We start from the raw sequence: 136923 nt of genomic DNA, 5'->3' as shown, positions 1-136923 counted from the left end.
TGACAAAATATGGGTTATATGATTGCAGAAAAGGATAACAGATGTGTTGAGGAAATATCATTACCGCTTATGCTAATTAGTAGACTTGCTGGACTCACTGGAATTGTTTGTTGCACCAACCTTTAGTCCTGCAATCCCAGGTTCTCCCGGTAAGCCTTGTTCTCCTGATTTTCCTGGACAGCCTGGTTGTCCTTTAAAACCTTGATATCCTTTATTTCCTACAAAGAAAAAAAGTCCAATAATAAGTGATAGGGTTTGACTGACTTGTGCACAGTTTATATCTACTTTCTTAAGTTATAACGTTTTCTTCCCTTACTAAGTTTATGAACTTGCAGAAAGAATGTGGCAAGGAACATGCAGTTACAACAAGCTGTCAGAAGGTAGAAACTGCACGGTGCCCCTGACTGCTTGTTACTAACTTAGAAGGAATTTTGGCCACAATTTCATGGCCAAGCAAGCAACCTACAACTGGACACTATTGCCAGGACCATGGGGGCCTTGCTTTGCTTTCAGTTGTCCCTGGTCTCACAGAATTCTCTAGAATAGTTTCCTGCACTACTACCAATTTCTGTATGGAACCCACTAGCCTCCGTGCACTGTTTAAATTGTTTATGCTCTACCTTTCTGTTCTGAAACTGAAACTCTCCCCACATACACCAAGGTGGTCATCAGTATCAGATCATTGCAACATCCACCTGAATCACCATATGTTTTGAATCCAATATTCTCTATAGCTTTTGGCCTGCAGTCCATTATTTTTACCCACCAACTCCTTCCTGGATTGATATATTGGACTAGGCTTTCAACTTTATAGTATTTCATGTCATGTTTGATTAGTATTGAATATTAGATATTTAGCATGTTCTATCTGAGAATATGGCTTGAGTATACTACTTAGTGATCTAACTAATACCTTGATCTAGTTTTAGCTGTTATCTTGATGGTCCTGTTCCCATGTTCCTAAGTGAACATTTACTTAGTAAAGAATATCTACATACAAAACCTATTTTGAAATGTTTAATAGAAATTGTTTTCATAGTTTCTAACCAATCTAGGTTATGAAATTTCAAGTGAATAAGTTGGAATGGAAGCTGACAAGCAGGATCTATGTCAAAGCTTCATTACAAACAAAATAATAAAAATTATATTGTTCATTGTCACAGAATGCAAGGACAACAAGTAACAGCACAGAAAACATATATAAAAGAAGCAATATTAATTTGTATAAGGGATCTAGTATGTATGGAGCACATGCTTCTGGTATCTAGCATGTTGAAATGAACAGGCCCTGTCTGAAATATGATTTACTGTCAGTCAGTATGCTTATATTTCTAATGTCAGACTGCCAGTGGTCCTCTTATTTATGTTTTATTTTGAATTTTATCTAATGAAACAATATGAAACACCTAGTAGCAGTCCTTTAAAATAAAAAGATGCAGCTGAAGTGCTGTCATGAAGATACAACTATGCATATAGGACAGAACAGCTGTAATTGGCAGTTGTGGTCTGAAGTTCTCAAGGTTATCATTGGCCATTTTTCTCATCAAATAAAATAAATGTTACCTTTCAGACCAGCATAACCAGGGAATCCATTCTCTGATAAGCCTGGATCACCTTCTGGTCCTGGGAGGCCTGGGTTACCACGCTGCCCTCTGGCCCCAACACTACCTATCAAAGAATGCAAAGCAAGTTCTAGTAGCTTTTGGATGACAGCACCACCTTCTTCAGAAAAGAACCCAGACACTTCAAACAGTGGAGGAGAAGGAACCGCATTACAAAAATAATAGCATCTTCCGAGTTTTCCTTCAGGGATATCTCAAGATGGCTATTGGTTACATTTATATTCTGCCTTTCCTCCAAAGAAATCAGTGTGTTGTATATGATTCTCCTTCTATCCACTTCATTTTTTCAACAGCCCTGTGAAGTAGGTTGAAGTGAGAACTGGTTATTGGTCCAAAGTCACCCATAGTCTAGCCAAGTGGGGATTCAGACCTGTGTCTCCCCAGCTCCAGTTCAGTACTCCGATCTCTATTCTACATTGGCTCTCAGTGCGGGGACCCCTAGTGCTGCCAGTCAGAAGGTACTATGCAGCTGTTCTATCTTCTCTTAACATATTTTCTGTAGTGGGAAAAGATGGAAGGAATGCTGAGAAAACACAAGAATTACAAGTAGAAGGGATGATCTTGGACCTCCTGTAAGCTTCTATGAATAAGTTAGGGTAATGAGATTGTAAAACTCTCATCTGGGAACACCTTTTCTCTCAAAATGTTTCTGCCAGAGAGTTGGGTCACATGTTATCTAGTAACAGTGCCAAAAATTATCTTGATTTGACTTTACTTCTGTTCAATATTCTTTCAAATTCCTCTCTAGGGTACTTCTTTGGGTAGTGACAGCTGCTTGGCTGAATTGGCCATGACAGATTTCAGATTGTCTTTCCATGCAGAACTTCAGATATGCTTAGTTTTGCAGTAGTTCAGCTTGAAGAAGTAGCTCTTACCTTTTACTCCTTCTAGTCCTGGTCTGCCATCTGGTCCTCGAAGTCCAGGTGATCCAGGAATTGCATTTACTTTACCAGATTCACCTTTGAGCCCTTTAAATGGATTTTTTAAAAAATCAATTCTGTCATGTTTAAATGAATATTCATTAAGGACAGTGAGGTTCTTCAGCCTTACACATCTTGAAAGTGTCAGTGTGATAGCTCCAGTATTGATACAATGATCAAGGATCATATGGATACCAGAAGGTACCCAGTAAATTCATTCTTCAGGTATCAGTAAGACCACCCAACTGCATGAATCAATGGAAAAGCAAGCTGATACAAATCAGAAATGTCATAGAATCATAGAATAGTAGAGTTGGAAGAGGCCATGAAGGCCATCAGGTCCAACCCCCTGCTGTTGCAGGACACCATGTTATACCATCCCACTCAGATGGCTGTCCAGTTTCTTTTTGAATGTCTCCAGTGTGGGAGAGCCCACAACCTCTCTAGGCAACTGGTTTCACTGTCATATTGCAAATTGACTTGATTATTTTGTGTCCTACAGTTGGTGCGCCTTCTGGAAATTTACTAGGAATCAAGATTTCTGAGCTTTTCCCTCTCAGGTTCTGAAAGGAGCTCACTAGCATCTACATGGACTGCCATATGAGAGAGATGGTTTACCTTGGTGTCTACCCTGAGCAGGGGGCTGAACCTGATGGTCTTCTGGTCCCTTTCAACAATGATTGTATGATTCTACATGGATCAGTAGTAGAACAGATGTCACTGGGAGCCTGGGTAGAATATATCATTGCCTTGTTTAGATTGCTCTGCATTGATGAATGCAGCTGCTCCCCACCACCAACCAAAATAATTTGTTTTTTTACTCTGAAGGGCTGGATCAGGACCTCTGTGTGTCTATGTGGTTGTGGTGGGGAAATATAGCATAGTTTTAAAGATCCAGATTGAAGCCCTTGTGCCAGTTTAAAGTAATGTCTGTTTTGACCATCAAATGCCTTACCTTGCATGCTGAAAGAACAATGATATGTTAATGTAGTGTCAAGTTGACATTTCTCAAAGAAGAGACTATACTGAACATTTAGATTGTTCTTTGGGATTGTACAATTTATCCAGTGCCACCTTCTGCTTTTAAATCTACCATAGATGACAATGACAACAACAACAATGTGATTTACTGACCAGCTACTCCAGGAAGCCCGGGCAAACCAGGTTTTCCTTGAGATCCTTTAGAACCTTCTACTCCTTGTGGCCCATATCCTGCTGGTCCAACACGACCCATCTCTCCAGGAAAACCTGAGCTACCGATTAATCCAGGTGAACCTCTGTCTCCTTTTGGACCATCAGCTCCCTAGGAATAATTTGGAAAACAATGATTAGAGAGCAGTGCTTGAATTCTACTGTATGTCATGATATTCTGTTTTAGCTTGCATGACAACCTATCATGAATAACTAACCACACCAGGTTCTCTTATCACCATCACCACCATCAGCAGGATTATCAAATTTCTATATTGCCACTTAGCCATACAAGGCTCTCAGGGCAGTTTACAAGTTACATTAATGCATAATACAAGATATAATAAAATACAATATAAGACAAGGTACAAGAGTTCAAAAACAGCGACATGTGGCAATAACTACAAGTATTTACAGAATTTATGAAGTTTCTAAGCAATAAGAAGAAGAAGAATTAAAGATAGACAATTCATTATTATCATGTAGCCTATGAGTACAAACCAACCAGCCAACAGCCAGAGTCTCAGATCCAGCCAGGCAACCACTGGGCCTCAAATGAGCACCAATGGGCAGTGCCCAGGCCACTGGTTGCAGGTAAATTGGCCAGCATGGTGGAAGGTGCCATCTCAGAGTAGATGCCCACATAAGTCCACAAATGCTCTCAACTGTTCCTCTGACTTGAAATCTGGGTACATAGGGAAAAGGGTTTTTCTTTTCTACTTTTTTCTGACAACTGTTGCTGTTGGCAAAAGTAGGACTCTTTTGAAAAACAACAACAACAACTAAAACAAATAAACAGGGATTTAGGCAAGGCAAAAGGGGTAGTTTCAACAGGGAAGTACACATATTAGAGATGCCAGATTTTTCTGTTTCACACATTGCAATAAAAAACCCATGGATTAAAGGTTCGTGCTTTATTTAGCTGTTCCTGTTTGCACTAGCAGCTATCAAGCAGCATGATTCAGCACACATATGGACACCTGAAAAAAATCAGTTAATTGCAGTATGAATTTTTATACTCTGCTAAATAAGAAAAGTCAAGTTGGATACAAATGAGGCATATATCTGCCTACAGTAATGTCTATTTCAGTAGATTCAAAGAAACTGTTTCTGTTTCAAAAGTTTCTATTTGTTTGTGTAAGGTAGAACTAAGTAATAGTATGTACAAACCTGTGCACCCACAGGACCTTTTGAACCATCCAGTCCAGGTTGCCCAGGTGACCCATCCAATCCATTTTCTCCTGAGCTTCCTCTGGGTCCTGGTTCTCCTCTGTCACCTTTTGGACCTTCTGGATGGACATACCCTGGTTCACCTTTTGATCCTTTAAGGCCTTGGATTCCTGGAAAACCTTCACTTCCCTAGGACACATTTTATGAATAAAGTCAATGTTGGATACTGTGGAAACAATGCATGTAGAGTCTGTTCTGGCAAAATAATTCTCTCCAGGTACAAAGAGGATTTTCCCATTATTAGCAATTATGCATGTTCTCATAACCTTCCGTTTGGTTTGGTTTGGTTTGGTTTTAAACGTGGTTCTTAACTGCAGTTGGTCCACTGAAGGGTTAGGCCACATTTATTAACTAGCACTGAGCATTTTGAACACGCCTGTGCATTGTCAGCTGCACTAATTCCTAGTCCATTTTTAGGCCCAATTTCAAGTATATTGTAACCTTTAAAAATCTTAATGGTTTGAAACCCTTCAACCAGAAAGACCGCCTTCCCCTATATGTACCTACTAGAACCTTAAGCCCTCCTTTGGAGACTCTGCCTTGAGTGCCCCTGTCAATGAAGCAAGGCATGTAACCACTGAGAAGAAGGCATTTTCAGCAGAGGCACCTTATTTTTAGAACACCTTTCCTGAGAGATTTACCAGTGTCTTGATCACAGAAGCCAACATAGACTCAGAAGTTGAAAATTCAGAGGTGCCAACAAAGAAAGGTGTGAGAACCACTGTAGAACTGGAGACCCCCAAATATGATATGTTTGGCATGCCCATGCTGGAATGAACTATTGTAGTCCATCCCTGAGGTTATTTCCAATACTGGGTCAGTACATCCTCTTACATGAGCGTTACCATCCATGATGCTGATGTGCTAATGGTGTACTCAGCATTGCTTCCTGGAGAGACAGTGTCATGCTAAGCTTTAGTCTAGAGGCCCGTCTGCTGGAGGCTTTCCCCTTGGTAGGAAAGGGTGGAGTCTGAGAAGGTTTTTCTGGACTAAATGGCTTCAGTCTGGTGTCAGAACATAGGCAAGCAAATTGCCTATGAGGAGCTCTCTAGAAATGGCATTAGCCCACTTGTCTTGCCATCCAGAGCCCTGCAGGCTTTTCCTTCAGAACAGAACACAATGGCTGGGCACCATCTTTATGGGTGTTTTGGCACCATGCAAAGCCCCTTTTCCTCAGGTGTTTAAAATTATTTATATTCTGCGGTAAGGGCTATCAGTTTATAATCTATGTCTTAACTGTGTTTTGGTTTCAACAGTTTGTATTTTTTATTTATTAGATTTATATCCCACTTATTTCCAACAAACCCAAATCAGCTTACATCATTCACCTGCTCCTGCTCTCCATCTTATCCCCCCAACAACAATCCTGTGAGGTAGGTTGGGCTGACTGGCCCTAGTTGGCTCCATGACTGAGGGGGGACTAGAACCCAGGTTGTCTGAGTACCAGTCCTGTGCTCTTAACCACTATACCACCCCGGCTTTCTTTTTTGTTTTACATGGTATTTTATTGTATTTTTGCAGGTGAACTTCCCAGAGAACTGGTATTACAGGTTGGATATATATACCACATCATTCATGGACCTGCAGTTGCCAAAGGACTAATGTCTTTTATGATCAACACCATAACGAAAAAGAAAACAAATGCTTTGCCCTTCCAGTCTGGAGATGCTCACTGCTTAAGAATGCAATTACACACAAAGCAATTCAGCATAAGGCTTACCTGAATGCCAGGAGACCCCTGCTGTCCAGGGAACCCTTGGGATCCTTTCGGGCCAAATATACCTTCTACACCTGTAACGGAAATGCTTTGATTTAGAAGAAATGAAAGGGGAAACAGACTAAAGCATCCATGCAAATTATACTACTACTGCAACTAATACTACTGTTTATATAATTTCGGGTGCAATCCATGGACATTTCATGCATACTCAGAAAATTCTACATCTGTTTCTTTAATTTATTATATCTTGGTATCATGTAAATTCTTTACACATGCCATTCAAGAGAAGAAAATACTTCAAGGGCATATTTCTATATATTTTCATGGGTAAGGGGTAGGACAGGAATATGCAGAAATGCATAACATGTCATGATTCCAGAGTTGATCTGGCTGGGTGTGATAGATTCAGTGCAAAGTTCTAGGCCAAATCCTGCCCTTTTAAGACTTTCCACTTTGCAAGGAAGGGGAGACTTCATTGTTCCTCCTTCGGGCCAGAACATACTTTCACCTTTTGCTGTGTTAAAAATGAAAGTGCTATTCAAGTTCATAAGCATTATATTAAAGCCTGCATGTACGTTAGCTCCTACGTCCTAAATGCACATACTTGAAAATTCGCATTGTGCAGGCTAATTAAAATTTGATTCCCATATAAACCTGCTTTGGTTGACAGTCAACAAGCCAAATTCTATCAGTGTGAGCTAGTTGCAGAAATGCAACACTTGCTTTGTGCTGCCCAAATGTTGCCAATTTCAACAGGAGTCATAGATACCATTGAACCATTGAACTTTGACTGAACATAAGTTACCAATAAACTATTAAGAGAAAAAGGTGAAGATAATAAATAGAATGCAAGTGAGGCCTGAAACAAAATGTTGTGTGGAGCACTCCTAATCTGGAGCTCCAGCAGCCACGCACTTCTCTGGAATACTTCATCCAGCTCCAGCTCATTCCCCAGGCTCAGCCCTCCTATCAGTCAGAGTGAGTTGACTGCCTCAAGCAGCAGACTTTGAGTGTCATGAAAGAACTGCAAACACAGCAATTTCATTTATAAAGTCTGTTATTGGCAGGAAGGGGGAGAGGCACTTGTGAACAGATCAGCTTAGGATGCTAAGCACCTTGACTTGGCAGGGTGAGGTTCCATCAGTTGCTTTGCCTCTTGAGCCAGTCCCTACTCCAATACTCTGTGCTCATTGAACATGTTCAGTTCCCCTTAGGACCATCCCACTCTGTCCGTTCTTTTTTCTGAGATACATCTGCAAAGTTCTCATTTCGCCAGACTTGCTTATACTTCAGTCTTGTGCATGGATGGTTTGGCTACATGTGTATCCACAGTCAGATAACTTGGTTTGCTATTACTACACAATACTATCAAACCGATAAAGAATAGCAGGGGTAGCACATGTGTGGCTTCCAGGACCCACTTTGTTCCTTACTAGAATCTTGAACATTAACTAAAATCTGGTGCAAAAGACACACATTTAGGGCAGAAGTCTATGTAGGTTTAGAACGAAAAAGAAACCTACAACTTGTGGCATAGCTGAGGCTTAGCAGGAGTGGTAGGATTTTATCTCTCTCTAAGCATGCCTAAGATTGCATCCTTAGAAGACCTTGAGCCCAGGAATTTGTTTTAATCTCAGAAATGAGTTTGCACTTCTCTAACACAAACCTCCACTTCTGCACACCCTGCTCCCCAAACATCCTTTATTTCTGCAGTATAATAGGGTGGGTGGGGTCAGTTTGTTAGTCCTATTGTTGAACAACTGGAAGTCAGAAATCCCTGTAGATCTATTGCAAATCATCCAAAGATCTATTGGTAGGTCCTTATCCATAATCTTGCCCACCCAGATCAACAATTTCAGGCTTACAAACTGCATGTTAGTATCTGAACCTAAGAAGATTCCATCTGTATTAGACTGTCTAATTCAGCAGTCAATTTACAAGCAGTGCCAAGCTGGATTTTAATGCTGGTTTGTAATGCACATATATTTTCTAAATCATGTTCTTTATCAAAGAACTTCACTATTAATGGATATGATACACTGAATGACTTTGGGTAGCATATTCTGAAAAATGGAATATACCCTCAGTGGGAAATTTCTATGCTCTACTACCCCCATCTCCAAACCTTGGTAGTTTAGTAATACCATCACCATCTTTTACCTTTAATTCCATGTTGACCCTTAGCCCCAGGAACACCAGGAATGCCAGGTTGTCCTATAGTATAAGTGCACTGGTCACATGGCTCTGCTTTGTCACCTGCAATAAAACGGTGCTTTTGTTAAAGGTCACATTGGCAAATTATATCTGTTGTTGTGAGTCATGCTTCTCCCTGCCACTAGTAATAGTCTCACCAGTACTTCTTTGCCAAACATCTTTATTTTACATGCAAGTCTCTGAGCATACACAAAGTGAAATGTTAATGTTAATGCTCAGGGTACCTGTGAGGTAAGCCGTGTTCAGGGACAGTGACCATTCTTACATACCATTCTAAGCCAAGATACAGTGAGACCTACACAACCAAGAATGAACTGCAATGGGCCTCCAATTTGCAGACTGTTCACCTTCTCCTCCTCCTGCCAAGTTGTTGGGAGGAATATGGAATCTTTCCCTTTTGCCTTCTCTTAACTGTGGCTTGTTGTTTCATCTGACATGAGCCACTAACCATTCACACGTAACAACAGTTCCTGAGTCGTTTAATCCAGCAATTGTTAGAGTCGAGTGGCAACAAATGAGTGTACTATCTCCTGATTATTCATCACTCTTCCACTTTCAATCAACAATGGCCAAGAATGGCCTGTTCCTAAGTTGTTATGTCTGAACCCAGATCTCTGGCATTTTTAGAGGTTAAACAACTCACAGTAAATCCATCAATCACCCATGGTTCTTATTCACCTTTAGTTCTTAACATAATCTGGGACCAGAATAGTCCCCCCCCCCCGATTGGTGTAATTACTACCCCCTTTTAAAGACACCAGCACCACTACTTCTCTCTCAAGGATAACTGACAACCTCCTGAATTTAGCCTGATAACCCCTCCCTATTAGATAAATAAGCCATGAAGGGCAAGAGTCAAGAAAATAGGTGGGCTAACCAGATCTGGTAGCACTTCCTCTCTCAAGAAGGAATGTATAATGTCCGAGACTCACAAAGTGTATTCTGCGCTTAAATAGTCTTGATTGACTCTCTTTGGCCTATTGTCAACATTTTTGCCCACTGTCTTGCTTTGTACTTGATTTATAAAGGTTAGAAACATCTTTGCAAGCCAAATGACTGACCTTTTGCCCCACTAGGTCCTGAAAGACCTGGAGGTCCCATGCATCCTGGGCTTCCAGGGTTTCCTGGTGGGCCATTTTCATAAGTTATTGTACCTGTTTAAGAGTAAGACAGACAAACATGTAGTCTCATATCTTGCCTACAAATATAATAATAGCCATTCTGGGTTCTTAGGACTTGAGGTCAAAGTTGGATTCATATAACATATTAACAATATGGAAAAATAGACAGAAACCAGTTCCAAGCCATCTTGGAATTAAATCAACTGGTTCTGTTTGCAAAGTATTTCATTTCCTCTGGTTTTCCTGTTTTACTTCATGAGGGTTGATGTGATAGCTATTGCTTCTCTAAGGGTTGTTGGGAAGCACTGGTTTTCGAATAAAGCATTCTGGCCCTGTACACTTACACAATGAGAGAAACATATTGGCAGACTTAAAGCTACAAGGCTGGATCTGTAACCATGAATCTACAAGGTTGAATCGACAACCACACAGATTCATAGTATGGCTCACCTGGCTGTCCTGAAAGTCCTGGTGATCCTGCTGGGCCAGGTCGCCCTGGCAATCCAGGAAGTCCTGGTGGTCCAATAGCATCTGTCCCAGGTTGTCCTCTATCTCCTTTTCTTCCCTTGATGCCAGAAAAGCCTGGCAGACCTTTGGGACCAGGCTGTGAAACACCTAATGCACATTTTTATAAGTCAAATTATTGCAAAGTTTATATGTGATATGTATCAGTTTTTAGCTATAGTATTGGGGAAAATTCACTTTCAACCAAAGAACAATTGTTACAGATTATCTCATAATAGTAGGAAGTATTATTAATAATAATATATAAGCAACACAACCAACAAGATCAATGGCCTCATTATTTTTCTGTAACAATACATACCTGACCTACCAATGGCACCAGTGGGACCTTGGGGACCTGAAAACACAATAAGTTAGTTAAAACCTATATTATGCTTTTTTTTGTTTTGAGCTTTAATTATTTCAGTGTCCCCTTTCCTAACAGAAATGTATAATTTTCTCAGATCTTACAGATTAACAGCCCAGTCCTCTACATACCTACCCAGATCTAAGTCCTCAGAGTTACAGAAGGAGCAATCCTATGCTCCCTAGACAACACCCGGGAGGCACAGGATAGTGCTCCATTCTTGGAACTGAGAATCAGAGTTCCAAGCCCACCTTTCCTTGGAGCTGACCCAGAAGAAGCCATCTTGTGTGCCACTCTAGAGTCAGTAAGGGGACCTTGTAGAAGGTTATAAGTACATTTCAATAGGCAGGGAGGGAACACATTGGAGGTGCCAGTATATAAGCTGTCTGAAGTCTCAGTAGCATTCTTCCCTCCTCTGGTCCTAGATGGGCAAAAAAGCCTGTTCAGAGAAGAAGTTCATCAATAGCTTGTCCCACCTTGAATAGGTTTAGTCTTGGAGTTGAGGGGTTTACAATCACTGTAATAGGATTACACCCTAAGAATTTCTACTGAAATCAACATGATTTTTAAAGGTCAGATGCTGTGGGGTTTGGTTTATTCTACTTATTTATTGTAAGCCACCTTGAGATGTTTGTAGGGGACCGGACAGAAAAGCTTTTAATAAATAAGTACATATATTTTGGGGAACCACCTCTCTTTACTTGAAGCTAAGCAGATTCTTGTGTTAATTTCCAGGTATTCTTAATTCAAAGTGGCTAATTTTGTGTGTTTAAAAAATTATTTATTAAAAGATCAATACCGTGCCTTTAAAAACAAAATTCTCTGCATGTAAGAAGATCCAGCCTACTCCTAATTGCATAAAAGACCATTCAGGATATTGTGTCTAACCCTGAACATCTGCAAGTGCAACAGGAGTTGCTGGTGAAAAAGTTTTAGCTTACTCACTGTGGCAGGCAAGGGGCTGCATAAGGGAAGACAGCAAGGGCAAGTCTCCTTACCTGAGCAGAAATCTGCTCATGTAACACTGGATTTCAGCCAAAATCAGCACCATGCCCCCTGACTCCAGTCTGAAGTGGTCTAGGATTCTTCCCACGTCATTTTAACCAAAGTGTAGGCTTGCTGATGCCTAACTACAAAGTGCCATCAGAAGAGAGGATGGGGACTTTCCTGCCATCCTTCTTCTCCACACCCCACTTGCTCCCCAGAACCACCTGCCATGGCACTGTAGATACCTCTTCTGTTTCACATAAACCCGTTGATAGTTTTCTCACCAGGTGCTCCACGTGGGCCTTTAGGTCCTGGGGGCCCTGGGTAGCCCCTATTGCCTTTTTCACCAGGTATTTCATCATAATACTCTGTCTTAAATAAAAGGAGGACAACAATGGCATCAGGAAGAAAACAATAAGAATGAAGAAAAAGGCTTTGCGTCCAGTAGCAACAGCATGATACTCATACCTTGTAACCAACTAATATTAAAATTGGGTTTCCTTTTATGGATTGCTTAGCAGGTGAAGAATCAAGCCAAAATCATTCAGTATAACTCACTTACACCTGCTTAGATTTGTTTATCCAACATTGATCAGCACTCTATTACTGGGCATGCTGGCTGATTTCATAACAGAAAACATTTAGGCATACTGTATTTTTCAGTCTATAAGATGCCCCCATGTATAGGACGCCCCCCCCCCCACTTTTCCTACTGATCTCCGAGCGAACAAGCTGCTGCTGTGCACGAGATTCTCCTATTGGATCTACCCCCATGTATAAGACACACCTCCATTTTTATGCAAATGTTTTAAAGAAAAAGTAGCATCTTATACACGGAAAAATATGGTAATTATTTTTCACTTACTGGACCTGGAATTCCTTGAGGACCCACTTCACCTTTCCTTCCCTGCATCAGAAAACAGAAAATGTTCATGCTGAAATAAATATATTTTAAAAGTCATTTTTCAAGTCTAATGACATTACAAAAGCTACTGACAATGCTGGATATAAATTTCATGCCTATATGGGACACATGTTAAAAGAACTGAAGAAGTATCCAGAAAGTTAATCCAGACTATTAAGTTTCAAAACATGCATCCAATGCAGAAGACCTCAGGGAGTGGGAGAGAAAGAGGCTTGGGTGCTGACAGGAAACGACATTTCCAGCCTCTCCTCCTCTCCACCTGCTGGCAAGCCCTTTTTCATCTTCTCTGAGGCCACTATGGGGCCAGATGGAGGCAGCCATGTGGTCCTTTTTGTGCTGGCTGTGAGGAAGTGGCATAGGGGCTCAGCCTTCAATGTCACAGCACTGAAATCACAAGGACTTAAAAGATGGGATGCCAAATAATCCTTTGACTCCACCAGGTGATGCTGGAAGCCCGTATGATTGCACACTAAGTCTTTTAAATTCCAAATTATTTGGTACTGCCTGACAAAGGAAACAAAACAGCATAGATAAACATTAAAACAGGGTTTTTACCTTTAGCCCAACTTCTCCTGGCAATCCTGGGATACCCATGTCTCCCTTTTCTCCCTGCAGGAAAATAATTGGTGTTAGAGTGAACTAAACACACACACATCCTAAAAGACAGCTCTTATTTCTTATTTATATTGCTCTCTTGAAACTAGAGCCCTATTGGGCTATTGAGGTACACTGATATGCTTCTGTTTCATGACTTTTGCGTCATTGAAACATGACTGTCAGTGTTTCAATGACTTTTTTTTCCAATAAGCATTTTTTCCCCAATAAGCTCAGCATCAAAACATTCAGTTTCTGTTTCTGTTTTCCCTTCTGTTTGTTCTTCAGAATTTCCTGAGAGTTCCAGTGAGGATTTTTTAACTGATGAATTGTATCTTTCCCCCAGTGAACTTCAACAGTATATTATATTTAAAAAATATTTATCATGTTGGAGTCCATTGTATCCCAATAAATTTTTTGTGTCCAATGCATTAGATTATGTTTTGGGAATGTGATACCAAGTAAATCTGTTCTTTATGTTAAACTGGACTCATTCTGAAATCAATCATTCCTTTATCTTCAGCTGGGACTTTAATGGGGGCTATTAGAAATCAACTGCTTGGCCAGAGCTCTTCCACCCTGAATTGAACCACAGACTCCATTTTTTTTTTTTTTTTGCTGATAGTCCACAATATTTCTAACCTTGAATGATCATAACTAACACTCCTATTTTTAAAAAATAATAATTTAAAGAACAAAACAGTTTAAAGATGCTCTTATTACCTGTAAGCCAGGTGGCCCAGGGATACCATCCTTTCCAAGTCTACCCTAATAATAACAACAACAACAACAACAACAACAACAACAATAATGGAGAATAACTATTTTAATATAAATATATTACCATCATTACTGTTAAAGAAAATAAGCAAATAATATTTATACAATTCTCCCAAAATACAATACATTATTGTAATAAAACATGGTTTTATAAAGACAATTATAAGGAACTGAAGATCCAACACTTTCAGTCTGCATTCCCAGAAATTAATATGAACATCTCCCCAGTGACAAGGAATAATGATAATAAAATGTATGTTCATGCTATATAAGTAACTTTGACTTTTCTAGGATCCATAGCACCAGACAATTTTCAAGATTTCAGCTGTTGGCCACACAAAATAAGGTTACACACCTGAGTTCCTGGCTCTCCTGATTCTCCTTTTGCACTTCGAAAATCGCCAGGTGGTCCCTAAAACAAAGGCCCACATCTTGTTTTAGATACAACACTGAATATACAAGTATCATTTTATAAGATTTGTACTTATAAAGATATAAAATAAAGTTGATATTAAATCTTAACCTAGGACTCTATCACATAGTGTAAGACTCACAATGTTTAAGATGATGTCTCCTCCTAGTCTGGATCAATTGAGTGCATCTGACTCAGCTCTTCATTTTCAGTTCACTCATGGACTGTCATTTTGTGTACTGCAAGCACCCAAAGAGTTGCACTACACTCACCATGGGATCTTTACAACTTAGTGCAAAGGTTGAATATAGGAGCATCCCTGATGCTTCCTGAATGCCAACTGAGGGGTAGGAATGCCAGTTTGCTGCACATGTAGCATGCCCACTGCAGAGGCATGGAAAAACTTTCCAAGGGCAGAGATCTTCCTGGTGGGGTTTGCTTTTGTGAAGCCCTGGATCTGGGTTCTGTAGAGTGGCCAGGGCTGGCCCTACCATTAAGCAAAGTGAAGCAGTTACCTTAGGCAGCAAATGCGGAAAGGCAGCAGCAGCAATGTGCTCAGAGCATTGCATAGCAAGCATGTGTAGCAGTCTCTTAACTTAAATAAATAAAATGAAGCCATGGAAAGCTGTGATTTTGGTCAGTGAGATGGGTTACAGTGAGTCTGGTTCCAGGACTAAGGTGTCTCTTGGCAAAGTCCCTTTTGAAGGGCCCCTTCCATTATCAATGGTTTTACCAGGCAGCAGTAAGAGGCCACTTAAGCTTCTCACAGTACCATGGGATGACACTGAGTCAGGGGCATTGTGGGAAATTAAAATGGTGCCAAAGTCGATGGGCCGTGACTGCAACTTGGGGCTCTGCCAGCGGCCCAAAGTGGTGGGTCTGGTGGGGGCTATGTAATTCTTTTCCCACAGATCACTCAGTATGCTTTTTCTGCTTGAAGCAAAAGTGCTTGCATATTGATTAAGCATAATAGTTACAGTGTGGACACATCATGCTAGTAACTCACCAATATATGTGAAGGTACTTAATAACTAGTTAGACTCTGAAAAATTGGTTTAATACCACTTACTGGATCTCCCTGGAGTCCAGGAGGTCCTGGAAAACCCATGTCTCCTTTATCACCTTTTAATTCCTGCCACAAACACATTAAAATTAAAATCACCATTTAATTGAACCAAGCACTTCGTAAATAGCATAATAGTTAAAAATAAAGAAACCTGAACCAAAATCAAGCAACAACACAAATCACATCTTGGCTAAAACAGACCCCATTAGTGTGACAGAGTTGCCTATTGGTACAGAGAGGGTCAAACACTGCAGTATGTCAATGTGTATTTGAGCCTATTTACTCAAACATAGTGAAAGGAAAGTCTGATGCGGTAAAGATCTATACTCCATAGGAACCTGGAATGTAAGATCCATGAATCAAGGCAAGCTGGATGTGGTCAAACAAGAGATGATAAGACTGAACATCGACATCTTAGGAATCAGTGAACTAAAATGGACAGGAATGGGTGAATTTAATTCAGATGGCCATCAGGTATACTACTGTGGGCAAGAATCCCTCAGAAGAAATGGAGTAGCCTTCATAGTCAATAAAAGAGTAGGAAAAGCAGTACTGGGATACAATCTCCAAAATGACAGAATGATCTCAGTTCGAATCCGAGGCAAACCATTCAACATCGCAATAGTCCAAGTCTATGCCCCAACCACTGGTGCTGAAGAGGCTGAAGTTGACCAGTTCTATGAAGCCCAACAACACCTCCTAGAATTAACTCAAAAAATGATGTCCTGATCATCATGAGGGATTGGAATGCTAAAGTAGGAAGCCAAAAGATAATGGGAATAACAGGCAAGTTTGGCCTTGGAGTACAAAATGAAGCAGGGCACAGGCTGGTAGAATTTTGTCAACAGAATACGATGGTCAGAGCAAACACTCTTTTCCAACAACCCAAGAGACGACTCCATACATGGACATCACCAGACGGTCAACAGAGAAATCAGATTGACTATGTGCTCTGCATTCAAAGATGGAGAAGCTCTATACAGTCAGTAAAAACTAGACCAGGAGCTGACTGTGGCTCAGATCATGAGCTTCTCGTTGCAAAATTTAGGCTTAAATTAAAGAAAGTAGGGAAAAGCACTAGGCCACTCAGGTATGACCTAAATCATATCCCTGATGAATATTCAATAGAAGTGACAAATAGATTTAAGGAACTAGAACTGATAGACAAAGTGCCTGAAGAACTATGGACAGAGGTTCGTAACATTGTACAAGAGACAGCAATTAAAACCATCCCAAAGAAAAAGAAATGCAAGAAAGCAAAATGGCTGTCTGAGGAAGCTTTACAAAAAGCCGAGGAAAGAAGGGAAGCGAAAGGCAAGGGAGAAAGAGAAAGATATACCCAACTGAATGCAGAATTCCAGAGAATAGCTAGAAGAGATAAGACTGCCTTCTTAAATGAACAGTGCAAAGAAATAGAAGAAAACAATAGAATAGGGAGGACCAGAGATCTCTTCAAGAAAATTGGAGATATGAAGGGAAAATTTCATGCGCATGATAAAGGATTTCTTCATTGTGGATCACAACAAATTGTGGCAAGTTCTTAAAGAGATGGGAATCCCAGACCATCTTATTTGTCTCTTGAGGAACCTATATGCGGGTCAAGAAGCAACAGTGAGAACTGGACACGGAACCACTGATTGGTTCAAAATTGAGAAAGGAGTTCGGCAAGGGTGTATATTGTCACCCTGCCTATTTAACTTATATGTAGAGCACATCATGAGAAAGGTGGGGCTAGATGAATCACAAGTTGGAATTAAGATTGCTCGGAGAAATATCAAGAGCCTCAGATATGCAGATGATACCACTCTCATGGCAGAAAGTGAAGAGGAAGTAAAGAGCCTCTTGACGCGGGTGAAGGAGGAGAGTGCAAAAGTTAGCTTGAAACTCAACATTAAGAAAACTAAGATCATGGCATCCGGTCCTCTCACTTCCTGGCATATAGATGGGGAAGAAATGGAGGTAGTGACAGATTTTATTTTCCTGGGCTCCAAGATCACCGCAGATGGGGACTGCAGCCAAGAAATTAAAAGACGCTTGCTCCTGGGGGGGAAGCTATGGCAAATCTAGACAGCATACTAAAAAGCAGGGACATCACCCTGCCAACAAAATGCGTATAGTCAAGGCTATGGTTTTCCCAGTTGCAATGTATGGCTGTGAAAGCTGGACCATAAGGAAGGCTGACTGCAAAAGGATTGAGGCCTTTGAATTGTGGTGCTGGAGGAGACTCCTGCGAGTCCCCTGGACCGCAAGGCGATCAAACCGGTCAGTCCTAGAGGAGATCAACCCTGACTGCTCTTTAGAAGGCCAGATACTGAAGATGAAACTCAAATACTTTGGCCACCTAATGAGAAGGAAGGACTGCCTGGAGAAGAGTCTAATGCTGGGAACAATAGATGGCAAAAGAAGAAGGGGACAGCAGAGAATGAGGTGGCTAGATGGAGTCACTGAAGCAGTTGGTGTGAGCTTGGGTGGACTCCAGGGGATAGTGGAAGACAGGAAGGCCTGAAGGAATGTTGTCCATGGGGTCGCGATGGGTCGGACATGACTTCACGGCTAACAACACTCAGACATAAGTATACAGCCCCAGATTTGGATCAGGAGTCGCTAGGAAGGAAGGATTAAATCTCTCCTCTTCACCCCACTCTGCACACACCACTTCCTTTCCAAAATTATAGTGCTGTAATTGTCAAAGGGAAAAAAGCTTCCACTGCTTCCAGAGGAAACTTTATCTGATTTCAATCCCTGAAGTGAGGGCTGGGGTGTTGTTGAACTGTGGGAAGGAAATGTGGGGAGGTTTACTTCAGTGGAGTGCCACGGAGTACAGCATGCTTGGGACAGTGATCAGGAGCACTTCGCCCTGCCATAGTTTGCTAGAGATCCCACTCATGCTGTTCATGTGCAAGGCTGCATGATGCGCAGTAGAAATACCAGTGCTGGGCTCCATCTGCTCTGCACCTTCTGTACTAATGTGTGGACTGCGTCTTAGTGACTTTTGTTCTTCAGGGATGAACAGAAAAAAAAAATCAAATACATTTAGAGCTTAATTTTTTGAGAGGAAATACACTGAAACATATGCATAATGAGAATTTTAGTGCAGATTAAGTCAGAACACACTCAAGTGAAGTAGGATGAATGGACTCATGCTAAAATTGGCTGACTGAACTAAGTTTACACAGAACACAGTGAAACTACCAGGTGAACGCAACATAATGTTTACTGTAGAAGTCATTAATAGTATTATACTGTTACCGTGATATTATCTGCTCGGGTCAGTGTTACAATAACTGTTCCTGTTGCTCCTGGGGGCCCTTGTAGTCCAACATCACCCTGTAATTAAAGAGAAGAATCACAGGAATTACTTTCATGTACGATTAAGGAATAAAGGACATATATGCCAAGATTTGAGCAGGAGATCCACAACCGAAGGAGAAGTAATGTGTATATAAGTATGCTGTTGTGGTCAAATGTGGTTCCATACTATTTAAGAATGTGGAAAGGCATAATAAATGTAATGATAAATTAAATTGTAAAAATCCCTGCAGTTTGCTCTTTCGGTAAAACAACAAAAACAACAACACCCTGGCAATTATTTTTACTGAAATAGCAAAATGCACGCATTTGTTCAGTTTATTGTAAACAGTGTCAGAATCTGTTTGTTAAACCACTAAAATGTTTGATAAACCATTCTGAAATGTCATAATAAAATGACAAATATGGTAACAATAAATTATTTTTCAAGACAAATCAAATTCATTTAGGGTGCAGTCTTATAGTGATGTCTGCAAATGGTTGCACAACTAGGGTTATGCAAAGGCAACTTTAGCTGGATTCTTCTGTTGTGCGTAGTTCAGAACCTAGTTTCCTCTAGCACCATGTCACTTGCCCTAATGAAAAGACACAGCTGCCTTAAGAGATCAGTTTCACAACATTTGAGCATAAGGATGATAATTGCACATTAAATAGGTTCCAGACTTAAAATTCTGCAGAAAAAGACAAATAACTGCAGGAAGTTTGCTTGTCCACCATATGGGCAGGACCGTAGCAGGTAGGAAAAGACAGTATCAGTTATTTGAGAAAATAAAAATACAAATCAGCTATTGTTACTTTTGTTCCTTTGGCTCCAATGACTTTGACACCCATGAGACCCTAAAAAATACAAGAACAAAAAGGCATTAAAACAAGTTTTTTAAAAAGCCCAAATCAGTGATGGAAGTGGTAAGAAATGGTGCTAGAGGTAATTCAACAAATCACAACTCTGAAATACCTTGGGACCTGGAAGTCCTTGTCTTCCTTGTGCTCCCTAAAAAGAAAAGTACAGATAATAGAAACATTAAATCTTTTTCCTGAAATGTGTTGTGCAAGAAATATCTCCCCCTGAATTCTGTTTGCAGGAACAAATAGGAAGGGAAGTGCAAATACTTACCTATAATTCATATGAGTATAAAAAGTCAGGAAAGATAATTTTATTATTTATATTTATATTGTACACAAGCATGCTTCCAACAATTTAGTCACTCATAATAAAGGTTCTATTTTTAAAAACATAATTTATGTTATCTATGCAATATATCACTGTCTCAGATTTTGCCTTAAAATGAGCTAGACAGCATACTTAGTCCACATTCAGTGGTTTCTGCTCTAACTAGATCTACGTTCATCTATCTAACTGGTTCAGCAATGCTGATAAAGCCAGCTGTGCTTGCCATACTAGAGCTGGTAATAACGCATTGCAGCTTACAGAAAGTAAACAGTGAAATATGAAAATGCTTTACCGCTTAAGATGGGCTTTTGTCCAAAGCCCCACTGAAGTCTAGGCAAAAAAGCTACAGTAGAGGCTTCCCTGCACCATCTTCTTTTCCCCTCCCAAAGGGACAATACCTGGACAGGTCTCAGAGCTGGTTTAACTTCTCTGTCCTAGGGCTTCATTTGAAAGGGTTAAGGATCCATTGGATTCCTCTGTGCTTCTTCCTTGTCTGCCTCCACAACCTCAACATACTAATTTTCCTCAGACTATGACCTCAAAAGGGGTTTTCTGAACTATTCTATGAATCCTTGGATGCTGTCTAAGGACTACAGGAGTGCTGTTTAACATAACAAAGGCAAAATTCCCACCAGATTTTAATGGCATTGCACCTGTAATGTAATAGATGTTCTTTGAATTATTCTAATTTATCATCAACAAAGATTTTTTTAACTTACTGGAAAACCTGGAGGGCCTTGGGGCCCAATCATTCCTGGTAATCCTTGAGGTCCTGGTGCACCCTTTACATCAAAACAAGAAATAGAAGTAATTCTTCCACCTTTAATTCTTCAAAAACCCATTCTTCTTTTTAGAAATATAGCATAAATCACTTGCTACTGTACTTGAGTTGTTTATTTGCTTGTAGTATATTTTGATGTTTGTGAATACAAATATCAAAGTATTGATCTCACTCAGCAATAGGAGTATTCTATTCATTGTAAATCTGTATTCTACTCATTATGAACATGTGGCATATAAAATGTATCCATTGGGTTGGAACTGAAGGTTCCCCTTCTGCTAGCAGGAAGATTCTTCTTTAGTTGGAAAAATTTCATGAATGAAAGCACCTTGCATGAGAGAACCTTTGAATCCAGCCTGTTGCATTCAACAAGGCTCACTCATTCATGCTGGCTGGGAATTGTGGGAACTGCAGTCCTATTCATTGGGAATGCTATCTGACAGTCTGCTATATTTTTGTCTACAAAATCATGCTTATGCTTGATTTTGCTAATACAGTATGTGTGATGCACAAGTGCTAGCAAAATGGAAAGAAATGAGACAACTCTGCTATAGTCATTCATGTTTGCAAAACAGCAGCGTTCACATAGATGTCTTTACCCACATCATTTGACAAACACACTAGTGGCCAGCTAAACATATTGACCCAAAAAAGACCCAGCAGCTCCTTTGTATAAAAGAAGAGAAACAATATATAATGATCAAGCTACTCAAGAGCTCCTAAGACTCATGGGAAATATCTTATATTGACCTGACTTAACAAAATATTCTGTGGTTTGCTATCCCATAAAACTGAACAAGTTTAGCCATGTCTAACATGCTATTCTTCATAACAATTATACTCAGGCTTACCTGAAATCCAGGCATTCCTGGTAATCCTGGATCACCTTGGGAGTTATAAACCTGGTCATATCCATTTGCAGAACGTCCCTGGGAGGGAGGGAGGGAGAACAGCATGTACAATTCAGACACGTTGAAGATATGACCAGACTGCCAAAGCTAAAATCTCCCAAATGCAACAAATAAAATACCCTTTGATTTCTAATGGTAACCTGTGGCTTTGAGAAAATATTTTCTGATAATCAGCCAGGAATGACAGGACTTCGACTTAAATTCATTTATTGTCTCTGTGGTTCCCCATACATGTATATTGCAGTTTAATAGGATGATTCATATTATTCACTCCAGAATGGGAACATAAATTCCTTCATATAATTTGCAAGCTCCCTCCCTTTTGGTTTACAGTTGTGCATGGATAAAACACTTAAAAAAGCAACCATAATGTGTTTATATGCATGAATGCATCAACATTTTTATTGCCTGATATTTCATGGATGAGCACATGAACTCTTGTGCACTGGTAAAGTACAGCACATAAAGAATCTTCATACAACTTTACACGGAACAGTTTTCTAGTCTGTTTTCCCTCCAAATATTTATGAATGCACACAAGTGCACATCCATATCAGTAAATATTGTACATAAAGGATCTGTATACTGTGATACACTGTGTCACTGTGCATATGCACATGGATAAAATGAGGGAAGAAAAAATGAATACATTAAAAGAAAACTGAATGTACAAAATATTCTATATAAAATTTGAATGTATAAAAATGCTGGAAAAATGAAGAGTTTCTACTACTTTGGTTCTGCTTCAGAAAAAAAGCAATTATTTCAGAACCAACATTATGAGAAGAAATGTGAATCCACCTTATCTGGGAAATGTCCCTATACCAAAAATGGGCAAAAGAATGGGTAAAAATAAATTTCCTACATTTCTTGGGTGACAGGTATACAGAAGATTGTTCAGGATCTACTGGTAGATCTTTGGCTATAGACACACCAGAGCATATTGCTCCAATGTTTAACTGCAGCAAAATTTGGGTCCAAATTAAACTCTTAGAGAGTACAATTTGTAGTAATTCAAATGCAGTTTTGTATGGGCATTTGTAGGATACCCCATTATATGGACTCTTCCCTAAGCCAGTTGGTGGACCTTGGGATTCTAGCAAAAAAAACCCAAAGCAGATGCTCTGAGCCTGAAGTTTGTCCTTCTTGGCCTTTATTCATGCAACTGTTTGTTTCTTTTGCAGTTCATTGACTTACTTTTTCTCCTTTGATGCCTTTAGGACCCTTGATAGAGAAAAATAAAAAAATAATACATATGAATAAAAAACTAATATCAGACATTTTGCAAGGCTGTTTCTAAAATGTGTGCCTTATATGATCAAGGAAATGTTCAGAATTATAAAGTACTTGCAAGTGCTGTTAAAGTCAATGTTTAATGGCAAAATATACAAGCATAAAAAGATAATGCTCAATCAACTCAGTTTTACTATCAGAATGTGCACAGCAATTCTATGCACTTAGTTAGATTGGACTTAAGCCCAGGTAAGGGCAGCCTAAGGTTGCCATCCATAACCTTGTGAATTCAGAGGATTACTGTTACCCAATAAGGGCTGGAGAAATATGGAGGCTGAGGCTGCCTCTGTGCTTCCCTCCCCTTCAAAACATTTAAGCAGCTGATTTCAGCATTCTAAATGGTTTTTCCTTCCTCCTGAGGAGGAGAGGCTGAGGCATTGCCAGGATGAGGCATTATCTTCAGAGGATGGCAATGCCTCCCCTCCCCTCCCCCAGAATGCTCCCACTCACTGTCCCCCCTCCAAGGCGGTCTTTGGTCTGCAAAGCCCATCCATCACAGAAAGAACCACACTGGCTGCAAGGAAAAGTTCTTTGAGGTGTGGATCCCACCTCCATCCTTGGTGTATGATTCTGAAGTTGGAGGTGTGACCTATCTTTGACTCCCCAGACAATGTAGGAAAGCAATAGGATTGCACTGTAAGTGATCCAGAAGAATACTTTTCTGATTTTTGAACTACCTGTTTGCAGAGTATTTTCTTTTGTCACTTGAATACATAATAAAATGACAACAATATTGAAATCAAAAGAACCTGCAAATAGGGCTTTTTACAAGTGAAGAATTGGTGTACATACAAAGTTAAGAAAGAAAAAAAGATAGCTACTAACAGTATAGTAGCAGAACTTGGTATGTTATCTAGCAAGGTATTTCCAGATTACTGACTGATGACTGTCAACAAATAGCAGAACTTCTGTCAGTTTGTACCATAAATCATAATGGTGTGGTCTGACCTTGCCTTACCTTGGACATAGGTACTTGCTGAATTTGTCTCTTATTAGAGTATGAAAATCTGAAACAACTACTTATCTCTCCTCATTTTTACTTAGAAGTACTGTAGTTATGAATTAATTTTCATGAAATACTTTAGAGTTCTGAGATAAAACATTCTACACAAGGCATTTTATACTTCAACTTGAACTTACCGGTAATCCTGGAGGTCCTTCTTGCCCTGGGAAGCCTGGAAATCCCCTCTCACCCTGGAAATTAGAGGAAAGGTGAAACAGAAGCTGGCATAGAGAAAATGCTTTGTTATGGACCTCTAGAAAAGATACACCCTGTTACTCACACATCTGCCCTGGAAGTCCTTCAGTTTCTAGGGAACATCACAATGCTTTACCAACTGTGTACCTTACCAGGTTCTGCTTTATTCTTACCTTTGTCCCATTGCATCCTGGTATACCTGGAGGACCTGGAGGACCAGCATTTCCTGGTTTACCCTAAAAACAATTACATTGTTGCCAAGTTAACTCTTACATCAAATTTAGAATTATTAATAAAAGACATTTGACTGAAAGGCAGTTGATTTAGCAAAATCAAATCCCATTGTACCTAGGGACATTGAAGAAATCCATAATGGGTTCCAATGAGAACAGATTTCAATTAATTATTTCTATTAATTGAACATGAAGAAAACAGACCAGGTTTTTTTAAAGACATACAGACTCTATGGACTTGCAGACAATCTTTCTGATGGGGCAGGCAGTGTATTATGCTAAACACTGATATCAATAAAGCTTTAAAGTTTATCAAGATAATAAGGAACAATACCGTAGCCCCTAGACAGCATCTGAGGGGCCATAGGATACTTTGGATTCTCAAATTTCAGCCTGGAGATAGCACTCTGACGAGCTTGAAGTCAGGAAAATAATTTAGGGGAGGGCTAAAGGGAGGGTATTCCTTTGAATGGACAGGGGAGGAGGCTTGAGAATCTAGAATGCAAGTTATACTGAGGCTTCCCTACCCTCCTTCCTTCTACTCCAAAATGCTGTCACTACACAGACAAAAAGCTCATCTAGTAAAAATGCAAGTTGGAGGACAAGGAAACTAGGATCATGTTTGTCACTTCTCCTGACCTGAAATGGACTGAGCATAAGCCTCTGAGCTTGGGGGCTTAATGTCCTTTAAAGGGGCTGAACTGTAAGTTGATGTGAAAAATGAATAAATTGGAAGTGATTGGTAATATTTCATTTCACTTACTGGGAGACCTGGGAAGCCTGAATAACCAGGGACTCCTGGTGCACCCTAATGAGAAGAAACAGAAAGAAAGCCATGAGTATATTTTTAGAAAATAAAACAGAACTCCTATCTACAGAAATGGAATTAGAATTATTCGAGGGCCCCAAAACCTATTTTGCTAATTTAGTATGAGTGCAATGATAGAAGAAAGTCTTAACTCAGCTGGCAGAATATAGCAAGCATGGCTGCAGTAGCAATTGTTAGGTAAGAATAAAACTCATTCAAAGCAATTGTGCAAGTGATGGTCATTATGCTTGCATAAGTCACTGTACATCTGCTTGCGTTTTTCACTTGTACAAGCCCTTCAGTGGAGCTCCACTGGCATTATTTGAATTTGCAGCCTAATGCTGTTGGATACCATGCCATTCTCACTACTTTTAGATAACTGTTACAGTTTTTAACACTGTAGGTAGTAATGTATTACAGAAGAAAATACCAACCCTTGAACCTTTAGGCCCAGCAAATCCTACTGGCCCTGGAAAACCCTAGAAAGGAAAAGGAAAGTACTATTAATTATACTGAAAATTTATCTTTCTGTAGAAGATCCAAAGACGTGATTTGTCTCTTCTTAGGTCCCATTCCTGTTGTACTCTACACAATAAAGTAACAGACAAAAATGAAGCCAACTCAAATGACTATTCCATAAACCTACAAGAACAGATACTCTCTTTTTTAAAAGTAGAAACTACTTAGCAAAATGATCCTACTGCCAACAGAAAAATGGTAATGGCAAAACTTTCAGAAAATATCTAAAAGCAGAGATCTGTTACTCTTGTGAGTTGAAACAGGGAACCAGGTTTGAATGAAATCACTTTAATCTTAGAATATGTGCTCCCTAGCTATCCATTCATAGATCTCTTTGGAGATGTTCAGGGCATAATTAATTGTAAGAATATCAAAATGGTGATTCACCTCTTAGCACAGGCCAGAAAGGCAGTGAGTTTTAGTTTGAAGATGCTTGACCCACCTTCATTTAATGACTGGTGTCTTAGAGTCTGGAACAAGGCCTGCCATGATTATTTTGACTTACATGGTAATAGGTAGAGATTAATAGAGGATAAGTTTTTGAGAAAGTTGAGTCTTAGTATTTATTCTAATAACAAAGCCCAAGGAGTCATTTAAACCTTTTCCTTAACTTGGGAGAATTTATTTTCAGTCTTGATAGAAAAACTGATTTTGTTTAGAACTGATTTTAGAATGATTTTGTTTGTTTACATGCTTCAAGCTCCTTTAAATATGTGAATATTTTTTCAATGTTTGTGAGCACTATTTCGCAGTATTATGTATTTGGAGAGCTGCATGACGTCTTATGGTGACCATATGAATGAATGCCCTCCACAGCATCTTGTCACTCACAGCTCAACTTTTGCTAACTCATGGCTGTGACTTCCTTTATGGAATTGAGCCATCCCATATTTGGCTTTCTTCATCACCTGTCTTCTGCTTCCCCTAGCATTGCTTCCTCCAGTGAGTCGTGTATGCCCAAAGTACGACAGCCTCAGTTTCATCATTTTTTGCCCCCAGGCAAAGCTGTCCTTTGCTCTTTCCCAGTAGCTAGTCAAGTGTCTCCTGAACTGGGAGTCTCATCTTCTGGCACTCGCTCTTGTGTTTCATTTAAAGCTGTTTCATCATAGTGTGTTTAAGATAAGAAATGTCTGGATGTGATTTGCCATTCCCACCTTCTGCACAGGACTAACCACAATTAACCTGAACATCACTAAAAGATCCTCAGCCAGTGTTGCCTTCAACCACCCCTGCTGCCCTGTAGCTGCCCTTCAGGAGTTTCTCCACCCCTATCACCATTAAAGATATCCATTCTCTTCTGTTGATGTGCCTTATTCTGAAAGAGGGCGTAGGCATCTTACTCTGGTGTCTCAGCTTTGCCCATTCTGCCTTGGGTGACCGTGCTGGCAGACCAGAATGGTGAGAGAATCTGACCTCCTGGAGGCATTGCTCTTGGCTTCTCTGATATTCTCAATGCCTCTCACCACATTAAGGGATGCGTGCAAGAGGGAGACCTGGAATGTAGCACAATGGGTTATGTAAATAACATTATGATACTGATTATTAAAAAAGAAAAGGAAAGTCTTGGGACTGCAATATATGACAATCAACATCTAAAGCCTTCCTCCAAGTACAAACTCCAAGTGAGGCTCAGAGAGCAGCAACAAGGTGGAAAGCCCTCCCAGTGGTGGCCCCTCAAGTATGGCATGATCTCCTCATCAAGGTCTCTTCTGTACTAAATACACCTTAGCAGTTAACAATTTAAAAACTTTAAAAATTGTTTTCAAACATTTTGTATTATTGAAAAACATTATATTTTTCTGTATTTTCATTCTGTTTGGGAACTGTAGTAGACCATCCAGAGAGCTTGGACTATTGGGCATAAATTCAGCAAGAAAGAAATGCTCTGTTAATAGAACAGAATGTTCAGAAACACAGAATGTGTTTTAAAAATGCTTGGTCCTGTTCAAGTGTTCCCTAAGTGTGTAGTTTATAAAGGGTAGGGCAGCCCTGCCACACTCTAGTCACTTTTATCCTCCCCTGTGCATGGAGGAGGGCCTCTTGTCTTCACATGGAAGAGAAGCAAAGGTGGAAGAAACGGAGGAGGGCCCTGTCTTTAATTACATGGTGTGCCTCGAAGGACACAGGCAGTCCTCTTCGCTACAAAGTTGCTTCCACATGTATGGCATGATGAGTGTAAAGCTGGGGTGGGACAGGGCTGGAATACCCCCCCCCCCTTACATGTTAAACAACAATGTGTTTAGGGAATGGCTGAACAGAGCTACATTCTTTTCAATATGCATCCTGATGTTTTAACAGTTCATATGGTCAGCAAACAGTCCTATCCCTCAAAACTGAGGTTTTAAAATGGGTTCTTTTATTAACTGAACACTTGTTCAGTCATTTACAAGGACAGGATGCACAGAAATATTAATGCAGGAAAGTTTCCCAACTGTGTGCAGAGCCTAGCCTAGACTCATACTTTTTGTACATGCGTGGGGATTCCGCAGCCTAGTGAATGCCCATAATTTGGGGAGCAAGATACTGGGGAGATGTGATGTCACACTGTCCCCCACATGTCTACTGAACGTAGCCCAGTCATTAGAAAAGGACTCCTGAAGATTTCATAGTGAGATACCTTGTATACAAGGGTGCAGGGCAGCCAAAACTGATCATTTTAAAGCTTGATTAATTTAAATAGGAGAGCTCCTTGGTTCTTCAAACCCCACATGTTCAAATCACTGGGTCTTCCAACCACTCAACTTTTCTTGCATTGTGCCCAAATTTAGCAGCTTAACTTATCATTAGTTTTGGACACTGGACTTAATGGTGTCATAGGGATCCCCCAGTAGATGACCATGTGTGTTATTTCAGTTGTGATATATGCAATTAGCATTTATCTTTCCTCCTCCCTCTGCCCAACCACCACTCCATGTTTGCAACTCTTTCTACATTCCTTATGCGTTTGAAAGTTTGCCAACTCTGACGTTTTAAAAAATACTCTGAGTATGTGTTGTTCAGCATTTTGTCACTCAAGTTGTAGCCTAACTACAGGAAGAAAATGGAGTTTGCTTTTGCTGCACTGATGGCCTTCCCACTTATCACTCTCTGGAAGGTCAACTTGGGGACCCTCAGCTGTGGGACCTTGGATCTTGGCCTCAAGGTCCAGCCCAGGCAGCACCACTGCCCTCACCTCACCAATGGAGCTTCTCTGCACAAGCAGAAGTCAGCTTCTGCTACATCAACAATGTGGAAGGAGTTTAGATTGCACTGTAAGCTATCAGATCAGACTTGTCTGTAGTTTTTTCTCCATAATTATATTGCTTCATGCACTCAGTGATTCATATGCATACACATCAGATTACACCATACCTTAGGCCCTTGAGGTCCAGGAGGGCCCTCTGGGCCAGGGAAGCCCATCTGACCAGGTGGACCGGGGTAACCAGGAAAGCCCATTTCACCCTGTAAAAAAATATGCATAAATATGCATATCATGTGAAATCTTTCTCCTGATGATTCACTGTAGATTTCAGGGTAAAACTCCAGAAATGTTTATTTTTAATTCATTAGTCACACCCACCCTTGCCTATACTTTTCAGTTAATTCATGAACATTAATGGCACATCTGAGCAGCAGCTTCCCCTCTTTTGATGTGATACCTGGAAGCTATGCTGGAAGGATAGAAAGGTGGTATTACAGGTAGCTTAGTGTCAAGGACCAGATACTCAGAAAAGGGGAATCCAGGGTTAATGGTTCAAGAAGATTTGACAATGGGAAGGTGTTATGAAGCTTTCATCTCCTTGCATTCCATTTCTCCAGGAAAGCCCCATGGGCCAGCTCTCCTGCATCTGGAAGAGGCTGCACTAACATTCCCAGGCTCTCGGGAATCATCGCCCAAGGAAACCAGCATGCTACAGCCACTCCCACATCACAGCAACCTGAGATGGCTGAGCAGGACCTGCTCACTGCTCAGTCAGCATGGGCAGGACTAGCCTTCCAATACAGCAATGATTAAACATAAACATGGGCTTTGCTCTGATCCTTGTTGGGTACAAAAAGAGAGTTCTTCTTGTGGTCTGACTAAGTTTTGCATGGTATCTTTGGGGACTTAAGAGTTGGGTTTATCTGGTCCCTGCTCATGTGGCTGCAATGAAGCCCAGGAATAATTGGGACAGGATGAAATTGATTGTAGATTTCTTTTTGTCACTGTCAGGGATTAAATGCCGGGTTTGTCATGAATGAAACTGAATTAGCAGAAATGGTGGAGGAACTGTCTTGTTGGGAGGGATTGGGAGGGGAGTTTTTTTCTTTCAGTCCAGATTTCAGTGATTTTATGATTTTTGACCAATGTGCTTGAATTCAGAAAGCTGCTATGATCTAGGTCTTGAGTGGCCACTTGGTTTTATGTAGCAATTTGTTTGTGCTGGGGTGATCTGACTGTGTTCTCTATGGCATTTTGGGGGTCTGTCACAACAGACTGCTCGGGTTTTGTTTTGTTTTTGGCTATGTAGTTCTGAATGGGGCTTTCTTTTTAATAAGCTCCAAAACTTGGTTGTTATAATCTTTTCTTGGGGTCAGTTCATCCAATTAAGGATCTTACACATTCACTCCTCGGAGTGCTATGGAGATTTGTTAGAACTGCAGACATCTATGCCCATTTACAAAAATTACAAGGTTTGGTACCCTCCCCATCTTTACCAGCAGGTAGTGGTCATGGGGCATTTTGGGCCTTGATATGCCATTAATTCCCAAGAAAAGATGATCCTTGTTGGAGCTACATGCAAACAGCCCCACCTAGCCTGCAGTCCCAGTTTTCTCTAGTGCTCTTGCTACCTGAGAAACATGGCCCTGCTCAAGATCAGATCTACAGCAGAACCCTACAAACTGGCCACATCACAGAGAACCATCATAAGTCCTGCCTGAAGCACATGTGCAAAAACACTACTTTTGATGTCTAGCTGAAGGGTCAAGCAAGAGGATCAGGTGCAGTTGTCAGTGTGTGGATTAAAGGTGAAAGACAGATATAAGCTGGATGTTCATATATACCCATTCAGCTGGAGATGGCATTATTTAAGAGGAGTACAGTTTTCAGAAGCTACAAGCAGATTGAAAAGCACCAGGTTTAGCTGACAGCACAAAGGGTTCCGCCAGCATTGCTGTCATATCCTAACAAAGCTGCAATATTTTTGGACTTTACTAATGTCACGATGAAACTCGAATTCTGTTCAAAATAAGTCTTCAGCGGGCAGATGCTATAAAACTGCCAGCTGTTGTGCTCATGGTATGAAATAACAGCTGTTTTTTTGGCAGCAGCTGAAAGAAATAATTAAACTTCTGATGCACAGTACCAAATTTACAAACAGAGAATGGGAGTTTGTCTCAAATGCTATCGTGCTACACCAGTGCTGATGAAAATAAATTGGTGGATTAGGTGCTGTGTTGAAAGCTGAAGACAGCTATGAAGCAAACACTCTTCCATTTCACTGGGTACCCAGATCAACCCAACACACATTTGTTCTTCATGATTTGTCCTGCTCTATATTGAATGACTTAATTACCACCTATATTCTAAATTCTTCTAATGAGGCCACTTTAAACTAGAGGTGGATAGATCAGTCTATTTCAGCTTTATGTATACTCATAAGTCCTGTTTCCACATTGATCTGCAAGCTTTTTTTTAATGCATGTATATGTGCAATTAAATACATAAATTCTTGCAAAATACATTGTCTACTAGCACTTTTATTTCAAACTGTGCATATGTAAATGTATTCTGGTGCAATTTTTTGAGCAGAACACTACATTGCAAAATTTGAAGAAGTGCAAAATCTAAAGAATAGCTATGTTCTGATCTAGATTTTGGCCCATGAATCAGGTCTGCTTATATTCAGATTTTCAGAGACTGACTTCTTCAAGCATGCCCAGTTTATGAGATCCCTACAGATTCAAAAACAGCTGCCTTAATAATGGAAACGGTATATATTTCTGAAGTACCACCTCAGAGAATATACTTTCTCATATGTGAATGTGGAGGTCATTCATCTCCACTGTTGGTCCTCAATTTCCACAAAAGATACACAAGGTTTTTAAAATAAAAATAACATCAAATCACTAGAATGTTAATTTAAGTAATCTTGGTTCTTTCTGCTACAACTTGGCTCTTTAAGATGTTTGGCTAAAAGTTTTAATAGTCCTTTGGTTTTCATTTATTTTTAGCCCTCCTTGTTAACTGCTGCATTTACAAATTGTCCTTATTGTTACATTTATTGGTTTGAATGCTTAGTATCATTTAAATATTGTTGAAATAGGTGGGCCATAAGCTTTCCCAAAAAACCAACCGACTATGACAGAGGAAACCGGAAAGACAAAGGCCCCATGCTTGCTGCCTGCAGCTGTGCCAACTCCTCCATGGTGATTACAGTGTGGATTTGAGGCCAGGCACCATCCTTTCTTTGGCCCTTGAAACTGCAGACACACATAATGCCAGGAGTGCAATGGTGAGCATTCTTCCCTTGTTCTGGTATGGGGTCTAACCTCTACAGAGTAAATCACTAGAGATGACAGACCGCGTGCAGTCAGGTGTTCTGTGCTGTGATGAGGGAATATGCTAAGCCACGATTGCATCATCCGTTCACTGGTTGCTGCTGTGGCACACGAACATCACTCTCTGAAAAGTCCCTGACTGGTGGACTGTGCAGTGTTTCCAGGACTGCAGCATATGTTGTTTTCCCCCTGTTTTAGGGGGTTTTTTCCCTTGTGTCTTGTGTCTGTTCTTCTCATGTATAGATGGCTGAACATACAAAGGATGCAGTGCCATTCTACCAGGCTAACCATGGAATATCACATCCCCTGATGTTATGAGGATATAGGATTGCTCTGCTATTTTGCTAACTCATAAATTGACATGCCTATCCGACTGTCATTGTTTCTCTTAAATTACTGTTCCAGCATCTGCCACTGGAGGGGGCACAATACCATCTCCTGTAAACAAAATGCTGCCTAGCTTCTTTCTGTAGAATCACAAGTGTTTTGTGATTCTTTGTTCTTTCTGGCTGTGTAAAAACATAAGGCCATTGTTTAACCCTGTTTCTAAATTTTGCATTAAAGACAATGCATGAGCCTGGAAGGGGTGCTTGGTGGAGCAATATTATTATTTATTATTATTATTATAACATTTCTATGTCGCCCCTTGCCGAAGCCTCGGGGTGGCTTACAACACAATAAAATACATTGAAATACAATAGAACATAATAAATTACCATTAAATACAAAAATACAAAAAATACACTGAGTTACAAACATAATAATATAAAATTAAAATTATCAGTATAAAATAAGTAAATAAATAATATAGGAGGAGAAAAGAGAAGGAAGAAGAAGTTGCCCTGGCCAGATCATATGTTTTAACAATTGAAATGATGTTTAAATAAAAAGGTCTTTACCTGGCGCCAAAAAGCCAGTAATGACGGTGCCAGGCGGACCTCTTTGGGGAGTGAATTCCATAGGTTGGGCGCCACCGCAGAGAAAGCCCTCCTCCGAGTACTTACTCTCCTAATTTCTTTCATGGAGGGTTCCCGGAGAAGGGACTCTCCCACAGATCTCAAAGGGCGGTCGGGCATATACGGACGTAAGCGCTCGTTCAGGTAGCCAGGACCCAAGCTGTTTAGGGCTTTATAGGTCATAATCAACACCTTGAATTGGGCCCAGGCTTCAATGGGAAACCAGTGAAGCTGGCGGAGGACTGGAGTCATGTGAGCATAACGCCTTGTCCCCGTCAGCAACCTGGCAGCTCTATTTTGCACCAATTGAAGTGTTCGGACCGTCTTCAGGGGAAGCCCCACGTAAAGCGCGTTACAGAAGTCTAGGCGGGAAGTCACCAGCGCGTGTGTCACCGTCGCCAGGCAGTCGTACTCCAGGTAGGGCCGCAGCTGATTAATCAGCCGAAGCTGAAGGAAGGCGCTCCTCGCCACCGCTGTCACCTGAGCTTCCAAAGAAAGCTCCGGGTCGAGGAGTACTCCTAAGCTGCGGACCTTATCCCTAAGAGGGAGTGTTGCACCATTCAGACTATGAGTATCCAGACTATGAGTGTGTGTAGCTTTTTAGTTAGGAGATAGGAAAGGACAGAGTGGAGATAGAGGTGAAAGCTGACAACCAGTGCATGTAGGTTACTTACAAAGAACCTTTGTGGAATATTGATTTGGGATCAAAGTATACATTGAGTTAATTGGAAAAAATGAAAGCTTTTATCTCCACACAGGTGGGGGAACCTGGGAAAGGTTTGATCCTCCTCTCCCAGTATGTACTGGTCCCGATCTAAATCTGGGCAGTGTGTATTTACATTCAAGTAAAAAGAAAAAAGAATAAGGCTCAGCTACATGAGCTATTTCTGGTCTAGGCTTTATTTTTCTCACTCCCTTTTTCATTTGCAGCTATTAAGTTAGATGAGTTTATTTGCATCATTTTAGATAAAGTTAAGTGGACTGATATTTTTATCATAGACTTTTTGATGCTAAAATAACTTCATTGTTCTTAATAGGTTTTTGAATGGTTATATTATTGCTGTTAATCTAATACACTGTGATCTGAGGCACAATCTTGTGAAAATGTGCCATCCAAATAAATGGATAAGAAAATACTGTGCACTGATGATGCACAGATGACATGGGACTCTGAAAAGAAAATTTCATGTTTTTTTATTATCCACAGGAACACATATTACACACACACCAGCAAGGCTACCATGGGTTGTATAGACATAGTTTCAGGTACTGGACTTTCTTCTGTCCTGATCTATTGCAAGTCTTGAGCTAAACAAACCTACTTATCCCAACCCACAAGCTGAAGCTAAGATAGAACAGGTAGATAATTGAAAGTGAGCTAATTTCCTTCCCATATTGCAGAACTGAATGCATAAATTAGAGGTTTTATGTGAAGTAGGTGAGGGTTACTATCAGTACCTGGTCCAAAGTGACCCAGTGAGCTTCACAACAGAACAGGGACTTGAAACGGGATCTTCCAAGTCCCAGTCCAATGCTCTAAGCACTGATTATTATAATACTAACTTAGCTTATAAGGTTATTACAACTAAATAATGCATATGATGTTTCTATACAAATCTTAGTATAGTTCTGTTATTTTTCCAATGTACATTTAGCCTAATACAGTTTAAGAGACTGGGAATTTATCTTTGCAATAAACAGCGGGGGAAATATGTAGAGCCCCTTACCTTACTACCTTTAGTTTCATCACAGTAGCAGTGACTTTTGCTCTTGCAGATACAGTTCTGGAAAGAAGAAAGTGGGATATTTGACATAGCTCATTGTTGTACTCTTTTAAAAAAATAAAACAATCCCCATTAATGAAAAAGCTGGAGTTGTCTGTTTGAATACAACCCCTGCCTTTAATCCAGATGCTGGCATCTGAATTCCCAGCTGTGCGCCTTTACACACTCATTCACTTCCCAGTCTAGTCCAACTACTGATTCACATTCACATAAATTAGAACTTCCCTGTTTAGAAGTCTGCACTGAACTTCACTATACCAAATTTCCCTAACTGTGATTTTGTTTCCTTTCTGAATTGGACTCCAGCACTTTTCTCTGTATGTCCTGTGAAGCAAAGAGAAGTGGCTTCTGCTGCTGTGTTAAGCCATTGCCCTTTGTCCCATGTCAAAGGGCAGTATTCAATGCTGCTGCTTCCATAGCAGGAATGACTGTTAGTGCAACAGGAAGCTAGCAGTAGCTAGGACAATAGAAAACTAGAAAGCAAAGGGGCCAACAAGAGGAAGGAAGCTCCGCTCATCTGTGTCAGGGTCTAGAGCATGGGCAGTAGGAGTTCTGGTAGAGGCACCAGAACCTGGGTGACTGGACCTAAGGCAGAGCATGGTCCAAACACTGCCCAGAGTCTGGTAGTTAGGTCAGAAGCAGAGCTGTAGTCAAGAAGCAAGGCATAGACAGGAACTGGGAGCACACAGTAAAGCAAGATGAGGATGTGGTCATGGCCAAGTCAAAAGTTTAGAATGGGGAAGACAAGAAGTGCAGGAAGAATGGTTGTAATCAGGACAGGGAGCAGGTACCTGAGGCAGAGTAAGCCAGACAGGAGAAGCAGAAAGCATGGTGAAGCCAGGTGATGTGAGATAACAAGGTAGGATTCCGTTGTTATCTGCAAGCCTAGGCAAGGTGGGAACCAGATCAAACAAGAGTCATAAGAGATACTGGAACATGCTACTGCTAGCAAGAAGACCTGTGTTGCTAAGGCAACTGCTGGAAAAAAAGCTTATTCTTATGCAGTTCTTCCTCCAGGACTCCCAGCTGGTGCTGAAGTTTTATTTTGTCTCCCTCATTCTCTGGATTCAAATATGATAACTCACTCTCAAGGGTAGGCTAACTGGTTCCAATCACCTTGGACTATTAAGATGCAAATTTGTTAGGAAGGTGAGGTCAAAAGCTATGTAATTTCCTCCTGGTTAAACTGCTGACATCAGAGAAGGAGGCTATTATATTACTGGACAAAACAAATAACAGTCTATTCTAAAGCCTGGCTTTTACTGAACTAAGATCTCCATAAACTCACTTCTTCTAGAGGTTTCCATACAGTATCTAAATGGAGGCATGGATACTTTTTCAGAATTTACAGGGCTTGTGATATATGAATGAGTAGTATATAAGCACCAATTTCAAATCGATAATAAATAAATACATTTTGAAGCCTATGAATAATCTCCAGAAAGCTATATGCATGTCATACAAATTCATGTACACATATTAAGAAAAAAAAGAAATAGTGTTTAGGTGTGCATCAGCTCCACACTGGGGACTCCTTCACCAGATTTACAGGCGTTTGCAAGTGCTGCCTGGACTAAGGTGTGTTAGCCATTCATCCTGACTAGCTGCAAGCCATCAGGAATTCTTTCGCTGGGCATCCCTTGTAAAAAAGGGGACTACCACAAGCAAACGTCATCCTGCTCCCAAGCCTTATTTGCATGACTGCCACAACTACTCTGACTTATTTAAGCCATGACGGACGGCTGTGTCTCCTCTGAGGCATACTCTCCTCTGAAGGGAGGAAGGCACTCATTGTCACCAGTGAGAGATTTTTCAAGCACTCAAATGCAAATAATTCAGAAGAGTATTTTTGTGAGGAGCACAGCAAAGGAGGAAAGGGTTAAATTCCTTCCCCACTCTTGCTGCAGTCCCATAAATTGTCAGGTTCTCCCCAGCTGACGCAATTTGCACCCAGATCTGCTTCAGAGACCACAGTGCAATAGATACTGAATTGACTCTGCTACCCAGGCAGATTGCATGAAGTCACAAAAATGATTTGACAATCCAAAGCTGTTTACTTTCATTCCAAACATAGCCATTGTTATCTGCAAGCCTAATAACAGTTATTCATGGTAATTTATTCATTTATATAATAAGTAAATTCCACAATGGAGTACAGATAAGTTGTACGTATGCATGAAAAATTGTAGGCAATTTGGCAGTACATAAATATTAATGGATGAATTAATGAATGAATAAAGTAATAGGATCTTCTACTTTGTCCTGTGCTAGTGAAGCCTCACTATAATATATGCTTCAGACTAGAAGAGGAAAAGAAAAGAGAATGGAGGGGGTGTGGCCTGGATAATAAATGGCACCATGAGAAAAGTACAGCCAGAAAGAGAGAAATAGATGGGCTGTATATGGGCGTGTGAGCACCAGAGGAGAGAAAGGTGCACAGTGTATGCACGGCGAAAAGAACCAGATGCGCTATGTTCATGCAAGTCAGAGGTACACGGGAGGAAAGGTGATGAGAGGAAAACATGAGCCGGTATCACAAACATGCTGGGGGAGAAGGAATGAGACATGAGAGAGAAAAAGTGGCGCTCCCACAGTCTGCTAATTAGGCAGTGCAGAGAGGGGGAGAGTTCTTCAGAGGAATGTATCAGCCAAAACATTGGCTGCAAGCCCTGGACAGTTGGAATATAGCTTGGGATTTTCATTGGATACACTTTGGGTGGCTTTCAAAGTTTCTAGCTTTCATCTAATGGTACCTTCCCATGACAACTGATTTGTGCTTTCTGGGGCGCCATACCCATTTATGAGGGGCCTTCCGTATAAAATACAGAAGACTCAGAGCCTTAGGTGTGGTTTTTCTATTGATTTGTAACTATTTTGCTGTACAGATCAGACAACTCTTACATTTATTAATAACTCAGCTGTTGACCCAGAACTCATTTGACCCCTTATAGAGTTCTTGAGAGAAATCCTTCATAATGAAAGTATTTTAACTCTAAACATCAACCCCTAAAATAGAAATAAAGCTCCATCCGATGCACATCTTGACAGAAAAAGTTCCACAACTCCTAGCATGCCCAGCCAGCCATAAAAATCGGTGAAAGGACCCAGGCATTGGGAAAGAAGGCAGAATGACCTCCTGCCCTGGCAACTATCCACTGAGGACAGTAGTCCTCTGTATCTAGCATCTTCCAGTCTTGGAACATTTACTTTCAGCCATGTTTATCATGTCCTGTATTATAACAACCAGTATAGATTGTTACATTGATTCCATATGTTAAACTATCAGCATTGCTCACCCCAGCATTACTTTGTATGATAAGTAAGAAAGTTCCAGTGACTCTTCTCTGTCATCTATCAGTTTGGTGTGTACATTGGACAGCAATAAAATATATACAATAGTGCAATGCAGCAACAACTAATGTAGGTTTCATGTGCACATCTAACTAGGATGGCCTGGATTCTATACTGTTCATTAATGTAACACAAGGGCACTGTCTGCTAGCTCCCCAGTCATTTCCCCCACAATTTCCAAAGGCTCTCCAACCCCTAGGAGACTTTCCATGATTTATTTATTTATTTAGAATATTTATATGCCATCCTTTCGCAGAGCCTCAGGACGGCTTACATAAATAAATAAGAAAAATAGAATAAAACGTAATACAAATAAATTCCAGATCCACCCTGGCTGCAGATTAAAACATATATAGCTAATATTAAATGTTATTAAAATATTGTTGAAATAAAAAGGTCTTAGCCTGGCACCGAAAAACAAATAACAATGGCGCCAGGCGGACCTCTCTGGAGAGCGCATTCCATACGCAGGGCGCCACCGCAGAGAAAGCCCTCCTCCGGGTACTTTGCCTCCTAATGTCTTTCACGGAGGGTTCCCGGAGGAGGGCCTCTGCTGCTGATCTCAGGGGGCAAGAAGGCAAATACAGAAGAAGGCGTTCCTTTAGGTATCCAGGTCCCAAGCCGTTAAGGGCTTTATTGGTAATAACCAGCACCTTGAATTGAGCCTGGACTTCGATGGGAAGCCAGTGAAGCTGGTAGAGGACTGGGGTTATATAAGAATAACGCCCAGTCCCTGTCAGCAACCTGGCTGCTCTGTTTTGCACCATCTGAAGTATCCGGACTGTCTTCAAGGGCAGCCCCACGTAGAGCACGTTACAGAAATCCAACCGGGAAGTAACCAATGCATGTGTCACTGTCGCTAGGCAATTATCCTCCAGGTAGGGACGCAGCTGATGGATTAACCGACACTGAAGGAAAGCGTTCCTCGCAACTGCAGTCACCTGAGCTTCCAGGGACAGCTCTGGGTCGAGGAGCACTCCCAAGCTGCGGACCCTGTCCTTTAGAGGGAGTGCAACCCCATTCAGGGCAAGGTCCAAGTCACCTACCCAGGAGCTCGAACCACAGGAAAATGCAGAGGAAGAGGAAGTGAGAAGGCCTTGATCTGTGCATGCTACTCCATTGACAAAAGGAAAGTGAGGATCTAAAACTGTTCAGAAGCTGCAGCTTTTGCAAAAGGAGGCAGCCAGATTAATAAGTGGGACTAAAAGACTGAACATGTAAGGCCAATTCTGGTTCTCCTGCACTGGCTATTTGTTTCCCTGTGAACTGGATTCAAGATACTGGTTTTGTAAAGCCTTACATGGCTTGAAGTTGCAGTACATGAACCTGAATCTACCTGGACAGTATGGTTATCATCTGAGGCCCTCCTCACAAGCATCCCTTCCAAGGGAAGAGGGCCTTCTCGGTGATGCCCTCGAGTGTGGAAAGATTGCTCCACTGGGCCTGCTTGGCAGTAATAGAGTTATCTTTTTGGTGCCAGGTTATGGCTGCTCTCTACTTCCAGACAGTTAATGGCATATGATAGGACATGTTAGCTGTTTTCACTAGTCTAGTTTTTATTTAAATTGTTTTAGTTTAAATTGTTTCAAATTTTGTATATTGGAATTTTATCTTGCATTTGTATTTTAGTATCTATTTTTATTGCTAGACCTGTTTCATGATTGGGTATGAATCCCCCAGGGGGCTATTAGGTGGTATAGAAATAAAACAGTGTCATTTAAAAATATTCCATATATTATAATTAAGACCGAGTCTGTATAGTGGAATAACATTAAGAGAACAAAAGGTGGGTCAGAGCAGTTAACAGCTTTTTCAAACGCTTTCCAAAACAGAGGTGGTTTTGTTCTTTCAGCAGAAAACCAGGACTCCACTGAATGACTTTGTTGACTGTATAAACGCCCATGATTGCTGTCCCTCTTTCTCTGCCTTTCTTGCCGCTGTGCTGAATTAGAACTGCCAGGCAAAGGGCAGTTCGCTGACACAGCACCTCGCTGGAAGGAGTTGCAGAAAGCAGAGGGATGACAGCATGATAGGGCATTTGATTTGTGTTAAATTAAAGTTTAAAAGCCTGAGAGTGATGGGATGGGAAAGTTAAATAAGAATCACATAAGTAGTTGGATTCACAATGTGAAAAATGTTTTCCATTAACATTTAGGATGATTTCATTGCCCAGTGAAAATGAGCAGCGAGAGGCCTCAGGAAAGTGCTTGTGGATCCCTACCTACTTGTTCATCGGTTGGGTATCCCCCTGTTACAGACCAACAAAATGAGAATGGTACTTTTGAATTGATGCTGACCAATTCTTAGAGGATAATTCTTGGGATGCTCAGATATAAGCACAAAAACCTGTACTGGCTGAAACTGCTGAAGACATTTCCCTGACATTACTCATTGTTATATAAAATTGATGAAAGAAGTTAGAGAAGGCACAGCTTTAAAAATGTAGGAAACAGAGATTAAGCATGGCAGGATTTTCCACAATAACAATGCATAGTTGAGGAGTCTAGACAGACCATACAAAAGAAGCTGTTGCACCTAAAATGGATTCCGGGTCATTTGTCCTCCTACTGACACCTCCTCAAGAGTTTGTGCCAGCAACTTCCACGTTTAGTCTGAGAACACTGCTTTCCATTTCTAGTGAGTCAAGATGCAACTGACGGTGACCATGACCCGTGATGCTTTGACTTGACTATTCCTGTTTGTACCAAACTTTCCGCTAAGTCGAGATGTACTTTGGGGAAGCGGTTTAGCTCAGTGACAGAGCACATCTGGTGCATGCAGAAGGTCCTGGATTCAATTCCCAGCATTTCCACATATGGCTAGAAAAGGCCTCAGCCCAAATCCCTGGAGGGTGGCTGAATATCAGTGTAAACCACACTGAACTATGGATCAGTTCTGAGCTTTCTATGCAACTAAGCATAAACTTGAGAGAGAAAAAGACCTGCAGCTCCCAGCATCCCCCAGTCAGCCCTTGCCCAGACAGTTTCTGTCTAAGCCTGCACAGGACTGAGTCCTAAGGCGAAACAGTATGCACAGCACAGATGGGGAGATGATCATATGTAACATACAGGTGAAACAAAATATTTCTCAACTTGCCTCTGGAGCAATATTAAAGTGTCCCATGGCCATTTTTCTGTCTATGCTTGAAAAGGTTGAGGAATATAGCCTGCGAACCGTGTCAAAGATAAGGGAATATAAGAAAGGCAACAGTCAGGCTTTCCTGAGGCACCCTAGCCAACCATAGGCAACAGTTTCCTGAGGTCAGGCTTCATTGACCCCTAGCCAACCACACCACCATACTAGTATTGCCCTGTATTGAGCTGCACTAGAAGAGATTAAATGAACTCAACAGCTGCTAGCCACAATGGCCATGTGTTGCCTGCAATGTCAGGGACAGTATATCTCTGTGTCCCCACCACGGGGAACAACAGCAGCAGGTGCTGTTCTCTCGTCTCATTCTTGTGGGCTTCTCATGGGCATCTGGTTGGCCAGAATAGTACTGGACAGATCCAGCATAGCTCGTTATGTTCTGAACCTACAGAAAATCAATCTATGCAACCTATCTTGCATGCTGTTCTCTCCAACGGGGAGAGGCTTTGGCCCAACAGCAGACTATATGCTTTGAATATGAGAGAAAATCCCTGGCAGCTTCAGGTAAGGCAAGAAAAATCCTGCCTGAAACTCTGGAGGGCTGTGACAAAAAATGTTGACAGCACTGGGCAAGATGGACCAATGGTTGGGCCAAGTGTTATTCTGATGCCATTTCCCACAGCTGAGATATCCGTTTAGATATGAAGCAAAAGCAGCATCTGTTTGTATCTCTTCTTTGAGGTGAATAGCATGCTGGTATTAGGCTTAGACATGCATGGTGGAAGAGATGGGGATAAGAAGCCACCTGTAAGGTTCATAGCAGACCAAGGTAGATATAATACCGAGCAATACATGGCTGATCCACCAATTGCTACAGCTAACATTTTTGTGATACAGTGAGGATAATATAAAGGTCATTAGTGAGAAACATCCCTCAAGTTAATGAGCTCACTAATTCGAGACTGAATTTTGCTCATGCTAGAAGATGATTCCAAACTGAATCCCCTTTCCTGACCAAATGGAGTTAACACTATTCTGAGGAAAGTTCCTACTGCTTGGGGGCTAGACATTACTCTTGATCTGACATCAGACGCAGTTATATTCCTACTCCTCTGGTCCTCCCTTGCCTACAGTGTCTTTCCTTAAACCAGAGGTGGTCTGGTTTTTACTAGCTGCTTGGCTTATCTTGAAGTGTATTGGCCTTAGAATTTCAGCTAAGAATTCTAACCCTACCTCTCCTTCCAGTTCAGATTCAGAGTCTGAGGTAACTACCTTGGAATGTGATATTTTGGGAAAAGCTGCTCCAGTGCTTACAATATGAGGCAATGACAAGAACTCACAACGGTCAGGCATTAACAAAGATGTGGCATTTCCAGAGGCAGAAGCAAACTTAGGAGCACCTAGGAGCAAAGAATCAAGCAAGACTGAGGCAGCTGGTAAGTCAGGCATGCAAAGCAGCTACCACAAAAACCAGCATTACTGCAGCAAAGCTGAGCAGTCCTGGGAAGACTTTTATAGCACCTTATTTCATTCTCAGCTGGTTTGTATTGCTGGACTGGCTCTAATTCTACAAGTATCTGCAGGGTTGATGTTAATCCTGCATGTACTTGCAAAGTATATCAGGCTGCCTTCTCTGTTAGTGGAGCCATAGCACTTTGCAGAATGAGCAGATCTGCCATTGCAGACCTGAAGGCCCTGCCATTCATTTGTGCCATTGCCATGCTTCCCCCCACCCCCATTCCACGCACAGAACACGGCTGCATGGGGCTAAGTGACCTGGATGGGAAAGACACTGCCAGTGCAATAGAGTGGGCAAGAGTGTTGGGCTAGTATGCCCAGCCGGTTGCTGCAAACCCTGACCCTCACTCGGTGTCTTTGGAGAGTCATGAAGATTTTTAATTATTTAATTTTATGGTTAAATTTGTATCTGGTTCTTCAACTGAATGGTATTCAAGGTGACTAACAGTATAAAATAAGAAGTAAGTGGTAAAACATCAATAAAATACAGACAGTTGAACAAACAGCACATTTACAATGAGTATAAGACAAGGATGAGGGAGATGTGGCCCTCCAGATGTTTTTGGACTACAGGTCCCAACATCCATCACTGCTGGATATGCTGGCAGATGCTGATAGGCAGTTCCAGTCCAACAACATGCCCAGCACTGGAATAAGAAGTCAGCTAAGGACAAGACTTTGAACAAAAATGTTTTGCCTGCTGACTAAAGATACCCAGCAAAGAGCCTAGAAAGACCTCCCCTGACAAGGTAGGTTAGTTCCTATGTGGGGTTCTGAAGATAAAAGGGGGGCACATTCTACTATGAGCTCCTTGGAGGAAGAGTGGGGCAAAAACCGTAATAAACAAGAATGATATTCAGCACTATTTATTGTAACTGTAGCAAATGAAAGTTGCAGACAAAGACTTAGATGGTGTTCCTCCAAAGAATGTGTCTGTGAAAATCAAATATTATCTAAAGTACTTTTCATACTTGCAAGAGATAAACTTCACTTTCATAACCACTCAGAATAAAATGGTACTTGAGCCAGGCATGTGGACAAAACCATCTGGCTCAGTTATTTACATCCACATAAATTATTGGTATGCAATCAACTAAGCAGACTTTTATTTCCACAAATAAAGATTAAAGCATAAAACTAGTTGCATTTATGAAAAGACCTGTGGGTGATTTAAATGGATGGAATTACAGATACATTATGGGAATCTTTCCAGTTTTGGTGAAGTGGATAAACTACAGAAACCTTCCCCATCTGATGCCATCAGCTCCCATCATCCCCAGCTAGTGCTCAGGAATACTGAAGGTCACAGAAGAAAACATCTGGAGAACACCTGGTTAGGGATGGCTGGACTTTGGCTGGGAGACCAAGGTTCCAAGTCCCACTGAACAACTGTGATGCTTTTTGGATGGCCTTGGACAAATCATTATCTTTTACCCCAACCTACATCACACGCTTAAGGCTGCAGTCCTGCGTCCGCTTACCAAGAAGGAAGCCCTCTGAACTCAGTGTGATAGACTTCTGGATAAACAAGCCCAGTATTGCATTGTAAATGGAATGTAAATATCCCATAACATTGTATAGTCCTGATTTTTTCAGCAGCCCAGAACTTCTTATACTTTTCTGCTGAAAATAAAAATATGTAGTTTTTGCCATGAGGATATGCAAACATGGAGACAACCGTATGTGCCATCTTCAATTCCTTGGGCAAGGTGGTGGTGGGGATAAAAACGTAATTCATAAATACATATCAAGACTATGTATCAGTAAGCAAAGCTTACTTTCTGCGAGCCAAGCAGTGTCTATCTCCTAGCTGATACCAAAAGGCAAACAAGTCCTCAGTCCAACATTCCAACCCACATGTGGCTCAGTGTGCTAAGGGCTGGAATGCTGCAGGACCTTGTTTTTATGACCCAAGTTTTGACGGTGAGATGTAAAAATATTCTGTAATCAGATTGTTTTTGACTATGTGCATTCAATATTTCAGCTTTCTGGGTGGCCTGGAAGTACTGTAATCATTTAATGACATACTCCAAGGTGATGAGTCCTCTGTTTTGGGGAAGAAATGTAAAAAAATAACCATTTCCAGACTATTCGAGAAATAAGGGTGACTTCAAGGAACTGCCCCAGCCATTCCATTCTCTGAGTTAATAAGGCCCACATATCTGCATGTCAGAGTTTTGTAATTAATCATTCTTTTCCTCTCCTCTTTCTATTTCATTTCCATTTGAATGTTTTCTTGTAAGATCCTCAGGTCAGATTTCATACCATGCAAGATCCACCAAATAGATTCAAATGGGAAACAGCACAAGCCCTAGCTAAACATTTGTTTTTAGGAACAAACTAAAATTATAGCTACTTACTCAAAAAAAGGTGTGGGGGTATAGATGAGAACACATGTGTGTGTTGCAGTGGGGGAAATAGGGGCTTTAATTCTACAAAACTGATGTATTTTACATTTTCATATAGGTAAAAAAGACATTTGTAAAAGATTGCATCATTTCTTCAGTGAACTAGCTACTAGACTTACCTTCTTTGTTTTCAATAAAATATTTAGAATTCTCTGTCTTGTACTGCAGACTGTAAAGCATCCAAGTGTAAGAGACAAAGAAAATTCAAATTATAAGAACAAGCTTAAGTAAGTGGAGAATTTGCAGCCGTTTGCAGAAGAAGGGGCCTGGCTACAAATGCAGGAACTTGGTGAGTCAGGTTCCAGTAATTCTAGAATACTGCTAGCAAAGCAAAATGCCAATATACTAAAATCGTTTCATGCATTGTGAGCACCAAACATGAATTCACTAGAATTATCAAAGAGCTTTATATGTTTTTCTGGTGATTGCTGGAACCAGTATACCAAAATCCAATTATTAAGCCTTCAATAAATATAGACAACATGGAGAAAAACTAGGAGATGCTGAGATGCAGGAAAACATGTCAGTTCCCCCAAACATACTGTGCAATCACTTGCAAACTGGATTTTCTTCTGGAAGGCTGCCAAACTGACACTAGAAGGTAACTACTCTGACATCTCTTCAATGGCTCCGAGCAATCAATGCATAAATACACACACCTAATCCACTTTAAAGCAACCCAAATGAGTGCTCATTATCACATCTTGTAGTAGAGAATTCCACAGTTTAACCATGCACTTCCAAAGTAACCAAAGTACTTCCTTTGATCTACCCTGAATTTCCCACCATTCTATTTCATGGCTGTAGCATTGGAGAGGGGTAAGATCATCAGTGCGCTTTTCTCCACACCTTGAACAATTTCGTACATGTGTCGTATGTTTCCTCTCACTCCTAATCTAAACTGTTCCAACCATTTACCTCTTGTGAATGGTCTGATCAGTCTCTTGATCCTTTTGATTGTCTTTTCCAACTCCACAAGATCCTAAAAGGTAGCTGACATAGAGCATACCTTTGTGGAAGGCATACTGATGCTATCTCAGCTGGACTTGACCTTTTATATGTTTATTAATTTTAATAAGGGTTTCCATCAGTTTACCTGGAATGGGCAGGAAATGGTCTGATCCCTACTGGATACATTAAAAATTACTTTGCTGATCTTAGGGAAGCAGGGAAAACAGAAGTGGCAGGGCATGCAGGTGGGCAGGGAATTCGAGGCCTCCCGATCATGCCAGCACAGGGAATGTTAGGTGGGCTCTAAGGTTCATCTAAAAGAAGTAGCTTTCTAGGAGGATGGAGATGCAAAAATGGCCTCTGCCATTCTTACAGCCTGCTGACAAGATTCCAGCAGCGCTTTGGACAGACAGAAGTCTCTGAGATTGGAGAGCTCCCTCACCCTACAGGATTGCTCTGTAATATGTCTTAAACCTAAGTCCATGTTGTAAATTAAAAGAGAGAGTGTGTGTAAGAGAGAGAGACTTATGGCTCTTTAAAGATGAACAAATGTGTTACATAATTTGCTTTCACGAAGGCTGTCCACTTCATCAGATGCATTGCCTAGGCAAGCTTATGCTAGGAATCTAGGAAAAAATTGTGGTGGATTCAGATGCCTTTGGATTTCTCTGACTTCAGCCTGCAAATGTCACAGCAGACTAGCTTCTTCCAACTAACATGTGCATTCTGTGAACTTGCAGACTAGTTTTTCTGCTTCTGGGAGAGGGGGATTTGTTGAAATTTGCATATGCATGTTATCACTGAGCACACTTGTGTACATGTGCTAATCTGCATGTGTATTTATGTCAACTAACCCAGATTTTTGCATTTGCACAAGTCTGTAAGTGCAGATTGTGAATAAAATTCTGGTGAATTTTATTCTGGTGAAGTGAGTGGTAAAGTGAGTGGTGAATAAAATTCTGCTTTAAAAAATCTGATTCTGTGAATGATTGGAAGATGGAACAAAGGACACCCAACAATACACAAAACAGAGATGCAATAGATTTCATACCATGTGTCCATCCCTAGCTTATGATATAAGAAATGCACTCATATTTTGTTCTTTTTGTTGTGACTGGCTAACATAACTGTCCCTCTGGAAACTGTTGTAAAGGAAGTAGATGTTCAAGTCTCTATTGTGGGATGACGACGACGACGACGATTACATTGCATTCATTGCCTGCTTTCCCCCCCTCTTGTGAGGAACTCAAGGCGATAGAACATATCCCCACAAAATAAATTCATTCTCAGTTCTGTGTGTGCTATTTGGCCTCCTGGAAAGTGCAACCTGTGCTGGGAGTCTCGAAAACTCCTGTCTTGTGCTAATGAAACACTTTTCCCTTTTTTGAGGACAATCCATTTATTTTCTTGGTTCAGCCTATAAGCATATCAAGCCACCTAGGCCTGAAATACGCTCTCCTCAGTCTGTGGTATGAGTGCATCCCCCTGCAGAAGCTCCCAGGGCCATCAATTACCTCCTGATTTCATGGCTCACCTGGAGGCATCAATGCTTCCGGGACAGCAGCAGCTTAAAAGGGTCTCATTAATTGTGCAAATTGCGTGGGTTTTCTCTTTGTTTTTTCTTGTGGAGTTTCCTGTTTTGAGTTCTTATTCATGTTTTCCATACAAACCTTATTTTAATGAGCATATTGTTTGCATGGGGATGGGGATGGATTTAATGGCAATGGGGATGGATTTAATAATAAGTGCAATCTTCTGCTGTTGATAATAAGACTCACAAATAAGACCAAACCTAGAAACCAATTCAACTTTTTCAATAGGACTTCCTGCCAAAGAACATCTTGCTTTGGATAGCACTACAGTCTTAAAATATTTCTTAAAAGAACATTCCATTGAAATCAATGGGTACAGTAACATTTTACCACCTATGTTAATGCTTTGCAAGGCTCAAATACATACACAGAATAGGCAGGGACTTCCAGGGACACTGCAATACCTAACAGGGATGTACTGAAGTCTATGGGTAAAGCACTAATTGAGCCAGAACCTGCATATGCACTGGAGTCCCTAAATGAGAACATAAGCATTTCAGAGCAAAAGAGTATCCAGCCACAGTGCACAGATATTTGTATATGATAGTAATCAATATAATTTGTTCTGCAAAATTGATAAGGATCGATATTGTGCTACCTTGGTAGACACTCACGGAACTAATCCTTGTTGGTGCAGCATCCATGCCTACTGAGATTAATCCACTGCATATCAGGCCTGTAGGAGCAGTTCGAAACAATGAGATCTGGTAAATATAAAAGGTCCTACTTTACAGTCAGACTCTGCAAGCTTTTGATATGGAAGGCGACTATATTGGGCTGTATATTTGGAAGGAGGCCATATTCAGCTCCATTGTACCTGAAAGCAAAGAGCTATCTTAGGAGCAGACAAATGTAGGCCACCTGGCACACACAATTCTCAGAATCTCACCACCAGTCTGTACCTCCCTCATCACATGAGGCAACTGCCTTCCTCACTCTTCCTAAGGGTAGGGCTGGCCTCCACTGAACACAGTTAGACTTATTAAATATACATAGGATGGTGCTGTTCCTAAAGCACATAATATAAGTGAAGCTACAAAGTTGCTTGAAAAAGGTTTGCTAAAATAGGAACAACATTATTACTTGACAAGAGTACTGGATGACTGCATAATCCAGTTGACAGATAAGTATAGATATAAGATTTATCTGAGTAAAATTCTCTAAGAATGGTTTGTTTCATTTACATACTGCCCCACAGCCAAAACTCTCCATTACACTAATTGCAATGCAATTGATTCCTTTATTGTTCTGTATTACCCAGGACTGAAGCAGCCCTTACACAGCTTTAGAAGTGTAACTGGTATTTGAAGGTTACCACTGGTCAGGATCTAGTCTGCTTAATGGCTCCATCTTCTGGCCAAATCCAGAATGGCCACTGTAGTAATTGCAGGATTAGGCCCAGGCCAGGCGAGAGCTCTCAGCAACTGAAGAGCAGCTGCTGGAAGTCATGGAGGAAGAGCTATATAAAAACAAGCTGTTGCCTCCAGAGGCTGCTCTTGCAGTACAGGTGTTCTTGCTAGTTGTGGGTCTAGTCTGGTCCTGCACATCTTGCCTCAGCAACCCTGGTCCTGTTTGTCGTAGAGCATTTCTGCTCTTGCCTGATCTGGCTCTTGTCCCGCTTTGCTGTCTCACCTCAGCAGTGCAGCTCCTCCTGCTACTTGCAGTGTGTTGCAGCTGCTGTGTCTCACCTGATCCTTGCTGGATCCCATTCCTGCTGTGCCTTGCTGTATCATACCTGGATGCCTTGCCTTGTTTTGTTAACCATGCCTTTGCTGCTCCTGAATCCCATCCATTTATCCTGCCTCAGGATACTTGCTCCTTGCTCTGCTGTCTTACTAGCTCTTGATCTTTGGCTTGTTTATAACTGTGTCCTCGATTGCTTTAATATTAATGCTGGGCAAATAATTAATACTCCTGGTTCCTAACTTCAGCCTGTTTCTTGACTACAATCCTGACTTCATTATTAGACTTTGGACTGTGTTTGGACTCTGTCTTTTCAAGTCCTGTTGCCCAGGTTCTGGTGCATCTGACTTATTTCGTGCTGCCCACACCCCAGCCATTGACACAACCATTCAAATATCTTAGACATTTACTGCACCTAGTATATTATTACCAACACAGTGTTAATAGAATACTCCTGTGCAGTCTGAGTACCTAATCACTGGGAAACAATGACAATAGGAGTGTTTGAGCCATTACTTCAAGTACTTTGAAAATCAAAATACTTTCAAGCATTTTCAACCTTCTAACTTTCAAGTATTATCTCAGCAGATAAAGCAGCAGCATTTGCCATTTTTCTAGAAGTTGGGCATTCTTTGCAAAAGAATGAATAGAGAACTTTTTTCAGCTTCCCATGCCAAGTGAGCTTAATCTTGGACAGCAAACGCTTCACTTTTCACTTGCAGAGAACACTAATCACTGAAAAAGAAACTGTGGACAATGCTGTTCTCTAAAAAGCACACAGTGAACACACCAAATTAGTAAACTTTATAGTTGATAATGTAGATGCTTGGAACATGGGGAAAAAACTGCAAATCTTGTTTGTCACTGAAACAACATATAGGATTTGCTACATAGATCACTACAGATTTCAGCCACCTTGCTTTGATCACTTAAATCATACTTCTTCTTCCCTGAGTGCTCTCACCAACATTTATCAGAATATCTAAGCTACCCTCTGTGAAAACAACACCATTTGCCTAAAGCCTGTCGATTTGTGTTCAATCCCTGCTTTAAACTATCATTCCTGATACATGTACCAGACTTACTGCCTCCTGGTCATCTGTTCCCCCACCCTAGAATCTCTCTAGTCCAGAAATGGTGAACTTTTAACCTGACCCTAGTGGCTCTAAGCAATGAAACTTTCCTTTCCACACTCAGTTTCCTGGGTGGCACACTCCTAAAGATGCTCTCCTAAAGATGCAAAACAGTTGCACAGCTTATCAATGCTTTTTCAGATATTTGGTTTGCTTTCCCTCACTCTCTCCAATTTCATGCTTGGGCCTGCCCTAGCAGTGTTTCTAACAGTATGCTTCCCCCAGTTCTCTGACTGTGGGTACCTGGGAGATCCAGATTGTACCCACCTACTTGTCCTTGAAACTCACTGGGTGGCTTCAGGCAAGTCACTCCCTCTCAGTCTAATCTACCTCACAGGGTTGTTGTGAGGATAAAAATGGAGTAAAGCAGAATCTCGTAAGCTGCCTTGGGTTTTACACAAGTGGAAAAAAGGTTGGATATAAATAAAGTTTAACAACACACTATCTTAGATAGCTTCAAAATGCATGAGGGGTGTCTCTTAGTTATAAATAAATGCTACTTCCAGGCAGGTACAGCATTAGGACCTTGCATCCTTGTGCAGCTGCCAACAGCTGGAAGCTCCCAGGATGCCCACATTGGATGTTTGACCTGCCCCCCACCCTCATCCCCATTTTTGCCCTCTTGACTCAGGTGTCTGGGCATAGCTATGCTTTTTATTTCCTACAATGCCCTCAATCTGATGTTACCTTGAGACATTGTGGGAGATTAAAAGGATAGCAGAACTGCAGCGCTGGCTATAGCCAGGGAAATTCACCAAAGCTCACGGACAGAGGACAGGGCCCACCAGAGGGCATTTGCCCAGGGCCCTCTCAGACTTGAACTGAATGGAGTTCTTCCATGTAACAATCCATTCCAAACAACCCTTTTTATTTCAGCAGTATAATTTAGAATGAGAAGGAATCGTTGTGTTGCTGCTATCATTAACGAACTGGAAGCCTGAAATTTCTGCTGATCTACAGCACATCATTCAAAGATTTGCCTGTAGATCCACAGTTACATTTTATGTACCTGTGTGGTACACCCCCAATATGTTTTTCCTTTCCTTCATTGCTTTGCAAAATGGTCACAGTTACAATATATGCAAATAGTGTGATGTTCTCACAGTTTCATTTTCTGTCCATTTTCTGCCAGCGAAGAAAAAAGGTGAGTAAGGGGAGACATGACAGTCTAAAATAATGCATGGTGTGAAGCAAGTACGCCTGAACCCAGGCATACTCCCGGAACGCCTGAACCCGGTGTCATCCCATGAAGCTGTTTGGTAGGAGCTTTAAAAGGAACTAATTCTTTGCACAGCAAATGGTCAAACTATGGAATTTGCTGCCACAGGAGGTGGTGATGGCTGCCAGTCTGGATGGCTTTGAAAAAAGGATTGGACAGATTCATGAGGGAGGGGGCTCTCAGTGACTACTAGCCTTGCAGGCTATGGGCTGCTTCCTGCTCCAAAAGTGGCATGTCTGCATGCCCCAGTTGCTGAGGAACTTGGCCAGGAGAAGTCTTGCACCCATCCTGTTTAGGGGTCCTGTGGGCAGCTGGTCGGCCACCTTGTATACAGAACGCTGGACTAGATGGAGCTTGGGTCTCACCCAGCGCGGCTTTCCTTATATTCTTATATCCTTATAGGCGAAACAACAATCAAGCATTTCTTTAGGGTCACAATCCATTTGAAACTCCTACTGTGTAAGCCTCAATTAAATGAATGAAAAGTTGACTGGATGATGGTGTGTTTGCACATAGGCCAACACACCCGAACAGTCAGCAAAGTCACCCAAATAATAAAGCACCAGCATTTACATGGAAGTACATTGCAAAGTTTGCTATGAAAGATCACAAGAAAGAACACCATTTCTGTTTAGGCAAGACAGGAAATTTTAGAAAATTGATAAAGAATGCAAGTAACAGGTTTTGTTTTTTTAAAAAAATTGATGATGAACATTACATTATGGGAGGTATTTTGTTGTATTTTTTCCAGTAACTAATTAAATCAACTGTAAAATTGAAAATGATAAACTGAAACAATACATTTTAAATTAAAATATTTATGGTTGTTTTTCTTATAGATACTTCTGAAATGCATCATTTCACTTTAAAATTCTTTGTGTTTATCAAAATTCAGTAGACATTTCATGCTTGGGCTTCCAAAAGGGCCATCAGTGGAATCCTATGCATGTCATCTGAAAAAAAAGTTCCATGGAATTCAACAAGACTTATTCCCAGGCAAATGTTCATAGGATGGCAGATTTCACCCAGAAATCTGCCTTTCAGCCAGATTTTCCAAGTAAAATGCTATCATTGGATAAGAAAACATGCTTACTTAAGGATCAGGGACAACTGGTTAAATAACAAGAAGTAATAAGTATAAATCTCCCATCAGAAGTTAATGATGAGATAAATTTGCTGATAACACAGAATTATTCAGGATGGCAAACAGCAACTACATTTTTTTCTTCATATTGCTTGTGCCATTCATTTTTTGCAACAATCAGACTGTGAAGAGCAGCAAAAGAACCTCCCCAAACTGGGTGAATGTGTAAGAAAATAGCTGGTGCATTTCAATATAAGTAACTGTAAAATGATGCACACTGGGCATAAACCTGTAACTGCATGTTGTTAAGCATATCTCTTAACCAGGTATCCTTCAGTTCCCATAAACCCCAGCATGGTGAAAGATGTGAGCTGTAGGACAACGCATCCAAGGACACCCAGTTAAGGAAATGGTGCCTACAAGCATCAGCTTCCTTTCTTTAGCAAAAACAGCTGTGGGACACCCAACCCTGATTGGAGGATCCCTGTTGAGCCACCCAATATAACCCTCAATGCTATTTGCTCAAAACACATTTCCATCACATCCTACTGGGCAAGTCCAAGTCCTGGTTAAACCCACTGCCAACACTTTCCTCTGCCTTGCCCCAGTGAGTTCTTTGAGCAAATGGCACTCTCTAGTTTAAGATGAACAAAGCTTTGCTCAGCTCACTCATTTGCCTTTTATAAAAGGGGGTTTGCTTTTCCTTGCAACATCCTTACTCTTACAATTTCAAAAACAGTATCACAGGTTTGACTAAGGAAAAGCACAATAAGGGTTTATATAGTTATATGTGGTGATAGACAGATGTCTCTTCTTTTGTAACATTGCCATGCAGGGTGACCATTGACATTGATGGCAGGAGATTTAGGATACCACAGAAGAAAAGACTTATTTACAAAATGCATAACAGATAATACATTATTATGTGTGGTGTAGTGGTTAAGAGCATGGGACTGAGGCTCAGGCATTCTGGGTTCTAGTCCCTTCTCAGCCATGGAGCCAACTGGGTGACTTTGGGCCAGTCACAGACTCTCAGCCCAACCTACTTCCATGTTGTTCTGGGGATAAGAGGAGAATTGTGTAAGCTACCTTGGGTTCTTTGGAAGGAAAAATGCAGGATATATATCTAGTAAATAAATAAGTACACAAATACATGAATGATTATTAGGATTTGCTGCCTTAATATACATGATGGCCAGTGGCATGATTCAGTGTACAAGGGGATAGACACATCATTAGAAAATAGGTTGTCAGGGGTGACACACGTGGTTTTAAAATGGAACCTGCAAATTTAGAGACTCTCGTATCTTTGGTAAGGGGGAAGGGCAGACAATGAGACAGAGCTGTTACTCTCTTGCCCTGCTTAACATGAGTCAGGCACTGCTTGAAAGAAGATGCTGGACTCTTGGTCTCATCCAGCAGCCCTCTTCATATGGCAGCCTTATCATTCCTGCTTTCAGTTTGTGCTATGCTGTGTCTTGTGCCACACTGTGATCCAGATTGGCTCCCCATGTCCAAGCTCCAACTCCAGTGAAGTTTACACGCCAAAGATGCATACACTCATTCTAAACAGGCACCAGACATGTCTGCAACTGGATTTTGGTGGCAGCATTGGATTCACTGAGCTTCTGATCTCTGGAAGCCACAAAGCAAGTGGGCTGGAAACCGATAATTCAAAGTGTTGTGCATGTAATTCAGCTCCAATCTGTTAATTTCCCCCCAATACCCAGGGCCTGTTTCTATGTTTAATACTTTCTTAACAAATGTCTGAGAGAGACCAATAAAAGCAAAAGAGAGGAAAAAGCCATCTGTTCGAATGCACAGGTAAACAAACATGTTGCCCATCAGTCCCACCTAAATCCACCTGTGAACTGCAATCTACAGGACAAGCAAAAGTAGACTCACACCAGACAGATGCCTGTAGGGGATTGTACGGCTGAGGAGGCTAAGAAGCAAGAGAGCCACGCCACCGTCCCAGGTTATACCGAGCTTTGGGGGTGGGGAGAGAGGCACAAGCCAACTCAAAGCTCAAAGCAAGAACCTGCAGCTCTGGCAGATTTGATGTGAGAGGCAACAACGGGGCCGGGGAGACTCAGAGAAGGAACTGTGGTACTCCAGGAACCGCTCAAGGAGGACCCCACCCGGCCGGCCTTCCATTCCTATGAGACTGGGGAGAGGGCTCTCAGCCGACTGCTTTGACGGCGGGGCTGCCTCAGCGCTGGCCCTTGGACCCTTTGGCAGAGCGGGAGGCCGGCCACGCACGAGGGCCAAAGAGCCATCTCCGCAGGGGCCAGAGCGCGCCTGCCTGCCTGCCGGGGAAAGCACAGAGCCCCGCAAGAGCCGCGACGGGAGGGGCGCCGCCCTGTGACGTCCGGGCAGGACCGAGCCCCGGCATGACCTGTACTCACCTTTGCCGCAACCGCAATGGAGAAGCCGTCCTGCTCCTGTCCGTGCAAAGCCGCCAGGTGAGTGCAGAGCAGCAGCGTGAGGCGCCAGGAGCTGGGGCGCAGCTCGGACCCCTTCATGCCTCCCGCGCCGCCCGCCACTCGATGCCGGACCTATTTTCCCCCTGGCCAGGCAGGTCCCTCCTCCTCCTCTTCCTCCTCCTCCTCCGCAGGCGACTCCCAGAGGCGCTGCGCTCGCGCTTCTTCGGCTCAATTTGTTCCCCCCACCAAAAACAACACCCCAGCGGAGCGGTCTGACTGGGTGCGCGAAGCCCCTGGGGTAGCCCGGGGCGGGGCCAGCCGGGGGGAAGGCGCCGCGCGGCCGGAGCGAAAGCAGCGGCGGAGGGCGAGCGCGCGGGGCAGCGCGGAGAGCGAGCGGCTCGGCGCCAGGTACGGCCGGCTGGCGGGGCAGGGGAGGCGCGGGGGGAGAGCCGGCGAGGCTCCTGGGGGCGCGAGGAGCGCCCGGCAGCAGCGGTGGCGGCCACCCTCCGGCGGGGAGACCCGCCCGGCTTTCCCTCCGTCCGCACCTGGGCTGGGCAGGTGTCGCGGGACGGAAAGCTTGGCTGAGGGGCTCGAGGCCCGCCCGGGGGCGGGCGGAGGCAACCTGGTGCCCCCCGCGAAATGTCGTGGACTGCAGTTCCCATGGGCCTCGGCCAGTGTGGCCAGAGGCCAGGGATTCCGGGACCTGTAGTCCTAAAGTCTGAAGAGCACCTGTTGACCTGATGCTTTCACCGGCTTCAGACAGTAACGAGCCCTGCAGCCAGATGTTGCTGAGGAGCAGCGTGGGGGGCCTCAGAGCGTTCGCCTGCTTCCTTACCAAGTAGGGCTGGGTGGCCGACTGGGTCTTCACCAGTTGGTCTTCATGTCGCCAGGAGTAGTAGCTGTTGCCTAGAGCCTTTCCTGCTTCAGCCACCTGGCAGGAGCTGTTTCCTGGAATTTTCAGCAGTGTGCAGGTTCTGGCCCATGAAGCACGCAGGGGCAATGCTGCGTTCTAGCATGCTTTATGTTCCTTCAGGTAATATAGGAAATGTGTTTGGATGTGAAACATGCCGTATGTCCTAGCATGTGCACTAATTGTTGTTGAACTACGTCAGTGTTTAAGGGTGACAAACAACTTATGTTGAGCAGACAGGTTTGATCCAAGTCCTCACTTTGAGGACATGAGGGAATGATGCATTCTTAAGGTTATTGTACAAATAGGAATGCATCCATTGACACGGTCCTCTGCAGATCTTAAAAGATCAGATTAGTAATTTGGAAGCAGTTTACCCCGAGCAAGGTCACTTAGGGTCAAACTACATGTTTTGTTAAATGTGCAATCACATTTGATGCATTTTGTTTTGTTTTGTTTTTGTTTGTTTGTACGTTTTTATAGCAGTGTTTAGTTGGATGGGGGGAATAACCAGAACCACGGCCATCTGAGGAGCAGCTTTAACCTTTTTTCCTTACATAGCAATCCTGTTAGAAATTTTTCTACTTCAAAATTGCTATCTGCCATGTTATAGACAACACAACATGTATCTTGCTGTTTGTTTCAGCAGATAAATAGTAGTGTCTCATGTGAGTTGATGTATACAGATTTTTTAAGTCCAAATCCTTCTTCAGAACTGCTACCAATTGTTTGTCTGAAAATCCTACAATGTGAATATTTCCACACAGCCACAGTGCAAAGATGTACATTAGATCAATTAACTACATATAAGCCTACATATAAGGTCTATGGAGCTCTTCAGCACACTAATGTAACCTGGTAATACACACAAGTTCCCAGGATTTGCTACTAGAAAACTAGTCTCTTTGGACTATAATTTTAACTTCTACAGCTGCCAGCCTGAGATAAAGTAGAATTTACTATGGGCAGTGAGAGTCTCATTGGCTGTTGCTTGATACCTACTCTTGGAAGTTAGTTGATTACTGGCACTGACCACAATAGAAGAAGGATTTGGCCTTAAGTTACCCTGCCATTGAGTTACTCTGTTACTTCCGTCCTTACAACAGCCTGAGCTATGACAGCAGGTGCAGTAAGTCAATCCTGCTATCTTGTCTGTAAGGCTTTTTGCATTAACTGATCCAGGAAAAGATGGTGTTACTTCCTGAAGATCAAGCTTGAAAAATGGAATTACGCTCCCATTTAGGAATGATTTGTAAGTTTGTGCTTTATAAGTTTGCTGGTAGTTCTCCTGTTCATTTATTATTAAGGCTATAAGATAGTCTTGATAGAGGATGTGTTTTCAGTATTATTTTAGCACCATCAATATCTTTTGGACATGTCACCCCCCCTTCCCCCCCCAGAAATCCAGTAAGATGAGAATGAACAGCATTAGCATGGCTTGGCATTAATAGCATGCTTTGAGGCTCAACGGACAGGGTGTTGTTTATTGAGGTGCATCCTGGCAACAGCTGGGACAGCCAGTGTTTCATGATAGTAGTTTACTTCCTTGGGGCTTCTGAATACAGTGAGCATCTCTTTAGGAAAGGGATCTTATGGTGCCTAGATGGTGTGATGAATCTTCTCTTTGGAGGCTGAAGTGAGAGCTCTGACCTTTCAGGAGGAAATTTGACCCTAATCCTGAAGCACCTTCCAGTTAGTACAGAAAACTCGGTGGTGGCTCCCTCTCTGGATACTGGAACTCTGATCAGAAAGGGTGGAAATGTGTGTGCTGGGGGCATACCGGGGTGAGGAGGGGAAGAGACCCTGAATCTACGGGATCCAACAGCCTCAGCTGTTGTCCCCTTGCCTGAGCAGGTTAAATGGGCTCAGAGGTCTCTCAAATAATAACTGCTGCCAAAGAGATTGAAGATGCAAAAATAGTCTTTGGTGCTTGTGCCACCCTGCCAGTGAGAGTTTAGGGGAAGTTCACAAGCAAGAATCCCCTCCTGCTCGTGCTTCCCAGCAGCTATTACTTAAAATCAAACTTGCCTCAGATACTGGAGAGGAAAAGCACCCATCACAGTCAAAAGGGAGTGATAGTCTCATCTTCCATGAATGTGGTATGTTTTGCAAGACTAAAACATAAAGAGGTCTGGCAGGTATAATTGTGTTTCTCGGTGAACTTGAGGCTTGGTGCATTGGCCTTTAGCAGTAACCAAGTGTGCTAATATTTTTTCAACACATTTCACCTTAAGCTTCCTTTTAAAAATATGCATGTGAAGATGAGTCACTTGTATACTTTCTTGATGAACAGATGAAGAAGGCAGAAGAAGAATGCTGAACATGACTTCGAGACATGTACATGCAGTTAAGCCCAGTCACAATAATTAAATATCAAATAGTGAAGGCTTGAATTCAAATGTGTTAACACGAACTGCATCCATAATGCATTCTTTAAAATGGATCACACTTTTCAGAAATGCATGGTAAGTTTTATAAAATTCCATCTTTATTAGTCAAATGAAATACTTATCTTCAGAATGGAAGGCTGAGGTGGGGGCAGTCTACAAAATATATAGGCTGTATAAATGCTGTTTGAAGTGTCTTTCAGGTGGTGTTGCTTTCCTTCAGCATTGGAAAATATTTTGAGGAAAATTGAACCTGTTCCAAGTGGCAGGGACCTGACTTGAATCATAATGGAATAAGATTGCTAGGGCTTAACATAAAAAGATGGCAGAGCAGCTTTTAAACTGACCCCTGGGGAAAGTTGCTCTGCTCTTTCTAACTGACTGTTGGGATCTAGGAAGCATCCAGTTCAGGTTGAATGATCTCTAGAGGATAAAGGTGAAAATGTTTCCAAATGCCCAAATGGAGACAGGGAGGGAATAGGTCATTAGCATCTGGTGAAACAGAATCACCAGTCAAGTTTTAAGGGCCATGGCAGAAGATGCAGACCTGAGAGACAGCTGGGCAGGGACTTTTATGCTGTTGCTAGAAGTCTTAGAACCAAGGAGAGAAAGTTGGAATGACTGGCTTTAAAGGATAACCTAACTGTAGATGGCATAACAAAAACCAGTCAGAAAAGAGAGAACCAATGGGATCTCTATATACCTTGATAAGAAGAATGGGGTGGGTGTGAAGAAGGTGTTCTTCTGTATGTCAGAGAGGGCATAGTGTCAAGGAGGCTAGAAAACCTAAAAGGGGCAGTATCCTCCAGAGAAGCACCGTGGGTGACAATACCAGGCTGCAAATGTAATTTAGTACTAGGCAGGCACATGTCATTGTCTCCCCAACCAGACTGCTCAGTGTGAGCTTGGAAACATGAAATCAGGGAGGCGTCCGTCTGAGAAAGTGTCGTAGTAATGGGTGACTTAAAGTACCCCCACACTGAGTGGATACATTCATGTTCTAGCCATGACAAGGAGGTTAACTTTCTTAATGCTCTGAACAAGTGTGTCCTAGAACAGTTGGTCATGGAACTGGCCAGAGGGGAGATGATTCCAGACCTAAATCCTTAAATGGTACCGCTGAGGGCATAGTGTGAGATGTGAGCATTGTTGAACAAACTGGAATCAGTGATATATTAGATTACTAAATATATTAGATTTAATATATACTATGCTATATTTGCTATACAGTTATATATACTATACTATATTTAAGTGGAAAATTGCCAAGAAAGTCCAACGCAGGCACATTTGACTGCAAAGAAGAAAAAAGGAAGTTGAAAGGGGGAATCAGGAGGGTTAAATCTTTTCGAAATATTTGGAGGTTACTCCAAATCACAATAATAGAAGCTGAAATAGAACATACCACAGGTTAGGAAAGGCAACACAAAGGCCAGGAAATCAAACTGGAAGTCAATGTGATTGTGTTAGACTTCCTTTGCAATATGCTACTTAACATATTCTTATAAGGGGAATAGATACATTCATGGAGCAAAAGGCTATCATGATAAAAGCATAAGAAGAGCCCTGCTGGTCCAGCTTCCTGGTCACATGGTGGTCAAGTGGCTGCCTACAGACAACCCACAAGCAGCGCCCTCCTACCTGTGTTCAACTGATATAAAGTTCTGATATTGGCATATGCATGCCCACAAATACAGGAAGGTCTCAATTAGTGTGGAGAATGAATCCCATGAAATGGTTGCATTATTCAGATTTGCACTATATGGTTATTGATTCCAGGAAATAGGCAATGAAAAAATTAAACATACTTTCATAAATTATTACAACAATAATTTCATTTATAAATAACATCATTTATAAATGATAAGAATATAATTTCAATTTATTGAGAACATTGCTGTTATACACTCAGCTGAACTAAATGCTTTGCACAGTGTAATATAACACTGATGCAGTTTTTGCATGGCCTGGCATACGGTCAACTATAAATCAATGCAGTTAAAATACTGTTGCTTTAATGGTCCACTTATCCATGAGGTGAACTGTTAAAAGGATAAAACTGGCTTCCTTGGTGTCTGCCTCTCTGTTTGGCTGCTACTTCCTTATCACAAGCTTCTCCATAACTGCACATGTATGAAATGGCGGTTTTCCTACATTTTCTTATGTCTATGAAAAGGATGGGGCAGGAACTAGGCTAAACAAACCATTGAATTCAGAGGCTGGTAGTGTGACAGTGAAGTGGCACTATCTAAAATCCTAATGGTATCCCGGTGACCTCAAATGTGCATGCACTAGCCTCTCATTAACAGAATTTTGGCTCACATTAAACACAACCTGGTGTCACTCTGCGATTCACACTAAATTGAATATTGCATTATTTATACTCAAATTAATTGCCACCTAGCTGTATATACGAGCCAAATTTGATGGGCAAGGAGATAGAGAATTCTCTTTTCCTCCCCTCATGTTCTAACTCTCTTTCCACTGAAGGCATAGCTATTCTCTTCCTCCGAATCCCAGAGCCTTCCCCTACTCACTCCCTGCACTTGGTTTATGTTGGTGGGGGAGGACATCCCACTAGTGTTCAGTGTAATTTTTACTAGGCACTGCTGCACTCTGGCCCAGGGACCAAATCTACTCTGGCCCTCCAAGTTTCCCCAAGTGGCCCTGCCCCTCTCTGTGCCCTCCCAGTTTCCCTTGCCCACCCATTATTTGGTGATTTCTCTGCATTTGTACAGTTCCCCCCATGCCTCCTGTCTTAAGGCTTGAAGATCAGCAGAAAGAACTTGAAGCTGAAATACTTTTGGCTCCATCTCTTCACCTTTGATTCAGCCTCCTTGCCTTTGACCCTATGCACCACTGGAATAATGCAACCCTTAAAAGCTGATCTAAAATGGAATTCAGATCTAAAATGGAAGTCAGCTCTCAGGTTGAGAGAGGTTCAAAATGATCCATGCTGTATAAGATCAAGACCTGGAAGGCATTTTTCCTTGTTTTGCCCAGCTGCTCTGAACATCGTTCCGAACAGTCTTGCTTGGAGAACATAGAAGAGACAGAGAGAGCAACTGGGGATAGAGAAGGGAAATTCATGAAGCCTTCTTCTCACCTATGTTTGTCCTGGACATGTTTGGGTCTCTACAGACAAAAAAAATGGGGAGCAACTTTGGATCCAGGAATGCTCATGGTCACTTATTTTTGGAAGTACTTCTCTGTCTCCACACGGCCCCACATGGCCACCTATTTCTTGGAACAATTAAAAATGTTTGAGTATGACAATACCATAGATCACTGTGGGCAACCTGCTGTGGCTCTTAAGGTATTGTTGAACTACATTTTCCAGTAGCCCCAGCCAGCATGGCCAATAATGAGGGATGTGGGGAAAAGAGCTGTAATCCAGCAATATCTGGAAGGCCATAGGTTACCCACCTGTGCAAATGAGACCTTAAAGTATTAAGAAAAAGATGTGTGTTGAATTATATGGGACACAGAAAGAACTGATATGACAGATAACTCAGAGAGTAGACCAAGGATACACTGGCACAATGGGCACTTCTGTTAACAGAAGCATATCCTTGATTTCTAACTGTAGTTTGCTCTTCATCCATGCCACTCGCTATTGAGATCCAGTGTGGCATAGTGGTTAGAGTGTTGGACCGGGGCTTGATAGATCTGGCTTTTAGGCTCCTCTCAGTCATGAAGGCCACTGAGTAACTTCATGTCAGTCATGGACTCTCAGCCTAACCTACTCAAAGGGTGGTTCATGGAAGAATAAAATAGAGATGGGGAAATTTTATTCACCTTGGGAATAAGAGGAAGAAAGGTAGGCTATAAGTGTAATGAAACTCTAATAATTCCAGATGACATTCTTAAACATTGTGAATAAGTTTTGGTAGGCCATAGAGGGCTTTGCTGGGGGGGAGCGCCATTCCATGAGCTGAAGTCTGATTATGCTTTTGTGAATTCAAGCTTATCCTTGCAAAGTTTTGAAATGAGATTACCTGATGGAATGATCAAGGAAGAAGCTCCAAATAAATTTTAATTAGAACAAGAATACCTTTTTGCTTTATTACCCCCTTGCTGGTGGTAGAGATGTGATGGCCTGGGGGTGGGGGGGAAACCTGGAAAATCAGGAGAGGGGGAAGAGAACCGGGCTTAGAACTCTTCCCTCTGCAGTTGTCATCCTTATGAAAGTTACATTCTCTGGCATAGCTATGAAGCTTGGTGGAAATTCCCATTGGCATCAAGCATCCCATTGGAGTAATGTCTGGTTTGGTCTTTGGAAATTAACTTTGTTGGGTAGACTAGAGTATGTTTTAAATTCTGCTTTTTTATATTTTATGTCCCTAGTATTGTTGTAAACAAAACTATTCATAGCATTTGACTCGAGAAAGCACTTGCTGATTTGGAGAACACTGTGTTCATGAGTGCAGGTGAATCTTTTCCAGCTTAAATTCTTAGTAGCTTTTCCTTTAGATCAACCTTCCCTAAACTACCCCAGTCACAGAAGGAGTTTTAGGAATGTCCTTAAATTCCTTTCAAGCAGGATCAGATGCTGACACCAGCATTCCACTGCTTCCAGTTAGTTTTGCTTCCTCTGGCTTCTAGGATAATTCAAAAGTTCCAGGGACTACATATTCAAGTTACTTCTATTCAGAAATGAAATAGGAACCAGAATATGTGGTGTATACTATAATTTGTTCATACAATTGCTACATTTGGTATATAAAATTTAAAAGCATACTTTATTCATACAATAAATACCCATTTACTAAGTTTACATTTTAAAGCTCTAAAAGTTATAAATTTCTTATAACCAACATTATAAATTTATTCTGTATATTTAATTTTATTTTTTTACATTTGTATGCCACCCAATTGTGCCACAGCACCTCTGGGTGGCTCACAGTCATAAGATAAAACACAATAACATACATAAAATCATTTTACATAACTTAATATAAATAAAAGTTGTTTAATTTTCCTGAAGCAGCCTTTCTTGTCCCTTTAAATGCTTTGAACTACAGAACCCAGTATTCCTGGGCATTGGCCATGCTGCCTGAAGCTGATTGGAGCTGGGGTTATGAATATTTAGAGGTCATCAGATTGGGGAAGTTGTCAAAAGAAGTTTATAATGAGTGCTAAAAAGAGAAGTATTGCTTTCTCCCACCCCATTTTTTCCATCCCTTCCTCCAAAAATCCCTGAGAATTTGTTTCCATGGCTTCAAAATTTCCAGAAATTTTACAGATCTAGCTGGTGGTAGAGAAATATGGAGAAAATGATGAGTGAAGTCTAGGCTGCATTTTGTTTGCTTTTGTCTTTACTCCTGCAGCTGATATTATAAGCAATGGCAATATTCATTTCTATCCTTGCTGTGGATTTATAATGTAAGAAGCGCAGACAGGAGCAGCAAATACCGAGTATAAATATGATTGGAGTTACCACCAGATTGTGGCATTTATTAAATTACACAAATGTTGGCTATCATTTCATCATACATAAACTTGTTGGTGGTTTCCCTTTATATTTTGAATAGTGCATTTTATACTGCTTTGCTTTCTAATAAATTGAGGGCTGACTATAATAAATTAACTTAGATCTTCCTAACCACTAGGTGGCTGATGATAATTGTTTCTTCAATCCAATCCATTTATGGGGTAAGTTGTATGAATGCAAATATTTCCACTGCTGATCTCTCACCTGTTACATATTTCCCTCTTTTCTAATTTTTAAGAAGGAAGCATTTGAAATCTTTTTTATACACAATTTGGGGTCTTCACACCAGCATGTTGGACCAATAAATAAATTATGTTAAGCTCTTTGATTCATTCCAGTAGAACAACAATGAACATGTCTGTAGACCTGAATATGTTGGAGTAATTTGTAAAATGAGCCTTGAGAGGATTTATATGTGCTTTTACTGATGAATGTAATGCAATTCACCTCTAAATAAACATCTATAAGTTTTTGTTACAAATCTATAACTGCAAGTTAGAAATGATTAATCAACCACAGACCACAACCGATAATAGTTTACTACCAGATTTCACAATCACATTTGAAGTTTAAAATTGAGGGGACACATGGCAATTTTCAGTGGGGCTGCAGTGTGTGGGGTGTTGAGGCTCAACTCTTCCCCCTGCAGTTGTTATCCCCACAAAAATTGCCTTCTGCATGTTCTATGTTCCTACTATTGTTGTAAGCAAAACTATTCATAGCATTTGACACAAGAAAACACCTGCTGATTTGGAGAATGTTCTGTGGCTGGTTGCAGGTGAGGTGTCCAAAATTTCATATGGTAGAGTCCTATGCAGAAAAGTGTCCTACTATTCCCAACATTCCTCAGCCAGCATGGAGATTTTGTAGGACTCGTTGTATTAATTGTTTCTATTTAACAGCACTATACATTTGAAACCCTAAAAATGCCAATATGTTAACTACAAAACTAAACCAATGGAAATAGTAATGGCTTCCCCTTTTTAAGTTAGAACTTTTGGTCTTTAGGAAGTCCTTTGCTGTACATTCATGTGCTCAGGCGTGTTTGCATGTCTGTCATGGAAATATAGCACATTTCAAGAGATTCTGGACCATGTTCTGAGGCACATATTCAGTTCATGCAGATCTGACTGTAGTTCCATGGAAACTGTGACCTTGTATTGTTCTATAGCTGCACATTGCAGAGAAAAATTAGTGATGCAGAGCAAACTGTTTGAGGAAGCTTGTTTGCCATTACACACCTTCCTAAAACATGGTGAGCTAACAAGCTGATGGCTTCACAGATGCAGCTGCAAAACCACAGCTTCTGTAAGAATGCTAAGCTACTGTCTGATGAAAGTTCATGAATTATGTTGTTTATATTTTGACTATTCTGGCATTTTAATCTTCAACCCAAGGCTAAACACTGAATAATAACACTGAATGATAGAGAAATGTAGTTTTATTAGCAAAAGCAAGAATTTTTTTGATATTGCCATAAAATCATGCTTACAACAAGCAAGAGAAACTAATGAAGTAAAGATTAATGTTCCCATGAGAAGCCTATCTCAGGATACAGGAAAAGAAAATAGAAAGGAAAAGAAAGAGCAGAGAATACCTGTGCCTGTGTGTTGAAGGTCAAGAATATTAAATGTCTTGAGAATATTTTATATAAGGAAAAAAGTGGTTTAGTTCATGTTATTAAACAAAATCTAAGCAGAATTTTACATGAAAAACTGAAATATAAGTTTCAGTTACTGAGAGAACCGAACTCACAAAATCACAGCCGTTCAATCCAAAGTAAAATAAATTATACTTTCAGTTATTCCTGTGGCTTGTACATGGCATTGCTCTATTAGGCACATGATGGCATAAAATTTAAGCTCAAGAAACTTTGTAAAATAGATATATGCTTTCTTAAAAGAAAGGTGACCATTATGACAATGGTCATACTAAAATTTATTTATGCAACACTGAATAAGTTTCACTTCAGCCCCACAGTATAGTTTGTAATACCACATTAGCAGAAAAGATCCCATATTATCTCCTGGAAACCTCTGTCATCTGCCTTAAAGGCATGTTGCTATATCATCCATCCCATGTCAGCATCACTTTCTGCCCTTAAAATGCCAGGTTTTATGTTGATCACCCTAAAGGTGGCAATTTTAAATTCTTGAAGTATATTTTCTCAACTTAGGAAGCTGGGAATTTGTTTGGGAAGAAGGACTATCAGCAGCTTCTTTTTTCTGGCAGGGCTCCAGTACTTTTCAACAGCTGAATTACAAGCATAAATTAAGTAGATGACACTTTCCCTTTCATGGAGACACAGTGAAGAGAGAAATTTCATGTGCTGATTTCCTCTTCTTGTGAAGCTGTTTAAGGCACAGGATTCTGGCCAGAAAGCAAAGCTGGCTATCCTGTTCTAGATTTTGCACACTCACTTTTGCTTAGGGTCAAATAAACAGCAAATATATTTCAGAAATACCATCTGGAAAGAGCTCTTCTTCTTGATAATACATTAGAGTAAAGCTTCAACTCAGAGTTTTTCAGCGCTCCAAATATTTTAAAAATATGTAATATTCTGATGTTTTCCTATCCTTGGAATCACTGTGAATACATGATTGGCAGCCTATTAAATAGAATCAGCCTCTAAGTCAGTGTGTTTAGGATTATTTTTATTTAAACGTGTATTTCATTCAGGGCCAGGATCAAGGGTAGGAATCACTGGGACAATTGCCTAAGCCCCACACTGCAGCGAGGAACCAGTGACAAGATGCATCTCAAGCTGCTAATCCTCTTCACCTTCGCAACCTGCTTGTTCACATCCCTCCCAACCTGGCCCAGCTAAGAGGGGTGGAAGGAAGGAGGAGCAACAGATGCCACTGCATATTTGCTGGCTATCTTTCTGCCTGGCAAGCAAGAAGCAGTAACAATTATGAGAAAAGGATATGGAGCAAGAGCAGGACAATGGGGATGAGAAGGTAGCCTCACTGAGGGAATGATGCACTGAAGGTTTCTTATCCAAGGCCCTTCAAAAAACTGGAGCTAGCACTGTTTCAATGTAATCTACAAAGTTTCAGCATTGGTTCTAAAAGGAAATTGCTGGGTAATGGTAACAGTTCTAACGAGCCATTTGGATAAATGAATTTGGTATTAATAATAGTTGAAGCCAACAGAGGTCATCAGAATAGGATCTGAGCAGCCACACAACTGCTGGTGGATTCTGTATAAGTGTCACAATCCAACAGCTATTGGTTCTAGGTAGCACAGAAGTTTCATAAAGCTCATGGACATGGGTGTGAGTTACTGATCTGAAATTAAAAAATGAGCACTAAACACCCCCCGCCCAAGTTCCATTAAACCTTAAACCACAAAAACAGCAGAAAAAAATGCAATAGCAATCCAAATATGTAAATATTCAAAAACTAGAGACAGAAAGCATCAAATAAAATGCACAGTAAATGCCTTTTTGAAAAGGAAGATCTTCAGCAGCTTCTGTAAGTTCAGTAATGAAGTACAGCAAGGACTTTTTCTGAGGCGACTTCTAGTGCTGAGCTGCAACCATTGAAAACATCCTCTCTTTAGGATTAACAAAGTGTCTCTGTGGGGCTGTTGGAACATAAGAAAGGAAAATAAGTTCAACAGAAAGGCAGGCCTGTGCGTAGAAGGCGGTCCTTCAGATATGCAAAGCCGTTCCATGCTTTAAAGGTCATTGCCAGCTAACAGAATTGTACCCAGAAATAAATTAGAAGCCATGCAGCTGTTGCAACAAGCATCATGTGCTTCTTGTATGTGGCCCTTGTTAACAACTGTTTTTGCAGCATTCTGGGCTTAGTAAAGTTCCCAGATACTCAAAGGTAGCATTTTGCAATGGAACATGTTAGTGGTAGTCTATGCATGCATTCCTAGAAAGACGGCATATAGAACATAGCAGGACTTATTTCTGAGTAGGCATGCATGGAGTTACAGTAGTAATTTGCATAGGATTACACTGCATCTTTAGCAAAGCTGGGTCCAACAGGACTTGAAATGAGGAAATAATTAAAAATGAGAAGACTAACTTCTGTTTCTTCTTAGGGTAGATATGCATACATCTCCCATTGCGGTGGACGAGACTGCTCAGTTTGTCAATGCTTCCCTGAAAAAGGTTCAAGAGTAAGTGTTCGATTTTATTTTTATGTGTATGATTTATATGCTGCTTTTTACATTAACCTGGACTGGAAGTAGCTTACAAGTTTAAACAACACATTAAAAGAAAAAAACATACACCTAACTGAGATAGCAACAGTGGAAGTGGCTATGAGGTAAACAAGTTCAGAGACATTAACCCAAGAATGCCCACTGTAATATAACTGTTTCCAGTGCTTCTATAAAAATAAAAAAATGAACAGGAGGTCATTCTACAAATGGGGTACCACAACTCAGATTAATACCCACTTGCCAAACATTTGATGGCAAAGAAAGGTGTCCTAAAAGCAGTTTCCTGAGCATATTCATATGCAAGGAAATAATGCTTGATATTTCCTTGTTTCTGGCTGTTTAGAGTTTTAGGGCACAATACTATGTGTCTTTGTACAGAAAATAGGTTCTATAACTGCCAGCATTTCCCAGTCAGCACCAGGGTAGGACTTTTTTCTGACTAAACATAGCTAGGATTGAGCCTTTAGAGGTTAAAACTTGTACTGAGTCTGAAAAATTGTAATACTACCAGCAATCATTTAAAGTGCTCCTAGTGCAACAACATCAGTGCCCTGGATATATCTCCCAATATATCTGCATATAAAAAGTCCATATGATTTCAGTGGAATTTACAGATAGGTACAGCAAGGATTGCCGCCCGCATGTGATGGACAGAAAGTCTGGATTTTCTGCTGTTCAAATATCTGTGTTCCAGGATGGCAACTGTAAACCTGTAACTAGAGCACTTGACATGCTGGTGGAAATTATTTTTTGTTTGTTAACAGATCTAAGCAGTTAATTTTTGTTATTGCTACCTGTAATGAAGTGAAGTTGGTTTGAGTGCTATCTGTATGAAATTCCAAAGAGGAGATAGGTATTTAATAAAAACAGCATCTGTATAACAATGCTCAGAATCCAAGAATATATAGTTCACTCAGAAAAAGGCATACCATTAAGGGGCACCTATAAGTAATATTTCTACAATAATATCCTACTAGTGTTGCCACTTAATGAAACTTGTTTTCACTGTGACAATCCACAATATACAGTGGTACCTCGGCTCACAAACTTAATTCATTCCAGGACTCTGGTCGTGACCCAAATTGGTCATGAGCCAAGTCAAATTTCCCCATAAGGTTCAATATAAATAAGGTTAATCTATTCTCTAACTATGTTTTTTTAATAACAAAAATCTGAAGCAAAGTGACAAAGAACAACAAAGATTGCGGCCCTTCCCCAACAAGCATGAGTGCAGCCCTCTCCCCCCCCACAGCATGATGGGGTGATCGCAGGCGCACGGGGAGGGTGGGGGAGATGGGCTCAATTGCAGTTGTCACCTGATGGGGAGTTTGCGACCTGAGACAAAAATTTTCAGAAATTTCTGTTTGTGACCAGATTTGGTCATGAACTGAGGCGTTTGTGAGCCAAGGTACTACTGTATAAAACTCTCCTGATTAGGGAAGTGACATTTTGGTGAGAACCCTGCTTGATAATGGTATCTGACTCAGCATCACTGTAATATAATTCTGGGATGAATTTCTTGTTTCAGAATAAACCCTAACACTAACAATAATTATGCTGATTCAGGCTACACTAAAGCATAGCATGGTGTTGACCATGCAAGAGAAAAGGAGCATGTGAACCCTAAGGAGAAGGAAGAGGACAAGAGAAAGTAGACAACTTGAGTGTGGAGAATGTTCCCAGTGATCAAATAATGATTTCACTGTTGGGCCCCGAGATATTTAAACTGGGCCTATATATCATAGAATCTAAGGTTTCAAATTATTATAAACAATAAATCATGTACATCTTTTTATTAATGAATAATGTACTTATCTTTTTCATTATCTGTAATTACTTATCTTTTTCATTAGGAGATAAGAGTTATGCTTCAGTAAATAGTTTCATAAAACTATCTCTTTTTGTTACCTACTCCAAATATGCAGCTATATTGCTTCTGAGTGCTTTAAAAAATTTAAATTGGTCACACACACACACACACACACACACACCTACACAACAGTATGTCCTGTTCTGGCCTTTCAGGTTTTATCCCATTCATTACTTTAGGCTTTGCTGGTAGAGTTAAGTAGATCACAGAACCAAGCCTCCATTCATAATATGACCCAGTTTGACTTCTCCTAAGCGATTGTGTCACATGTTCAAAGCAAAGTCCATTGTAAGTAAAACTTTTCTGGAAGTCATTTATTTTGGCTGCAGAAGGAAATGAACAATTTTTATTCCCATAAAATGGTTATTTGTTTCCAGTAAATTGTGGGTGGCAATCCAATAAAACAGAAGATTTCAATCCAATTTCTTCAGGGTGTCACATATTATGGCCCAATTCAGATATAGAAGTTAATCTCTTTCCTTCTCCCCTTTCACTGTTCATGGTATTAAAAGGGGTGGGGTGGGGTTGGTATTAAAGATTCTGTTCACTCCTGAAGATGACATAGTTGTCTATTGTTTCTGAATACTGTAAAATCTGTTTTGTGCAAACCACAGTCAATAAATCAGGATATCAGTCAAGAATCAGATTAGTGGTAGAGATGGTAGAGAGACAACTGAAGGGATTGAAACTGAAACAAGCTGTAAACTGAACACTCTGTGCAAAAATTGGACATAGAAACAGCCAATGGATACTTTTTAATGCATCAATTCTATTTCAAATAAAAAGATAGGTAATTGGGAACTTAACCAATGTGGATGAAAAAAGATCAGAAGCATCCATGACTATTACTATATCAAATCACATCTGCTGTCATGCCCTTTTAGAGCTCTTCACTTCTCAGCAAGGAATTGAAGCTTCTAAGACAGAGCCAAGGATCAGAAAAGGGCTAAGAACAAGTCCTTGGCTTCCTGGGCTCTGTCCGGGGTACTGAAAATCTTTCCTTTACCTTGAGCTCTGTTTCCTTCACCATCGACTGATATCTTCTCAGTCTGCTCTGGGCTCTATTTCACCAGGGCAGACACAAGTTAATTGTTATACTCAAGGCAACTAGTTTTAAGCTCCATTTCCTCATTTAATTGGGAATAATGAGGTAAAATCTATCATAGAGTCAGAACTGGGAAGGGACATTTAAGTCATCAAGTTCAACCCCCAGCTCAGAGCAGGAATCCAGTTTAAAGCACACCTGGCAGATGGCTCTGCAGTCACTACTTGAATACCATCAGCTGTGCTCTTCAGCGATTACTACTTTCAGCGATTACTACTTTCTCCTCCTTCTGTTGCTGCTGCGGTTTCTCCTCCTTTGTGCCTTATGTAATAATAGTGATGAACAGCACTCTTTAGTTCTCTTTTAGAAAACTCGAGTGAAAGAAAAATGCAAGTAAGGTCCAGTGAGTCTGGCTGTAAACATATGAATTTGGAAGGTTATGGACATCCGACGTGTGGGGGCCCTGCAAAACTGATTTCAGTGGTCTGAGTGCAGCACTTCGAGTAGGAAGGAAGGGGGCTGAGGTGCCAGCAGAATGCACCCTCTCTTGGAGGCACTGGTCCCTTTCCTTCCCCCATTCCTAACCCCTTTCCCTGACGTCACTTTTGTGACCATGTCAGCTGCGGGGTGGGGGTGGGGATGTGTTCTGAGCACGGAGTCCCAGCTCTGATATGGGAACTCTTTTCTAAAGCAAGAGTGGAACCAATGAATGAATGAGTATTATCTGCATATGCTGTCCAGTGGCCACTGGATCACTATGCCCAGCATATAATTGTGCAGTACCTAATATTCAACACAGTTCTTACATGGGCACTGTCATATTATGAAACTGCATGTTAAGCTAATATCCGCTGTAAATTAATCATTAAAAGGCATTACATACATACACTTATTTCTGGATATATGCTTACAGAGGAAATGACAAATAATATTATCAACTGTTGTTATAAACAAACTTGCTCTGTATATGCATTTACAGTATCCTTCTTTACAATTAAGCTGAAACAGTGTTTTAAGATTTTTTCTGCTTTTGTTTTATGATAGGCCAAAATCTTTTCCAGTTCTTAAAATATGCTTTAAACTGTCCCCTGACAATGTCTGTTTTTTCTAGCAAAACCCATGAAGTCTTATTGATTAGGACTATGTAATTCCTGAGTTCATCACAGGGCAAAGGATCAGTGCAGCATGCCACCATTGCATCCAAGAGGGTGTAGAGGGAGTGCTTGTCTGTGGTGGTAGTTGGAGTTCTTCTGCCCAGATGTTGTGGGGAGGTGGTAGGGTGCCATTGACCATGACAGCTATACAGAACCCACCATCAGGGGCCAGATGGATATACTGTTCACTAGCACAAGGTCTTTGGAAGATCATTACTTCTCCAGTTTGTCTGCTAAGAATGAATTCCAGAAGATGGCTGTGTCATGTCTCTACCTGGTCACCTCCACAAACATTCTTAAAAATCTCCCCTTGGAGTCTGCTGCCACCTGCAGTACCATACTGTAGAAATGCTTTTGATTGCAGAACTGCTTGCCCCTGGCCTGGGGTGGGAAGACAAAATGCACCCATGCATGGAGTCCGGCATCCCTCCCCACCAGAAGGAACCTTGACTTGTGAAAGCCTTACAAGTTCTTGTGTATCGATCCCTCACCTCAATCACAGACAACATCTCCTGGAAGATTTCACAAGGGCAACCTTTCATTACTATTTATTTATTTATTTAAAACATTTTTTACCTCGTCCTTTGCACAAGCTTCAGAACGGCTTACAAAAAAATTTAATAATATAAATTATTCATAATAGTAATTTTAATATAAATTACTATGTCTTGCCATTAGATTGTCAACCCAATTTCAGAAGCAATGATCTCAAAGGTGGCCCTGGACCTGTGGAAAGTGGCATGAAAGCAAGCATCATCCTGGGCATCCGGGTCCAGCATGGAATGCCACATCACTTCCTCATGAGGAAGGGCCCAACTATGCACCACATACCTGTCTGTGGTGAACTCCTGGGCTGCTGAAGGGACAAGACCCCATCAGGTGGGGCATCCCTAGCAAGACTCTCCACTCCCCTTCCTTCTCACAAGCTGCATGGAAAAAAGGGAAGGGGGTTCAGGGCATCTGGACCGAAAGCCCCTTTTACCCACATGGGCATCTAACTGTTTAACAAGAGAGTGTCCATGCTAGAGCATGCACGCTTTAACATGAAAATTGGAACTCATGAACATGCAGCTCACCTCTTCTTTTTATTGGAGCTCAGATCATCACAGGAAATTCTAAGGTTCCTCGTTCAATGCTTGACTGCAGAACCTAGCAGTCCTTCATCAAACGGAAGTGATGATACGTATTGCCGGTCACTGCAAGGCAGATATTCAATTATCTTGTGTAAAAGTACCGTGGCAGACATGTCCTTACTTAAGAAGGTAAAATAGTCATGGCCTTACTGATTCTTACAATGCTCTGGCTGAAAAGGGCTCGGGAGGATATTGCTGGCTTTTAACAATCCTCTTGAGCAAGTACTGCTTGCCACATATTTCAAAGCCTGGCGGCAACATGAAATGGTTATGACCAGCAGCTGCTAGAAAGGCATCTAGCCAGGAATACCAGGTCATAGCACAACATGTTTCTAATCCTTTCTTCCTACATCCAGTAAAGAAGGTGGAATGAGGACTCTGAAAGGGATTACTTAACACTTCTTAGGGGAGAAATAAGGGCCATCATAACTTATATCTGATACTACAAGTTTTGAACAAAAAGTGGCCTATTTCATGTAATATTTGTTACTTAAATTAAGGAAATCTGAAGTTCCAGCAGAAGGGTATTCTTTCATAAAATCTACCTGGTGGTCTATGTTCCAGGACTTCTACTCAAACTGAAATGATTCTTCTTCTACTATTCTGCTTCTGCTTCTTCTACTTCTTCTGTTCTTCTTCTACTCAAATGATTTATACAACTATTAATAGATGAGAACCACAGAGTTTTGTCATAATTGCAGTCATGGAAAATGAGCTGTACACACTTAGTTGATGTACAGTGGTAGTTAAAAATAGGTTTAAGGAATCATATTTTCTTTAATAAGAACCATCACCCTCATTTTCAAGTTAAGCTGTTTTCTTTGGTTGAGAATCAACCTCCTACAGTCAGTCAAGTTCAGGATGTGCTAAAATAACACTGGCAAGTCCTGGCACTGCGAGAGTTCCTGACCTAGACAATTAGCAAGCTAGTAGAATTTATTAGCATCAGCTAGCAGATGCCAGGCATAGCATTCAGTCTGTTTTAACTGAACTAATTTGTCATTTCCACATTAAGCATGGCTTCCTTCATCCCCTTTATTTTGACAGCTGCCCTGAGACTGGAACATTGCAGCAGACACATTTGATGGGCACAAATAATGGATATTATGGATGGTATCAACGTGGTCTTAACAAAGCTTCCACTCATAATTGGTCTTTGAGCTGAAAGAAAGACCTGCAATGCACTGGCTTCACATGGTGTGCCTAAGTTTAATCAGTCAACTGTCAAACTCATTGTGAATTCTGGATTTAGTTAGTGTGTTCTGTTACTTCTCCCTTTTCTGGTGACAATCTAAATTAGGGATGGGCAAATGGCAGTTCATGAGCTGAACCTGGCCTCTGAAACACTACTAAGCCCCATTATAGCCCTGAAGAGCTACTATATCCATAATAAGCCCTGTTATCACCCCAGAGAGCTATTATGTCCAACACCTAATGGCCTTACTGAAGTTTTAATCAAGGTCAGTGGGACAGAAATATAAAAGGTCACACTTTAACTTGCAAGCAAAGGAAACCATTGATCAAAGGGTGGATAATCTTTATTTTAGAACTGGAAACTCTCTGTCTCTCTCTGGATTGCATATGTGATACAAAGGCTTTGTCCAGGGCTTGCCAAGTCATTTTGCAACCTAGGGTGGAGCATCACTTGGCACCCAAATGGCTGGTAGCCATTTTTGGCACCTGAGACAGAACAGAAACAGTCCGCAAGTGTCACCCTGCCATTAAGAATACAACAATGATGCATAAACTAAATAGTGATTTGCAGCCCTTTTGTGGTATCCCAGACCAGCTGATTGGCCAACTGTTGCCTAATGGTGAGGTTCTTAAAAGCATGCTTTAGTGTTGCAGTCCAAGAGAGACAGCCTTCCAGAAAGGATTCTTACTCTTTCAGTTGGAAAGGGGTGTTTTCAGGTGATGCCTTCAACTCATAGCAACCATGCAGTTGGGCTGAGACTTACCCAAGATCACACCTAGAGCGTCCTTGCTGAGAAGAGAGGTGAACATCACTTCAGCAATTTTGTGCACATCCAAACACAAAACTCTAGATGATACAAAACACACCCTTGGCTTCCATAATGATACCCATAGATTAATCATAATCAGTATTGGCAAAAGACTAGGGAGTTTTGATAAGAGCAAAAACAAGAGGATCCTTGAAATGCCTGTGTGAACATGGGGTATTTTTCTTAATGAAAACAGCTAGGAGCACTGTGCATGGTCAGTTCTTATTCTGATTCATTGCAAGTGAACAAGCCATAGACTCTGACAAGTTTTGCATCTCTGTTTGTAATCCTGCAATCACGGTTAGATCAAATCTCATTTTAATTCACATTTGTCACCAGGAAAAGAAATCTAATCAGGAAAGCTCTGAGATACAGGCTTGCATATGTCAGTATTTGCTAATCTTTACTTCATTGTCTTATGTAAATAGAGTTGCTGTAAAAGAAGTTTATAATCTGAAATTATTTGCTGCCCCCAAGTGGCTGCATTTAAGATATGTCACCTTTCAATATGGTGAGGCTGTGGCTTCAGTGCTATGCTTTGTATATCCATAACTTGTTGTTTAGTTAACGTGTTTCATAGGCATCTAGTGTGATGGTCTTTTATGGCTGAATTAGTGGCCCAGTGTAGTATATTCAGTACAATGTGGTATGTTAAAAGCAGACGCTAGAATCATACATAGGAATAAATGTTCCATAGTATTTGCTGCTGCTTCACAAATGGCTAAATCTGAATTCTTTCTTTCCAGGGCCAACCTGGCCAGGTGGGGGCTCAGGGTGCAATTGGTACTTTGGGTCCTGTAGGACCAACTGGTTTGCCAGGAGAAAAAGGCCAGAGAGGTGATACTGGTTTTCCTGGGCCAGCTGGAGAAAGAGGCAATATGGTAGGTAATAATCATGCTCAAAAGTAGTAGTTTATTGTAATTTTTAATGTTATAGGAACAGCAGCAGAGCCAGGCTAGATCAAATCAAAGAGCTGTTTAGACCACTTAGGACAATATGCTCCTCAGTGTATGTGTCTCCTCAGAAATAAGTCCCATTGGCTTATGGACTGTAGCTAGGTCCTTCTGAATCCAGTGGTGCTTACAGGGCAGTTCTATGCATATCTGCTCAGTGGTCATAAGAATCCAAGAAGAGCCATGTTGTATTGGACCAAGGGTCCATCTGCTCCATCATTATGGTCATCTAGTGGCCAAAGTAGGACATGAGTGCACTTGCACCCTTCTGTTCATGCTGCTCAGCAACTGGTATACAGAGACATGCTGCCTCTGACACTGGAAGTAGCAAAGCTACTGATAATGTGTCTAATCCCACTATAAGAACATAAGAACAAAATTGAATTTTTCCTATGCAGAGATATCTTAGAAATCCCTGTTACACTATTACTTGAGACATTAAATATTTCTAGAAAAATATTAGAAGAACACATGCTTGACTTTTCAAGAGAAAAGTGAGATGTCCCATAACTTGCAGTTCTGAGAAGGGAAGTAAGGGAAATGACAGAGTACCTGTGCACAAGAGGAGCAAACATCCTGTGATATGTAGTTTAGAATCAACAACTGCACTGTACTGATAGAAAGCTGGTTTATGTTGAGTCGAGCCTTCTGCTCTTCTAGCCTGATAATGCCTCCTTTTACTGACAGTAGTTCCCCAAATCTCAGAGATCTTACTCCTACTCTCTGAAATCCTTCTATCTCAGTATGCTGGGGACTGAAACTGGAACTGTGTGCAGGCAGAACTTGAGTTCTCCTACTATATCACATCCCTATTGATTCCAGAGAATAAGTAATAAGAAAACACTGGAGCGTTTTATATACCTCCTCTTTTATTGATGTGACAATAAGTATAGCACTTTTCCCACCTACTGTTAAGTACCTTAATACATAATTTAATTTTCTTTAACATTTAATTTCTTCAGGGTTCTACTGGAGTTCCAGGATTTTCAGGTTTAGATGGGGTGCCTGTAAGTATGCTACTGATACAGGTATCTTTAAGGATGTATAGAGATGTTATGCCAGCTGTTATGCCTTTGCGATAAGATGGTCAAATGAGCCCCTTGTCCAGCTACCATAAGTGAACAAGGTGTGTTATACATGCACAGAGAGAAGGGCCTCTTCTATGGAGTGCTTATCCTAGGGAAGTTCAACTGGAATTGACATTACAATTTGTGGTACATAGTCAAATGTTATTAGCCCAGCTTGATTGCATTGTTTCATTACTCACTGCCACATAGTTTTCATTGTTATGATGTCTGATTGTACATTTTTAACATGGTGCCTGCAATGCTGTGCTTTTATATGTTGGTGCATTTCCCTAGAATACATTTTTGGATGAAGGATAGTTTGGAGAATTGTAAATAAATAAATATATCATCCTACATAAACTGCTATCTTTACTGAATGAATAGTTCCCTTTCTGTTCTTTTTACTGAATAAAATCGTAAAGCAATTTGAAAACAGTAAAGGATGATGTGTTCTTAAATTCATAGTCAGACAGAGGATGCTTCCAATTTAGGTTTTTATCATGTAATTCATGGAAATTTATAGCGGGTCCAGATAAAGTCACCTTCCATTTGTAACCTGTTGTAGCCCCAAGTACTCATCTAGGTGTACCAGCAGGAGCTCTGATATGCCACACAGAACTCTACTGGTTGCAGTGTGCCCTCTTTATTTCTGTGGAGTGTGAGACTGTAGGTCTGATGCACACATAGGTAGCTGCCTTTTCCAGGGAAATGAATTCATGCAGGTGAAGGCTCCATACCCATTGGAGCTCACTCTGTAAAGTAAATCTTTGTCTCAGTCCAGAAGTAATGCTAGTCTTAAATTTAATCACATCATTGTCAGTCTCCTCTTTAATTTTGAAAGTCAAAGCAGCCGTGGGGAATCTTGATCCAGATTGGGACTGTGGGGGAGGAGATTTAAACGCTTTGCCTTATGCAGTGTTCCCTCCAAACTTGAAACTTCTGTTTTTTTCTGTAGTGATTTGCAGTGCTTGGGGTAAATAGTACTTTTAAGGACAAGAAATTTCTGTTGCAAAATGGAACAGGGAGAATTTTTTTTTTAATCCTATGGTACACTGCTAGTTTAAGGTGCCCTCCCCTTCCAAGCTGGTAAATTAAAAAATAAATCTCAGTCACGGGATCCAAATAAACTACTTCTAGGTTTAATATGTCCCTCTGTGTGCACTTTGTTTCAAAAACAGTCCTTCTGTTTCACACATTTGGAAATAAGTACAGTATTTCCCAAGTCTCCTTCCTGTCTGTGAGGTTGGCAGTTCATCAGTTTCATGATAAAGGGAGCTTTTCATTATATACCAATTCTGACTTGTAAATCATGGAATGAATATTATACCATTGAGATAAATGGATTAATTTTGGGATTAAAAATTGGGAGGAATATATAGATATATGTATAGGCATTTATATATCTAGTATATTTATATAATGACTTCTCAGGTTTATGATGGTGGTCCTCCTGCTGAACTTATTGCAACACATAAATTGAAATCATAGTAGAGAATGATTTTTAGCAAACATATGCAGCAACTGGCAAAACCAACATGCATGTTTTGCCATACTGGCTCAGGAGTTTGTGTTTATTTAAGTAGCTCTTCTCACATTTTAATATGAATGTGCGTTTGGATCCTTTGTAGGGGTTACCAGGACCAGAAGGACTCAGAGGCAAGCCTGGCTTGGATGGGTGCAATGGCTCAAGGGGAGATCCAGGGTTTCCTGGAGAAACTGGGCAAACTGGACCAAGAGGCTCACTGGTAAGTTGAGCAGTCAAATTACCTTCTTGGAAGTATGGATTTGGATACTGATTTTGTCATACTTAGAACAGATTCACTAAAATCAATGGGCTGCATTCAGGTGTGTCATTACACTTGAAGTACGAGCTATGCCAGTTCCATTCTGCGAGTGACACCCACCACTTGTGCAATGGAGATTTATCTCTTACCTTTGGAACTAGGACTGGGTGGAAATGCTTGTTTCTGGAAACTCTGCAATTGACTCATCTTTTCCTAGTGGGTATTCAGTACAGTATCAACCCAAGTTAGAAGATCAGGGAAGTGAGGAGTCACTCTGGTTCATAAGAGTATCATCTCCCTCACAAGGAATATTATTTCACTAAATCATGTAGACCAGCTGGGAACCTTTCCAGTCTAGTTGAGTTTTGCTGCAGCAACATGACATTTAGTTGTGGCATTTTGAAGTTTCTAGCTTGGCTTCTGCCTTCAATTCTGCAATGTTCTCATTCATTCACTCTCACTTGCTTCTCCCTCTGGTTCTGCTATGCCTTTGGCAGTTTCTGATCCTTGCCCACTCCTGACTTTGCTTCTGGTCCCACTGTGCCTTTGCAGATACCTGACCCTTGCCTGCTCCTGATTCTGCTTTCACCTCTGGTCCTCCAGTGGCTTGCCAAGGTCTAACCCTATCCCGAGTAAGCCTTTTTCTCCCTTCTACTTTTACCTCTGGCCTGATGTCTGCTCAGGGATGTCTGTTGCTTTTCTCACAGAGCTATCAGGTGGTCTTGAGGGTGGTGTTAGAGGAAGCCAGGTGCTGGTCCTGGGAAACTTCATCATTCACACTGAGATGGCTGGTCTGAGATTTCATGACCCCTGTGACTACCATGAGGCTGTGCAAATTTGTCATTGTAGCAATGCCTGAGGCAGGGCATATTCTCTATTTAGTCTTCACCTCTGGACATGGGTGGAGTGATCCAGTATTTTTGAGTGGGGGGGGGGTGCCACTGTCAAGTGAAACATGGGCTTATTGTGGCATTTTCCACTTGCAGGGGTTGGGGATCAGTAATATAATCTGCTCCCAGCTCCTGATGGGTCACTAAAATCAGAATGCTTTAATAATGCATATATTTCACAAGTAAAATTATTGTTTGATTCTGTAACTGATCTCGTGTTCTAAAAATCTGTTTATAGGGTATGCCTGGGCAAAAAGGTGAAAAGGGAAATTCCATATACATTTCTGATTCTGTTAAAGGGGTGTTGGTAAGTGTAACCCACTAATCTCCAAACAATGTGTTGTTCTTTAATAAACAGATGCTTAAATACTGTATAAATGTTATTAACAGTGTGGTTCTGTGGCTGTCTAGACAACATCTAGCAGCCACATGATTTTTCAGAGATCCAGCTGCAAGGTTGGAAAGACACATGGACCTCATAGCTGGGTCTTCAAACACCTTTGTGGCCAGCATGTTTTGCGTATCTCCAAAGCTGCAAAGGTAGCTTCAGACAGGGTTTAGGGGTAGCAGAGGAGAGGAGACAGGCACCAACACGATATGAAGTGTCATGATGACACCTTCCTCACATTCTGGGGTATGATAGATGGCTAAAATCAGCTGTCCAAGTGTTTTGCAGGACAGGAAAACCTGAAGGTGAACCTTGTCTTTGCATTCCTTCTGCCCTGCATAAGATGTCCATAATCAGAGAGAGTCCTGGCATTGGGATTGGATTTCACTCTAAATAACATGTCCAATTCACATAGATGTTTGTTGTGCCTAGACATAAACTCTGTGTAATTGGTTCTCGGAAAAAAAAAATAAGAAGGAAGGTTGTTTTGTGAACCATGAGTTCAACCACATTTTTTATTTAATGTAGACTCTGAATTTTTTCTCTTAAATGAAGAGAAATGCAACCACAAGCATTTTTATTGCTTTTAAATTAAGAGAAATGCAACCACAAGCAAATAGAATGAAATAAAGTAATTAAAATGTGTTTATACAATTAAATTATTATTATTTCATTTCTATATTCTCAGCATAAATGATTACCTTAGCCTTAGATATAGTGCCTCAGCTTCCTTTGACTTTCCACATTTTGTAACATTTTGCTGTAACATATGTTGTTGTGTTACAGCCTGGATGGTGTGTAACTGTCTGATGAGCTCCTTACCCAGGCGCTGAGTTTTGGCAGGCAGCCTTCTCTAGGCAAGATAACAACTAAGCCACATTCTTCCATTTTGTAGTGATTGATTTAACAGTGCTCTGGGAACTATTAATACTGCAGACTGAGATTTTTTTTATAACTCAAGCTTGATTGGTACTTCTGCACAACTTTATCTCGATGATCTCCAACAAACTCGGGAACCTTCCAAAACATAATCTGAGATCATGTACCACTGAAATTGTATACAGATAGACTCGGACTACTTACCGTGCGTCATCTGGAGTCAGTGGTTCGCAACAGACTTATTTAGGTATGTTTTATTTAGGTCCTCTGTGGATAATCTTCTGAAGTCTGCTTCTGTAAGATCAATGTCAACTACCCAGAACACTTTTTCAGTGGTTGCCTCTAAGCTGTGGAATGGTCTGCCAGGAGAGGTGCACCTGATTTCCCAAATTCCCACCTTTAAGATGATATTAAAAATGTATTTCCTCCGACAGGCTTTCTCAGATTAGTTCTCATGTCAATTTTATTTAATATGTTGTATTAGTCAATATTACTCATTGTTGGTTTAATGTCTTGTAAATTGCCCAGAGTCTATGGGAATGGGGCAGTATATGAATACTAAGAGAAATATATGAATAAAAATGTCACAGGAAAGGTGTGTTAACATATGTAGGCAAACAACAGGTGCCAGTTCATTTTTTGTTTACTTCCTTTTTGTACCACAGTCAAAATATTCTGCACTTTCACAGTGCTAAGTATCTTGTGTATATCAAATGGTAGCAGTGCCAATTCAATCTATTTCAATTCCAGTTTAAAACACAACAATGTGCAAAAGTCAACAGAGGATGAATACTTTTGCAAGGCACTGTAAGTGCACTAGCTTCTTTTCATAGCATACAATCTTTTTCATCATACTGCGATAATGATAGTAATAGCAAATAAGTGTGTGAACTTTCATCTAACAAATAGTTTATGATTACAGGGGGAAAGAGGAAATCCTGGACAGCGTGGCATGCCTGTAAGCTTTTTTATCAATGTGCTTTGCTTAGTTTTTGACAACACTCTGTATCATAAAAGTTGCACTATTAAATACTTCAGTTACCCTAAAACCCTTTTTCTTCTGATCTGAAGCCAGTCATTCCTCTATGCAGTAGACTTAACATGCACAATAGCTTACCATTTTGTGCCCAGGCCATTGCCAGAAGCCTTCATCTGTGTCTGGTGCTGACGTGTGATACTCTGCTGTGTACAGCAGTTGCCATCTGAAACAGCCTTCCCATGGCAATTGTAATGTGTGGGTCATCCATGAGTCAGTGGATTTTGGAAGAAGTTGAGAAGCTTCAACAACGTTAATATGGAGACCTATAATAAAATGTTGCAGTGTATCACTAGCTTAGGTAACAGGATTGTTCTCGTTTAGTTCTCAAACCAATCTGGAACAGGAGTTTTGTAATTCTCGTCACAGTTTTCAGGGGTGGAGAGAGACTTCAGCAATGCCCAGCTTTCTCTTACTGTGCAATCTATTGCAAAGGGTTCAAGTTTGAAGCCAGTTATTGAGATTTATCAGGGAGGAGAATTTCTGAAAAGTGGGAAAGGGAAAAGATGTGCTTTTTTTCTTTCCTCTCGCCTGAGCCTGAAACATTCCCATATGATATTGGGAGAGGATTTCATAAGTACATCATACATGCAGCCTTAATCTTCCCCTCCAGGATGATATAAACAATTAGAGGCTCATTTCAGTCAATTCCCTCTCCTCATCATTTATTTATTTATTTTTATTTTTTGCAGTGAATGTGAACATTTCATGGGGAAGGCTGCTTGAACCTCTGCTACTTTCATCGTATTTTTATTCAATTGCATCAATAGGTAGTTAGCTTGAATATCATGACAGCAAGAAATCCATCATTATTTCATTGCAATCATAATGAAAACAAGATATCTGGCTGTTGTGGGTGTTTTCCTGGACTGCTACCTGCAGAAAGTAGCCAAGGCCAAATGGTTAAGGCTGTCATTAGTGGGATGAGAAACTGGTGGCTCTACTGTTGCATGAAATACCAACCAAAAAGTATGTCTTGGGCCTAAACAAAATAATGAATAAAAATGGAAAAAAGATATTATTAACAACATAAAGCATTGTGTCATCTGTTCTCAGGGCCCTAGAGGAGAGAGGGGGCCAAGAGGTCCAGCTGGATTTCCAGGCCAACCAGGCATACAGGTATAATGCATATATATATTTGTCTCATCTTCCCATTGTCAGTGTGTTACAGTGGGCGAGCTTTCTAGCTAGTTCATCACAAATGTGACTCTTGAGCCTGTTACAAGATCATCTGTATACCATACATGAGCCTTCCCCAACCTGAACACATGCTTGCCGATGTGTTAGACTACTACTATCATCCATAACAAACAAACATTTAAATACTGAGAATTGTAGTTGAGCACAATTGTAGTCCAGACTGGGGTAGACTGCTGTGCATGGATATGAGTGGGAAATGAGAGAATCAATAGCCATTCAAGTTCTTACATATTCATGCATATGCACATGCACTTGGGTGGAGTTTAAAGCAGATAACGTTCATTGTCTGTTCTTGTGAAGGAATTCTCTGTAGTTCTAAAATAGTGACTACCAAGCAACTTAAGCAGAGTTTCACTATACTGCTATGCAAGATGAGCTGAGGTAGGCAATCTCCCTTCCACTTTAAGAGAATATCTGAGAATATCTTTGAGCTGATGTTCACATAGTTTGCATACATCATGAGTCACTGGCAAAACAGAGAGATAATCATGAATGGCTTGCCATTTTCCAAGAGTTAGCAATGGCTCTCTGGCACTTCATACATACTGTTCTGCTCCCAGGTTGAATAAATCTCAGTTGCTTTAGAGCATGGCCTCAAACTATGGCCCATGGGCCTGATCCGGCCCGCCATGCCCATTTGTCTGGCCCACCTCAGAGGTTTTGGACTTGCCATGCACGCGCCTGCACACACACCCGCCTCCGCCCGCCACCGCCTCCCCGTGTGCACAGGGAGGTGGCGGCTTGCTCGTGCGGAGATTGTTTTGCACTCGCTTGGAGAAAACAATCTCTGAGCAAGCAAGCCACTGCCTCGCATGCCCACTGCTGCCTCGCCATGCGCACCCGTGTCCACCTCTCCTCGCCTCACCTCCTGCCTGCCCCAGCTCGCTTTGCCGTGCCCCCCCCACCCCACCTGCGCCCACCACTGTCACCTTCCAACTGGCCCCCTGTTGAAAAAGTTTGAGGACCCCTGCTTTTGAGTCTCAGAGAGATCTTGCTGAGTGCCCCCCTGATGCTGAACTCTGCCAGAGGAAAAGGAATAGCCTCTTTAAGTTCTTAGAAGAGTTCTCTGGTCACAGTGAGAGGAAAAGTACTGTGTATAATGGGTGTGACAGTCGTGGCCTTCCAAATATTCTGGTCTACAACTCTCATAGACCCTCACCATAAAATTGATAGGAGTTGTAGGCCAAAACACCTGGAGAACCCAGAGATTGCTCAGCTCTGATATATAGTAATTGAACAATTGCATTGTTAGGGATAAATGTTAAGATCACAGAAATACCCTAAAGCTGGTGTGCAGTTTTGTTTCTTACTCAGTTTGAATGATATTGAGTATATCTAACTTCTTGTTTTTCCCAAAGGGTGCTCAAGGTCGACCTGGGTTACCAGGTGAACAGGTAAAAAAATGTTTTTCATTGCAATGTCTGTAGAATTTTTCAAACTGATATTTTCTTTTGTGTTTGAGAATAGTCTTTTCATTTTTCATTTTGCACTGACTTTATTGAAAAGGTCCTCAATGTTTAAACAGTAACGTATTTTAAGAATTAGCCAATGAATGCTTATTTTTAATCTCTAATTTTACTTATTTTCTCCTTTCTAAAAATTAATATTTCATTAGGGAAACCCAGGTATTGGAGTGGAAGGACAGAAAGGGGAGCCGGTAAGGAAAGAAGTTGCATCTGGGTTTAGTGACTTGAACATGTAAAATTAAAAATGGATGTCCCTAATACACTTCCCCCACCCCGAAAGTTTCTTGTTAAGTAAGAAATAGTAACTTTTAAATGTTCTTGTTCCCCTGAGCTTTGGACAATTTCTAGACCAGACTTTGTGTAACCTGTTACCCGCCAGATATGTTGGCCCATACATCCCATAATACCACCTGGAGGGCAACATGTTAGAACAGTTCTGCATATGGAATGTAGAACAGTGTCAAGAGCCAGAGTTCCCCCTCCTTCCCTCCACACAGATCAGGACATGAGGTTTATAACTAAAGTCATCATGGTTGTTAATTCTATTTCTGTGCCAGCTAATAGCTGAAGCTCTCTGAGTGGCTGAAAACAAAAGGTAAATACAATAGGAAGGTCAAAAATGACCATAATATATTATATTAAAGCTGGCCAGCTACACTGACTCTGTGATATAAAAGTGGCATATTGCAGAAGTCATCAATAAAAGACACTGGTGAGATCAGAATACTGGCCATTAGGGGAATGTGGCTTAATGATGAGAAGCTGATTTCAAAAGGAATTCCTCACTTCTCTTCCGAACCAAATGGAGTCGGCTCTACCTTCAGGATGGTTCATCCTGCTTATGCAGCAGTTGGTGGGAGTTCTCCTCCCTTGGTTTGCCCATCTGATCTGGCGCTGTGTAATTGGACCAATAATGGTAGGCCCGACCCCCAACTCCTTCTGTTCAACAGCGGTTCTCACAGAACCAGATGTAGCCTTGTTCTTACTTAGTGTTTCTTTGGGTTTGCTGGCTGTAGCATTTCAGCCAAGAATTGAAATTCTGCCTCTTCTTTCAGTTCTGATTTGCACTCTGAGACAACAATCTTGGAAGGCTGTATTCTATGAGAAGTGGTCCTAGTCCCTACAAGCTGGTTCTCAGTTGTACTGAGGAACTTTTATATCTTTATTTATTTAACTTCTGTACCACCCAAGAACCGATGCTCTCTGGGTGATTTACAACAACCCATTAAAACACAGTCGAAAATGCACCACAATACTAAAAAATTAGGAAGAAACATATTAATGTATTAATTTCTCATGGACACCCACAGCTTCATATTCCCACACAAAAGTGTTTCTCATCATGAAACCTGCATGAGAAGTTGTAACTATAGCTTTTTAGTTTGAGTATATTTTACATGTGAAGAAGCACAAAAAAGCAGTGGCTTATGGAGGAGTTTGCAGGGATCATGCCTTCAACTGTGTATTTTGTGCTGTGCAACAACTTCATGATGTGATTCACTCAGCTTAATCTTTCGATGGCCTTTAGGGTGATATAGGACCGCCTGGATCGCCAGGGCAGCCATTATTAGTTGGACCTCCTGGTTCTCAACTATTAAAGGGAGAAAAGGTATGCAAATTATGACTCTGTTGTTCAGCAATGTCCCATATGTGAAACATTATAAACTATTTTGAAGTTTCAGTAAATTTCAGTGTGAAATTTAATTTCATCTTGAGTAGCTGGGATCTTGGCCTCGATACCTAATTCTACAGGTGGCTGTAGCTATGACAGAATAGTAGAGCATGCTTGCAGTATGCTGTGCAAAACGGATGATGCAAATTCATCCTTCTATGTTGTGCATCACTTTCACAGCACCCATAGTTAAGACAATATTTTCCTTCACTTAGACAATTGCTAATTCCATGCAAATTTGCAAAAAAAATGTATTAATGATAGGCCTCCCTTTTGTGTTTTAATTTTTCTAAAAGGAAGACAACACAAAATAGTATTTTAAGTAAACAAGTATTTTAAAGCAAATGAGTATTTTACGTAAACTTATTTAATATTTAGGGTGTAAAAGGAATTCCTGGATCAATTGGCTCCAAAGGGTTGCCTGGCCGAAAAGTAAGTGACACACCCTTTACATATGAATGCTCTTCATAGTGTACATCTTAGCTTTTCATTCCCATGACTAACTTGGGAAGTAAAGTTTCATGCTGAGAAGTAGCTTTTCCTGGTTAGCTGTGCATTCCCTCATTACATGGAAACTGCTTGGGGGTGGGAGGTTTATGTAATTGGGCAGGGGAAGCCAGTGAATTAGATAATGGAGAAAAATACCTGGGCCCAAAACAGTGAGTGGTGCTTCTCTTAGACCTGTCTCTGGCTACTCAGTCCTGGGCTAGAACACAGCTGCAGACTAGCAGGGTTAAGCTGGATGGAACTATTAGCCATTGTGTGTGTGTTAAGAAGTAAAAAAAGCAAACATGGCCCCTCTAAATTAGATAGGGAACCTGGTGGATGGGAGAGGGGAGTTTAAATATATGTCACTGCTTCAGGCCTGATCTGGATGAGGCCCTTCACACCTGTGCTAGCTTATGCGAGCTCCACTGACTTACTCCATTCCCAAAATGAGCATTTTTTGCTCAGTTCTGGTTGCTCCTGGGAGCATTACGTCTTGATTCTACAAAGTCTGGGCTCTATTTCCAGATGGGAACCCAAAGTCTGGGTTCTATTTCCAGCACAAGGAGAGAAATGGCATAAGCTCCCAACAGGATTCTACCCAGATCTTTCATTCTTACTATCTGAATTTCTTCAGCCAACCCTCCTTAGATAGAACCTTGAACCTTGTCATCCAAAGGACTGTGAGCATCTGTATTCTAGCAATGTGCTATGCAGCTGCTCACACATAGCAGCTCCTCTTCAGGTGTCTGTACTCAACAATTGGGCACCTTCTGATGGTAGGAGCAAGAGAAGCTGAGCTGGGTGATGCCAAGGGCAAAGCCAGCACTTGGGTCCCATCCTTCTATCTGTCTATCTGCCCTCCTGCTATTTAACTGATTTGTTTTACACAATAACAGGGAGAATTCAGAAATGGAGAAAAGGGTGAAAAGGGGATTCCTGGTCTTCCTGGAATGTTGGTAAGGAATTTTAAAAATGCAATTTCCACTACCATGTTACTTACAGAAGGGCTATTTGACCATTCTAGAATATTTCATATTATCAACATAATATTATACTCTACTTTCTGTTTTATTTATTTATTTAATTTAGGAGACTTCTATGCCACCCCATTCGCTGAAGCCTCAGGGTGGCTCACATCCATAAATAAACTTCCATAGAATAATATAAATGAACAGTATAAATTAAATTTATATAAATAAATTATATACTTCATTGTATCAGTTTCTGCAAAAATCTGTTGGAGCTCTATTTCAAATATTATTTTAAGAAATAACAACATCAGCCTACCTTAGCAATGCCCAATAATCTATGCACATCAGGTAGAATTTTAGACTTTTTATGAGAGCAGATGGTCCTTAAGTTTTGACTTCCTTAAGTTTCAAAATAGGTAGGCTGTGCAATATTTGGTGCATATATATGTGTGGGCACATGCTGTTCGAGATAAATATCATGCTTTGACTTTGCCCTCTGCATGAAGCTGAACTGTAGCTCATGTGTCATATAATTGTACATTCTAAATTCACAGATCCTGGAATAATTTAATCTGAATATATAAAGGATCTTTTGGGCTTCTAAGACATTTTCTTTGTATTCTCTTATTGATTGCAGTGTATTATTGTATTCTCTTATTGATTGCAGAGGCTTCGGCAAGGGGTGGCATAGAAATGTTCTAATAAATAAATAAAATTTAAAAGAATTGGGCAATGTTTCAAATTATTTTTGTTATATGAGTTGCAAGAATATTTTTGTATGACTGTACAGAATATTTTTGTGTGACATATACAGATATATCCTAGGAATTTGAATTACTACCTTAGATTTGGAGTGACTGAGTTTGGAATGTTAATATTTAGGTGTAGCTCACTTAGGCAAAGCCTTTCACTAGACACTGATTGCCTCATTTGTTGTTATCATAGTTTTTCTGTTATAAAACATCTTGAGTGTTCTAAGTAGAATTCTTGTTAATTGTGTTCTTCAAATTACCTCTTATTTTTCATTGTCTCCCAGTCATTAGTAATTAAAGAATATAACATCAGTGTTTTATTAGAGATACACCAAATCTTTTAGAACATTTTTAGTATAGATCTGTGGCAGAAATTGCACTTAAATTAAATTACATCCCTTAACATGATGTATGGGAAATTTTCCTTGACATTGAAGTCAATTGGAGCAGCTTCTTCTCATGTTTTTTTCCACAAAAAAGTCTTTATGTGCATCTAAACAGCATTGGATTGGAACTACTACTGGGAACTGAATTACACCATAGAATCACTGGATCCACGCATAATGCTAGCAGTAGCCATGGCTAAGTCCCATTGAAACTAATGGGAAAAGTTAGTTGTCACATTCTTTTAAAAGGGTTTAAATGCAACCCATTTTAGCTAGAGTTGGATCATTATGCATATGTACATTCGATGTACACATTTCATTTGAATTTACTTCTAGTAAGTCCAGTCGTTCAAACACTCAGTGAAAAGAAGCTCTTAAAAGGAGATTCTTCTATCACCTGCTCCCCACAGCAAATGCTGCACCCCCTGAAGGTCAGGAGTCCTTTCCAAACAACACAGGATGGGGCTTAGTGGACAAGTGTAACATGCCCAGGGAGCCTTGTGGTTAATGGGGTAGACTAAAAAAAAAAAAAAATCTAATAAAATAAATAAATGGGGGAAAGGAGACTTAGCCAAGTGGTGGCATCTTACACAAGCAAAGGAAGAATGTATCTGAGCCACTGTATTCTTAAATAGTATTAAAATATCCAGTATTATAGCTTTTTGTCTCTCTTTTGACTGTAGGGAAGTCCTGGTTCTTACGGTTCTCCAGGTTCTCCAGGAAGGAAGGTATAATATTTTAAAACTACAGTGCCGGTGATTAAGGTTCTTGAACAAAATTATCTTCATGGATTAATCAGTTGATAGAGTAAAAGAATTCATTTATTTAGTAAAATGTAAAATTGTCTGGACATCTACATCAGCCTTCTTCAATCTGGAGCCCTCCAGATGCATAGGACTACCTGCTGGTTAGGGGAATGGGAGCTGTAGCCCTACACCTCACATACAAAGTGGCTGTAGTCGGTGTCTGACACCACAAATATTGTCAATCAAGGCTTAAGGTAAAGCGAATTAAGCCATTTATATGTGTTGTTTCTCTAGGGTGAACCTGGAATTGCTGGATTTCCTGGACAATATGGCTTTGCAGGCATTAAGGTCAGCTGGCAAATAGAGAAGTCATTTTATGTTTGGGTTTATATCAAGTTTAAACTGAATACATGCTATTTAATAGCAGCACAAAGGGTCTCCATTATATTTCAGAGTCAGAACAGTAAATGAAATATTTTGATCATCACATATAGTAATTGTACTCTCTGGGACACATGGGACATTTGTCCAGGACTGTGGTGCTTCAAGAGAAGAAAGTTTACATTTCCTCTCACCCACTTTCAGAGTGAAATTTCTCCTGGGGATGGTGTGGAAGTAAAACTCAGTGTAGACTTTTCTGCTACTTTTAATCCCGGGATGGTGAGGGGAGGGATTTGGGGGAACAAGTCTTTTGAAGTGCCACAGTTCCAATCCGAATGGGGGCCACACCTTCTCATAGGAGAGTAGAGAACACAATCATACACTATTCTACTGCTTAGTCTGGTCCATAATTTATTCTTTTTCCACCACACATTGTGAGAAATCTGATCATTTTTACAGGGAGATCCTGGAGAGAGTGGAAAGCCAGGTGCACCAGGACCACGAGGAACACCGCAGACTGGAGTAAAAGGTCGCACTAGCATGAAATAGTGTCTATTTGATTAAAAAAAAGCATTCAACTTAGAAAAAACACACACTTTCAATAATTTCTTATAGGGTTTCAAGGGGATCCTGGCGACTATGGCCCAGCTGGAAGTGTGGGAGCCGATGGGCTGAGAGGCCCTGCCGGTGCGAGAGGAAGGCAAGGAGAAGATGGAGCCAGTAAGAAATCATTTACTTGTGTTATTTAAGGGATAAAAGTCATCTTATCACCTTTACTTCCTCCCCTAAGGTTGGGATGACAGAGGTAAAAATAATGTATAGTAGCATTTGCATTTCAGTTTAGGGAGCAATTTTTTTATCGATTTATTTATCGATTTATATCCTGCCTTTTCCCTACAAAGGGCTCAAGGCAGCTTACATCATTCTCCTCCTCCATCTTATCCCCACAACAACCCTGTGAGGTAGGTTGGGCTGAGAGAGTGTGACTGGCCCAAAGTCACCCAGTTGGCTCCATGGCTGAGCGGGGACTAGAACCCAGGTCGTCTGAGTCCCAGTCCCATGCTCTTAACCACTACACACCCAGAAAGTGAAGAGAAATTGTTTAGATTTTAGTTGAGCTATGTGATACTGAACTATGATATTTCTGAACTATGTGATACTTACAGAGTGTTCATTTAAAATAGTTGATATGAGAACAATGGATAAATTAACCATATTAAATAAAACATAACAAAAAAACCCCTTGCATTTCAGATGTCACCCTCTACACTCACAATGAAGATTCCAGTTTCATTTCACTTCCTGTTGCAAGGTCCACAAGTCACTCTTCCCCCTTTCTTCTGTAGGTCTCCCTGGTCCTAGAGGCACGTTAGGAGTACAAGGACCTCAAGGCTTGCATGGTGACCCCGGTGTCCCTGGTGTCTCTGAAGCAGCTGCGGGAAAGCCGGGGTCTCCAGGAGTGCCAGGTTTACCAGGAATACGAGGAAGCCAGGGCTTGCCTGGAGCACCTGGTAAGAAATGCAAAATATCTAAAGGACTGCATGAGAATAGTAGTTGTTAATAATTTCCAGCATATTGGCAAGGGGACTGCTAAAAGCAGATCACGTTTCCACTAACATTCTCAACAGGATTTGCATTTAACTAGGATGCGATATCATTTATATTGTCTGGACTGTGGAGTATCAGGGATCATATATAAGTGGTGCAATTATTTTACACATGGTAATCTAAAGGCAGAATGATGCTTGGTTTGAGGCAGTTTAGGGGATGCAAAATAGTGGCAGTCACTGCTTCTGCTACTTGCAGTGGCTGAGAGAGGCTGAGAGAGAGCGGGAAACAGACTGAGACTGCTAATAGTAAGCCCCCAACCTCAAGAAACTTGATTTCTTCTGTCTGTGGAAAAACCTGGTGTAATAGTTCTCCCAGGTGTTCTGCCTACAAATAGTGTGGAGAAATTGGAGAGGTAATTTAAGCTCAGTTTGAGAAAAGGCATCTAATTATTCCATCCTTTCAAAACCCCGCTTCCTCTAGTGCAGTATAATGCATTAATTCTACATTTGCAGCAACATTTGCTTGAAAATTGTAGTGAGAGATTATGTACCTATACTGCAAAACTGCATGATGAACATAATTAAGTGTTCCTCCCAAGTTGCAGGGAAAATAGATGATAATAGCTATAAAATGATAATAGATTATAATAGCTATTAAAATAAATAGTTTTCATTTTATGCTGTTATGGTCATGACACGTTATTGTTCCTGTTTTCTTGTGAGCTGCCCAGGGAGTCCTTGGGCTATGATATGGCATGCAAATGCATAAGTAAATAAATAAATGGTTGGATAGATGGCCTCAAATTGTATATTAGGTTAGGAGGGGGAGGGGACACCAACCAGTCAGCCTCAGCTATTGTAGTTATCTGATCCTTCAGCTATGCAGCTAATTCCAGAACATGACTCAGCCAATTGAGATGTCTTAATGGATGGAGACAGATATGGAAAATGTATATCATAAACTGTGTCATTTGTAAAACATCAAGGTGTGGCTTGCAATGGGAGAGGATCCTCTGGACCACCTGGAACTAAAGGCCAAAGGGGACCACCTGGAGAAAGAGGTGGAAAAGGAGAGAAAGGCAAGTATCTCCTACCAAGCAAATACTTCACCTGGCATGTCATGTGATTTAACCGTGAATATCTAAAAGATGCAGTTAACTATTCATTTACTTTCTAATTGGCTTCATGTAACTTGCTCAAACTTGCTCTTTGTGCCAATGCAGGCAGTCCAGGAGACTGCTCATGTGGTCCTGGTCCCTCTGGGGTACCTGGCATACGAGGTCCACCAGGTGTTCCTGGAAGAAAAGGAGAGATGGGATCACCTGGAAAACCTGGAAGAAGAGGCAATCCAGGCTTACCTGGTGCAATGGGACAACCAGGCTCCCTCGTGAGTAACTGCAAACAATATACCACATTCTAATATCCAAGAGGTAAATTAATGTATCTTATATAGTTCCCCACCACAACCGTAATTGAAGTTTTATCTCATCAGGTGACACTATTACTTTCCATGTGGTGTGGTAGATCAGCATGTCATGAGAACAAGTCATGAGCGTTTGCAGGCAAGGCAGGATTGGAAACTCAGAATATCACCTGCATGGCTAGTGTTGTCAGCCTGAAAAGCACAGATTTCCTAGGAGGCAGTCTCTGCTATTAGTTCGAGGGATGAACTACTGGAACTTAACTTTCATGTCTTTAATTTTAAAGGGAATGCCAGGCTCATTTGGGCTGATGGGAGAAAAAGGAGATAAAGGTGACTCAGCTAGAGTTAAGATCAAAGGTAAATATGGGACCACAGTATTTTTCTTGATATATAGGGCTGCTTGTTCTAGTATTTCCAAATTTTGCATGATATTGTGCCAGTGAACAGGAAGCTTTGTTACAAAACAACCCATGGATTAACCTGGGAAAAGGAGGGGAATAAGAGTGGAAGAGACAGACAGTATGGCTGAGGAAGGGAAGGAGGGAGTCTGGGAGTTTGATTTGATATGAGAAATTTACAGTGTGGTTATCTTTGCCTACTTGCAGTTCTTTTTAGTGTTATAAACAACATTGTCACCATCTAGTTGCTCTTCTCTGTCTGGCAAGTAGAACAAGCAAAGTTTGTTATTTGTTTTAAATAATTTGAAAGAAAACAGGTTTTTAAATGTGGGGTTGTGCTATTCTCCTTATGACAGTGAATCTAGAGATTGTGTAGTAGAAAAACAGGAAAAATGTGTTGAGGACATACAGCATATTAATGGAAAAGCTCTGGTTCAGATGTAATCTTAGCTCAACCCCACCTCACCCCCCCAAAAACCCCCCAAAAGCTGAAAATATTTGTCATGTATGTCTGCAACCATTATGCCTCTCCCTGGCTTTGATGCTTCTGTAAAAGTTTGTTTAAACCACACCTTGCATATATATTTAACCAAGAAATTATGGTTTGATCTTGATTTGTTTATCTGAAAGCAGGAAGGAATCAAAAATAAACAATGCAAAAGGAAGCAATAAGGCAGGACCAGTTCTGCCTGCAAGGTGAAGCAACTTGCTTTAGGCAGCATGATGGTGGTGGTGGTGGTGGTGGTGGTGGTGGGCGGGGGACGGGGGGCAGGGAGTTGAAAGCCGGAATCACAGAATTTTTCTAACATACAAATTATCTCATTCATTCATTCACTAGCTAAACCATGGTCCAGGCACTGGAGTGTTTTCCATTCTACCCATGCAGAGACACTTCTCTCTCTGCAACCAGACACTACTAAGTCTAAACCTTTCACTGCCCTTGCTGTCCAAAGATATTTGCTTCTGTTTTGACAAATGTCTCTAGATCTTTCCATTGTTCTGCTTCTCATCTTAGTTCATTATAAGAGCATCCATAGGTTTAAAATGTTGCCATGTACTCATTCTTCTCATTGCTAGGGTATCATTGCACAGACATTTCATAGTTCTTGCATATAATTATCTTGTACAAATATAAAATGTTTGCCATTCAAAAATGATATTTGAACAGTTATTAGTGAGAAATATGTCTATTATCCACATGTTTTGCTGTGAGTCATCCAGAGACAAAAGTGATTGGGCAGGCTAGAAATATCCATAAACAAACAAACAAACAAACAAATAAAATGTTAGGTACTGTAATATAGCCCTTTGTAAATATAACACAATATAGCCCTATTATCAGTTTAGCCAACTTTATGGTCTTATTTGAAGCATTCCAGAAGCCACATACAGAAAGCATGCAAATATATTCTTCAGATATGGAGTGTAATCTTTTCATTATTTTAAAAGGAATAAAAGGACAAAGAGGTGCCCAAGGAGAGCCTGGATTTCCTGGAAAAAATGGCATTCCTGGCAAGAATGGAGCCCCAGGATTGCCTGGTGAAAAGGGGGTTCAAGTATGTCTGACCATCTTCTTTGTCTTTCATTATAAATCAAATTCTCATTTATTTTCTAGAAATGAAGAAGCAAACTAGTAGCTGAACAACTGTTTCATCTTGAGTACATTTGTGCATATTTGGAAGTTCAGCAGGAAGAACTGCTGGAAGAAGAAAAATATTCTAGTTTGTAAAGGATTGGAAAAGAGCAAAAAAAAAAAAAAACGGGCTTCAGCTTCAGTTTGATTTCCAGCACACTGACCAATTTGCTTGCTCACCTATAACTGACACTGTTCAAAGGGATGGTTTTGGTCTTTAAGGACACAGTCCTACAGGGATACTCATAATACTCAGAGAACATAGAGGATTGTGGGCATCCTAGGCAATGCTTCTGCTGCTCTTCAGGCAAGCTCATGGTTCATTTCAGCCATCAAACTATGGAAGAGAGACTATGTTGTACCTTGGTAGCACCCATCTTGTTTCTTCCCCAGCCCCTAAACCCCTTTTCTGAGGTTCTGCCTTCAAAGAGGCAGTTAGCACATTTCTTTTCATGCTTGCTGTGAGGATGGAGAAGGGCACTGTGCACACAGATCCTCAGTGCTGAGGTAGAAGTGATTTTCTGACCTTGGTGCTGGGAAGCCAAACAACCCAGCGATACACTAGAGGCTGCGTAGGGGCCACAGAATCCAGGTAACCACAATAAATCCAGGAGAACCTCCAAGCTGCATGCCTTATCTTTTAGGAGACATGCAACATTCTCAAGGACAGTTTGATCACCACTTACAAAGCAGATGAAGCTCCTGTTATAGTACTCATCTTGTCTCAATTCAGGTTTAGTTTGTTGGTATTCATCCAGTCCATTACCCTACTCAGGCCTTCCACATTAGCACTACCTTCCATCTACTTGATTAAATGGAGAGGTAGAGCTTGGGGGTCATCCCCATATTGATGGCACCTCAGTTCACATTCGCATGTGACCCAGTAACTTCATATAGATATTAAATATCATGTGATATTAAACAGCCTGTGGACCAAATTCCTTTTTTATCTGTAGGAACTAAGAAGAAGCTGCTAGGATAGGGCTGAGTTCCTTATAATGTCAGGATTCTGTCCTGTAGGCAATCCAAGGAATTGTAGGCAGAAATTGAGGATGTTGTACCACCACCACTCAAATTTGCCCACAAAAGAAAAAAAAGTAGAGAGAGAGCCACTAGATGAAAAAAAGCCCTTTAACAACAATAGGCATGTATCAGTTAAAAGTGACCGCCAGCCACAGTAGAAACTTTCTGATCTATTGTGATTGCACAGTTGTCTGAGCGCCACTGGATCCTGCTGGTGTGATCCATATGAAGGGTTGCCTTGTTTAGGCCTTGACATCGCCTTCTTTCCCTCCCTCCGGAGCTGAGTCTGATACAGGAACTATTTTGAGTTTGTCATTGTTGAAGTTATCCTGCATCACTGGACTATCACAAATGCAACAGTGCTCTGAATCAGCTGGAAAACTGTTGTTTCCCCAAGGGCTGCATTTCCATGAGAGTTGACTGCATCTAGATAGGACTTGGAATCTGTTTGAATGCAGTGCTGCTTAATTATTGATCACTTCCTATATTTGTATTAATTATTGGCAGGGTGATGATGGAAGAGGTATTCCAGGTGATAAAGGATTCTCTGGGCCACCTGGACTTCCTGGTTCAAGAGGGCCCATGGGACCACCAGGTTTTGGAATTCAGGGCCCTCAAGGTGTCCAGGGTCTACCAGGAAATCCTGGAAACCCTGGTATGAGAGGACCACCTGGCCCAAAGGGTCAGAAAGGTAATGTCGCTAACACGGAAAACAGTCAAAGAAACATGGCTCATTGAGGTGGTGTATTCTGTACAGTGCCCTAGTGAGAATAAAACGTCTCTACATTATATGCAGGTTTACTCTGTGTTTACCAGTGTGACCATTCAGCGGGTGGTGACCTGGCACCCATAAGCACCCTTTCAAGAGCAAGGCTTAGGGCAGCACGTCAACTGCCACTGCTGAAAGTAAAATAAACTTGGTCCCCAAGCATACTCGACTCCTTGGGAACAACTGGCCAAGGATCCTACTGGGGTCTTATGTGGGCTTCTTTGCAAACCCTTTAGGGGACCACAGTTAGGTTACAGGCTTTACTCAGATCATTCTGTGTAATATGGTTGTCAACTCAGCATCAGTATGAGTGATAATATGGAAAACATCTTTGTGAGCCTCCCACTTTGTACCCCCAAAGTACACAGTCTGGGTTTTAGTAAAACAGGGTAACGGGATTAATGAAAAATAAATAATAGGAAAAAGTGTTGTCAGATTCAAAGCACTAAGGGGGACTTCAATGGCAAACAACAACAGAAAATCCAGTCTACCTAGCACTGCCTGTGCTAAGCTGTCTACCTAGTTCTTTGAGCACCCATGGTCTTGGTGGAGAAGTTCTCCTGGTACCTGTGTCAGGTCTTCCCCCGATTTTGAGGAAAACTACCTCTAGCACTTGTACTGGAGGAAAACCTTGGTGAAATCTCCTTGGATGCTTGCCTCAAGCTCTTCCACTTCCTGGGAGAGTTGCCCTTAGTGCTGCTAGAGATAAAGACCCCCAACTTCCTTTCCCAGTGGAATATATCTCCTTGCCTGGGTGGAGATTCCAGAAGAATATCTTGTTGACTGCTGACTATCCAGTAATCTCTCATCCCTTGCTTTGATGTGAAATTAGAAGTTTCTTCATTTTTAGGCACCTGAGCAATTTGCTAGTCAATAGATTTGCTAAGAAAAGACACTTGACCTTTTATGACTTCAGTCAGAGCATCTGAATTGCAATGCTGTCATTCAAATGGCCTGGCCTTTAAGCTTTGACAGAGACAACTGATTGAGAAAGGTAGATATCCTTTCCTTGAACCCTGGTAAAATGGTCTAGCTAAAGGGGCCTTTCCAAGCCATCTGTAGTAGGGACATACTCCCAAATATGTGTGCCTAGGATTGCAGTCTTAATTTTTCTTTGGGACAATTGCAAGAAAAAAATCTTTTTGCTGTCATGATTACAGGGCACTGAAAGTTTACAACTAGTTTTCAGTCAGTTAATAGAACTTCTGATGAGTCAATTGCTTAGGAGAATCACATAAATATTAGAAATTGCATTTCTTTTTTGCTTCTAGGTGGCATTAGTCCATATGCAACAGGATATCCTGGGCATCCAGGTGAACCTGGTTTAAAAGGCATAGCAGGTACAACTACAGAAGTGAAGTTTTATTCCTTGCAAAGAAGCAGCAGACTTCAAATTATATAGAAGTAAATCAGACCACTGTAATCAAAACTTATAAAGTATGGGGTAAGAAGTCTCAATATTAGAACAATGAGGCAAAGGCAAGATCATCCTCAACAATAGCCAAGAATTTCAAGCTGAACTAGATCACTCCCTGACATTCTATGTTCTAATTTGCACCAATAGTGAAAAATTAAATTGTGTCACTTTATAAGGCTGTGTCAGTGGGAATCAAGTCTTGTGGTATCATAACAAGAGAATTTAAAACAACAACTAAATTTTGTTTTAAACCAGAGTTTCAGAAGCATTTTGACGTTGCTGTACCAAAATAATATATTCTGTACTGCTTCACTAAATATTGTAGCAAAACTATGATTTGGTGCTATATTTTTTTCTCCACACACACCCAAAGGTTGACTTAAATGTCTCCATATTTGATTTCATAAAATTCTTATTATGAACGTAGTAGTAGTAGTAGTATTTTGTTGTGAGGACCTTTACAAATTTTGCTACTTTTGGATGGCTTTCAAATGCTAAGAAGGTGTAGAGATGTTACTGAGTTTTCATTGCAGCTACTTTAGGACAGAGGTGGGGAACCATTGGCCCTCCAAAGTTTGTTGGACTACTGCTCCCATAATTCCAGAGCATTGCCCATACTGGCTGAAGCTGATGGGCACTGAAGTCCATCAACACTTGGAAAACCATAGGCTCCCCATTGCTGCTTCATAAGGATGGTTCATTATACCAGCCATTCCATTTCTTATTTTGTGGATCCAGAATGTATATTTTTCAGGAAAATTGCAAATTCTTAACACAGCAAGAGACAGATGCAGTTAACACTTAAGATGATTCATGCCATTTGATTGTGTAATCCTGTAACATTAAATGAGGATTGCTCAGATTTCTGGTCATTTAACTTTTAAAAAATGCCACAGATCTGTAGATGGGGGTGTAGTAAATCTACTTGCCACAAGTGCAGACAAAGTGACAAGGTAGCTAATTGAAGAAATTAGTCACAAGATGAATTGAATTAGCAGCATCCACACAAATACTTCTTAATGCAACCTGTGTATTTTTAAAATAGATCCTTCTAATTTTTTTATTTATTCTATAGACAAATAAGTATTCTGTACCAAATCATGCACAAGTGGTTACCTGGTTACCTGAAGGAGCGCTTACATGCCCGGCCGCCCCCTGAGATCAGCGAAAGAGGCCCTTCTCCGGGAACCCTCCGTGAAAGAAATTAGGAGGTTGGGTACTCGGAGGAGGGCTTTCTCTGCGGTGGCGCCTAAGTTATGGAACACGCTCCCCAGAGAGGTCCGCCTGGCGCCGTTATTTGTTTTTCGGCGCCAGGCGAAGACCTTTTTATTCAAGCGGCATTTTAACTGTTAGTATTACTAGATGTTATCTGGCCAGGGCGGCTTATTTTATATTGTATTTTTGTATTTTTAATTTAATGTTTATATTTATTGTAATTTATATTATAATTACTTTTAATTTATGGTTGTAAGCCGCCCCGAGGCTTTGGCGAATGGGGCGGCATAAAAATGTTTTAATAAATAAATAAATAAATAAATAAATAAAATAAGTCTGTATTCTGTCTTTCTATTCAGGTCCAAAAGGAGTACAAGGTGAACCTGGGCAATGTGGTCCCAATGGTTTTGATGGCCCCAAAGGTCAACAAGGCAGACCGGGAAGATCTGGCAACCCTGGTCCAGAAGGTAAGTAAAAAGAGGGTAGGGGACTTTTCTCAAATATGGACATTCAAGAACTGTAATACAGGAACCAGTGTATATAACCCTCAAATATTATTTACTTCCCACAGTACTTTGTGAAAACCATAAACCTTTACTGCAGATAGAATTGTTGTTGTTAGTCACAAAGTTGTGTCCATCATGACCCCATGGACAACATTCCTTCAGGCTCTCCTGTCCTCCACCATCCCTCAGAGTTCACCCAAGCTCACACCCACTTCCCCACGGACTCCATCTAGCTATCTCAACCTCTGTCATTCCCTTCTCCTTTTGCCGTCAATCATTCCCAGCATCAGGGACTTCTCCAGTGAGTTGTTCCTTCTCATTAGGTGGCCAAAGTATTTCAGTTTCATCTTCAGTATCTGGCCTTCTAAAGAGCAGTCAGTGTTGATTTCCTTTAAGATTGACGGGTTTGATCTCTTTGCAGTCCAAGGAACTCTCAGGAGTCTGCAGATAGAGTAGTTATAATTAAAATCAGTTCTAGGGAGAAATTGTAGCACATGCTTTCTGTCTATAAGGTTCTCTGCTCAGCTGCCAACAAATCTGGTTAAAATTTTCAAAACTCAAAATTAATCCATTTGTAAGTCAGATCTGGCATGTTCTACATTTTCAATGTATAATTTGAATATAGATTCACAGAACTTTGACCAATTTTGTAATTCAAATTTATTTAATTTATTTGGGTGGAGGAGTTGTCCTGTTTAGCTTCCGTATAGCCTGAAGTGTCTGATCTTGCCTAACCTTGGAAGCTAAGTAGAGTCAGGCCGGGTTGAAATCAGGATGGGTGACTTGAGTCCTGCATTGAGAAAGCAGTTGGACCCAATGGCCTGCTGGGCCACTTCCAACTGTACGATTCTATGAGAAATGATCTTAGTAAATACACAATAATGCAGGGTGTCCATAGGCTTGCTAGCAATTTCTTCTTTGTTAGGAACCACTCAAATTGTTCTTAATATTCTGCATTATTTAGATTAAATTCTCAGGGATTAGACACATTAATGGAGAATAGGTCTGTTAGTTGTGAAGGCAAAATTGAACCTCCACATTCATACACTGTTTGCCTCTCCATTTATCCCATTGTTCAGGGACAAACAATGGAGGCAAACTATTCCTTTAACTTTTTGCTATGGGCTTGTCATAAGAATCTGGATGGTCACTGTGTGAAGCTGGAGACTGGATGTCTGATCCAGCAGGGCTCTTTTTACATTCTTAATTTACACATACATCAGTAACAGGTGAAATTCCATGTTATCTCATTTTCATTATTCACAGGTTTTAGGGGTGAGACTGGTGATCCAGGTGAAAGAGGTGAAAGAGGTCCAAGCATCGATGGTGCTCCAGGGTTGCCAGGCCCTCCGGGACTTAAAGGTCCAAAAGGTGTTGCAGGGGACATCAGTTATGGTCCTCCTGGAGACCCAGGTGATACAGGCCTTCCAGGCTTGCCAGGTTTACCAGGCATAAGAGGTGACCCAGGTTTTGCTGGGCTTCAAGGTATGGGGCACACTTATGTACATTCATTCTGTATTTCTTTGGATTTGTTCCTGATGATTGACTGGCCATAAGCAGCTTTGGATCCCTGAACTATGATTGGGCATGGGGGAGGGGCAGCATGAAAATATAAATGAATAAATTATTTCTAGTAAAAGTGGTTGAAAGGTGCAAAAGACCACATGCAAAGGTGTCCACAAACTCAAACAACACAAAAAGCTCTGCCGATTATGTTATTTGTGCATAGTGTTACTGGGTGGCACTATAGGGATGGGGCACTTTCCTGAAAGTGGCTGCACAGCCACTTCTGCAAATACAACTTTAAACACCAGAGAGTCATTTTGGCTAATGGGTGGGCTAAAAATCTAATCCACAACAACAGCAACAACTTTAACCGGGGGGGGGAGGGGTAGAACGAGAATGAGAACGAACCATATAAGAAAAAGCAGCAGATAACATTATCAACAAATCTGCATTCCTTGAGGCATAGCTGCATTTATATAGATCTTCTGCAGTATATTTCAGCATGCTGATAGCATTACCACTATTATGAAAGATTTCGGGTGGGGGGCAGAAGTGGTACAAAGCCAGAACATGAAGCCACTCTAGGATGCATTTGGTCATAGTGTCACAATAGAGCACAAGGAAGTGAGAAATGTCCTCTTAAACTCAGGAAAGAAGAGAAGACTATAATGCCAATTAATGTGGTGAACAAGGAATAAGGTATCTCCAGGCATGGAATCAGAGTGAGGTAATACAAGTGCCACCGCAAAATGGCTGTTGTGAGGTCTATGGCTAGCCACATTTTGGAAACACTTCCCAATGTCACTGCCTCGCCCTATGCACGCACTTTCCCTCTGATTGCTTTTCTCTCCTTTCTTGCTATGGTTGACTACCATAACATTTTGACAGATTTTGTGTCCACTGGCTCATTATTATGGGGGAATGGAACAGAGGGGACCCAGAGGCCTTGTAGGTGGCATGGAATATTTCTAGAGGGACATGGCACCTGCTGTGTGGGATCTTTTTCTTAAACATTTCTGGGAAAGGCTATTGTTTCATTTCGTTTGGTTTTTTTGCTTTTGGCTTACAATGTAATATCCGTGCAGGTCAGCCTGGCATACCAGGATTTCCAGGAGCTAAAGGTCTTAGAGGAAGAAAAGGTGACTTCGGTGTCATGGGAGATCCTGGCTCTCCTGGACCGGCTTGTGACAAAATTTTGCAGGGGCCACCAGGACCTCCAGGCTCTTTTGGACCACCAGGCTTGATGGGTAAGCATATCATAACTAAAAAACTTATCTATTAGTGCTGGGGCTGGAGCAAATATGTCCATATGTTTTCTGTGAATAAATAGTGCCTGTCATGTTGAGTCAACAAGAAGTTCTTGGCACCATGTCGTGGTGGTGACTGCAGTGTTATAGTCAGCAAGTTGAGGGCAACTTGGGGCTGCCATTTTAAATTTCCCATAACGTCTTCAATGTAGCTTTGTACCAGGGCAGGGCCTGAAGGATGAGCTCTCCTGGGGTTTTGGATCACAGCCAGCATGGGCAATGGTTGAGGATTAGACAAGCTGTAGCTCAAAACATCTTGAGGCCACTGTGTTGTCTACACCTCTCCGAAGCATTGGGGGAAAGGGTGACTCCAAATTGCCTGGTGTGGGCGTCCCAGGGCCATTGTCAGTCTATGTGTGGACTCTGCCAGGGTTCTCCAGAGCTGTCATCTGCCCACAGGTGTGACTCTTAGCACAAACAGCAATCAGTGGAATTTTATTCTAAACAAACTTTCATGGGGTCTTCTAATTCAAATGTGTATTCATTTGTTTTTAATTCAGGGTGGTGTCTAGTATCCTATTAGTGCTGATTTAAGGAACTGAGCATATGCAGTTTGGGGATGGAGGTGCCTTCTGCTTTGTGGTCCTTCACAACAAGCAGCAGGTCCAGATATAACATGGGAATCCATTGCTACATTTAAAAGAAATTAAAGGGCTTCCTTGCACTGGCCTTGCATGCAGAAGTACATTGGTTAAAACTGCAGTGGTGCCCAGCATGTTATAGATACCTCTCTGCGTATATCATGGGTCCTCAAACTACAGCCCAGGGGCTGGATCTGGCCTGCCATGCCCATTTATGTGGCCCGCCGTGCCCATTTGGACCTGCCACGCCCACATGCATGCCCACCACTGCCCACCTTGCCCTGCATGCAGGGAGGCAGCGGTTTGATCACTTGGAGAAAACGACCTCCAAGCGAGCAAGCTGCTGCCTCGTTCATCTGCCTTGTGGTGTGTACCTGCCTGTGTCTCCCCTCACACCCTGCCCCCACACCAGCCTGCACGCACCACTGGCACCTTTCAACTGGCCCCCCCCGGTGAAAAAGTTTGAGGACCCCTGGTGTATATGGTTGGGACTGTAGAAAGCCCTGAAGAGTAGGGCTTTCTGAAACCCTTTCAGAAAGGGTTTTGCGAAGATCAGGTTATCAGTGGGAGGACACTTGCAACATTTTATTTACAAAACCCTGTTTTTTCAAACTTTCAAAACAAGTCTCATATCCTTATCCAGTCCTGTCATATCCAAGCATTATGAGTACAGGGGAGCAAATTGAAGGTCTTCAGAAAAGCACCAGTTTGCATGGACTTCTGAAAGATTTGGGCACTATGGTTTGCTGCATGTTTCCTTCTCAGGGTTACGGGGCATCAAAGGTCCACAAGGCGATATGGGTGCACCAGGTCCAGCTGGAATGAAAGGCATGCCAGGACTTCCTGGAATACAAGGGCCAAATGGGCGTCCAGGTTTAAGAGGAAATCCAGGTCTTCTAGGAGAAAATGGATTACCAGGCCTTCCAGGACAAAAAGGTATAGGTTCAAGTAAACAAAACTGTCCTTATTACATTTCAATTCATGTATCTCTATAGCACTTACAGTATCTGTTTTCATATTTCTTTGACTTTTAGAAGCCAGGAGGTGGGCCAGTCAGGACTTGGACTCATGATTAGTATGACCATGTGTACTCTCTTTCTAGTGTTAAGGCTTTAGAAACTCCAGTGTCAAGCTTTCGCTTGCTCTCACAGCTAAAAATTGAAGGACCACTAAAACAAAGGACCTTTAATTCCCAGTTTAAGGTTCATCGCTCTCTTTGATATAAATCTAATAATTCAGTCCATCAGTATTCAATTGCAGTGTACACTAATATTTCTTTACAGGGAGCAAAGGATTACAAGGCATGCAAGGTTTCCCAGGACTCCCAGGAAATGAAGGAGAAATGGGAGCTCCTGGTATGAAAGGTGAAGAAGGACAAACAGGTCAGCATGGTCCTCCAGGAGAATATGGAGTTAGGGGCTCCAAAGGTATGTGTAGTGATTCCTGTACTTATGTGTAACTGCCTCCTGAACTAATTTTATTGGCATATAGTGTGATCTGTCTCCCAGTCAGATTTTAGTAGCTGTTAATATTTATTTTCCTGGGCTCCAAGAAATTAAAAGACGCTTGCTCCTGGGGAGGAAAGCTATGGCAAATCTAGATAGCATACCAAAAAGCAGAGACATCACCCTGCCGACAAAAGTGTGTATAGTCAAGGCTATGGTTTTCCCAGTTGCAATGTATGGCTGTGAAAGTTGGACCATAAGGAAGGCTGAGCGCCGAAGAATTAAGGCCTTTGAATTGTGGTGCTGGTGGAGACTCCTGCGAGTCCCTTGGAGTGCAAGGCAATCAAACCGGTCAGTCCTAGAGGAGATCAACCCTGACTGCTCTTTAGAAGGCCAGTTCCTGAAGATGAAACTCAAATACTTTGACCACCTAATGAGAAGGAAGGACTCCCTGGAGAAGAGCCTAATGCTGGGAACAATAGATGGCAAAAGAAGAAGGGGATGGCAGAGGAGGAGGTGGCTAGATGGAGTCACTGAAGCAGCTGGTGTGAGCTTGAGTGGATTCTGGGGGATGGTGGAGGACAGGAAGGCCTGGAGGAATGTTGTCCATGGGGTCGCGATGGGTCGGACACAACTTCACAACTAACAACAGTTTTTCAACAGGTAGTATACCTGTTTCCGTCAACCTGCACGATGGAGGATCTGATGTTAGCTGCTCCAAGTGCCCCTGATATTGCCCAATATTGGGTGAAAATTATCTGATCTGTTAATATGAACTTACTTTCCATATTGGAATTTATACAGATTTATACATAGACTGCAGGCTTATGGGTATTTATGCATATGCATTTTATATATAGGCTACTGCTTTCATTTCATGTTATGGCCATTTTATTATATTTGTGGTGCTTCTGACACACATAAAGAAAAGACCTGCTTGCTGCCATCTCAAATGCCACAACTCAGCAGTGGAGCAGGATGTGTGTGCTTGGCTTTGGCAGCTTGCTTCTCTGTTGGTGTTGTCAGGGCCCCTTGCAAATGGTGCTCTTTGTGACATATTAGGAGAAGGCATCCAGGTAAGACTGGCAGCTTGGGAGGTTAACCACAGGCAAGTATTGCAGCTGCTGGGCCCTGACTTGAGAGAGTGGATATGAGAGGGCAGAGCTCAGGGAAATGCTCTCACTCCTGCCTCCATTGTCTGCTGCCTGAGATGGCCACCACATTTTGCCTGATGAATTGACTCTGTGGTTAGTCATCCTTCGATTGCAGCCTCACTACACTGGGGCCCAGAATTATTCAGGGATGCAAACTCCTCCTGCAGCTGTTTTGATCAGCACTTCTCTTCAGGATGCTGAAAGAGAAACTAATTAAAAGGAATCCTTAGAAAGGTCGAACTAATATTTAAAATATGTTCAAAGTGGTGAAGATTTAGGCTTTAGACAGGATCCCAGTGGCTTGGTTGGGTGACTTTGAAGCTATGATGTCATGAGCTGCTTACATTCAATATGTTGTACTTCTAAGGTGTAACAGGACCTCAAGGGGATGATGGCCGCATTACTGTGTTGGCAGAGAAAGGACAGAAAGGGGAGCCGGGCCTTGCTGGTGACAATGGCTTACAAGGAATGCAGGGTAAACAAAGATTTTATTTTTTTAAGTTAGACAGGAGTGAATAATGAGAGAGTCAGTGTGACATGTGGTTAGAGTGCTGAACTGCAGACCTGGAAGATCCAGGTTCCTGTCCCTACTGATAATTCTGAACTTAAGCTGAGTTTTTAAAATTCCTTTCCCAGTAAAAGTTTACTGGAATTAAAGGCTGACCAACATTTACTTTGGTTAATTAGCAGTGAATTGATCAGTAAATTACTAACCACTGTTAAATAATCAATTACTTTATTATTTGAGATGTATGTGCATTTTTCATATAAGCAACACTCCAGGAGATTTGGTACAGCTTTTCTCATTGGTATTCAGTGAGGTCAATATAAATACAGAGTATTACAAAATTTAATACACATTAGCTACTGAACAGACTTCAGCATGACTTCAGTACCAGTGCACTTCAACAAAAACCCTGCTTGAAAGTTCAACTAAACAAAAAATACTTAAGCCCTTGTGAGTCATGACTGCATATTTTATTTTATTCAAGCTGTCATTGCATGCCATGAAACAAAACATTTTTGCTGCACAATATCCTCACAGTTTCCTTTTGATTTCAGCTTTTGTAGCTTTTCTGATATTGTTTGTTTCAAGGAAAGTTGCATCTGTTTGTTTAAAGATTGTACTTTAAAAATGTAGCAATATATAAAAAGCCTTTGAAATGATTTTAGGTGATAAGGGCAGCCCTGGATTCAGAGGAATCCCAGGATTACCAGGAAGAAGTGCCCTTCCAGGAATGCGAAAAGGTGAACCAGGTGATGTGGGGCAGGTTGGTTTTCCAGGGCTACCGGGCTTCCCAGGGCCTCCAGGTTTGAGAGGAATAACAGGTTTTCAAGGACAACAAGGTGACCAGGTATGCTGAAAATACCGGGCTTGAAAGTCTTATGTTTTGCTAACAGTTATACTTATTTTTAGATTCCAATTTAACCTTAGTGCACTCTTCTGTTCAAAACAGCCTTACTGTGCTGTTTTGGACCATCTATTTTAACTGTAGTTTGTATACTGGAATACCTGTCCCACAGTGTTAGCCCTATGTTTTGGCAGTGTAAGTAAGCTGCTTCATTCAAAATGTGATGGGTGCCTTACAAGGGCAGCAAACTGTAAAGTTATTTAGCCTGAAGCATTATGCACAATAGGAGCAAGCCCCAGTGAAATGGCTGAAGGTGGCCGGAGCATTTGCTCTGCTCCTGGCAACATGGCATTTTGAGGTAGGCCCTCTCTGTTCAAGTAATCTGGAACAATAGTTTCTATAGGAAGGATCAGAAAGAGGGAGCAGCTGGTTAGGAATAGTTAAAGTCATTTCTAAATACTATGTTTATATTGTTGCTCTTTACATGCAAACCATTTTGCATTATCAAAGATTATGATTTGACTTGTAAAACACAAATGTCTTTTAGTTTTAAAACTGGGAGAGGTTTGGAGACACAAATGCTGTAAATTTTATCTCATTTGAATAAATGCTAGAAAATTGTCGGCAAAAATATAAGTTTATATTCTATATTCTAAATCCATGAATATTAGAACCAAGGCAAAAGCAAGTGGCAGGGATTCAAAACACAGGTTGCATATCAAGAGAGAGAAGAAGAAATCAGACAAAACAACTCTACCTTTTCTATATTTTGGAACTCCTGTCACCTGTCCCAGCTTTGATGTTGATGATAATTCTAGATATTTACCTGGCTATTCTGTTAACTAAAAATCTGAACTGATATTTATTAGAGAAAATATGCCCCATTGAGTATTAACTGTCTGGCATATTAGACTTTCTTGAGGTTATTACATAATGGGAATACTTTTCCCTTGAGATATATCCTAAATCTTTAACTATGAGTTTGTTGATTAAGGAGATTTCATGGGACATTGGTAGAAGGGTATCCTTATCATTAGGTAGAATAAATATACCTAAAATGAATGTAATATCTCAGATTGTTTAGGTTTTACATGGCAATCTTTCATTCATACTTGGCAAGTATTTTCAGATGCTTAATGTTTTTTTCCACACATTTTAAAGAGAATTCATTCTGTCATGAATATGCTTGAAAAGGATGAAACTTTTGATTGTAGATTAGATTTGGCTTCCCACACATTCATTATATCATCAGGTTTATCTGATTCTTGTCTTTTCTACTTTGACCAGACTCCTCTTCCTGGTCAGTTTGGAATCTTCAGGTTTGATTCCTCTACCCAGATGGATTGCATTGGCTTCTCACTATACTAAAACAGATTCTAGAGTTCTAGAACTGCTTTCTAGAGTTATGGCATCTAGAGAGGTGTGGTGCACGTTGACATGTTGATTGCAATTTGACTTATTCTCATATGCAAAATTAACTCTATGGGGAAATCTAGTCTTAAAGATTGGTAAGAAATATGTGTTTAGTAGACTTAGATAGACAGGCTGATTTTTACTTTGAATCAGCTTGTAGATTCTGATGATAACTTGTCATTTTCCACTTTGCATGTTTAATCAAACATTAAAACAATAAGGCAATACAGCAATAAAATATAATAAAATAATCAGCTATAGTTTGCAAAGCTAGCAGGTAGGGAAGCATGGATAAACAACTGAGCTTAAAGTTTTTAATGGAAACTCTCCACACTGGAATCCTTCCTGATCTCAGTGGGGAGATCATTCCATATAAAAATTCCTAAAATGAGAAGGATTATGCATAAATTTGATGTATAATAATGGTCACATATTTTCTTTTAATTAGGGTGAACAAGGATTATCAGGGATTCCAGGAAACCCAGGACTAAATGGTGCAAAAGGATCTAAAGGTAATGATAAAATGGCAATACATTGAACAAATTCATAAGAATTATTCAGGTTTATGTGTATGCATTAGAAAAATAAATGTATAATGAGACAGCCAAGTTTAGATGATGTACATAATTAAGGAGAAATATTATAAAACATCAGGAAATGTTATTGAAAGTTTTTATGATTAAAGCAGATTGCGATTAGATTAACAGCACAATCCTATGCATAGAAATTGAATCTATGCAGGAGAGTGTTCTTTTGCAAAATTAAATAATTAAATTGAAACAGGAATCCAAATTTGTAAATGGTGTTCATAGGGATGACTAACAGCTCACTTGCCTTTCTTCATTCTGATCATTCCATCCAACAAACATGGATAGCTGTTTTAACAGTCTTTTGGTTGCAGATAGTCAGAAACTTACTCTTCTGACTAAAAAGTTATCTTTTAAAGGACCTAATATATTTTAAATGACTTCAAGATTACAGCCAATGAAGCTGTTAGAAACTTCAAATGGTTGCAGATGCAGAACAAGTGTGGATGTTGGTGTTGACAAATCCAGTAGGGGCAGTTCTTCCTCACAAAAGCAATCTCCACTTTGAATGTTTGCAGGTAGCAGAGGTGACCCAGCCATTAACCAAATCCAGCCTGGTAAGAAAGGTCCTTCAGGAGATCTAGGATTGCCAGGTGATAATACTTTCAGTTTTCTCAACAAAGATGTGTTAGTTAAATAAAATGCCTTTGTTCATTTTTAGCATATTTTTCACTCACTCAGGGCTCTGTTTCATCATGTTACACGCTCATGAGGAGACTTCCTAAATGCCAAGCATTTCTTTTTAAAGGACCCCCCCCCCCACTAGCCTGACTCTTGAGAGGATGACTCAGGGGCTAGATGGCTATGAGCATCCCTTTCTGCTTAAGAAATTTGAGCTTCTTGTGGATGCAGATCTGAAGTCACCATCCCTGAGGAACCAAGACCATGTTCTCTGAGGCAAGCTGTTCCATGAGGATGTCTGGCTCTGGAGTTGCAAGTTCTTCCTCCTAAGAGGAACTTCCCAAGGAGGTCATGTTAGAGGGACGCATTCCAATGTAGTATCCATCTCTGATACTACTTTAGGGCCCAGGCATATTGTGGGAAATTGAAGACTGCAGTGGCCGTGTCCATCCAGCTCAGATCTTCACATCCCAGTATAGGTGGGCCTGAGGAGTAATGTGCAGCTTTTTTAGTATAGCCATTTGTCCCCATCACTGCTGCCCACTCTTGCTACACAGTATGGGCATGGGGCTGGGCAGATAACAATGATGCAGGATAGCAGGACTCATCTTAAACCTGGCACTGTTTCTGCTGTGGATATTCAGTTATGCTTACTTTGTTGCTGCCCACATGCATGCCTATTATTACTCAAGCTGTATTCTCCCATGAGCTGATACTGCAATGTAGCATAGGCATTGAGGGGACTGTTACCCAGAGCTCTGCTTCTCACACAGAACAATGCTTCTTGAAATACTAGGCTGAAATGTTTCTGAAAATGAAAAATTCTTTGCTAAATAACGTGTATGAATAGAACTTGCCACTATAGAAATGTGCACTGCTGCACATCTTTTCAATAAAATATGCTTTCTTATTTAAGGAGTTGATGGATTACCAGGAGACCAAGGTATGCCAGGAGTCCAAGGGGGACCAGGAAGACAGGGACTGAAAGGATTACCCGGATATCCAGGAACACCTGGCTTCCCAGGTGAGGTACAACTAAAGAAAGGAACATTGAAGTACTATTAAATAAAACAAGCTATTACAGGTAATAATGCTTGATGTCAGTGAAGGAAGGGCAATTAATAATGGAGCAATGAAACAATAAGAAATTTGAAGGCCATGAGGGGCCTTATTCAAAGAACCATTTTAAGATGTGACAACTAATCAGCTTCTACTACATCACATCAGCAACATATGGCAAAGAAGGCATGCCAAGAGTTCATCCTGGATTGAGCTTTGATATGCTGCTGCTACCATTTGCAAACTGATGTCTGGCAGGTCAAAAGTCAGTCCAGCATGGACACAGTCTTAGTTTTCCGTAATTTCTAGGTACTCCCCTGTACTATGTTTTGAAATAAAAAAGCAAATGGAGACATACAACATCTTAGACAAGGAGTAGGAATTGCTGTTTAATTATGGGAAGTGTCTCTTCCATCTGTAGGTGCTCAGGGAGTGGCAGGCTTTCCAGGAGCTCCAGGTGTACAAGGGGACCATGGACTTCTGGGACCTCCAGGTATGCCTGGATTACCAGGCAGCCCAGGTAGAAAAGGTAAACGTGACATTCTGATGTTTTATGGCATAGGACAGTGAATTGTGTGGACTTAAAGATGGCATATATCATGGACAGTAGAAGTGTAAGACATAAATTTGTATTTTGAAAGGATAGCTTACCAAATTATGAGCGTGCCTTTATTTCTTTGAGAGCAAATTTTCAGACTCTGCATGGATAAACACCACCCCTAAAAGACATTGAGAGAGTTTATTGTGGATGCGTATCCTATCCTTGTTTGGCCCAGAACCACACAATATATAACATAGACACATAAGTTGCAGTCAATCATAGAGATGATTCAAATCTCAAAATCTTAATAAAATGCTTATAAAACTTATACAGTAATTTTTAAAGTGAAGGAACATTCAGACTTGTATATCTGAAATTATGTAACTATATATGGGACTATAACTGTGTATACAGTTATAAAAATAACTATGTATGGGAATGACTTTGAAAATGCCCTTTGGTCAACTGATCCAAAACAGGGCAGCAAGTGTGTTACTGGGGACTGGCTCATGAAAACACACAATGCCAGCCCTCTTCTAAGTACACTGGCTGCTGGTTGAAGTCCAGGCCCGATTCAAAGTGACAGGACTAAAATCCAATGGTTTGAATGGTGTAAATGGCTTCAGGCCAGGTTAACCACCATGGTACTGACTTTGATGGTGTAATCTGATGTACCAAACATTTAGCATGCTTTAAATGTGGGATTGCAATTAGCAATAAAAGATGGTTTGACTTGTTTGATTAGACAAAGATATTGTTGTATATATAACAGTACCACAAGATCACCGTTCAGATGCAAATATCTATACCTCAACATCATCATCATCATTTGTTGCTATTGTCATTATTATTATTATCATTATATTTTATGCTCTTTGACTAAAAGAATACAATTTAAGCATAAAACCATACTAACTGAGCAAACGTATGGCCCCTAGACAGTGTATTGAGGGTCATAGGACCCAACTCCAACACCAAAAAACAGCTGCAACATCACTGTCAGGACTCCACACTTGGCACACTCTCGTCTCATAGTGGGTGCAGAAAGGAGTGTTCCAGGGGGCAAGAAAGGATGGACTTGCACCACCAAGATGCAATGTATCATGGTAGTGATTCAGCCTCCTTTCCTCCTCCTCCAAAGCGCACAGGTAAATGGCCCAAATTGTCTGTCTCACTGCTTTGCTGAGTTGAAGGAATGACGAGGAGGCAACTTTTGACTCTGCGCCCTCCATAAGTTGCCTATAATTCTGCAAGTTTGGAGGGTAACAGACATTCCCACTGTACAGCACCGATATTTTTTTTTAAAGGAACATTGATTTTGATAATTTAGAAATATGCAAATACAACCATTTCTAAAAGCTTTAATAAGATACAATCAATGCATCTGAGACCAATCAAATCTTTCATACTGTCTCCAAAGGCAGTCTTGTGTACAATGCTTTACAGCAAACCTGTCAAGTTGTAATTGAAATATGGATGACTAAAGCTAAATCCGCCTTCTCCAGGTAAGGTTGCAGCTGCATATCATCAGAAGCTAATAAGCAGCACTCCCAGCAGGCACTGCCATCTGAGCATCTGGTGAAAGTTTTGGAAGCCACTTATTTGCTACAGGAGACTTCGACAGCCTCCAAGATCCTTCATTTATTCATTTATTATATTTATAGCCCCTTTTTAACTCCAAGGAACTCAAGGCAGTGAGGTAGTTTATGGAGAGAGTCAGTGCTGGCTGAAAGTCACCCAGTTTACTTTGTGACTCAGTGGGAACTAGAACCTGGATCTGCTAGATCCCAGTCCAAAATCTGACCACTACATGGTACCACATTCCAAGAATTCCTTTTGATACATCTGATCTTGCTGCTTTAAGCAGTTAAGATCAGCAAAGGTCAATCATGCATGTGGTTGTCTCACTTCTTCATGCAGTCCAATGTCTTTCAGATAAACAGTCTGAAAAGTATCCATGAGAATTTGATCAGGCAACACTACAACATCCTCCATTTTTATTTATCACATCTTCATACTGCCTAATAGTCAAAGCCCTCTGCACAGTTCACAAGTTCTTTGACCTTGTTTCAAAAGTGGAGTCCAAATCAAAATAGATGTGAATGTTTTTTAAATCAACAAAATGCTTCTAGGCATGACTCATGGTGCTGGTCTTGACAGAGCTCAGGACTGCAATATCTGATGGAGCTTCTGTACCACCACTTCATTCATCATATAATGTCCTCCTTCAGCTGCCACCTCCAAGGGAGGCTTCGAAAGTGGTCACAAGGGAGAGGGCCTTCTCAGTAGGGATCCCCTAATTATGAAATCATTATTCAGTGAGGCCCGCCTGGCACCAAAATTACTCTTTTTGGCGCCAGTGTAAGATTTTCTTCTCTCAGGTATTTGGCAGCCTATGCTGAGGTTTTCAATAGGCTTTTGTTTCTTTTTTTGCTTAAAATAGTTTTTAGACATGGGTCTCTTGGTATGTTATATATATATTTTATCTTTGTAGCTTGGGTCATTTATCATGTATTCTGAAGGTTTTAATCATTGTAAACTGGCCAGAGAACTTTGACTATGGGCTGGTATAGAAAGGTAATAAATGAAATTGTCACAGTGGGCCACTGAGGGTTCTATCATTTCCCTGCCTTGGCAGACTGTGGAACACACTGTGACCCCCTGAGCCTGATTTGAGCAAATTTCAGAGGCTTTCTGTGGCGAGTCAGTGCAGACAGCTAGCAGGAGCTGTCATCTGCTCTTCCAGAAGCTAGTGGGGTGAGAAAGCGGAGGAAGGAGGGAAGATGTGTCAGAAAGAGCAGGGGAGAGAAAAAAGGAGGGCAGAGGGAAATAAGGGGGTCTTCCCACTTAGACTTTACCCACTGCTAGTATGAGACCTCTGTCTGATTACCCCTGAGGAAATTTGACCCCTAAAGAAAAATGCTGTCCTGTGTCCATTGTGGAAGGCATTACTCCATCCAGAGGAATATTACTGGATGGCACGAAGCAAGCACATCAGTGCAGAGAAGTAAGGTTTCTTTGCTGTCATCACCACTGCAGTGATCATCATTATTATCACCACTACAGTGTTCTAAAATGGGCTCTAGCCTGTGATCAGTTGGATTCCTCTTTCACCATTTGCACTTTAGTCTCCCTCCCTCCCTCCCTCCCTCCCTCCCTCCCTCCCTCCCTCTCTCTCTCTCTCTCTCTCTCTCTCTCTCTCTCTCTCTCTCTTGCATTTCATTGTTCCCAGCTCCTCAAAGAGAGAGAGGGGAGGACCTTTAGGAGCATTTGATTCAGCAGCCGCGGTCATCTCCCTATACTAGAGATCAGCCAGGGCTAGATGAGATGACATGTCAGGAAAATCCCTAAGAAATATTTGCAATCTATAAGACTTTGGGGATATACTATGTTAATGGTATATCTTCCCCACCCCATGGGAAGATACCACCAACAGCCAATCCTGGCCAGGGAGCAGTGTGACCATGTGCACAGGAGCAAAGGAGCTTCACCTACCCACAAATAAGCATCATTCAGATAGTAACAGAACATCCCATGTAGCACAGGCCCTGCACAGTGCATTGGGCTACATCTATAAAACAGGCTCACAGCTGCCATGCAGGCCATGCCATCCTGAGTTGCTCCTGAAAATGGGGCATCATAATGAATGTGAAAGTTCCACAAGGGTATAAGTTGTGAGGTATTCAGCAACCCATGTGAATAACCAAAGCTCTTCCTGGAATTGGTGCAGGCTTTTGCCTAAGTACTGAATACACATTAGATAAAGGAATTGGATCTGTGTTAAAAGAATTAAGCACTTTCAAAGAAATAAATCTGAACATTGTAGTTCCTCCTAATTTCACATCCAGAGGTCTTGTTTAAACATTTTTTCAGATGTATTTAATATTATTATTGGGTAGTCCCTTTCACCCAACCCTTAACTAATTATTAATTGCTGCCTCTATAGTTGTGATTAATGTGATTCATTAATCACATTGATTAATGTGATTCATTCTTGTGAATCACCTTTGAGCTGTAAAAGTCACTGCTACTTAAATAAGGCTAGCTGCGGATTTATGCTATAAGATGGAGTAATAACCACGCTCTTGCATTTCAGCCAATTTAGCCTACATCTGGCAATGTAACATTGTAAATGCTGTAAATAAAGACTCCTAAGTGTTAATGTTGTTATGGATTGTTGGCAAAGGCTTAGAAGTTGCCTAGACAGCAAAGCAAACAAAAGCATCTCTCATGGTTGAAGGATCTAGAGAGATTTAAACAGCAAATAGGATTTAATTGACTACAACTCTTAATATTTACCTATGCCAGAGACAGAGTTAATTCTTACGCATGGAAATATTGTTCATGTTACATGTTTCCAAAATACGTGCCATACAATATAAACAATAGACTGCAGATGACAGAACCATCTGATGTCAAGAATAGTGTTTTCTTTGGTCCTGTGGCTCAAGCTGGATGAAAGAATATCACAAGCACAGCAATTACAGAGAAATCTGTCTAGTTATTCATATTCAGATGTTGCACTTAAAGAGATAAAAAACTTTGAATATGAGAATGCATTTCTAACCTATTTTATTAAAAGCTGTTTGAAGTACTATAAAGGAGATTACAAAGTAAATATTGCAGGAGTATTTTTAAATGATCATAGCTAAAAACCAGGGGCAAAGTAATCCTGTGTAGGTGTGAGAGAATGAGATGGTGGGTGAACTACCACTTCCCAAGCCATGGGAGCTTCCAGTGGCAGGTTAGGGAGAGCAATATTCCACTGTTTGCCCTGAGGTTCTTTCTTTGTCTTTTGAAACCACTAAGAGGTAAATTAATTGTTTCAGGCTGGTGTAGTTACCGAGGCCAATTGTGGAACATTCAGGTGATCAGGAAGACTTTCCATCTGTGGTGGAACTTACTTAATGTTCCTGCCTGTGTCTTGACATAGTCAGCCAGGGCTCTGATCAAAGTACCCCTACCCTACACATTGAGATATTGTGGGTACTTTTGTATAGTGCCCTCCAAATTGTGAAAGGCTCTCACCAGAGCTATGTGGCAGTGCCTTCTTTGTTTCATTGTCAGATAAAAACCTATTGATTCTTCCAAGACTTGTAAAAATACTTTGATTGCTGACTGGTTTATTAATGTACGTATTTTATGCTGCATTATATCCTGCATTTTAGCATCTTCTCCATGTTTTTAGTTGCTCGTTTATTTATTTCTTTTAAATACTGAAGTTTTGTTGCTGCTTTTGAAAACTGGACTTTTAATGTGCTTCCTCACATGGATTTTTCATTGGTTTCATTTTCACTTTTCATTTGGCTATAGGGTGACCCATAAATTAAATAGATGACAATAAATTAAGCCCTCAGGTTTATCTGAGGCCTTTCCACTTGGAGGAACATTGCCAGTAATTGATCCCTGCACACAGAGCTTGCTGCAGCCATAGGTGGACAGGGCCAGGGGGTATACTAGGACAGATAAACTGCTTCATGAGTAGAGGGGCATTTTTGTATCGTCCTAACCTATCACTCCACCACCACCCCTACAGACTGCCACAGGGGCTAGGACTGCTTTATGAATTTGCCAGGAAATCTGTTGTCAATGAACCAAAAAGAAGGAATGATGACTTCCCTTTCTTTTTTGAAAAGCAACTCTTCACTTTTGTGAACAGTCTATTTTGGCTAAACATGCTGACATATAAATTCTTCAGTTAAACATGCTGATGAACAAGCTGCTAACATGAATCTGAGTGGTGGTTGCTGGGTTGTGCAAAACAAACATTTTAATCTCCTGTTTTCTTTTCTGCAATATTTCAAAGGCCTTTCAGGGTTGCCTGGATTGAATGGCCTGAATGGACTGCAGGGTCAAAAGGGTTCAACAGGACCTCCAGGTAAAGAAGGAAAATTTAAGTTTGAGGAGATGATCCTATGCATATTTAGACAGACTCCCAGCTGCCGCAGCCAGCCATAACATGGCACCATTTATTTTTTTAAAATGCCAAGTTTAAATATGAAATGATGGGTTTATTAGTTGTCAAGGGTTCTCCAACAGCATAGCAAGGTTCTCTCATGGAAGATGTGACACCTGGTAGGTGGGGATCGTCCAGCTCTTCCCATTCAGCTGCATCTCCTAACTCACTGTGCAAGATTTTCAGAGGGCTGCGGGGCCTGCCGTGGAGACCAGGTGACAGGCAGGTCTGCTTTTTCCAGGCCACCTGGATTTGGATCCCACCCTTTAAATCTAAGAAACCTGTGAAGTGTGGCTCCATCTGTCAACCTAATTTAATGAAAAACTAGACTGAACATTTTAAAACTATTTTTGACGTAATAAATGTTCTGGCTAGTTTCTTTTTTGTTAAAAGTTTTGTTGAGTGAAATAATGATGCAATGGGTGGGGGGTGTGGGGGGGCAATGCTACAAAGCAGTTCCAGACAGACATGCTTGATCCGACCAAAGACAGAGGCTGGAATTCAGAAATGCTTGTGTGTACTAGGAAAGCACTCCAAGCACGTGTGGGAGATTCCCAATATTCCCTTGTTGCTGCACCTTGCATCTCACTGGCTGCTGTTTTGACTATGGACTTTTATTTTGAGAAGGCACAGGGGGCTGCTGACCAGAAAATATGGTGGAGCCCCTGCCCCCCATCCATGTAGATAACAGCCGGGATCCAAGCCAAAACCAGTTCAGCTGGAGGGGCAGCTATGGGAAGTGGGGAAGGCATGGAAGTTTATTTCTCCCAGGCTAGTTGTTTACCCCTGAATTTGACAAAATCCTATATAGTTATCTGGGTACCACATTATATTTTGGTAAAACTGCTTGAAAATGTATGTCCAGTGAGTGAACTTTGGTAGTAGCAAACAGGCATGGGGCTTTTGCAGTTGGTAGGTGGGCTTTTGATTTAGTGGGCAATGCAGGGAAGTCTTTGCAACAGGGGAAGGCAGCTAGTGGGTCCAGCTACCAGCTCTGTGACTGAGAAAATGTCTTATATATTTATGCAAAACTAGCCCTCTGTATGAATTTCCGGAAGAGTTGGGAAATGGATAGTTCCACCTGGGAAGGAAAGCCTTCTGTTAAATTTCCATTCTGTTTAAATATCTTGATAAAGCTTAATATTATGCAATTTTTTACTCATAAAGGTTCAAGTGAAGTGGGGCCTCCAGGGTGCATAGGAGAAGTTGGACCAAAAGGCAACCGAGGTGAACCTGGACCTCCAGGCCTCTCTTGCCCAGGGCCTCCTGGAGATGTGGGGCCTTTAGGTCCTCCTGGTGAGAACCTGTTTTCTCTACGCTCAACTTCTGTGGCTTTCCTGAGTGCTAACTCTGATGGAGACTCAGCAGGTAGCAACAAAAGAGAGGGCTTTCTCTGTGGTGGCCGCCTTCTCTAGGACAACCTCCCCACCTCATCTTTTCAGTGCCAGGTTAAGACAGCCTTTTGTGCTGAGCCTTTTAAAGATTTACCTGGTCACCCAGGGGCATGAGGTCACCCAGATTACTCATTCCAGTTGTTTTTTACAGGGTCATGTTGCTGTATGTTTTAGTTGTTTAATTTTTTTAATTTTGTGTTTGTTATTTTTATTATTTTGTTTTTAATGGGTTCTTGTAACCTCCCATAGATCTTTGGCTATGGGGCACTATAGAAAAGAAATAGAATAAATAGATAAAGTATAACAACAGAGCAATCTAGCTTTGTTTCTATGTTATAAAATGCATCTCTTAGGTAACTATAGTGCTTGGTAATGGCCCCACACTACAAATATAAGCTGAAGCTATCTTATAATATTTGGTAAGAGAAACTTCTGCTGGAATCTGATAGTGTATCATGTTGGTCAGTATTAGAATATTTATATCTTATGCTTGAAATATAAAATAGCATGATTATTTTTATTCTTACAGGCAGGCCAGGTGCTCCTGGGCCTGTTGGTCCAATAGGTCTGCCTTCTGAAATTCAGCTTCCTGGGCCTCCAGGTGACCAAGGCCCTGCTGGCTTAAATGGCGCTAGAGGTACTTTTTAATGTTTTGATAATTTCAATAATGAATTAACAAAAATAAAAGGTAGCCCCTTCCAAATATGCTAGTCCCATTCCTGAGAAACTTTTCTGCAGTGCTAGGCTTTCCCAGTACAGCTGGAATAGGTAATCAGATAATTATCTTTCACTGCACTTTTACTTTGCATGCTGCTGCAAAGGTCTTTGCAGAAAAATAAACTGTTAAAAAATCAGGTGTAATCTTCTCATTCCACCTCTACCTAGAAAGGAGGAACTAAAGATCCAGATTTAAGGATAAAGAATGCAATCTGCATTCACAACACCCTAGGTTCAAACAAAGAGGAAATGCATCACCAAAAAAGAGGACTAAAAAAAAACACCAAATTGCATAACATGGGCATGTGCAAATGTATATGCATAGGTGCAAATTCAAAAATAATTGCTAATTTAAACTGAAACACCATGCATCTTACCATCCTGGAGAAGACTGACTAGTGGCCCATGTGCCTGCTTGGCACCTGTGTTACAGGCCCAGGTCAAGTGGAGGAGTGCTGAAACTGGTACGCTTGCCACCACCAAGGGATTGCTCATCTGGCTCCGAGATTATTCATGGTTTAGGCACCCGGGCAGTTTATTACTCAGTAGAATGGATAAGCAGAGGCACTTGGTCTTGAGATAACCTCAGCCAGGGCCTCTGCATTGCAATGCCAGCACCCAGTTGACCTGCTCTTTAGCTTCAGCAGACACTTGTAACCCTAGGCAAAATGGAGGTTTCTCTCACTTGGACCTGGGTAAGATTGTGTCAGTATGGTCTTGCTGAGTGCCCCACTCCAGGCCAACCATAAAGGATGCTAACTGTTGATGGGTAAGTTCAAGGCCCTTTATGCGCTTGGTCCTTAGGATTCTTTGAATTTAAATAGACTTGGAGTGGGCAGCCTATCAAATAGAGGGTATCTTCACATAGAGGACTCCTCTCTGCCAGCTCTCCGAAACAGAGGATTGCTGTCTATAAAATATGACCATGCTAAATTTCCTGGCATCTTATGTGGAGTTGGGAAACACCTTTATCTGAAACCCTGGAGAACTGCTACAAGTCAGTAAACACTGACTCAGTATAAGACAGTTTCCTATGTCTCTGTGATCATCCCAATCAATAATGCATGCCTCCCTGCTCACCTGCCCATCTACCTACCAACTCAGAGAACCAGGTTGTGTATGCAAAGGCCTGCTTCTGAGTTTTGCACACTTCCGTTGCTGGATATGGGTGCTTGTGGTTATTCTATGCTCTGTCATACACAGTTAAGACACCCTGGTACATTCATATTGCAGGTCTTCCTGGCAAACCAGGCACTTCAGGAACTACTATTCTTGTTAAAGGCGATCCAGGTGACTGTGGGACATTTGGCCCACCTGGGATTCCTGGTCCACCTGGGAAACTTGGGCCTAAAGGTATTCCAGGAAAGCAAGGAAGAGAAGGCTTAAAAGGTATGGCTTGAGGGTACTGGTTTAGCATGTGTTACTCCTGTAATATAACGTCCTTGATTTCTTTTAATGGAAGAGGGATGCTGATACAAATTATCTCATTGTTAAGGTCCAGTAGGAAACCCTGGCCCTCAAGGGCCCCCTGGTGCCCCTGGTGAGTTTGGGGATCAAGGATATCAAGGAGCAATTGGGCCTGTGGGTCCCAAAGGTAATTCATAGTATTTTTCACAGCCTCTTGCATGCACTAAATATTTTGAATTCACAATCACATGCCACTATCCCTTGCAAAAGGTGGGTAACTATTAAGCTTTTACTTACAGACTTCATGACAGTGTTGTAAAATTCTGTCCAGCCATACATCTAGGGTGAGGGAGCATGCGAGTCCAGCTTGACTGTGGCTGGCCAAAAGAGCAAGCATCTTGCTGGGCAGGGTGAGTGAGACAGGCCTATTCTGCAAATCACATTTGACAGATAGTATGTTAAATCCGCAGTTCTAGCTGCTGAATCCATCTCTGCTCACACGAGACCTTTACATATGCCACATCTACTGAATTCTCTGCCAGTAGTGCTGAGGTTTGATACTGTTCCCTTGTAGCATCCCAGTCGGCTGATGGCATTGGGACAGCAGTACCCATTCATATGTTATACGTACTGATGGAGCAGCCCTTGTGTTAATTCAGTTCTTTTAATTTCCAGAAGAACAATATGTGTTGTATAGTATTGGATGCAGATATAAGGAATTGTTTCTCAATGGAAAACAAAAAACTTCTACTTGCACTATTTTGCAACGTAGTTCTTGCAGATATTTGTATGAAGAATATGATAGAGTGAACTGGAGACTGGATGCACATGGGAATGACAACACATTTTCCAGCATTAAGAAAGGACATCAGTAGGACCAGAAAGATGCTTGAAAAACACATTCCCCCACAAAAAGTTGCCTTAACTTTTTCCATGGTTTCTTTGCTGTTTACTGCCCTGATGAGTTAAAGAGATATGGGGAAGACCAGAAAACGTTCATGAAATGTACTCCGTTTCAGCTCATTCTTAGACTTTTAATAACTTTGTCTTTAGATATATCACTTGCAAAGGGATATTACATAGCTGAAAAGATGAATAGGCCATGCTGTTTTAGCCATTGCTTATATAGTAAGTAATGATTAAGGCAACAGTTATGTTTGGCAGTTATTTTTCACTCATAGTTTTATATTTTTAGTTAGTTTTATATTTCTTTATAGTTTTCTTTATAGTTTTATATTTCTTTTCTTTAATTATGAGGTCCTGGGCCAGAGTTTTAGAATTAATCTAAGCAGATGGACCAATTAATGAAATATTGAGATTTAAAAAAAGAAAAACTGCCAGTTATGTTTCATAAACAGAATATGAAACTAGTGAAAATCTGAAAAGAATAATAATGCATTTAGCTATTGACATTTGCTTGTTTTTCATGTACTTTCCACACAGGAACACTGTATGGAAAGCAAATTTCTGATATAATGTTTAATCCAGCAATTTTGTAATAGATTTTCCTTCTAGGTAAGGGAGAGCAGAAAATTTAGAAGATAGTGAAAATAAATGCTTGTGGTAAATTAGGTGAAAATAGCAGAAAATAAAAATAGAAGTAGGATTATGTGCATGGGGCTGCTCCAAGTCATTCACTGAGTGTAAACACAAGGCTTGTATATTTCGTCAAAAGCATGTTAGGATGCAAGCCAGCAGGAGCAGTGTGGTGTAGTGTTGAAGAGCGCGGGACTGGTAGTGAGGCGATCCGGGTTCTAGTCCCCACACAGTCAAGGGGCCAACTGGGTGACGTTGGGCTAGTCACAGATTCTCAGCCCAATCTACCTCACAGGGTTGTTGTTATGGGGATATGACTGAAATCAGGAGGCCAAGAATGATGTCAGCTGTTTTGAGTTTGTTATAAGAAAAAAAGCAGGATATAATAACAAATAATAAATAGTATAGCAGGTCCTGGGCTGGCCTTGCCACTGGGCAGACTGAGGTGGAACTTGGAAACACATTGGAGCTGTGACTCCAACCTTGGAACAGCTTCTGCCTGTCCTTGCAGCTCTTGCGGTCCTTTCTGTGCCAGCCATGCCTCTGAGGTTGGAAGGCCCAGATGGATCAGGAGCTGCATGTGCGTTCCAGGGGTGGAGTGAAGGTCTGTGGGTTACAATCTATCCTGTAACACCTCAGCCAGTCCTCATCAGGAGGTGCAGAACCCTTAGAGAGCCACAATCAGCTGTCTACGTCTTTTGTAGGGAAGAAGTGTGGAGGTAGCCTTCACATCTGCATTTCTTCAGTCCTCAATAGGATGCCCACCATTATCCAAGTTTGGAGAGCTATTGCCAGCCACTGGATGTTGCTGCCAAAGGATTTATTATTATGGGGTTTGAGCCAAATGAAATAAAATTTAAAGCAGGCACATTTAAATTGATGGTACTTAAGTGGTCATTATTTACCCTTCCCACTGATTTCAAGGTGTCTACTCGAAGTTTAATGGCATCCAGATCAAACCCATTATGCTTTGGGGAGGACACTCTTTGCTCCTCTGCCCCAGGCAGCAAAATGTCAGCTCTGCATGTGCAAATGCTTTTACAGTTCATGTTCCATGATCTTACTAACCTATCTGCATGATGTGTGTTTCCGTCCTATATGGGAAATGGCTGTCATGATCTGATATTCGGCATTCAATCCATCAGGTTGCAGAGGTAAGCTACGGAAGGATGGGTGCCTTTTAAAAAGTATTTTCTCTGCGTACCTGTTTATTTTGCTTTACGCTCAGATCTCTTTGTCCTCATGTGCCTTAAAGTTGCTAATAACAACATACCCGATACAACCATGCTTTGGAATCTATACTCCTATGTCAAAGAAGGTAATAACATTCAAAATCACCCTTCACCAACTCGATGCCCACCCCCATCCTAGAAGTTTTGAATTTTATCTCCTATTAGTCCCAGCCAGAATGGCCAATGAACAGAAATAATGGAAGCTGAAGTCCAAGACATCTGGGGAACAGCGGGTTAGGGAATTCTTATCTAAATCCCTGCTGAAACCTTCTGCAGTTCCCATACTGATCATGTGGATGTCACAGCCCACTATATCCTGATTCTATGGTCCCCATTCCTCTAAAAAATATAGCAATAACATAAAGAGCTAGTTTGTCAAATTTTACTTAGAAGAATACTTGCCCAAATAAATTAGAATCTATTTGAATTTTCTGCTGCAAATTTTGTTCTTTTTGGGCTCCATCCTTTCTCCTGTTTAAACCCTATTTGTATGCTGTTACACATTACAGGTGAGCCAGGTGAAGCTGGAACAGTCGATTACTCATGTCCTAAGATTCCAGGGCCTCCTGGAGTTCTAGGTCCAAGAGGATCACCTGGTCTCACAGGATTAAGAGGGCCAGTAGGCTTTCCTGGCCCGCCAGGTAAAGATTTTGTGACTCTGGAATGTGTGTAGGAAGAGGTAAAGGCTCCAGGAAAGCTATTATGGACCATTCTAAGACTCTTAGATCATCATTCCTAGGGAAGGTTTGTGTCACACATGTCATGAACTAACTTCTTTCATATTACCACATTTTGTATTAGTCATACCATTTGTGCCCACTTTAAAGTTTCCAGCGATGTGATACATTTTCATTGGGCTGTGGAGGAGAAGATCCAGTCGGGGATCTGTCCCCACAACTGCCACAGAAAGAAATGCAACCTTATAAGTTGAAGAGGGAGAATGAGACATGTTGGTGGGCAGGGATCTTGCCTACCAAGAGGCAAGTCACCTAGATGAGCCAAGAAGTTTGTCTAGCTGCAAATATAAAGAAAACAAAGAATAAGAGGCATTTTCACCTCTATTCCCTCTCACCCTGCTTGGTTCCTGTTGGCAGGGCATAAAATATATGGAGGGTTCTATGCTCAGACACCTCTTTCTATTGAGTGACAATCCCTAAGGATTGCATTCTTATTGTGCTTTTAATCCATACCAAAAATATTGTTACCATCATATTTTATATTGTTTTAAAATATTTAAATGAAGAAATATATAAAATAAAATATTTATTTTATATTGTTATTTTTGTATTTTATTTTATGTTGTGAGCCGCCCCGAGGCTTCGGCGAATGGGGCGGCATAGAAATGTTTTAATAAAAAAAAATAAATTTTTGCATACAATTGCATAGAAAGACCCAGTTACTCTGGTTTGAGTCAGTCCTCAGCATAACATAGAACTATCATTCTTAAGAGTATTGGTCATGCTTTACTTTTTTTCACCAACAGGTTATAAGATTTTTGATTTTCAAATTGCCAGATCAAATTGGAGAGCTCTAGATAATGGGTTGAGAAACTTTTAAAAAATCAGTATCCATCAAGAAAAATGACACAATTGTTCTGAATAATTTCTAGAAGAATGATGCTATTACTTTACAGGAATTCATTCCCACCTTTTTAATATTTTATTTTTAATGTACTTGCTATGTATACATAGAACTGAACTACAGTTATCTTTATAGGCAAATGTATTATATTTCAGGAAAGAAAGGCGAAGAAGGGATTTTAGGTCAGCCAGGTCAGGGTGGCTTGCCTGGGCCACCAGGACCTTTTGGTGATCAAGGTGACATGGGAGAAAAAGGATACACTGGGCTACAAGGTAAGTTTTCTACAATGAAAAATCATTGCTTGTCCTTTTAGGAAGATAATCATTTGCAAATCATTGCATTAGCCTTTTACACCAGTTGTTGACCCCTATAGCTAAAGCCATTCGTTGAAGCTGCTTCTAGAAGCCCAGTTTGTGTCTCTAAAACATGATGTCAAGGCACCTAACACCTTTAGATTTCTGACCAACGAAATCTGAAGTTGAGTACATAATCTGCCATCCCATTCACTACCATACTCAAATGAGCTTTTTTTATTTGTTTAATATGAAGCCTAATTTGACATCAGTAAATCCTATTCTGACAAACCAAATTGAGTCCCGCTATAAAATGGGATATAATGTGTTTATCTTTTCTTTATCCCATAAGGTCTTCCAGGCCCAGCTGGGATGCCAGGACCACCAGGACCAGAAACCAGAATTGTTGGTGGGTTCCTGATTGTTCTTCATAGTCAGTCAGATGCAGAACCACTTTGCCCAGAGGGAATGCCAACATTATGGACTGGATACAGCCTGCTGTATCTTGAAGGGCAGGAGAAGGCTCATAATCAAGACCTTGGTGAGTCTTACACCCCCATAGAGCATTCTGAGGAGGTAGGTGTAAGAAGATAGTGACAGGGTGCACACAACATGGCAACCCCTGACAGATGACTGGACATGGTGGCTTGTCGTATCATCTGAATCTTGACCAGGTCCTGACTCTAACTGATAGCTCGTTCTGTGGGTTGTCATATCATCTGAACCCAGATGATTGACCCCATTGTGGGTAAAGGAAAGTGGCAAGTGAGCCACTCAACAGAGGCAGCAAAAATTGTTTGCCCCTCTTGCTGAGCTTACCCAGTCCACTGCCACTGATAAGCACTAAACCAAGTGCCCAAGCAGCACTTGGAGATGGCTCAGCTTGGCTCAGTCTTCCCCACTGTGATGGCTACAGCTTTTGCAGTTTGTGCAACTTTTTTTCCTTTTTATTCTGAAGTGACAGCCGATGACAGAACCTTGAAAGTGCCAAAGCACCACATTGGATCACCATCTGTTTAGTTTTTCTTTTTAAAAACTTGTGCCTGAGTTTTGCACACAATAGCTTGGAGTTGTGCAAGTCTGAACTCTGACTATGCCAATTACTCAAAATTGCCTTATACGCCGTGTCTCCTGTCAAGGTACTGGAGGTACCATCCATGGACATTGACAAAGTAAGGTTATAAACAGGCTAATTTGTTCCTTTCTGTCTCATTTGACAGTAGTCAAATGGTAAACTGTTGAGTGAAAAACAAAGCTGTTGAATTGATCTTTGCTGGCAGAAATGGGTGGTGAGTGATTACTCCCTTCCCAGGGAGTTTCTCTGTACCTGACTGTTCTCAGTGTCCTCCACTTTTCTACTCTTTCTTGAGATTCTAGGCACTCAGGAGAGGATAAAAATGTAATCGAAGCCATTTATAACAGCATGGAGTTTTAAGACCTGTCAAAACTCAGGCTTCCTTTTAAAATGCTTTTTGATAGGCACATATACAGCTTTCAGGGCTACATATGTCCTGGTCAAAAAACACTGATTATCCTTGTCAAAAACCCAATTCAGAACTGTGGCTACTGGGAAGGGGGAGATGTAAGCTTTCCTACCTCCTTCTTCCCATGGAGGGGAAGGGAATTTTTGCACAAAACAGGCAAGGAAATGCTTAAAATGGCTACATCCTGGATCACAATGGTGCGGAATGGGCTGTGCATGCCCACCCAAACATTATCATGCATAGCTGTGAAGAAGACCATCTCTCTGCCCACTTATGAGGAGCAGCCAAGTGTTAAAGAAAATGAATAAACCCTTCAACTATTTTGTGCTAAAAAGTAAGGTAAGCCCCTGCAAAGCCTGCAGATAAGGTGCGGGCACATGCACACACCTCAATACAGGTGCTCCATGAGGCAAGAAAGGCAGAAGGGGAAGGAGGATAGAGGAGGTGTGCCACAAAGACTGTTAGGAAGGATAAAGAGAGTGCAGGACTAAGGATGGGCAGAAGAAAAAAGATGGAAACAATCCATGGCAAGCTAGAGAACCTCTAATCACCTGTCACCAGCAGCTTAGCAGGGGATTAAACACACCAGCGCTGCTTATTTTCTGATGGTTTAGTGAGACCTAATTCTTGAATTAACAATCCATTCAATTTCTAATCTGTAAAATACACTCAGGGCATAACCCTATGGCTGGCAGACTGGCTGGCTATAAGTAATGGCAGAGTCCATGCTGCAACCTGGGCTCTTTCTGCAACTGCTAAGGAAGACAGTCTTTGGGACAGGTGCTGGAGACTATTCCTCAGTCTGTTTTTGAGGACAAGGGAAGCACAGATGCGATCTCTGCCTCTACACTCCTTCCGCACTCGATTGTATGCCCATGACCTTCCAAGTTCAGAAAGTCACAGGCAGCCACATAGAATGGCACCTTTAGAAACTGACATCTGCAAAACAGATGCCAAATGTGACTAGCTGGGGCCCTTCTGGCCAGCTGAGCCTGTGTTGTTTTACCAAGTTAGAGGAATATGGGAAATGGGACTATGGACCATCTTTGAAAACTCCCATCACTATGTCCTTCCAGGGCACTTGTTTCAACTCTTCTCCTGAAGGATGGGTGCCATAGGCATCTTGCTGTTTGTAGAGGTGGTGGGTTGTTGTTGTTTTATACGCGTGAGCATATCTGTGTTTGTTTCTCTTTTTGCTAGTTCTTAAGCAAGTGTTGTTTTATCAAAGAAATGGAGAGCATCCTAAAACCATAGTGTGACTGCAATAGTTTAAAATTAGTATTTTAAAATGTGTGTATATTAAGTATTAACATCCTTAATGCATCCTCTGAAGAAACTAAGTTGTAAAACCCCAGGGTGCCACCAACTAAATATAGGAGGTGCCAGCAAATTCTCAGGCTGTTAATGGCAGCTTCCCTAGCTCAAATACTGTCTAAAATGACTTGCCAACATTTCAGACAGAAATCTTTTCCAGCCCTGTCTGGAGTTGCCAGAAATAGAACATGAAACCTTATGTGTTCTACTAATGAGCTGTGACACTTCCCATTTCAATTTAAAGCAGGAATGGGCAATGTACAGCCTGTGGGCAGCATCCAGCCCTCCTTGGCACCCACACAAAATTCCAAAAATCTAAGCCCTACTGTCTCACTCCCCTCAATTTGATGCCATATGGAGTTGCTAGGGAGCACCAAAAGAATAAATATTAGCTTGCTTTATTTTGGTGCTGCGTAGTAGCACTAGATACCATTTTGTTCTGTGTTTCTTTTCTTTTCTCCACTCCATTTGCAGTGCTTGCAGGTGAGTATGGAGGGCAAAAAGGGCCCTGGACCTCTCACTCTAACATTTCTATGAAGCTCTAAGAATGTTCCCTGTTGACCCAGTAAACCCAAATGCCCGTATCCATCAAGTATTTCCCTGGTGCTGAAGAGATGAGATAAAATCGAAGACTAGCTGTTACCTCTTCTTAAAGAAATGTCTTGTTATTTGGATTGGTAAACATTGCTGGCTCTTCTCTTTTTTCAAGGTCTGGCTGGATCTTGCCTCCCAGTGTTCAGCACCATGCCATTTGCCTATTGCAATATCAACCAGGTCTGCTACTATGCAAGTCGAAATGATAAAACTTACTGGCTATCAAGTGCAGCTCCTTTGCCCATGATGCCACTCTCTGATGAAGAAATAAAACCCTACATTAGCAGATGCGCTGTATGTGAGGCTCCAGCCCAAGCTGTAGCAGTTCATAGCCAAGATCAATCCATTCCTCCCTGTCCGTTGAACTGGAGAAGTCTTTGGATAGGTTATTCTTTCTTAATGGTAAGACTGAACACTAATTAGGTCTGCTATGGAATGCTGTATCAACAAAGTGACTAAGTATGAGCTCACACATTGTTCAAACAATAACTGAAGTTTTTACTTGCTACTTCACTGAAGATTTTTCATTCTTTCAGATTATCATTTGATGATGTTGTGGTCCCTTCTGTTGTATAGTTATCCCATAAACAGGATCCAAACTGGGAACTAACAATAGTTATTTGGATATTAAGCACAGGCTACAATAAATTACCTTTCTCTCACTCTGTCTCCTACTGATAATTGAAGACTCAGTTCCATACCTCTTAAAACTCTCTTATAGAATATTAGCCCAGATTTGTTTTAAGAGTAGCTTTGTCTTTCTGATCAGAGGAAGGAGTTGCATATCTGGGGGAACCCATTTTTTTCCTCCATGTTCCTTATCTCTTTCTATTTACACAGATGCCATATTCTTAATAGTTTTCCTTCAGCCAGTCTTTGTATAATGCATATAATGCTTATAGATGCTAAGTTCAAGCCAAAAGCATGGAAAAGGAATATTTTATCTTACGATAACTGTTAAAACCAGAGGGTAGCACTACAATCCAAAACAATTTTTCTTCTTCTAAGAAGTTGTATTACTTTCACCTGTATCTGTATAACAGTGGCTAGGACTGTACCTTGAAGCTATGATCCAGTGAGAGTCCTAGTGAACCCAGTGGAATTTTTTATCAACTTACATGTGTGGTATCTTACATCTTTCTTGCCTGTTCCTTTCAGCACACTGGGTCTGGTGATCAGGGAGGTGGACAGTCTCTCATGTCTACTGGAAGCTGCCTTGAAGACTTCAGATCAGCACCCTTTATCGAATGCCAGGGCCAAAGAGGAACATGCCAGTTTTTTACCAATGAATACAGCTTCTGGTTAACAACAGTGAATCCAGAGTTACAATTTACATCAACCTCTTTCTCAGGGACTCTCAAAGATGAGCAAGAACAACGCCGAAATGTAGGCAGATGTCAAGTCTGCATGAAAGAGGGCTAAGGGCAATTTGAACATTTATCAAAATAAAATGAGGTAATGCAGTACATTGTGCTATAGTTATACATCAGGGGTGCAGAACATTTTTCAGTCTGGGAGCTGAACTCAATTTTGGAGATGCTCTCAGGGCTGTAAACCTGTGATGGACAGGGCCAAAAATCAGCATATTTTAGCTTAAAGATCTCATTTCAAGTAACTAAGCCTTAGGAGAGGTACTTCAAACTTTTAGAATGTGGGAAAACTGCTCAAGAGTTTGAGGGACAGTAAGACAGACCACAGCAAAGTTCCTGGCCTTCTAGGGAACGAAGGAGGGTTGGGTTGGGATTGTGGACCCGAGGTTCCATATCCCTGTTGCAAATGGTGCTAATTCTTGTGTTTCATTTGAAAATTATGGAACACCGGTCAAGACTTTGGCCATATCTACATAACACCTTATCTGTATAAGCCAGAGAAACTGTACCACTCTTTTCCCTGTCTTCTCTGCAGCCAAATTTACAGGCATTGTCTGTGCTAGGCAAAAACTCAGCATTCTATTGCAGCCTGATTCTTTCTCCGCCTACCATTACAAGCAAACTTGTTACAGCTAACTATATGGAAAGGGCCACAGCTCCTGGCTACACAGTTCGTGGTTTTGTGTTTTGCTGCTGCAGTGAAAAGAGGCAGAGAAAGCACTATGTTCCACTGTTTATCTCTCTTCAGCACAGAGGAAGTGTATTTGAGTCAGGTGGGGAGCCTGTGCTCCCCCAAAATGTTTTGACCTACACCTCCCAATAATTGGGATGCCAGTTAGGTCTGATAGAAGTTGTTGGTCAAAATATCTTTGGAGCCACAAACTGACCATCTCTCAGCTATGCAAATAAGTGGGGAAAATTCTTTAGAATAGCAGTGACATGCTGAGACAAAAGAATTATTCTTGCTTATACATATTCCACAATAGTGCCAAGTGAAAGGAAATGATACCAGCTTCAAGGAATGCTAGGCGTGTTATGGTGAGCACTCTACTGAAGTTGACCCCAACTAGTGTTTCATTTATTCAAGAGAAAGCATCTATGAGCAAAAGGTGTCATGGAGTATGTTCAACAGGAAGATGGGACAAATACTTCTTAATTAAAGTAGCAGAGTGAGTTTTGTTTAATATATTTAAGAAAGCTAAACCAATAATGTTTTGACAATAAAGTTTTATATGAATCCAGTTTTGCTCTTAGAAGGGGGTTCTTAACACGAAAGATGATGCTTCTATATTTCACTGCATTGTAGTATTGGCGTTTTCTGTGTTTCAGTTTAGTGCAAACCACTTTTAGTACACTGCTTTTCTTTCAACCTATCACAGCACACTGGGTCTCCGTGAGATACATTGCTATAATAGCAGCATATTTTAAGAGGGAAAGGAAAGCATTTTTCCTGCATTAAATTACTGGCCATTCTTTAGTGGGACACAACGGAAAATATATGGGGGACCACACATGACATCTGTTCATTTTAGAATTTGATTTAGAATGAGGAGGTTCAATCTTAGTGCTGTCACAGAGAACAGTCTTGTGTGAGAGTATTCTGAGGTTTCTCAGCTTGGCAGAAACACTGAATAGGTGACAATATGACCAATAATTCCTTTTGTTATTCATTTCCAACAACTTTCTGTGGATTGAATTTGGTAGCACCAAAAAGTCTTGAGATGAGTGCTTTGGCATATTGCTACAAAGGAATAAATATCGTAACACAGTCTCCCTTATGTTACATGACGCCAACTATGACACAGGTCAAAGACAATGTCAGTTCTAGTGAATTAAACAAATCTTCTATACTTTCTTATGATATTGAACAGTGGGGTTTTATGAACTGGCTCAATTCAGAACATTTTAGCATCCAAGTGTTCCTTATATTCAATTTTAATGTATTTATTGTGCGGTTGTCTCTTCATTTGCAGGGACCTGTGTCCCTCTTGAATTTTTTCCAGATGTTCTCATGCTTTACGGGAGTCAAGCATAATCACTTCTACATTAGGTCAGTTTGTCAGGGGGTGAGACCACAAATCTTTTTTCTGTAGATACATATGACAATAAAATTACCAGGTGTTGTTTTCAATAATTCTCGTGGAACCAGTGCTTTAATTCTATTTGTTTTTTTCTAGGTGCATAATGTTTCAGCTTCGATTCTAAACATGCCAGTAAGATAACTGTCAGTTGAGCTCTGCCCCAAACTACCATAGGTGCAGATAATCAGGTACCAAAGAGACACCTTCAGCATTTGGGCTTAACTAGCATCACAGCTTAATCAAGAGGATAGAAATGGCAACCATCTTTGCTGCTGTGTGCTTCTGAACCAGAAAGGGAAAATTATTTTTTAGCTAATTATTTCTACTCTGAGCCAATAGAAACCATCAGTTTCACAGTAATCTACTCGCAAACCTACATAGCCTAACCAGAAACAAAGAGCTATATATACTAATCATTTCCAAGAAGCTGGTTCAGAAGTGTGTAAATGGCTGCATGGAGGAAGTGAAGTCCAGCACATGAATGCACAGGTAAGAGATTTCTTCCTTGTGTGTGAAAGAGCCAAATATCCTATTATTGAAAAAGGGTTCGGTGCATTGGCAAAGCCAGGTCCCACTCATGAGAAACCTGCTGAGCAAGTCTTGTCAGTCTTGTCAGTACTGGTGATGGGTATTGTGAGGAGGTCTCTTCCTCCTCTCCCTCTCCAGTAGACTCAAAAGAAACTTTGGAAGAACAATTGTTTTATTAAAACCTAGTAGGTTACAAACTAGCATAAGTTACAGCAGGGGTCCTCAAATGTTTTTACGAGGGGGCCAGTTGAAAGCTGCCAGTGCTGGGTGTGGGCCAGGAAGGTTGTGCGTGGTTGTGCGTGCAGGTTGGCGTGGGGGCAGGGCACGTGGCGAGGCATGTGCGGCGAGGGGAGGCAAGGCAGGGGCGGGCACGCGCCATGAGGTGGGCACGTGAGGCAGCGGCTTGCTTGCTTGGAGATCATTTTCTCTGAGTGAGCAAACCGCTGCCTCCCGCACGTGGGGCAAGGTGGGTGGTGGGGGGTCCGAATGGGCATGGTGGGCCGGATCCAGCCCCCAGGCCGTAGTTTGAGGACCCATGAGTTACAGGAACATTCCCCTTGAAATGTGGGAGACACATCTGACCCTGTAAAGAGTTGATCCAAACTGTAACTTCCCCTCCTTATAGCTCCACCCTCAGGGTGACTCTTGCTGCTTGAGGGATAGATGATGGACATGCCTGACACTTTGTAATTGGTCTGCTCACTTCACTTGTCCTCTCCCAACTGGGTCAAGGGACTTCTCCTCAATTGCCTCCTCCTGCAGTTCTGAAACAAATCCTTTTCACACTGTGCCTGAGAATCTTCACTAGTTAACCTGGAAACTGCCAAGTCTTCTGTCTACCTTTGTCCTTCCACTTCATCCTCAAAACTTGGGCAAATCTAAGCAGATTATAATGTGAGAGAGCTGGAGCCCCTCTCTACAATGTGCATGGGGGTTAGCTAGACATTGCACAGAACTGACCGATCAACAGTATCACTAGTAAAAATGACAAGTCACATCAATATAATTCCTCCCCATTTGTTCAGATAATAGACTGTCATATTGTCTGTGACAACCTGAACATGATGGCCTGAGAGTGGTCTCAAAATCCTGAAGTGCCTTGCAGACTGTGAGGCTTTCCAGAAAATGTATATGTTTGGATTTGCTGTCCAAATACCTTGTACTGGCAGGGTCCTGCAGTGCACTATTCAGCCAAGCATAGAGATGTCAGTAGTAAGGACCTTAATTGGTTTCAAGCAGTGTAATGGAGTACCCTGTTGAAGATTGGCAGGTCATGTCCACCACTAGAAAGAAAACTCTGGAGGGAAAATGCAGGAGTGTCTGATAGGCATTGATGTCAGTATCAAAGGAATGAATAACCATGAGTTCTGGAAGAGACTCAAGAATAGGGAAATTAGCTGCTGCCATAAGCCCTAGCAGTCTCTGGATGGCATAGGTCATCATGGTGAAGGCTCCAGAAATTTCCTGTGCTGCATTTTGTCGCAACCCACAGCAAAATTCAGGCCAAGCCAACATATTGGAGGATTTGGGTTGGCATCAACATCTGTTTTTCCTGAAGGACATGGAAACCAAGGTCATCTCTCAGCTTGGGAGGGGTCCTTATTGCATGTTGGAGTTCACCTGGATTGCACGTGCTGTAATCACCCACTTGTCCAAGTATGAAAAGGCTTGGATCATTCATTCATTCTCTATACTGCTTGATAGCTGAAGTTTTCTGGGTGGTTTAAAACAATACATAAAATACAATACACAATACAGGTAATAATCACAGTATCTTGGGTCCAAAGCATATGAAGGAGAGTGCAGACTATGACCATATACTTTGTGAACAGTTGTGGCACCATTAGGCACCAAGGAACTTGAAACGGCAAAGCCATCGATCTGACAATGAAACGAGGATGTCTCTGGCATCTGTGTTTGATTCTTATATGAAAGTATGCATCCTTGATATTGACTGAAGTAAACCAACCTCTTATTCGTAGTAAAGGAAAAATTGGTGCCGATGTAACCATCCAGAACTTCCTTGGTATAATGTAGAAATGGTTGTCACTGAAATCCAGGATTGGTTGGAGCCATTCATCCTTTTCTGGTATCATGAAATTTTGGCGCTAGAAACCATGGTGGATCTGATGAGCGGAGAGAGTGCTTGATTGCCTCCTCCAGGAAGGAATTTATCTCCACTTTGAAATTCAGTGATGGTGCAGTAATTGAAATGCTGCCTAAAGGAGGGAAGGTGCAGAACTCAATCTTGAGGCAAAAATATATTTTTGAATACAAAATATTTTACTGATCCCTTGATGTTGTTTTTTTAACAGGCTAAGGGCAGCATGTGTTAGGAATAATGCAATGTAAGAGGATGAGTCAGTAAGGGTAGCTTTGCATATCTTTCACCAATATGGAACCTCTCGCCCCTGACCCATTCTACTGAGATGAAATATGTGAAGTAGGTGGGGTTGTGGTTCCTTTTCAATCTCTTGTAGATAGGTTTTCAAAATCTTATGATACCTAAAATGTTGTTGTACCTCACATCACTAAGCATAGTGGAAAGCACCATGCAGAGTAAAGAGATGCAAGTGAACATGCAGTTACACTGTGCAGAAATTCCTTTTGGATTCTTCTGGGTAAATTTTCTTTCCCCTTTGTTTCTGCAAATGGGGATTATGAGAGAGTACACACTTTAAATAAATGCACAAACAGGGAGGAATGGACTCAGGCATACTAGTTTTGGAGTGATGCCAAGACTCCTACACTTTTTATTAATTGCTTGACCAGCAGCAGGAATTGGTTCAACCCACAGGACCACTATTCTTATTTTTTTATTACTGCTTTATATTTATAGCCCACCTGTCTTCCATTCGCAAGGAACCCAAGGTGGCTTACACAGTTGTCCTCCTGTCCACGGTATCCTCACAAGAGTAACCTTGTGCTGAGAGTCTGTGACTGGCACAAAGCCACCTAGAGAAACCACCATGGTTGACTGGGGACTAGGGGACTAGAACCTGGATCTTCCAGGTCCCAGTCCAGTGCTCTAACCACCGTGCTGCACTGGCTCTCTATATTTTCCTATTAACAGTTCTTAACATTTGCATTCTACAAGACCCTTGTTAG

At 41.2% G+C, this 136923-nt stretch overlaps 2 protein-coding genes across 2 annotated transcripts in view; one reads left to right on the top strand and one right to left on the bottom strand.

Annotated features, from left to right (window-relative positions):
* COL4A3 (collagen type IV alpha 3 chain) overlaps positions 1-35168 on the bottom strand; it is a 62620-nt gene extending 27452 nt beyond the window's left edge. The window contains exons 1-28 of the mRNA XM_044432744.1: positions 35082-35168; positions 29228-29317; positions 25792-25836; positions 25313-25357; positions 24490-24552; positions 24259-24312; positions 23023-23049; positions 21766-21843; positions 20853-20915; positions 19918-19953; positions 19758-19799; positions 18903-18980; positions 15657-15719; positions 14531-14587; positions 14119-14163; positions 13357-13410; positions 12742-12783; positions 12161-12248; positions 10845-10880; positions 10469-10633; positions 9959-10051; positions 8844-8939; positions 6684-6754; positions 4904-5092; positions 3677-3845; positions 2498-2590; positions 1564-1668; positions 121-218 (exon numbers count right to left, since the gene is read on the bottom strand). Coding sequence (XP_044288679.1) covers positions 121-218; positions 1564-1668; positions 2498-2590; positions 3677-3845; positions 4904-5092; positions 6684-6754; positions 8844-8939; positions 9959-10051; positions 10469-10633; positions 10845-10880; positions 12161-12248; positions 12742-12783; positions 13357-13410; positions 14119-14163; positions 14531-14587; positions 15657-15719; positions 18903-18980; positions 19758-19799; positions 19918-19953; positions 20853-20915; positions 21766-21843; positions 23023-23049; positions 24259-24312; positions 24490-24552; positions 25313-25357; positions 25792-25836; positions 29228-29317; positions 35082-35168 — 2172 coding nt within the window. The remainder of the gene's footprint in view (positions 1-120; positions 219-1563; positions 1669-2497; positions 2591-3676; positions 3846-4903; positions 5093-6683; positions 6755-8843; positions 8940-9958; positions 10052-10468; positions 10634-10844; positions 10881-12160; positions 12249-12741; positions 12784-13356; positions 13411-14118; positions 14164-14530; positions 14588-15656; positions 15720-18902; positions 18981-19757; positions 19800-19917; positions 19954-20852; positions 20916-21765; positions 21844-23022; positions 23050-24258; positions 24313-24489; positions 24553-25312; positions 25358-25791; positions 25837-29227; positions 29318-35081) is intronic.
* A 23759-nt stretch (positions 35169-58927) lies between these two features.
* Positions 58928-131262, top strand: COL4A4 (collagen type IV alpha 4 chain). Its single transcript, XM_044432834.1, has 47 exons — positions 58928-58968; positions 64503-64545; positions 68441-68518; positions 76515-76649; positions 77684-77728; positions 79417-79533; positions 80701-80769; positions 82652-82687; positions 83822-83884; positions 85324-85359; positions 85581-85622; positions 86960-87040; positions 87482-87535; positions 88489-88548; positions 90385-90429; positions 90742-90795; positions 91288-91357; positions 91444-91548; positions 92175-92339; positions 93365-93461; positions 93606-93765; positions 94086-94158; positions 95649-95755; positions 97363-97546; positions 98896-98964; positions 100616-100723; positions 102029-102247; positions 103354-103515; positions 104922-105092; positions 105440-105583; positions 107123-107230; positions 107929-108110; positions 109969-110032; positions 110626-110700; positions 111645-111752; positions 112209-112316; positions 118135-118206; positions 119452-119580; positions 120208-120315; positions 121629-121784; positions 121891-121989; positions 124484-124492; positions 125080-125211; positions 126307-126423; positions 126797-126985; positions 129952-130238; positions 130995-131262. Exons 1-47 carry the CDS (start codon positions 58928-58930, stop codon positions 131256-131258), a joined length of 5040 nt encoding a protein of 1679 aa, XP_044288769.1. The 3' UTR covers positions 131259-131262.
* The last annotated feature ends 5661 nt before the right edge of the window (positions 131263-136923 follow it).

This window comes from Varanus komodoensis, unplaced genomic scaffold, assembly GCF_004798865.1.
Source record: "Varanus komodoensis strain SLA01 unplaced genomic scaffold, ASM479886v1 scaffold25, whole genome shotgun sequence".
Taxonomy (NCBI): domain Eukaryota; kingdom Metazoa; phylum Chordata; class Lepidosauria; order Squamata; family Varanidae; genus Varanus; species Varanus komodoensis.
This window is presented reverse-complemented; position numbering and strand designations above follow the sequence as displayed.

Bases quoted from the DNA above. Each gene is read 5' to 3' on its own strand.
- COL4A4 (XM_044432834.1), top strand. From the start codon at position 58,928: ATGCATTCTTTAAAATGGATCACACTTTTCAGAAATGCATG. The intron at 100,724-102,028 runs GTAAGTAAAAAG...CATTATTCACAG, and splicing joins TGGCAACCCTGGTCCAGAAG to GTTTTAGGGGTGAGACTGGT. The intron at 125,212-126,306 runs GTAAAGATTTTG...ATTATATTTCAG, and splicing joins AGGCTTTCCTGGCCCGCCAG to GAAAGAAAGGCGAAGAAGGG.